General features: G+C 58.0%; 1 protein-coding gene across 4 annotated transcripts; it reads left to right on the top strand.

Moving 5' to 3' along the window:
- Positions 1–54945: 54945 nt before the first annotated feature.
- PRDM11 (PR/SET domain 11) lies at positions 54946–128549 on the top strand. Of its 4 annotated transcripts, none has more exons than XM_062196264.1 (8): positions 54946–54988; positions 86242–86366; positions 86728–86831; positions 87357–87619; positions 108135–108202; positions 120692–120879; positions 124627–125253; positions 126357–128549. In XM_062196264.1, the coding sequence occupies exons 2-8, from the start codon at positions 86248–86250 to the stop codon at positions 128519–128521; spliced, it is 3534 nt and encodes a 1177-aa protein (XP_062052248.1). In that variant the 5' UTR covers positions 54946–54988; positions 86242–86247; the 3' UTR covers positions 128522–128549. The 4 variants fall into 4 exon arrangements, with proteins under 4 accessions (XP_062052248.1, XP_062052247.1, XP_062052249.1 ...); XM_062196263.1 differs by lacking the exon at positions 54946–54988 and adding an exon at positions 85433–85704; XM_062196265.1 differs by lacking the exons at positions 54946–54988; positions 124627–125253 and adding an exon at positions 85433–85704.
- Positions 128550–139504: the final 10955 nt, after the last annotated feature.

The following is a 139504-nucleotide window of genomic DNA, read 5'->3' as shown; positions in this document are numbered from 1 at the left end:
AGTCCTTGGAGGGAGTCAGGGAGAAGAGCGAGCTCTCTTGGGATCTGCTAATAAACAGGGGTGGATGTCATGACAGCTTCTGGCAGAAACACCTGCTAATCTGCAGGTGTGAGAAGTGGGGGGGGGGGGCTCTCAGCTCCCGCAGGCAGGCCAGGTGCTGACATCAAGGGGAGCAAAGAGGTGCGGGCAAGGATGGGGACGTCGGAACATCTGGAAGGAGTTGGCTGCGGGGGTCCTATAGGGAGGGCTGCTCCCAGCAAGGCTGCTCTCTTGTGCCAGGGTCTAGAATGTTCTGGAAAGTGCGGGGACAGCTGCACTGTTTGTGAGGTCAGGGTTTGAAGGAGAGAAATCAGATGAGAGGGGCGCGTTCTTCAGGGCACCAGTTTGAGTGGTTGTGCAACGAGGAGAAGCGGGAAGAGAGAGACGACTCAGTGGCAGGCAAGGTGGAGCGTGGGTGTGGGACAGCCGGGGACGGAATGTGTGTACGGGGGCATTTTGTAAAGTTCCTGGGAAAATGGAATTCAAACATAAATTTGGCGCTGTGGCATAGTGGGCCAAGCAGCTATCTGCAATGCCGGCCTCCCATATGGGCACCAGTTCAAGTGCCAGCTGCCCCACTTCTGATCCAACTTCCTGCTAACACTCTTGGGAAAGTAGTGGACGATGGCTCCAGTGCTTGGACCCCTGCCAGTGACATGGGAGACCCCGATGGAGTTCCAGGCTCCTGGCTTCAGCCTGGCCCAGTCCCAACTGCTGTAGTCATCTGGAGGAGTGAACCAGCAAATGAAGATTCTCTCTCTCTCTCTCTCTCTCTCTCTCTCTCTCTCTCTTTCTCTCTCTGTCAATTTCCCTTTCAAATAAATAAATCTTTAGAAAAAAAGATAAATAGGTTTGGGTGCAAAAACATTTTGAAATCCATGCATTCTGATGGTTCTTCAAAAAAGATCATGGAAAATGCATATTAGAAAAAAATTATGTGTGGATTAGAAAAAAATTGGCACAAAAATAAACTTATTTTTTAATTCTATGAACTGTTGGAAGTATCCTGGTGTGGTTGCCTTGTACCTGACTCGGGTCCCGAGGGCCCTGGACTCAGAACACTGACAAAGGGAAGGGAGAGGAGGAAGAAAGGCCTGGGCCCCGGGTGGGCCCAGGGTGGGGGCTCCGAGGAGCTGAGTACCTGGTCTCTTGTTTCCCAAAGAGCCCCGTTGAGAAGGAGCAGCAAGGGAAGAGAAGCCAGCATCTCTACAAGCCTGCCCGGACCCTGTTGCTAGGACGCGCACCTGCAGGCAGCCGGCCGTGGGATGCTGTCAGAACAGCCAGGAGCCGATTGGGGAAAGCCCACGTGAGCCCCAAGGCCACACACAGAAAGAGAGCGATTCCCACACGCGTTCACATCCCACAGACCCTGTGATGGGATGAGATTGGCCAGGACCGAGTCCCCGAGCCGCTGAGCAGATTACCTAGGGGTCTCGGGGAGCTGAGACCCGGCACACTGACCCAGAGCTGGAGCGGATGAGGATCACGGCCAAGGGACTGCATCCGTCCCCCACCCTCCTTCGCGGGGTCCCTGCAGCACCACCTCCCCACCCCCAGCCGGCCCTAAGGCAGTTGCGTCAGCCCTAAAACCTGGATTCAGTCTCTTCCCGCAAGTGGAGGGGAGGGACGGCTCCTCCTCCTCCTGCCCCAGAGCCGGCTGCCAGGTGGAGAGTCACCGCGACAGCCAGTCTCGCCCGGAATCTGAGCGCATGCGCACACACGTAGTAGCAGGTGGGCCCAGGACTGGCAGCTGAGAGCCGCGTGTCCTGTGAGATGCCCCTCGCGTGACAGCCCTGCCCGGGCCCGAGGCTTCGGTGTGTTCCAGTGCGGAGCTCAGCTCAGCTGCTCAAGGGAGTGAGGCAGCGAATTCTTTCAAACAGGCCAAGCACACGGGAGTTCTGAACTCAGAGAACTTTCTAGAAAGTAGGAGACCCCTGGATTCTAAGATCCCATTTCTACAGGAACCACAGTGCCTGCGTTGAGTCGCCAGCCAATCTACACACAGTTCTGACCACCAGAACATGAACAAACCCTCTGGTGCTGCCTGGGGACCCCTATAGGCTCCCATGGGAACTGACGTCCTCTGGTTAGGGTCTCTCCAAGGTCAACCCTGTGTCTTTAGAGTAAAAGTCTCCCTTCCAGTGAACTGACGACCCTAGAAGTAGATCGAAAGCAACATGCAAGATATGTCACCTGATCTGAGCATTTTCATGCCATTTCAAGAAAAATCAAGACCTGCCTTTTTAAAGACATATTTATTTATTTGAAAGACAGAGTGACAGAGAGAGAGAGCTCTTCCATCTACTGGTTCACTCCACAAATGGCCGCAATGAGTCTGGGCCAGGTAGAACCAGGAGTCTGGAGCTTCCATGTCTCCCACGTGGGTGGATGACGGGGTCCTAAGGACTTGGGCCATTTAACGCTGCTTTTACAGGCACATTGGCAGGGAGCTGGACCAGAAATGGAGCAGTCAGGACTGGAACTGGTGCTCATATGGGATGCCAGTGTTGCAGGCGGTGGCTTAACCAGCTATGCCACAGTGGAAGCCTCAAGAGCAGGACGTGTAATGCCTGTGACAGTGAAAGTGGCCTTGGAAGCTGGGGATGTACCTTCCAGCTAAAGAACAATCCGGGCGTGATGCGTCGTTTAAGGAGAAGTCCTGGAGGGCGTCGGACGCTGCCTTGGAAGCTGACCTGGTGCGTGTCATTTGGGTTCAAGGGTCCTTGCTAGGTTGACTCTGAGTTTCAAGAACCAGAGCTCAGTTTTTTTTTTTTTTTTGTTTTGTTTTGTTTTGTTTTGTTTTTTGTTTTTTTGTTTTTTTGACAGGAAGAGTGGACAGTAGAGGGAGACAGAGAGAAAGGTCTTCCTTTTTGCCGTTGGTTCACCCTCCAATGGCCACCGCGGTAAGCGCGCTGCGGCCGGCGCACCGTGCCGATCCGATGGCAGGAGCCAGGTGCTTCTCCTGGTCTCCCATGGGGTGCAGGGCCCAAGCACTTGGGCCATCCTCCACTGCACTCCCTGGCCACAGCAGAGAGCTGGCCTGGAAGAGGGGCAACCGGGACAGGATCGGTGCCCCGACCGGGACTAGAACCCGGTGTGCTGGCGCCGCAAGGCGGAGGATTAGCCTGTTAAGCCACGGCGCTGGCCAGAGCTCAGTTGATTAAGCTAACAAATGCACAGCCCTATGTCTCTCTTAAGCTTTTCAGTTCACTCATAAATCCCTGTGATTTCTCTCAAGCAGATTTTGGTAACTTCTTCTAAGAAGTGTTTGATGTTATCCTTTTATAAATGTAATCAATTAAATGTATCTCAACTCACTGTTTTTATAAATGTGGTTTTTGTAGAGAGTCATTTGTTTTATTTGAAAGTCAGAATTAGAGAGAGAGAGAGAGAGAGAGAGAGAGAGAATGTCTTCTATTTGGTTTATTTTCCAAATGCCCACAACAGCCCAGACCTGAGCCAGGCCAAAGCCAAGAGCCTGGAACTCCACTCAGGTCTCCCCCGTGAGCGGCAGGAACCCAACTAGTTGAGCTGTCACCTGCTGCCTCCCAGGGTGTGCATTAGCAGGAGGCTGGAATCAGGAGCAGAGCCAGGACTGGGCCCCAGGCGCTGCCATATGGGCTGTAGCATCTTCACAGGTGTCGCCAAATGCCTGCCCCTTTGAGTGTTTTTGCGTGGAGGAGGCGTGACCCAGGAGGCCCCTGGAGGGGGTTTCTGGGGCTTGAGTACTGCCGGGTGCCTTGACCTGGCTGCACGGGCGTGCACACGGGTGCTGGTCACTGGGTGACCTCAGAACTTCTCTGAGCGAATCATACACTGCAGTAAAATTTCAAAGTAACCCACGTGACTTCTTTTTGTGCTTGACTGCCTGTATCTAACAAAAATCTTCCTATTTCCCTGATCTCTGACACATCTGGAAACGTAAGTGTAAGTGTGCATGGGGAGCCCAAGATTCTCTTCCATCGTCTAGTGCCGCGCATAAACTTGTTAAGATGTCAACTGAAACTCACACATCTAAGCTCACTAATTACATTTTTAATTAGAACGATTAGATCTGTCACTTTCATAAGCTGAGTTATGCCAGCGTTACAAGTAAGCGTAGAACAGAGTCAAATGTCAAGGTGTTAATGGCCATAAACCTGTCTGAAGAACCCTAGATCCTGGAGTGAAAGGTTGCCCAGCCACTAAGGAAGACCTTTGTCCCAGTCACCTGGGCTGGCCTGGCCCCAGCCGGGCAGGTGCAAATGGGGTTGGTGGAGGTTGTTTAGGGCAGAAATATTTGTTGTGGGCTTGTTGGTGGCCTGGGGCCTCCCTGAACCCCCATTTGTAGATTCTGTGCCGTGACCCAGAAAAGGAGGGCTCGTGCCCAGTCTCTGGGTTCAGCTGACCAACACTGTCTTCCATGCGCCTGTGTCCACGTGAGGTCAAGCGTGTGCTGCTGTCCACTCAGACTTTCATGCACCTGCACACACCCGGTTAACTCAGGGGCTTTGCAGTGCACGGGGTCTTGTATTTGTACGCTGAGCACCTAACAACATGCGAGAGCATTTCCATGGTGACAGACTGAACTGTCACCCACTCAGTCACCGTGGACCAGATCCCGTTTCCTGGATTGGGGTAGGGGTGGGGAGGAGCGGGACCCTCTAGGGCTCTGATTGCTCCTCTCTGGCCCCTGCTTCTGATCTTTCTGTCTGCTGGATGGAGCCCAACCTGACTTATAATGATTGGATATCAAGTCCTGCCCCTTCCGAGGGTCCTTCCCTGCAAAGCCCAGCCCCCAAGCAGCATCACACCAAGTCCCCGGGCCCTGGTGCATCCCAGCAGGCCCCCTGAAGCCCCGCGTGTTTGCACACAGAAGACCGCTCAGCAAGCACTGGTGAGTGGCCAAGTGCGTGACCACCTGTGGGTCCCTGGAGCGGGTGCTCCCCTGCAGGGCTCTCCCTGGCAGGCTCATCTCTCGCCTTTCCACGGCAACTTCTGTTTTGACCACGCACTCACATGGATTGTTCTCCCTCTTCCCGCCTACGGTTTCCAGTGAGACGGAGCCCCTGCAGGCAGGCAGCTTGGTTCAAGCGAAACAGAAGGCATCCCACGGCCAGTGCTGCTTGAACTTGAACCACAGAAACACGCTCGCCGAGTGCCTAGTACGTGCTCAGCATCTCACATGCACTTGCTCCTTCCACCTTAATTAGCACCCTGGCATGTGGGCGTGGGGGTCACTTGTGTGGAGGAGGAGGCTGAGCACAGAGAGGGTACGTAAGTGTCCAAGGTCACACAGCCATGGAAAAGCAAACCAGGATGGGCCCACAGGTCTGAATATTTTGTTTTTAGTTTTAATGCTTATTTATTTATATTGTAAAGCCAAAGGAAAAGAAAGAGAGAGAGTCTATCCACTGTTTTACTCCCTAAATGCCTGCAAGAGCTGAGGCTGGCCCAGGCCCAAGTCAGAAGCCTGGAGCTCCAAGTACTTGAGCCACCAACTGCTGCCCCTCGGGGGCACCCAGCAGGGAAGTGGAGGCTGACTCAACCCAACTTTAGCCTGGGGTGCAGGCGTCCCCAGCGGCGGCCGAACCCACAGCACCGCGATGCCTGATTTTAAATGCTGCATGGGTAACCCCGAAACTCTGTTGTCCAGTGAGGGGAGGGGCTGGGTTGCTGTGGAAGGAGGGCTCCCAGGCCACCGGGCAAAATGGGGGTGCCCCAGCCTGTGATCTGCAAGGAACATGCCAGGCAGAGAAGGGGAACTGTGGGGAGAAGGGTCACCGGCCAGCGCTGTTGCATGCCAGGTGCGGCACTGGGCCCGCTCACCCGGGCCCTTGGACCTTGGGCAGTATTTGAAAGAATAAAACCCTCTCTCCACGTTCGTATTCTAACACCCCGCCCTCAGCAAATACTGCAACTCACAACAAATAACAGCTATGAGCCACTCACCCCAACCCAGCCCTGGCAGCCCACCCAGGACCCCTCCCCACCAAACGATCTCACTGACTGTCCCCCATCCCCCCACCCCCTCCCTGGGGCTGCAGGTGCCTGCTCCAGAGATGAAGATGTGGAGCTGTGAGCGATGGAGGTGGCTCTCAGGGGAGGTCTGTGGCCCCCAGCGACACCTTTCCTGCCACGGCCCTCCCCTGCCTGTTGGGGTGACCAAGCAGCCACACCCCCGCACCGAGGCCAGGCAGGTCCGGAGGGAGGCAGAGGTTCCCTAGCTTGTACAGCAGGCTGCACACAGGGGAAGCCTGAGGCTCAGAGACAGTGGCTCCCCCAAGGCCACACAGCAAGCCCGTGGTGGCCTCAGCACCAGAACACACATCCCCACTGCCTTGCCCCCCACACCCCAACACCCTGCCCCCACCAAGAGCCCCCGCCAGGCCCGCTGAGCAAGCCGTGCAAACAAGATCTGGAGGGATGTGCTTTGCCTAGCGTGCTGCTTAGCGATTGTTCTCACCGGCGTGTGGGCTCCTCCACGCCTCCAGTCTTCTATTTCTTTCTACACCCCCAGTGGCCCCCCCATCCCCCGCCCGCCCCGCTCCAGCACCCAGCACAGCAAGCCGCGCTCAGCAGGTGTTCAACGAGCGTGTGAACCATCGGACCATCTGCAGGGGGCCCGAGTGGGTGTCAGACTCCCACGCCCCCACCCAGGGCCAGCTCCGGGCGCACCACGGGTGTCCTTCTCCAGGTGAGACCAATAGCCCTCAGCTGCCGGCCCTTTGGGACTAGGGGGAGAGGAAGCAGTTCAGAGATCACGACAGGAAGCTCCCTACCCCCCGTCCCAGCCTGCAACAGGACCCCCACGTCCCTGTCTCCTCACTGCCTGCAGCCAGGATTCCTACTCAGCCCCCAAAGCCTGGGAGCCCCGAGCCCACCCCAGCCGCAGGCTCCCGTACGAAATGAAGGGAGCTGTCACACAGCGAAAGCCGCCCCTCGGTGGATTTAGAAACTGCGGGGAATGTGTGAGCAGCGTGGGCAGCCGGGGAGCGGCAGGGACGGCTCAGGCGGGACTCGCCCCTGGCCCTGCCCGAGCCACTGGGACTCCCTGGCATCCCTTGGGGTTTGCACGGACCCAGGAGCCCAGGTCTTGAGGGCTTTCCTGCCTCTGTTGCCCCTTGAGACCAAGGTTCCCAAACCGAGTCTCCAGGGCTTGCTCGGGGAGCTTGCTAGAATGCAGATTCCAGGGTTCCAGGCCATGGGAGCCCAACCTCCCAGGTCTGGTGTCTGGCCTGGGAATCTGCATTTTTCACCACCCGCCAGTCACGCTCTTGGAGTCGCCCCTTGGAAGCACTTCCTTGGGGCTTCTCCCAAGGGCCGGGAGCACCTGTACTTATCTGGGCTCCATACTGTCCAGAAGGCTGAGGCTGGCTCTGGAGTGGGTCCCCCTTGGGCCCCAGCTGGCCCCACCCCTCCCCTCCAGGGCCAGCTTCGTGTCCCTGGAGCTCCTAAGAAGGGCAGAGGGAAGAAAGGGGCGGGGAGAGTGGGGGGAGGGAGGAAGCTGCAGCAGCAGGGGGTGGGGAGTACGATGCCCGAGGAGGGGGGGTCCTTGTCCCTCTCGCTCCCCCTCCCCCTGCCCAGAGCTGGCTCAGCTGAGGAGCCCCCCTGCAGGGGATGGCACCGCTGTCAGTGCAGGGAAGGGCTGGAAGCTTCCAGGAGTTCCCATCCGTCTGAGCAATACTGGAGCTGTGTGTGGCCTTGGCGTGACGCACAAGCAAAGCAAACAGAGAACGCGGCTGTTCCAGCCCCACACGTCCATGCCCGTGAGAGCTAGGTAGATCCTACTGAATGGCCTGTCCAGTAGCTCCTCTCATCATGCCCGCTTTACAGATGAGAAAGTGGAGGTACTCTACTGCTCCCTCTTTCCTTGGACAGACCAGCACTTGCTCTAAAGCTGGAGGGCCCTGCTGGCTGTTCCTTGAATTGCACCCACTCATGCCCACCACTGGGCCTTTGCACATGCTGACCTCGTTCTCAAAAACATCTCTCCTTCTTCAAAGTTCATCTCAAACCCCACCTCTCCCATGAAGCTCTTCCGGATTCTGCCTTCTCTTTGCAGCCCCAGGCTAAGACCTGAATCTCACCCACTCACGGTGCACTGGCCATAGCCTCCCAGCTCTGCGTGTCCAGCCTGGGTTCCAGGGCATAACAAGTGCTCAGTAAGGGGGGGAGGTACTGGGGGACTGAACGCCTTCAGGGTTCTGGCTCATTCACCGTCCCATTTATTCTACCAGCCTTTTTTTATATTTATTTATTTATTTCTGACAGGTAGAATTACAGACAGTGAGAGCAAGAGACAGAGAGAAAGGTCTTCCTTCCGTTAGTTCACTCCCCTAATGGCCGCTATGGCCAGCGCAGTGCGCCGATCCGAAGCCAGGAGCCGGGTGCTTCCTCCTGGTCTCCCACGTGGGTGCAGGGGCCCAAGCCCTTGGGCCATCCTGCACTGTCCTCCCGGGCCACAGCAGAGAGCTGGCCTGGAAGAGGAGCAACCAGGACTAGTACCCGGTGCCCATATGGGATGCTGGTGCCACAGGCAGAGGATTAACCAAGTGAGCCACGGCGCCGGCCCCACCAGCCTTTTTTCTTAAATGAAGAGAAGAAAAGTGACTTCCAAGCCTGCCTGGGAGTAGGGCCTTGGAAGCACAGCAGTCAAGTGGGCCACCTGTCCTCTCCCAGCCTCCTCCGCCAGCCGAATGGGGTTTGCTTCTGCACATCGGGCTGCAGTTTGCGGACCGGGCAGGGCACGCGGTCTGAGCCTCCTGCCCCCCTCCCCACACCTGTGCCTCTTCCCCCACCTTCCAGGCACCTCCACGCTAGCACACACACACACACGATGAAGTCCACACCTGCGTGCCCACCAACCTGTACCTTCCAGTCCACCAAGCCTGCAGGCGAGGAGGGGGAGGAGGGGCGGGCCTGGGGAGCCTCCTCCCCCTTTCTCCTTACTCACTGGCTTGCTTACCTCTTCCCTTCCTGAGGGTGCCCCGCCTCTCTCTGGCCTCGCTGGGCTGGGAGGTGGGAAAGCTGGGGATTCAGAACTCAGGGCCCAGCCTGAAGGCTCTCTCCCAGTGGGCAGCCTGAGGGTGTATGTGGCTGCCCAGGGGAGCCATCCCAGACAAGATGACTGTACTGGGGCTCAGCCAGCAGAGGGCGCAGCCAAGGGAATGGCTGGATGAATGAATGAATGAGCCAGTGAATGGAGTTGAGGCTGGAGCCAGGGTATGTGGGTCTCCGCTGGGAACACCCATGAGTCCCTGCTCTTTGCACTTGGCACTTGACAATTGCAAGTTGTGTCTTTTCTCTCTTCTCCCTCCTACTGCCTCCCGCGACTCCTGACGCAACACTCCACCCACGCCAGCTCACACATGCAGGCGACACCTACACACGCCGCCGGTTGTACACACGCAGGCCCAGACAAGCACCACTTACACTCGGTGATTCAGCGATCCCCACAGCACACAATCATACACACGCGCACACACAGTCAGCAAGACCGGCAGCGTGCGCACCTGCCGCCGCACGCACGCTTTCACGACACACAAGCAGGCATGGCCACCACCTCAGGACACACTCACGACCTTGTCTTCCTTCCCAAGCAGGGGGATGGGGCGGGGCGGGATTGTCTCTCCTTTCCCAGGGTCGCGGCTCTCAGTCTGCCAAGGGCTTCCCTCTCCATCCGCCCCCACCCCACCCCTGCAGAGGCGGCTCCTGGGCGGCACTCCACACTCACGGACCGACCAAAAGCACGCAGCCCCTCCACGCCGCCGGGGAAAGGGATAAAGAATCTGGTGCCATCTCTCTGCTCAAAACTTTATTGAGCGCCTACTGAGTGCCAGACCCATGCAGGCTGGCGACGCCGAGGTCAGTGCGGTCCAGGTCCGGGCTCCCTGGCCTCAGGGAGCTTCCCATCGGAAGTGGAACAATAAGCTGTCAACTGGGACACACGCTGGCCAGGGCAGCCCAGGGGCAGGGGATGGGCTGAGCTCTCTGGGGAGAGAGACGGGCTGTGCAGGCGGCTGTAAGGAAACGCCTTAGACCGGCAGGTCCGGCGGACGCTGGGAGGCGCTGCTCACCGTTCTGGAGCCCGGGGAAGTGGGAGATCAGCGTGGGCGTGGGCTGAGGGCCCGCCCCTGACAGATGACACTTTCTGTGGGCCCCCTCCCACGCCATCTAGAAGATGCGGGTCCCAGCCATCTGGTCCCCCCCTCCCCATCTGATGGCACTGGCAATGAGTGCACAGGACAGGACAGGCCCCGGATGTCCCACTGGGCTGGGGGGGAGGGCAAGCACCCCCAGCTGGCAGGGGCCGTCACCCCGCTTATCCCAGGCCAGACCCTCCTTCTGCGTCACCTGAGCCTGGTCCCGGCCTCCCTTGCTCTCCCGGCTCCCGTCTGGGCCTCCATCTGCGGGATTTCGCTGTAAAGCCTCAGCTTTATCTGGACAGCCCCCACCCCCCGCCTTACCCGGCATTCAAGGCTCCTCCAAACCCAGCTCCTGCCTGTCCTCCGGGCCTCGCCGCCCGGTCTGCCCTCATCTTCACCCCCAATTTCTCAGCCACACCCCTCATCCTTCTGCTTCCGTGTGCCTCCATAGGGGCGATCCCTCTGCCTGGAGGTCCCTGCCTGCCTTCTCCCCTGGGGAAAGCCTTCAAGGCCTCCTCCCACGGTGCCTCCTTCAGGAAGCCATCCCTGACTGCCCCTCAGTGGAGACAGAGGCTGCTTCCTCTGGGCTTAAGGCCAGGGTGTGTGGAGTTGGCTGTGTGAGTTCCCCTCCTTGCAGCGGGGGCCGGTGAACACTCATCAGGCGCCCGAGAGAGGCCAGGGCTCAAGAGGGAGACCACAGCCATGGCCCCATCACCTCTTCCCCCTCAAGTCCAGGAGGGAGGCCGGGCATGGGGAGGAGGTGGCCCCCAATGTTTGCTGTCAGAGTAAACCTCGCGAAGTGAGGGAAACAAGACTGTCTCCCAGGGGAGACTGCAATTGTGGGAGGCGGGAAGCCGGCACCCAGGGAGTTGGCACCCAGGGAGTTGGCACCCAGGAAGCCAGCACCCAGGAAGCTAGCACCCAGGAAGCCGGCACCTAGGAAGTTGGCACTCAGGAAGCCAGCAGCTTAGCACCATCTCGGCCTGTGTGCAAAGCACCTGCGCCTCTCTGGCCTTCCCGTGGTGCACTGCTGGGACGTGTAGTCTCTCACCCATCATCCCTAGCCTTGCAAAGGGGGCCCGGGAGCCTCCCTGGGGGACCCTGCTCCTCTGACCCCCGGCCGTGGTGCTGCCTCCCTCCCTGGCTGGGAGACTGTGGTCTCAGGCCTTGCCTTGTCACCCATCCTGAGCAGGAATCCGCCCCTGCCTCTCTCCTAGCTCGGTTGTGTGTTCCTGTGGATTTCTCCGGTGCTCCTGCTACGCTATGCCGCTAGCCTTTGTTCTCTCTCTCTCTCTCTCTCTCCCCCTCTCCCCTCGATCCTGTCTCCAGCACTTTTCTCTGCATCATTAGCCTCACTTCTGGCTTTTGCGCCCAGGCCCCCATGGGCAGGGGGCGGGAGGGGAGGGGGGCTCGGGACAAGCAGGCCAGCGTCTTAGCAGCAGCAGAAAATGGGCCAATTAAAGCCACGAGGCTGTTCAGGCAACCGAACAAGCAGAGAGCAAAAATAGCCTGTGGCGACTGGAGGGAGGAAGACGGAGAGAAAGGGGGAGAGGGGGCACAATGAAGGGAGGGGAAGCCGGCGGAATGTGGAGGCCAGTGTCACGGTCAGGGGCACCCAGGGGGGGTCCTCCCCCAGACTCAGGGATGCATGTGGCTACCACGTGGTGGGGTGACCCTGCCAAATCCTCCCCCCTCCTGGAGGCAGCCCCGGAACCCGCCAGAGCTCGCAGGACACCCTAATGTCCCATCTCACACCTGCGGGCTGAGACAGCAGCCACCGGCCTGTGTGTCCCCCGCACCACGTGGGCTGCTCAGAGCGCAGGGGCTGGGAGAGGCCAGGGAAGGGGGCTCCAGGTCTCCCACCCCTCTCAGGCTAGCTTTCTTCGGCCCTTTGACCCCCCAGGAAGCCGGCACCTGCTCCTTACCATGCGCTCCAGAGCTGGGGACTCAATGGCGAGCCAGGCACACCTGAGCTTATGTCTCAGGGGAGCCAGGCAAGCGGGCAGCAACACTGATGGGGCACTCACTTCATTCATCCTGGGGGTCCCCGAGGAAGTGGGACCTGCCCCCGACATGCACTCTGCAAGGGAAGCCTGCAGAGGCCGGGGCCCCGGACAGAGGAGCACGCGGACCACCCAAGGAAGCGAGAGAAACCCGGGAGGACTCGGAGGGTGGGGGCAGTGAGACTGTTGGAGGCGGGGGCTCGAAGTCCAAGACGAGGAAATTGGGATTTATGCTCAGGGCACTAGGGAGCCATGAGGGGTTCTAGGCAGGGGAGGGGCACCTATGCTCCCTTAAGGAGGTCCTACTGCCCGCAGGGAGTGGAGGCAGGTGCAGGAGGCCAGAGAGGCCACGCGTCCTGACGTGGCAGTGACCATGGAGACGGAGGGGGCCCAGGGTGTGAGGGCAGGGAAGTGAGGCCAGCGTGGCCAGGCCCCTCCTCGGTTCAGGGACCTCCCGGGCATAGGAGTGACGCACAGGGCTGAGGCCGCGCTGCTGTCACTGTGTCAGAGCCTGAGACCTGCGACTGGGGGTGATGGGTGAGAAAACACGGGTTAGATGAACGAGTGACTGGCTCCGTCATCCCGCAGCCCTCCAAGGCCAGGGCTGCAGCCTTGCCGGAACCTCCCCTCCAGCCTGCTCCCCTCCTACGCCCGCCTCTGCTCCTGCTCCCCAGCCACCTGGATTCCCTGAACACGCCTGGAACCACCCCCCTCACCCCCCACCCCCACCTCTAGGCCTTTGCCCCACTGCTGCCCTGCGACATGCTCCCCCTCCCCTCACGCATCCATGTCCTCCCTTTCCATCCGGAGCCGCCAGCTCCAATGCCGCCTCCTTCAGGCAGCCCTCCTTCCTCTCCTGTGCACATGACCTGCGCCTCTCTCAGCGCCTCTTGTGCTGCTCTTTGTCCCCACCCTCGCAGAGCACATTTGGGACAGGAATCTGGGTCTGGCTCAACAACTCTCAGGATAGGGCCCAGCCAGAGAGCCGTCTCCATGAAGACCTGAGAAAGAAAGGCTGGCGGGCTGACAGGAAGGAGGGGAGGGGAGGTAGGTCCCAGCGAGCCTGCGGGCGGGCGGGCGTGAGGGCTCAGCGGTTCTACCTCTGTTGCAGGGCCCAGGGCGCCGCCATGTCTTCACCCCGTGCTGCAGCCCCCCCCCCCCACAAGGTTAGAGTCGGAGCCTGACCCGGCCCCTCCCGACTCATCTGTCCTTGACGTCATAACTTCCGATTCTCTTCTTTTGCTAAGACTGATGGCAACTTCAAACTCTGTGCCAAGCCATTGAAATGTGTGAATGGATGGAGGGAGGGGTGGAGGGAGGGGTGGCTGGATGGGTGGATGGACCAATGGATGGATGGCTGGATGGGTGGATGGACCAATGGATGGATGGATGGATGGGTGGGTGGAGTGATTGACCCAACTAATGACTGAGGAAGCCATCCAAGAAGTATTTTTTAGAAAGATTTATTTATTTACTTGAAAGGCAGAGTTACAGAGAGAGAGAGAGAGAGAGAGAGAGAGAGGTCTTCTATCCACTGTTCACTCCCCAAATGGCTGCAATGGCTGGAGCTACACCAATCCAAAGCCAGGAGCCAGCAGCTTCTTCTGGGTCTCCCACATGGGTGCAGGGGCCCAAGCACTTGGGCCATCTTCCACTGCTCTCCCAGGCCATCAGCAGGAAACAAGATAGGAACTGGAGCAACTGGGACCCGAACCGGAGCCCGTATGGGTTGTGGGCCACCATCCATGCAGTATGAGTGAGAGACTATAAATGGTCTATGGCCATACCACCCTGAGGGTGCCTGATCTCGTCTGATCTCGACGCTAAGCAGGGTTGGACCTGGCTAGTCCTTGCGTGGGAGAGACTATACATGACTGTCACCTGAATTTGGTGGACTCATCCACCTGGCATTACCTGAGCACCTGCCATGTGTCACACATGATGCTAGACCCTAGAGCCCCAGCTTGGAGCAAACACACACAAGTCTGCCAACATAGAGCTTCCTGGAGTTTCCCATCAGGACAGGACAAGAAACAGGAATCTCCAGGATACATGTTCTGATAAAGAGCATATGAGGGGATGGTGCCGGGGCACACTAGGTTAATCCTCCGCCTGCGGCGCTGGCATCCCATATGGGCGCCGGTTCGAGTCCCGGCTGCTCCACTTCTGATCCAGCTCTCTGCTGTGGCCTGGGAAAGTAGTGGAAGATGGCCCAAGTCCTTGGGCCCCTGCACCTGCGTGGGAGACCCAGAAGAAGTCCCTGGCTCCTGGCTTCCGATTGGATCGGCACAGTTCCGGCCATTGCGGCCATTTGGGGAGTGAACCAACAGAAGAAAGACCTCTCTCCCTGCCTCTCTCTCACTGTCTGTAACTCTACCTGTCAAATAAATAAAAATATATGGGAAGCACCTGGGCAAGCACAGAACTCAGGAGCATCAAGGAAGACTCCCTGAAGAAGTGGCATCAAAGCTGTGCTCTGGCTGATACACAGAGCACTGGGGCAGTAAGCAGGCAAAGCAGGAGGAAGGGAGTGAGACCCCTGGGCCCCGTGGGCTCCTGCAGGCTCTGTCCTGGGGGTGGGGGGTGCCTTGAAGAGTTCCCCAGAGGCGGGAGACTGTGGACGGAATGAGGTCCAAGCACAGCTCCTCTGTTCCCGCAGCCTCTCCTGCCGACGCCTTCCCTTAAATAACGCCGGGCCCCGGCCACAAATTGCCTGGGAAATGACAGTGCAGGAAACCTCGCGCTGCTTTTCTTGGCGATGAAAAACCAAGCAAATGAAAACGGAATTAACCTCCGCCCTCCAAATTGAAAGTCTCTCATTGACCAAGCTGCCGTGGTCCTATTTCCGTGTTGTCTAAAAATGACTCCATTCCATATTTATAACCAACCCAGAAGGTAGCAAGTTCAGAAACCCAGGCTCACGCCTGCTCCGATCCTAGAAGGGTGATGACCGAGGTGCCAGCAGCGCGTCCTGGTGGTGAAATCCCACGTTCCCGGGCGCGGATCACTTTCGGAGATGTTTTCCCAACAGCTGCGCTGAACCCATCCAAGGGCAGAGTTCTGAGCTGGGGGAAAGCACCGCTCAGGTAGGTACAGTGGACGCGCGTCCTCGGGGTCTCGCCAATGCAGGCGGAGAACACGCGGGCCAGAGGAGGGTTGCCCACGCTGCGTCCCTCCAGGCGACGCCCAGGGTGTGGCGGGGGCGGGCCCAGGGGTGGGGGTAGGGGGTCATGTGCGGTCTTCGGGGCTGTGGTTAGGGAAAGCCTTGCTCAGACCGCAAGAAGAAGGCGTCCATCGCGAAAGGACCCAAGAGAGGCTGTTTCGGGCAGAAGGATCAGCAGGTGCCAAGCCCCAGATACAGGGGAAGCTTCGTAGAGAGAAAAACAAGCAGGCTGAGCCCCCCAGCCCCACCCGCCAGCTCCCTGCCTGGGCAGGGTCCTCCCTCCCAGACGAGGCAGGGTCCCAAGGCTGTTCAGGATGGACGCCCTGGGTGTGGGGGCTCCTTTACCGCCCCCCCGGGCAGTGTGCCCTCCTACTGCCCAGCTCTGGCCGCCCAGCACAGGGGCGAGCTGCTGTGGGCTCTAGGTTTTCTCGAGCCCGGCCATGTAAGGCAATCCCGGCCCTAAGCAAACATTCAGCCCCTCCTCCTCGTCCCCCAGGGAGGTAGCAGCGCACAGGGACCCGGGTCCTGCGTGGGGAGGGCAAGATGCGAGTCACCGCCCCCCCAGCCCCCGCCTGCCCCCCTGAGACCCAGTGTTGTCCACTCAGTGCAGGGCTGATGTGCTGGCCTCAGCCGTTGGTGCCAGGAGCAAGGCCAGAGTCATTCCCAGGATGCCCAGCGGGACACATGGCTTCTGTTCCTCTCTCTTCCTTCCTTCCTTCCTTCCTTCCTTCCTTCCTTCCTTCCTTCCTTCCTTCCTTCCTTCCTTTCTTTCTTTCTTTCTTTCTCTCTCTCTCTTTCTTTCTCTTTCTCTCTCTCTCTTTCTCCCTTTCTCTCTCCTTCCTTCCTTCCTCTCTGTTTCTTTCATTCCTTCCTTTCTTTTGATTTATTTATTTATTTGAGAGGTAGAGTTACAGACAGAGAGGCAGAGACAGAGAGAAAGGTCTTCCATCCGCTGGTTCACTCCCCAAATGGCCACATGGCCAGAGCTGAGCTGATCCGGAGCCAGGAGCTTCTTCTGGGTCTCCCACGCAGGTGCAGGGGCCCAAGGACTTGGGCCATCTCCCACCACTTTCCCAGGCCATTGCAGAGAGCTGTATTGGAAGTGGAGCAGCCAGCACTCCAACCGGCACCCATATGTAATGCTGGCACTGCAGGCGGCGGCTTTACCCGCTATGCCACAGCACAGCCTCCCTCTCTTTTTTTTTTTCCTTTTGCATGGATTCTCTTATATTTTTGCTTTGAATGGTGGAATGCCTACAACATACACACCATTTAAAGAACACATTCATTCATGAAATAACAAAGGCAGGCTCCCATCCCTGTGCGCTGGCCTGCGGCTCCCCGCCCAGCCAACCACTGTGCTGGGGACGCCGCCCCCGAAGCTCACAGGAGGCAAATGGGAGGGGCTGCGAGGGGCCTAGGACTGGTGTCTTGGGGGCCTGTGTGAGTGATGCCGGGGGTGGGGTGCGAGCAGTGGGAGCCTCCCACCTGCCCGCAGCGCTGCAGGTCAATCATGGTTCCCGGGCTCCCAGGGAGTTGCAGGGTGGGGCTCCCAGAGTCCCAGGCTAGGGATGAGCGGGGCGTGCCCATGCAGTGGCCGTCCTGTGATGGGCCAGTGACCCAGGCCATCATGTCTCCTGGGGCGTGGTACAGGTGGGTCCCAGGGTAGACTGGGAATTGCTTTCTTTGGTCCAGGGCCATGGACTCCTGCACAGCCCACAGGACGGACGCTAAGGGTGAGGTGCTAACTACAGGGCCACGCGTGTCTGAGATTCGGGGTCTCCTCCCGTGCCTCCCACCTTTAACTGAGTGCACCGAGCAGAGGAAGTGAGCAGCCGAGGCACTAGGGGTAGGGGCTGCGCGCTCTCAAGGCTTCACGTGGGAGGCAGGGGCATTAGAGACAGGGCCCCGTGGAGGAGGGCCGCTCTGTCGTGCGTGGGGTCACACCATGGCCCCGCTCCCTGCTGCGTGCCGCGTGTGGTGCAGTGTCCTGGATGCGGCCATCTGCCAGCACAGCCACACAGTACTCAGTGTTACCCAAGCTGTCGCTCGTCGCTACGGTGTGTGTCCGGGATGCACGGTGCCCATTCAGCCTAGCCACGCCCCCTGGCCACCACCACCTGCCTGTGAGCCCACACCCGCCAGAGGACTCAGATCTGTTCCGGAGGCTTCCCGCGCCAGGCTTGGGGGTCTGCACAGGTGCAGGGGTCCGGCTTGGGGAGGACAGAGTCAGAAAGCAGCCTGGGGTCCGTTCACAGGCAGGACTAGGGCAGGGAGAGGCTCCCCCCCTCACACGCGTGGTCCTGGGGACCCGCCTCTCCCTGCAGCTTCCCTGTCCCATGAGCCTCAGTTTCCTTGTCTGTAAATTGGGAACAAGCACCAGCAGCCTGGGGACTGTCCTGAGGACTAAACACACCGAGAGGCTGCTCTGGGGCAGGGGCAGGGCGGGGGCGGGCAGTGAGCCGGGAAGGGACAGGTGCCATGGGATGGGGTGCCATGCCCTCTCCCATCCATCGCCCCCCCCAGGGGGGTGCCGGGCAGGACTGGGAGCTGCAGGGAGGGGCCCAGAACAGAGGCCACCTCCGCCCAGGCTGGGCTCAACGTCCTCGGGCCCAGGGCTGCCCAGGGTGGGGCTTGGGCTGTAAAGGGCGGGGTGAGGGCAGGAGAGGGAAGAAGAGGGAGAACCGACAGAGGATGAAGGGGAGCAGGGGGAGGAGAGGAAAGGAAGAGACCAGAAGCAGGGAGAGGGGGGGAGGGACGGGGAGGGCGAGGAGCAGGCGGGTGGCACTCACTTGGGTCCAGCAGGAGGAAACCATGGCCCAGACCGGGGCCTCCCTGCCCAGCCCCCAGGGGATCAGGGGCTGGGGCTTGGGCAGTCTGGCTTTGCAGCTGCTTAACCCCGCCACCCTGCACCTGTGCTGCAGTGGGAGCCGCCAACCTGCCACTCACCCTCGGGGAACAATAGGGAGCTGTCCCGAGCCCCTGTCACCAGCTGCTGGCTCCCCAAAGGGGGTGTCAGGGATGCCTCCTGGCCCTGGCCCCCGGGGCAGCTGGCCACCCTGTGACAGCCCTGGGGAGGGGCAGCAGCTGGGCCGCCCTCTGTCATGATTCCCCCTAGGAACCACCCCCAGCCCACTCCTCCTTCTGTTTCCTCCAGCCTTCAGACCCCTCCCTGCCCAGGCTGCTCTCCCCAGGGGTACCCCTGCCTTTGGCCTTGACCTCTGCTGCTACTGGCTCATCACAGTGACAGCCGGCAGGGGGACAGGGCAGTACCGAGAGCAGCCGGGGTCAGGAGTCTCTGCAGAAAGCTGTCTGCCTCCTGTTCTCCCCGCCTCCTGGTGAGGGGTACCCCTAAATCTGTGTTAGGTACATGGCTCCTCAGAGTGAAAATTGCATTCCCAGCCTGCTTTGCAATATCACATAGCCATGTGACTAAGATCTGACCAGTGCAATAGAACAGCAACCCTAGGGAAAGAAACTTTTTCGCCTTCTTCTTTTCTGCACTGAATTACAGACATGATGGCTGCAGCTGGGGCAGCCATCTTGGGTTATGAGGCAAAAGTCACTTGTTGAGGACATTAGAAGGAGCCAGGTCCCTGGTGACCTTGGAGCTGCTGCACCTGTTCTGGAGGCTCACCTGTCTTTGTTTCCTGGAGAGAAGGGCTGACTTGTGGAAGTTGCTGCTTTGGGGGCTTTCTGGTGCTTGTACGTAATTCTAGCCAGTCCTTGGCAGGGCCCTTTGTGTCTCTGGGTCTCGGCTGATCCGTTTGAGCATTGAGAGTTTTACAGGGAGCGACCCAGAGGACACGCCCCGTTCTGCTGTTTCAAGATGAACATCCAAGGCAGGGCTTCACTGCTGGGGCTAAAGACCCCCTGGACCGACCGCACACACCGACGAGAGCCTAGAAAGTGGACATGCGCCGGGAGCCGAGAAGAGCTGAAGGCGGCGAGGAGGAAGTGAGAGCAGGCTACTTGGCTGGGCCGCACAGCCCCCGCTGCCTCTCCTGGGAGACCCGCCTCACTCCAGCCGCTCCAGCCTCCTCCAGGGGCACCAAGCCCACGTGTACCACGGGACTTTTGCACTTGCTGCTTCCTCCAAATCTTGGCTCGGGCCTCTGCTCCTGGCTGGCTGCCCCATAGGTCCAGCCCGACTCTTCTGCCCACTGCTCAACACCGTGGTGTGGACGGCTCTTTGTGGAGACTGCCTTCTCATCCATCGTCGCTCCTCCTGTTTTCCTGCCTTGCTCCGTAGCGCACCTGTTGAGACAGCAGCCAGATCACCAGGACCTGGAATAGCACCAGGCACTCTTTCCCTAAGCACCCGGGGAACACGCACAGGGGGCGCTGGCCTGACTGAGCCCCCGCCGCGTGCCCCACGCCGTGCTGGCTGCTCTAGGGGAATCATCTCGCTCCCTGTGACACTCAGGTGTGAGTTGTTGTTCGCATTTGTCAGAACTGGAAACCGAGGCCTTTGATGATAGGGGTTACAATCACAGAGCCTGCAGCGCTGGCATGGAGCCTGGGTACCCTGGATCAGGCGCGTGGGGATTCACGACTCTGGCCCGGCCTGGACTCTCGCTCTTGGGAGACACCAGGCACCCTGCTGTGTTCTAATGCCCCCCCCCAAGCAGCCTCTCCTCTCACTGGCTGCTAGGCAGCCCCCCGTTGCCTCCCAAGTAGCCACTTCTTGGGCTGGGTTTTTTAGCATCTTTCTATTCTCTCCCAAGAAGATGGAGCTCACAGCTGTGGAACCACAGAGGCCTGGGGGCTGTGAACAGCTCAGAATGGGAGGCCATATCCTACAGGAGGGGGTAGAAGATGCCGCCATGTCCAAGTGTGCCCCATGCCAGGCCCACTCCCAGGAGCCCTGGCTGCTCCTCTCACACCATCCTCACACCAACCCCGGCAGGGCTCAAGCCTCTGCTGACTTCCAAGCCTCTGTTTGCTTGTCAGGAAAATGGAGCTAATGAGGATCCCAACCTGGCAGCGTGCTTGAGAAATACATTGGATAAAGACAGGGTGAAAGGATTTTTTTTTTTTTTTACAATTTATAACCAAAACTTTAATCCCAAGGAGTCTTACACAAACATATTACAAATGACAGCATGAACAAAGCAGTCTTGCACAGTAACCCAAAATTCAGCCCTACAATACAAGGTACCCATAAACTGGCAGGATGTAGGTATTGTCTGAAACCTCGAATTTCCCAATAAATACTGTCATAGAAACAGCTACGTAGCCTATAGTGCAATTACATTAAGACCTTATCACCTAGGAGGAGGTAAACTTTCATGTAACTGAGCAGATTCTACTCCAACTGGACAACCTCTGCCCAGGATACGACGAGCTGGGTTTTTCCACAAACCTCCCATCTATTTTAATGTTGCAGTTTTTATTTTTACCTGCCGGCTTGCGTCACAGCAGTTTTTAAAGATTGTTTGTTTATCTATAGCCGCGTACTCTATGCCAGCTATGGGGGAAAAGCAAGTACATCTTAGTTCAATTTTTGACAGCGCTGTTTCTACAATATTAAAACATCACAGCTTGTTTAGCCGGGCAGGATTTGCAGGTCAGCGGTGTAGGCAAGACTAAAGCTCAAAAAGGAAACGCAATCTAGCTTAAGGGAATATTGGAAAGCAACGATTCTTGGGATCCCATGCCTCTCAGGATCCACTTCAAAACACAGAGAATGACAGCTTCTTGTGTGTCGCTCCATTCCAAGAGACACATTGGAGCAGCTAAAACATCTTAGAGATGCTCCAAGCTTATGAAGTCTCAGAGGAAACTGGAATTTTCTGAACCTCCTCCTGACAAGTGAAGATCTGGTCATCTATGCTCTTTCATTTGACCCAGATCGGCTATAAGACCTAAGAAGGATTGGGATGGCGTCTGGGTTCTCTCCCGAGACAGCGATCTTTTTCTGCTTCTGTCTCTAGAAAGGGACCTGTTCCATCTGGCTGCGAGCGGAGCGTCTCCTTCCTGGAGCTCTGTGGTGGATTGGAAATGGAGCAGCTGGGACCGGACCCAGGATGCTGGCACTGCTGGGCCACAACACCGGCCCCAGGCCCTGGATTCATTTAATTCACCCCACTTTAGGGCCAGCATTCTCCAGTTTTGCTTTTCTGGGGGGAGAGGGCTGTGGGGACGCCTCCAGAGCTGAGGATCACGTGGCGGTGAGGCGAGCAGGCTGCATGGGGCAGGGCCCCAGCTCGTGTTCCTGGCTCCTGAATCCACGTCTCCGGGCAAGGCGGTGGCAGGAGGCCAGGGGTGACCTGACAGCTCCCGGAGGAATTCGGAAGGCAGGGGGACAAGCGGCACGGGCGCCATCGCGTCGTTGGCACAGGGGCCAGGGAAATGTCAGAACCAATTGTGCTGGCTGAGATTGCTCAGGAAAATCCATGCCTGCCTCGCCCGAAGCAAATCCCTCAGCTTCTGAGCGTTTATCGCTGGCGGAGGACTTAATCACTCGGCCAAGCCTTTCAGCACCGTGGACAGCTCCCAGCACCATCCGGGTGCCGGCCCAGGGCCTGGGGTGGACCAGGCACAGGGGCCCACACCATGGCCAACGGGAGGCTCCTCCTCAGTCCGTCGTCCCCAGGGGCTTACCGTCTGGTTCAAGGAGGAAGACGGGCATGCAAGGGACAAACAGCGCGCTGGGAGCTCCCTCGTGCTGTGGTCCTCGCTGCCTTTGACATCCTTCGTGCGTTTGGGCCTCTGCTGAGCCACTGCTGTGTGCCCGACTGCGTGCATCGGACGCCAGGGGAGAGATCCACAGATGAATGGAGACCCCGCAAAGGCTTGGAGCGGGTGGGAGGGGGTGCAGACCAATAATTCCAGCAAAGGGAACAAGAGCTGCTCTCTAATTGCTGTGGGTGGGGCACTGTGAACTTGGCTCAGGTCGTGCCCTGAGGTGGCTCCTGGTTTCAGTCCTGCCTTAGAGGTGGGGGAAGCAGGTCAGGTGACTTGCTTAGGGTCACACAGCAGGGAAGAGGTGCACCAGGTGGCGGGGCTCAAGTTTGTAACTTTAACCTCTCCTGGGGTGGTGCTGGGGAGAAGCATGGGGTGAGGCCAGGGAGGGTGTGATGGGGACTTCCTGGAAGAGGTGATACCTGCGCATACTTCTCCAGGTGAGGAAGTGGAAGGGACAGAGTAACGAGTAATGTGTGAAGCTTGGAGTGTAGCGCCCCCTAGGGGGTGTCGAAGGGGTACGCAAAGGTAGGAGCATGGGGTGGCGGGAGGAGAGGCCGGAGAGTCCCAGGACATATCAGGCTTCCTTCCGCAGGTGTTCAGGGTTTCAGGCATGGAAGGAAAGTGATTGGAGTTTGCCTTCTGGAAAATGTCCGACAGTGCATTGGGGGTGGGGAGGGATTGCTGCGGGAAGCCCAGGAGGAAAGGCAAGGTGGGCCAGGAAGGGGGGGCTGGCAGAGCAGAAAGGGTGACCACAGCCCTGCCCAAGGGCCACAGGCTCAGGCCACGTCTCCTGGGGTCGCAGCCACAACCAGGAGCGAGGAAGCCGCTGGCAGCACGCGAGTATCCCAAAGCACCCACACTTGCCAGAGCCCAGTACCTTCCTCTGCGCACGGGCTGAGAAGGCAAGGAACTGACCCCAGGCTCTCTGCAGGTGAGGGGTGGGCAGGGGTCCCAGGGACGCTGAGAGCAGTGGGGGTCGGCGGCTGACCCAGAGACCCCAACTTTGTAAATCAAGTGGCATCATCGGTGGGTTCTGAAAGCGGGGACACACTGGCATTAATCACAGTGTGAGTCGTTCATAACGTGCGGAAACCACTCATCTTTTTAAAAATATTGCATCCAAAGGCCAACGCGCCATGTGACAGTGTGAGTGATTAAAAGAGCAACCCTCAGCAGCCCGGCTGGCAGATCGCACCGTGATCCAGAGGAGAGAGGCCTTCCTGGGCCTGTCAGAACCCTGCCCTGCCCGCCAGCTCGTCTGAGCCTCCCGCTCAGCCCCTGGGGAGAAGGGGCTGAGGGGACCCCTTCCCCCATGCTGCAGGGGAGGAAGCCAAGGCTTCGCCATGTGCCCGAACCCCTCGCTCTTCATTCTAGAACCCGGCTCTCCGGACTGGCACCGGGAGAGTTCTAGCCTCCTCTTCCCACCCTCCCCCTCCCTGGCAGGCCAACCCCTCTCGCCAGCTGCGCTCAGTGGCTGGTGAGTGGCCACGGGCAGCAGCCCTGCCCTCCCAGGTCCATGGTGCTGGGGCATCCCAGAGGTGACTTGCACACTCAGCAGCCAGTCAGCGTCTCCTGTGGCCCCCGTCTCTACAGCCAGGACAGAGTTGTCTTTTATTGAGCACATACTATGGGCAGGCCTGCACTAAGTGCCTGCATGCTATCTCCCCCTCAGTATGCACCATAACTGGCTGGAACAGGGACAACTTTTGTTCCCATTTCTCAGATGGGCAAACTTCCCGAGTTGAAGTGTTCACTCCATCAGGCAGGTCAGGAAGGGCAGAGATGGAAGTGAGCCAGGAATGTGTCGCTCCAGGTGCTGGGCTCTTAGCCAACAGGAGTCCGAGTGTGCTAGGGTCTGATGGGGCCTGGACGGGACTTTAACCCCGGGAACACAGCTCTCCCAGACCCCTTTCGTCCCCTCTCATGCCCCTGCTCCTGCAATAGAGACGCCTGCTGTGCCTGTGGCATCTGGGGGGAGCAGGCGAACAGCATCCAGTCAGGAAGAAGAGCAGGCGGGCTGCGAGCAGAGACTTGTCCTGTCGTAGGGCCTCCTGGGAGCCCTGGGCTCAAGGCCAAGGTCAGGGCTGAGTCACAGCCTGTTGCCAAGGTGCTGAGTGACCGGGAAGACTTCCTGGAGATGGTAGCAACTGAGCTGGGCGTTTGAGGTTGACTGGGATGAAATCTCAGGCAGTGGAGGGGCCAGCAGGCCCAGGAAAGGCAATGGCAGGTGCACAGAGCCTGCGGTGGCACTGGGTTTGCCTTGTGGGCGGGAAGACCTGCTACCTGGGCTGGGTGGGGAGATGGATTGGGGAGTGTGTGACAGCAAACACGAGAAGCCAGGATTCCCAGCCCAGGGCCGCCTAAGCCGGAGCTCAGCAGTTCTATCCTCTTGTCTGGTGATCTCCGGATAGGGCCTGGGCCCGGGCATCCTCTGCAGTATCTGGGGCAGGGCCCAGGATGGCCGCCACCCCCTTCCCCTGCCTCCCTCCCCAAAGCCTAGGAGCACTGACCCGGCATCAGGTCCTGCCTGGGGCCTTCAGGGCCCGTCTGAGTTCTGCAGCGGTCCTTTGTCTCCACCTGGTGGTAGAGATGTGAAATGACAACAAGTGGCCCTCAAGGCGGAGGGCGGTTGAAAGCCCAGGTGGACGGCCCAGGTGTGTTATGGCACCGGCAGGCTTAGCTTCCCTGAGCCTTGGTTTTCATACCTGTAAAATGGGCCTAAATAATCCCAACTTTAGCCTCTTGCCTTTGGTGATGTTTTGACCGAGAGGCAGCTAAAGGAGCCTTGGATCTCCATCTTGGGAGGGGTCCCCATCCTTTGGAGCCGTGCGCAGCTTCCGGCTGGGGCTCTTGGTGTACACACGCTCAGACCCCGTGTCTGCAGGTTCCACGTGCATTCCACCCACGGAGAACAGGAACGACGCGGGAAGACTGTCTGTACTGAACACACACAGTTTTCCTTGTCATTATTCCCCAAACAAAGCAGTTTAAGTTATTTACAGAGCACTTCCATCGCAGGAGGCCTTGTTAGGCACACAGGTGATTGACAGTAGGGGCGGGTGTGTGTCTGTGGACCCAGGGGGCGGGCTCAATGCCAAGACCCGCCTTAACCGGGATGCTGTGAGCACGGGCTGGGTCCACAAAGCAAGGGCTTAGCCCACAGCTGTGCAAAGGAAAGACCCAGTGCGGGGCCCCGAGCCCCTTCCCACCCTGCACTTCTGGTCTCCACAGCGCCCCCGCGTGCTGGCTTCCTCGCCACAGCTCAGGGGTTGAAGCCCCTGGAATCTTGCTCCCAATTGGCTCATTCTAGCTCCTTCCCCAGCCGGCCCGCAGGGCGCACTGTGTCCTGCAGAGGGCACGGCCAAGGTGTCCGCGCCGGGGCCCAGCAGACCGGGTCCCCAGGGTCGCAGGGCAGCAGAGGAGCAGCTGCCAGCCAGGCCGAGGGCCCCCCCAGAAGAGCAGGTGGAAGCGGGGCACAGGGGTGTGGGGGAGGGGAAATCAGGGCAGGTTGGGGTCTCCACTGGGCAACCAGGGAAAAGCTGCTTCCTGCCCCGGGGTGGGGGGGGGGGATCGGTTTCCTCATCTGCTCCCGGTTGCTCTGGGCGACCAGGGGTGTGGAAACACAGTCACAGCCACCGTGGCTGCAAGAACCCTGGAGCCCGGGGCAGGGGACCCTGGTGCTCCAAAGAGGGAAGGGGGGTGGTTGCCACTGGAAGCCAGGTCTCAGTAGACCGGGTCCTATGAGGACCCACAGGCTCACGCCTCGGGCAGCCCCCTCAGCACCTGGGAGCAGACACACAGCCTGGGCCCCCACAGCTGCCGCTGACCCTTGGCCTCTCCTCCCAGCCACAGCGACACCACAGCCATCAGAGGGCCCCGGGCTCAGTCACCTGCTTGACCGCCAGGTGCGGCCATGGAGCGCCATCTAGTGGTCACTTCAAGGATTGCAACTGCGGAGTTCCGGAAGCACCACGCTCTGGACTTTGGAGCTCTGAGCTCCTGCAGAGTATTTGGTGCTAAGCCCTGGGGCCACAGAGAGAAAGGGACAGAGGCCCCTGCTGGGGTCCGGTCTGGGCACCTCAAGCTGGGCTTTCTTTGTCTTCCTCCCTCCCGGGTTCTCCCCTGAGTGAATGCCCACCCCCACCTGTCAGTGCAGAGGCGAGGGTGGGGCGGTTTCTGCCCAGGAAGGGAAAGGGGCTACCAGGGTCTTTGCAGCCCCGCTGATCCTGGCCCGAGCTGGCCCTCGCACACAGGAGAGCCGAATCCCCTCAGCGCAGCCCCAGCTTAGGGTCTACCTGCCTTGCTAAGACATCTCTCCAGGGACATCAGGGCCCAGGGTGTGGCTTCCCCCTCCCCCTTTCCCTCCTCTTTCTCCTCCTCCTTCTCCTCCTGCAGGTCCACTGCCTGCAGTTCTTTTGCAGCCTGGGGCCCGTTCGTCTTTGTGTCACTCCTGCCACTCTCTGCACGTCCCAGCTAGAACTGAGCGCACAGAGCAGACGCTGCGCTGTGAGCACGGACCCCATGCCTGGAAAGTGAGGCCAGGGTCCCATGGGGACGGTTTGGCTCTATCTGTGATGCCCGGGGTCCCGGCTGGAAGACTGGGAGGCTGCAGGTGCCCTCACTCATAGGTCTGGTGGCTGCGCTGGCTGCTGGCTGGGACTCCTGGCCTGAGCGTCCAGACCTGCCACCCCAGGCCCCAGGCCCCAGAAGCCCCGCGTTCAGTACTGGGCCCCCCGCCAATCCCGAGGAGGAAGAAACGAAGGCTGTGATTATGGAAGACTGAGCCCCTGGCAGAGCACAGGGCTCTGGGGAAGGAGGTTCTGGGCCAGGAGACACAGCCTGGGGGGAGGCTCCGCCTGGAGCAGGCGGGCAGGGTCTCTGCGTGGGGACACCTGGGCTGACAGCTGGGGGAGGGCGGGGGCTGTCGGGAGGTTGTCACCTTGGTATCAGGGCCCAGCAGCCTCAGCTGAACGTGTGACACACAGCTGTCCCCGGGCGTCTGGAGGGAAGGGGTTGAGCCCCCTGCGGTGTTCCCACTTCTGTAAAAGGCCTGGTGTTTGCACGGGACCCCCGCCCTCCCCCCTTCACTGGGCACCGGCTCTGGGTTACTTGCACAACCTGAGTCATTGCTATAGGGAAGGGTTCACCTATTTGCCTTATTTGTGTTGTTTCCAAGCTTTGGTTCGAGACTCAGCTGCTCCACTTCCCATCCAGCTCCCTGCTAATGCACCTGGGAAGTCAATGGAAGATGGCCCAAGTGCTTGGGGCCCTGCTACACATGCAGGAGTTCCAGGCTCCTGGCTTCAGCCTGGGCTATTCAGGCCATTTGGGGAGTGACCTAGTGGATGGAAGATTCTCTCTCTCTCTCTCTCTCTCTCGCTCTCGCTCTCGCTCTCCCCCCCTCCCTCTTCCTCCCTCTCTGTAACTCTGCCTTTCAAATAAATCTTTAAAGAAATGGACAGAGGCACTAGTTTCGTGTGTCCAGCCATGCAAAGTGGCGCTACTACCGACTGCACAGTTTGGACAGCAGATGAGCTGGGGCCGAGAGCGGGCAGAGGAGAGGCCGGGAGCAGGTGTCTGGCCTTCTACCACCTGTCTTCAAGACAGTGCTCATCCCGCCGGGGCTAGGGGCTGCCTTCTGTATCTGCTCACAGCTTCTCTCTGCTCTGATTTCCTACTAATTCCTCTCTCATCTCATCCGCCTCCATGGATGTCCTATTGTGAACCCGAACCATGAAGCCCCTGGGCACTGTCGCTGGCGCCTAGCAGGTGCTCCAGAAGTGCGGGCTGACCTTGAGCCTTGGTCTTGATCCCAGTATGCAGGGGCTCATTTTCAGCTGGCGCTGCTGTCTGCTGGTCCCAATATCAGAACGCACCCAAGCCTGTGGGGCAGAAGCTGTCATCCTTGTTCCCCTGGAGTGCTCCCCACTGCCTCTTTCCTGGGGCCCCCACATGACCCCTTGGCCCAGCACATTCAGCAGTGGCCCCCAGGGCCATGCTCAGGCTCAAGGCCAGGGTCTGTCTGCTTGGTTGGCCCCCGGAGCGTCCAAGCTTAAATATGGCAAAGGATGCTGCTGCCGTGTGCCCACAGCCCCATAAAAAAGCAGGAACACCTGCTCCAGCTATGTCTAGCTGGCATCTTCTTCCTGCCAGGCCCACAATGCCTCGCTCAGCCTGGACGCTGGGCCCTAGAGGCAGGGCCAGCCTGGTACTGGAGCCCCGCACCTGTTGAGGGCACGCTTCTGCAGGGCAGAGTGTGCGGTGCCCAGGGGAGGCAAGAGCCCAGCAGCAGTGGGGAAGTCCCTGGATTGTCTCATCGTGGGTCTGCCTGCCCTTATGAGGTCACACGGGCCCCAACCCTCCCCGAGACACCTGCTGACGGCAAGTAGACGGCACAGGTTTACCTGCAGGCTTGGGCATCTGCCCGTGGCAGCTGACGCAAGTGGAGATGTCTTTGTAATCTAGGGTTTTACCTCAAAAGCACCTGCAGATTCTGGATTCTGCGCCATAAGGTTTCCATTTTTGTGCATGCTAAAAATAGCGCTTTCACGGACTGAACCGAAGAAAGTCAGCTCTCTGGGACGATGGCGGGCTCGGCGGCGCGTCTGTTGGCACCCAGGCTCCCTGCCAGGGGCCTCTGCACACTCCGGGCTGGAAATCCGACACTGTGCACCCTGCCACTCAGGAAGGGGCAGCCCGGACCCCCCCACCTCGGCCCAGGGCTCTGCGCTCGGGCACTCTCTGAGCCACCTCCCATGTCCATCCCGCCGGAACTGTGTCCTCCCTGACTGGTACCCAGGGCAAGGAGGAGACACAGCCCCCTGGCTGCGGTATCTGGTAGGACCTAGGACCACTGCCGGACTGCTGGGCACGGCCAGGGAAGAGGGAAGCCATGGTGGCAGCGCCCTGATGATGTCCAACAGCACTTTGGATGTCACAGGTGTCACAGCCCCCGATACCTCCTCCGTCTCCCTAAGCCAGGGGGCGCTGTGCTGCTTGGTTCCTCACAGCTGAACGAGCCCTAAATAATCAACCTTTGCTGGAGAGAAAACACTGCTTCAAGAGGCACCTGCTCAATCTCCCCAAAATATTTGGAGCCTGCGCCCTGTGTGGTGGAGCAGGGGGTGGGGCTTGCAGCACTGGCATCCCATACAGGAGGGGTCTGTCGAGTCCCGGCTCCACTTCCCTTCCAGCTCCCTGCTAATGTACCTGGGAAAGCAGCAGAGGGTGGACCAAGGGCTTGGGCCCCTGCACCCACGTGGGAGACCTGGATGCAGTTCCAGGCTCCTGGATTCAGCCTGGCCCAGCCCCTGCTGTTGAGGGACCTGGGGAGAGAACTAGCCAGGGGGCTCCTCTGTAACCCGTGGGGAACGCGCCCACGAGGACAGGCCATGCCGCTCCGGCCACCCTGGCCCCACGACCTCACCGAACAGCTCGGAGACAAAGGGCCGCTTCGAGGAGTGCCCCACTCAGGCAGCTGCCCACCCGCAGGCAGGGTCACTGCTTGCTCTGTGCAGGCCCCAGGCTGCATAGCCAGGTTGGGGAGGGGGCTGCCCGACCAGCCCAGCCCAGCCCAGCCCACACGGGCAAAGGCGTTGCTTGGTTTCCCCAGCAGATGGCAGCAGAGCGCCCCCTGCACAGGAGGCGCCTTTCCTGATTGGCACAGGAATGACGGACTCTCCTCCCTAGGCAGCCGGTCTCACCCAGGCCATCAGCCCTCCACACTCCACTCCGAGAGTCGGCTTCTGGATCCCGCAACTTTATATTCACCAACGGGATGCATTTTGGGGGTGCCAAATGGCTCGGCAAGACCTGGAACAGGCGGCAGCCTCTGGATTTAACTTGGCCCAGCTTCCCCCGTGCACCTGCTGGCGAGGCCCTGGGGGAGTCTGACTCGGTCTGTTTTGTGCAGCAACGGCGAAGGCCACCGAGTGCGTCACACACAGAGAAAACAGCTTTTCTCTCACAGTTCCGGAGCCTGGGAACCGGCAAGAGCCTTCCGCTACCTCATCCCGTGGGGGAAGGCAGATGGGAAAGAAGGAGGGAGGGGGAATGCCTCCTCCTATCAGGAGCCAGTCGTGGTGCAGCTCACCCAGTCCTGGGCCGCCGCCACTGATCCATTCGCAAGAGCACCTGTGACCACCGACCCGGTAAAAGCCCCACCTCAGCACTGTTGCTAAGTTTCCAGCCCCGCGGACTTAAGTCCACTCTGACGGTAGCATTTCCAGCACCATGATGGAAGGGGGGGTTGATCTTTCTCAGAACCCACCCCCGCTCCCCCTCCAGGGCCACACACTCTGCCTCCGCCCCTCCCAGCGCCCTTTCCTGCCCCATGTGGGTTAAATCGCGTTCTCGAAATGTGCTTGCTAGGTGGCCTGCGATGCTGTTTCCGCCTCCTCTGGACGAGGGAGATGACTTCGCCGCCATCGCGGGCTCCACCCACTATTGCTTCCGACCAGAACCTGTCAGAGCCAGGGGGGACTCAGCAGGCTTGGAGTCAAAGAAATCGCTGGTCTGCGCATGCGTCCATCACCCGGCAGCAGCTGGCCTGGCACCAAGGCTGGGCGACTTCAGGCAGACGGGTGAAAGTGACCCTAAGACAGCATCCCGAAAGGCTGGGGTTCTGTCTTATGGGGTGCAGAGTCCACGAGCACCCCAAGGCATGTTTCCTCCCCTGGCCACACAGCAAGGTGCGGGGTGGGGTGGCTTCCCTCCCCATGCCGCCCGATGGCCACGGGCACTCTGCTCCACGGGGTGGGGTGGGGTGGGGCATGCCCCCACCTTGGAGCCTGGAAACCCCAGGGGCTTCCTGCCGCCGAATCACCATCTGGGGAGTGAACCAGCAAAGTGTAGTCCCCTCTTTCTCTCTCCCTCTCCCTCCCCCTCCCTCCCTCTCCTCTCTGTGTAACTCTTTCAAATAAGTCTTAAAAAAAAAAAAGCACCTGTCCCTGGGCTGATGATCAGAATAGAAGCGAGAACTCTCCTAACTCTGTGTATTTTCCTCTTCCTTATCACGTGTGCTTATACTTATACGTTTTTGAAAGAGAGAGATCCTTCGTTCACTGGTACACTTCCCAAATGCCTGCAATAGCCAGTGCCCGGCCAGGACCAAGCCAGGAGCCAGGTACCCGCGTGGGCGGCAGGGACCCAAGCACCTGAGCCCTCACCTGCTGTCTCTCAGGGTGCACACTAGCAGGAAGCTGGAGTGAGAAGCGGAGCTGGGACGTGAACGCAGGCCCTCTGATGTGGGGTGCAGCTGAGCCCAGCAGAGTCTCTAACCACCGCCCGTGTGTGTATCTGCCCATGTTTGCCTATGGTGGTCAGTTCTTTTTCACCATCCCTCCTCTCTCTCTAGGTCCCAGGGTAGTCAGCGGAGGCTGATTTCAGCCTGGGACGTCGGGGCAGAATTAGCATCACCCACAGGTGAACGGTGCAACCCACCATCCCGGAGCTGGGCACACGAGCGTTAGGACCCTGATCCTCGCCCTCTGGGAGTGCCACACCCCCACTGCTCTGCTCTGTGACACTGGGCTCTGTCTGGAACCTGCTTTGCTCAGAGAGCCAGCTCTGGTGTCTGATGACCGGGAGGGCACGGGGCGAAAGAAGGGAGAAGAGACTTCATCCTCTGGCTTGCATCCACTGCTATCCACTGAACACCAGCCAGCCATGGCCTGGACCTGGGCAGTGGGTTCTGGTGGAAGTTGCCTCCTGTTTCCAGGATCTTTTGGTAGAGTCTTGGAACCAACTCCTCTCTCTCTCTCTCTGTCTCTGTCTCTCTCTGTCTCTCTGTCTCTCTCTGTGTGTCTCTCTCTATCTCTCTCTGTCTCTCTCTATCTCTCTATCTCTCCCTGTCTCTCTCTCTCCCCCCCACCCTTTCTGTGATAAACCAGAATGGCTTCTGTTTCTATGACTTGGTCTGAACTGACACAGCCATGAGTGGGGAAACATCAACCTCCTTATTAAAGCACTTGGGGGAAAATGAAGGAAGTAAAGAGTGGGCTCAAGTACTTATAAAAAGTTTAAATTACCAAATACTGTGTAATAAACTTGATTAAGAAGCGAGTAGGATCTAGATCGGGGGTGGAGCAGCTTTGTCTGCGAGGGCCGTTTGGATTTTATTTATAACATCATCCGCGGTCCACACAAAATGATCGACATAGAAATGAGCCCGCTGTAGATTCGATGAGTTATGATTGCCACTTGCAGCTCCCTGGCAGGCCAGACCCAGTGGTTACTGCAGGCCTTCTACGGCCCACGAGCTGCAGGTTCTCCACGCTGATCCAGACAGGAACAAAACCACAAAATGTTAGTGAGAAGCAAAATATAATCTGAACTAATAGAGACACATACTCTTGCAGGGAGGAAATTGTAGTTATTAAATATCAATAATCTCCCATATTAATCTCCCCATGTAATGAAATTCCATTCAGTATCTCGCAAAGATTTTTCTGAAAGCACAAGTCCAATGTTTATCTGGAGGAATGAGTCACCAACAGCCAATACGTCCTGAAAAGATGGGAAATCTACATGGTAACTATTAAAGTATGTGACAAAAATACAGCAGTTAAAACAGTGTGGCTTGGTTCTATATCAGGTAATAGCAACAGATTCTATTGAATTAAACATTTCTTCAGAAAACAATTACACATTGACAACAACGTATTTATTCAAACTATTCTTTTAAGGCCCTAAAGAGGGAACAGATGTGACCAAAAGTCAGACATTGGAGAGGCACTGACCACTGAAAGAAAGGAACTGTCTTCGTTTAGAGGGGCTGGTGCTGTGACTTATTGGGTAAAGCTGCCACCTGCAGTGCTAGCATCCCATATGGCATTGGTTCGAGTCCCAGATGCTCCACTTCTGATCCAGTTCCCTGCTTATGGCCTGGGAAAGCAGTAGAAGATGGCCCAAGTCTCTGAGCCCCTGCTCCGCCATGGGAGACCCGGAAGAAGCTCCTTGCTTCAGTTCAGTTCAGCTCCGGCCATTTAGGGAGTGAACCAGAAGATGAAAGACTTCTTTTTGTCTCTCAGCCACTGCCTCTCTATAACTCTGCCTTTCAAATAAATAAATAAATCTTTTAAAAAGATAAACATCATGAAGGAAAAGCATTTGAAAATATATCTCACCATTTTGTGATGAAAATCTTAAGCAAGTTGGGTATAGAAGAAATATTCCTCAACACAATTAAGGCAATTTATGACAAACTCACAGCTAGCATCTGACTGGATGGGGAAAAATTGGAAGCATTCCCACTGAGATCCAGAACCACACACAAGGATGCCCACTTTCATCCTTGCCAATCAACATAGTAATGGAAGTTTTAGCCAGAGCCATTGGGCAAGACAAAAAATAAATCAAAATGGATCAATGATCTAAATCTGTGACCTGATACCGTCAAATTACTTGAGAATATTGGGGCAATTCAGGAAGACATTGGCATAGGCAAAGACTTCTTGGAAAAGACCCCAGAAACTCAGGCAATAAAACAAAAATAGACAAATGGGAATACATCAAAGTGAGAAGTTTCTGCACTGCAAAAGAAACACTCAGCAAAGTGAAGAGGCAACCGACAGAATGTGAGAAAATATTTGCAAACTGTAAAACTGATAAAGAATTAATATCCAGAATCTATAAAGAACTCAAGAAACTCAACAACAACAAAACAAACAACCCAGTTAAGAAATGGGCAAAGGACTTAAACAGGCATTTTTCAAAAGAGGAAATTCAAATGGCAAAGAAAGGCGAGGCATGAAAAGATGCTCAGGATCATTAGCTGTCAAGGAAATGCAAATAAAAACCACAGTGAAGTTTCACCTCGCCCCAGTTAGAATGGCTTTCATACAGAAATCAACAAACAACAAATGCTGGTGATGATGTGGGGGGAAAGATACCCTAATCCACTGTTGGTGGGAATATAAACTGGTCCAAGCACTGTGGAAGACAGTTTGGAGATACCTCAGAAACCTGAAAATAGATCTACCATACAACCCAGCCATTTACTCAAGGGAAATGAAATCAGCATTTGCAAGAGTTATCTGTACCATTCATGTCTACTGCAGCTCAATTCCGAATAGCTAAGATATGTGATCAACCCAGATGTCCATCAACTGATGACTGGATAAAGAAATTATGGTGTATATATACTACATAAAACTACTCATCCATAAAGAAGAATGAAATCTTCTCTCACAACCTAATGGCTGCAATTAGAAACCATTGTACTTAGTGAAGTAAGCCAGTCCCAAACAAATACCATATGTTCTCCCTAATCTGTGGTAACTAATAGAGTACCAAAAATGTAATGTATGGCTGTGGGTTTGTCCTATATTGTCTTGATTGTGTAGAGGATTGTTTCTTCTGTACCAAATTTCTTTAAGGTTTTTGTTTTTTATCATAAAAGAATGCTATATTTTATCAAATGGTTACTCTGCATCAATTGAGATAACTGCATGGTTTTTATTCTCCAGTTTGTTAATCACATTGATTGATTTGTGAATGTTGAACCATCCCTGCCTGCCATGGATAAGTCCCACGTGGTCTGGGTGAATGATCTTTCAGATGTGTTGTTGTATTTGATTGGCTAGTGTTTTGTTGAGGAGTTTTGCATCTATGTTCTTCAAGGATATTGGTCTATAGTTCTCTTTCTTTGATGTATCTTTTTCTGGTTTTGGAATTAAGGTGATGCTGGCCTCATAGAGGGAGTTTGGGGGGGGGGGATTCTCTTCCTTTCAATTGTTTTGAATAGCTTGAGAAAGATTGGAGTTATATAAGTAATTTGAGTAATTACTTAAGGCTGGTAGGATTCAGCAGTGAAGCCATCTGGTCCTGGGCTTTTGTTGTTGTTGTTGGGAGGGTCTTTCTGCTATTATTTTCCTGAGTAGGCTTTCTAATCCATTCCATCTTTACATACCTCCAGGAATTCCTAAGAACCATATATTTGGTCATTTGATAGTATCCCATAATTCTCAAACAGCATTTTTAGTTTTTCTTTTTTCTTTTTTGTCTGAGATATATCCAAGTATTTGTCTTCTAGCTCAGATATTCTTTCTTATACCTTATCAAGTCTGTTTTGAAGGATTCCCACTGTATTTTTTAATTTGACATGTGGAATTCTTCATGTTTAATATTTCAGTTTGGTTTCTCTTCAATATTTCTGTTCCCAGCAGAATTTTTCATCCTTATCATGTATGGATTTCTTTAACTCATGTAGTTTCCCCTCTGTGTTTTTGAGTAACCTTATGACCATTCTTTCTAATTTCTTTTCAGGCATTTCATCAATCTCTTCATCTTCACATTCTGACACTGAAGTATCACAATTGTTGTGTTCTTTTTGGGGTGTCACATTGTCTTCCTTGTTCATGTTTCTTGTATTTGTATGTTTATTTTTAGGCATTTGTAAAAACACTTATTTTTCTCTTCTGAGGGCTTTTATCTTTGAAATATGCCTCGCTGGCTTAGTGGAGTGCCTGCTCCTTCTGTTTTGGTATCCAGAGGTGTATGCTCGGTGGGGCCAGGGAGCCAGGCCAGGGCTGGGGGGGTGGGTGAGAGTCCAGAGTGACAGCCAAGTTGAGTGTTATTGATCTCCTCTATCATCAGCAGCGGGAGGCTATGATTGGTTTCCCTGGAGTAATCACAGCCTCACTCCCTCTCTGCCAAATTGAACCGACTGCCCAGGATGAGTCTCCAGTGGCCACACTCCCCATCTCCACAGGTGCATGAACCACACAAAGAATCCACATGGTCCTCAGTGTGAGCACAGAACCCTCTGTAGTGACCCACCCCAGGCCCCCAGGGAACTCTTGAGTCTGAAACCAGATTCAGTGATTGCCCAGAGACCCAGCCACAGTCCATGCTGTATTGCAGTCACAGGGATCAGGGGATCCACCCTGTGTGTCCTCCCAGAGGAGAGCCTCCCAGGGGGAGAGCCATGGCTTCCCAGAGCCAATTGCTGACAGAAGCTGGGCAGTGCTCCTCCTTGGCAAGTTGAGTCTGGTGCCTTCACAGGGTGAGAGGAGGGGAGCAACATGCCTAGGCTTCACAGACCTGAGTGGGTGCCCTGCCCCTGCTAACCCTCCAGGCCAGACTCAGAGTTGGTGGGTACTGTGGATTTATCCCTCCAATGAACTCCCCCAGTCAGGTGCAGGCCAGAGCAGCCTTTGCTCACCTGCTCAAGATGAGTGATGAGGACTCACCCTGCTGGCTGCTGGTGCCTTGGTGGGGGGAGGTGAGGGCGCAGTGCACTCTCCTTTCATGGGGTCTGGTGGGCAGCTCGACCCCTGCTAGTGCTTCAGGCCAGTCTCAGGTCAGTGAGGTCCAAGAGGTTCTCCCTCAGTGACACAGCCACTGCAGATCCCTCCCAGCTGTGGCATCACCCAGACACCGACTGTGGGAGTTGCACCTGCTGCACGATTGTCCAATCCCCACTGCTCCATGGCGTCTCTCTTCTTTCTGTGGAGTTTCCACTGCAAGCTTCACTCCAGCTCTCCCCTGGAAGTGCAGCTGCTGGAACCCAACCCATTTTCTTCTGTTATTTTCGTGTGGTCAATATCAGCACGTCTTTTCCCTATCCAGCCATCTAAGATATCTTGTGTTTGCTTTAACTTCCTGATCCATGGAGAATAGCATGACTGGAGTTGAAAACTGAAGTCTTGGCTGGTGCTGCGGCTCAATAGGCTAATTCTCCGCCTGCAGCAGCAGCACTCCGGGTTCTAGTCCCGGTCAGGGCGCCAGATTCTGTCCCGGTTGCTCCTCTTCCAGTCCAGCTCTCTGCTGTGGCCCAGGAGTGCAGTGGAGGATGGCCCAAGTCCTTGGGTCCTGCACCCACATGGGAGACCAGGAGAAGCACCTGGCTCCTGGCTTTGGATCAGCACAGTGCACTGGCCGCAGTGGCCATTGAGAGGTGAACCAACGGCAAAGGAGGACCTTTCTCTCTGTCTCTCTCTCTCACTATCCACTCTGCCGGTCAAAAAAAAAGAAAAGAAAGAAAGAAAGAAAACTGAAGTCTTACAGGCTTGAGGAGTCACATGATAGAATCCAGAGCAGTAAGAGCGAGCAGAACATGAGAGAAATCCCAGCAAGCAGAGAGCCATCAAAAGGAAGCCCACAAACTAGACTTAAACTCTACAAAACCTCGACTGACCTTGGAGATTCCAAGATTACTGGTGAGAAACAAACCTAGAAAAGCAGGAAGAATTTCTGACTGGAGAGGCGATAGTTTGTGGCTGGAGTTCAGCCATACGAGCTGATTGCTTCAATATCAGCAGTCTTTACAGGAAGAGAACAGATCTCCATTCTCCTAATGAGCCATCCACAATGACCAGCACGTAATAAAACATTCCTAGACTCATATGAGGAAACAGAAAAATAGGACCGAGAGCACAGGGAAAACAATGCAATAGAAGCCAATACACAAAGGATAAAGGTGCTAGAATCAGGAATTTAAAGCAGGAATTTAAAGGAGGAATTTAAAGCAGACTGTACACTCAAGGGCTGAAAGCAGGGGTATGGAAACTTTTTTCTGCCAAGAGCCATTTGGATATTTATATCATCGTACATAGGCCATACAAAATTATCCACTTCAAAATCAGCATGCTGTAAATTTATTGAATATTGAGTGTTGCCTGTGGCTGCCTTGCTTTATGTGGCCCATGGGCTGGGCATTCCCCACCCCTGACTCAAAGGGAAAATGTTCCTCACAAATGACGAGAAGAAAATTCAAATCATAGAAATGGAAACTCTAAAGAAGAACCGAATGGGAATCGTAGCTGTTGAGAGTACAATATATACAATGCAAAATCCACTGGCTGTGTATAACAGCAGATTGGAGTTGGCAGAAGATCCGCAAAATTGAAGCTTGATAGGTAGAAATTATCCAGTCTGCAGACGAAAAGTTTAGAATGAGTGAAATGGAGCCCCAGAGAGCCATGGGGCAGCATCAGTTGGCCTAACATGTAGTTAAAAATCTCAGAAAGAGGGGAAATTGATACCAGAGCAGGAAAAAGCTACTGGCTGTGGTGGATGTTTGATACAGCAGTTAAGACACTGCTTCAGACATCCAGGTCCCACACTGCAATGCCTAGGTGGAGCTGAGTCTCTGCTTCCTGCTAATGTGTACCCTGGGAGGCAGCAAATTATGGCTCAAGTACCCGAGCCCCTGCCTCCCACAAGGGAGACCTGAATTGAATTGTGAATTCCCAGCCACAGGTTGTTAACAGGCATTTGGGGAGTGACTCCGCAAATGGAAGATTCTCTCTCTCTCTCTCTCTCTCTGTATGTCTTTGTCTCCCTACCTTTGAAATAAATGAAAATAAATATAGAAACATTTGATAAGGAAAATGATTGGCTAAAATGTCCTAAACTTAGTAAAAGCAAACATAACATATAACTATTAATGTCACTGAACCTCAAGGGGTATCATACAAAGAAAAGCCATACCTAGGCACATCACAGTCTGGGGACCAACGATAAAGATCCTAAAAGCAATCCATTTAAAACCAAATCAACAGGGCTGGCCTTGAGGCGCAGCAGGTACAGCTGCCACCTGTAACATCAGCATCCCATATGGGTGCGGGTTCAAGTCCTGGCTGGTCCACTTCTGATCCAGCTCCCTGCTAATGGGCTGAGAAAAGCAATGGAAGGTGGTCCAAGTGTTTGGGCCCCTGCGCTCATGTGGGAGACCCAGAGGAAGCCCCTGACTTCTGGCTTCAGCCTGGCCCAGCACAGGCCATTGCAGCCATCTGGGGAGTAAAGCAGCAAGTGGAAGGCCTCTCTCTCCCTGTAACTCTGACCTTCAAATAGATAGGGAAATAAATCTTTTTTTAAAAAATCAACAACAAAAAAATCCCAAACCCTAAAACAAAAAGAGGGGCACTTACATGAATGACGGATGAATTCTCATGGACATGTGGAAACCAGGACACAACGGAGTAACACTTTAACTTGCTGAAAGAAGAAAAAGAGATCCAGACTGCATACCCAGAAATAATACTCATCAAATACAGAGAAAGGAAGACATTTCAAACAAGTGAGAATGAGAGAGTTCATTGCCAGTAGACCTGTTCTACAAGAAATGCAAGAAGAAATTCTTCAGACTGAGGGGACATTACATAGTACAGAAACTAGATTTACAGGACAGAACAAAGAACTCTAAAAATGGTAAACATGCAAATAGTGATTACAGAAGAAACTTACTCTCTTAATATCTTTAAAAGCTATATAGAATTGAAGCAAAGATCATTATGCTATGAAGTTTGCAATACAGTAGTGATATCTCATATGATAAAAGAATCCAAAAGAAATGGATATAGTTGTAAGGTTCTTATCTTTGATGTGAAGGGACAAATATATTTGATAAGCTAAAGATACATATTGAAATCTCTAAAGCAAATACTACCAAAAATTCAGAGAGCTTTGGCCAGAAGGTCAATAGAGAAAAACAAGTTTTAGAAAATATTAATTCAAAGGCGTGGAAAGGAAGGGCAGAGGAACAACTGATGCGTGGGACAAATAGAAAATAAATAGCGAAACTGACACAGACACAGTCAACTACAGCGATAATTACACTAAATGTAAATGGTCGGACCACTTCCGCAAAAAAGCAGAGCTTACCACACCAGCTAAAAGAGCACAAGCCAACGCTAGGCCATGGACAAGAGGCATTCTTTCTGTCTAAAGATGAAGTTGGCTTTAAAGTGAGAGAGAAAAATATATAAGCATGCAAGCATTCACAAACCGAAACAGTGAGATTAACGGCAAATTAAACATGCTTTGAAATGAGCAATATCTGCTGAGATAAAGAATACACACAGTTTGAAAGGACATTTTATCCGAAAGATGAAATGTATGAACGTGTATGTGCATAGAAAGAAAACAACTCAACACACACACACACAACCTGAAAGAACTAGAGAGTGAGTAATAATTTAAAAAAATCCACAATCATGTTTGGTGAAACAACCAGTTTCTCAGAAACTGGTGGAACAAATAAACCAAAAATGAGTGAATATCAAGAGGATATGGAGAGCACTATAAAGTTCTTCAATAAAATTTTCACTTATAGAATATCACACCAAATAACTGCATACTGCATATTCTTAGCGTATAAAATACTCACCAAGGCTGGCGCCGTGGCTCAACAGGCTAATCCTCCGCCTTGCGGCGCTGGCACACCGGGTTCTAGTCCCAGTCGGGGCACCGATCCTGTCCTGGTTGCCCCTCTTCCAGGCCAGCTCTCTGCTGTGGCCAGGGAGTGCAGTGGAGGATGGCCCAAGTGCTTGGGCCCTGCACCCCATGGGAGACCAGGAGAAGCACCTGGCTCCTGCCATCGGATCAGCGCGGTGCGCCGGCCGCAGCACACTACCGTGGCGGCCATTAGAGGGTGAACCAACGGCAAAGGAAGATCTTTCTCTCTGTCTCTCTCTCTCTCTCTCACTGTCCACTCTGCCTGTCAAAAATTAAAAAAAAAAAGAGAGAGAGAAAAAATACTCACCAAGTCATAAAACACATCTCGGAAAACGTAAGATTGAAACATTCCAGAGTACCTTCTCTGTTGACAAAGAAATTAAATTAGATAACAGTAACAATAATGTATCTAGAAAGTTCCCCAAACAATTGGAAATTGAATCACTCATCTTTAAACAGCCCAATGAGCACAGAAGACATCAGAGAAGAAATTGTAACTATTTTGGATGGAATAATAAAGAAAATACAACATCACGAAATACGTGTGTTCAGGTCACTTGGGCTGTCGGGCTGTTATGGCAGCCCGAACAAACTGATAGAGCTGTCTACAACTGATGATGGCTCAACTCACGATGTCGCGACAACAGTGTGAAAGCCACACACATGCAGCAGAAATCACACTCCAAGTGTTAAACTTCCATCTTTTCCCAGGCCAGTAATACCCAGTCTGACACTCTCTCATGATGCTAGGCAGTGGGGCTGCAGCTTCCACGAGCCACACTGCACAGCGCGCTGTGTTGCAAGTGCCTTTTACATACAAGCACTGCTGAAATTGCACGAGATGGTCAACACTGAAGCTTTGTGCAAGATGACTTTGTCCAATTTTAGACTCACATGAGAGTTCTTAGCACACTTGAGACAGGCTAAGTAAGCTACGGTGTTTGGTATGTGAGGTCTACTAAATGCATTTTTAAATTATGGTATTTTCAACTCATGATGGATTTAGTTTGGACATAATCCCAGCATAAGTAAAGTAGCATCCAGCACACCACACACCAAAAAAGGGATCAGGGGTCCTTGGATAAATGGTTGATTCTAGGACTGGGGAAGGAAATATATAATCAGAGCCTAGAGCTTCTTGGAGTCCTAGAGAGTAAGAAACAGTTCAAAACACCAAGAGGAACACACATGTGGATGAGCAATGTTGGAGGAGCATCGAAGCCAGCCCTGAGAGTCCTTAACCATCCAAGTTGGGCCATGCTGAGCAGACAGACCTCTCATGCTGAAGAATTTCAAAATATTTATGTGGCTCCTCTGCCCTCAGGGAGGGGCAGTATCATGCCCCGCCCTGTAGAGGCGGCGGGACAGTGACTTCCTTCCAAAAGTGTGCAGTGTAGACAGGGGGTGGCAAGAGTAACTTCACAGTGGAGAACGCCAATGAACACTGCCCCAGCCGGTGACCAGAGCCAACCTCTACGACAGACGTTCTGCTGGTGACAGCCCCAGCTGTGACGTGGTGGACAGAGCACTTGACTGGTCTAGTCTTTCGTCCCACAACCATGACCCCAGTGTTGTTGTTTAAAAAAGAAAATCAGGCAAACTCCGATAGTGGGGCATCCTACAAAGTACCCGGCTGTCAGGACCATGAAGAGTAAGAAGTCTCTTAAATCGTCACACCCATGAGGAGCCTGCGGAGTTGACAACTAGGTGAGATGGGGTACTCGGGACAGAAGGGTTTTGGGTAAAACTCTAGGAACTCTGAGCAGATTATGGCCCTGGGTTCACAATGCTGAGTGGATGTTGGCTCATGGACCCTGACAAACGCATCACGGCGCTGTCCCATGTTAATAATCAGAGAAGCGGCTGGCGCTGTGGCTCAACAGACTAATTGTCTGCCTGCGGCGCCAGCACACCAGGTTCTAGTCCCGGTCGGGGCACCGGATTCTGTCCCGGTTGCCCCTCTTCCAGGCCAGCTCTCTGCTGTGACCAGGGAGTGCAGTGGAGGATGGCCCAGGTCCTTGGGCCCTGCACCCGCATGGGAGACCAGGAGAGGAACCTGGCTCCTGGCTTCAGATCAGTGCGGTGCGCTGGCTGCAGCGCACCAGCCACAGCAGCCATTGGGGGGTGAACCAACGGAAAAGGAAGACCTTTCTCTCTCTCTCTCTCTGTCCACTCTGCCTGTCAAAAAAAAAAAAAAAAGTGCAGCTGCCCACCCTCAAAGCTGCCTTCATTAAAATAATCAGAGAAGCTTTGGAGGCTCATGCAGGAACTATTTTTATCCAGTTTTCCGTATATTTCAAATTTCACAAAAATAAAATGTACAAAACCCAAAAAATACTAGCAGATGTAATTCAGCGACACAGAACGATACGGCACAACCAAGTGAGCATCTTCCAGGAAGACAAGTTTGCTCTCACACCCCCAGGTCCATCCACGTAATCTGTGTGTTCACAGACGAGGAAACAGGATCATCTGAATAAATACACAGAAATGTGTTGGATGGAACTCAACTCCCACTTGTGATAAAAAAAGAAAACATTCAGCCAATTAGCAGTCCATGCCTGATAAAGTAAATACATATATATGAATATATATGTAAATATATGCTAACTTCATAATAATGAATGGTGATTGTTTTTTCCCAAAACCAGGAATAAGAGGGAGGAATATGTCTATTCTGTTGTACCAAGAGTCCTTGCTACTGCGACATGGACGAGGGTGGGCAAATGAATAGAAGAGTTCTCAGAGTTGGTGAGGTTGAAACAGCCAGGTTGGGGCAGGGCCTGGGAAGTCCTCATCTCTTTCTCTGGTGGCCTGAGGCTGCTGCAAGTGTTCCTACAGCAAAAGGGATGCAACCACAAGGTCAGCGCCCTCTACAGAGGCGCCCTGAGTTCCAGGACAACACAGAAAGGGAGGGGTGGACCATGAAGACAGAGGGAAAGCTCTTGCATAGGCAGCCAGGGGACCAGACCATGCTGCAAGAACCACACATTGCTTTATTTCTTCAGATATTTCCCCAATTCTGAAACTGGGGGTAGGGGATGGGAGATCAAAGGGCAAAGGTCAGGACCTCCAGAGGGCAGGTGTTCAGGGTGAAGGACAGAGAGAGCTCTCAGGTTCTCCATCAGAAATGCAGAAGCGCCACACCCAGGGAACAGGCAGGAAGCAGGGGTGGGCAGAGGGCTGTTAGGACTGTCCCCAGCCACAGAGCTCAGTCTAGGGTTATCAGCCCCTGCCCCTATTTCCCTAACAGAAGAGGAGAAGACTCTTGGCACTCAAAGATACCATCTGCGGCCACTATAGTCCTTACATACACAGTGTCTGTGTCTAGTGGTGACAGTAAAAAATAAGTAGATAAGCAAGGAACCAGCACATGGGAACAAAGTCAGTCTGCCCACCAAAGATAGAGATACTGGATTTAGCAGCAAGGACATAAGAATAACCAATAGGTGAAAATAAGGGAAAAATGCATAAAATAGACACAAGATGGGGAACTCCAATACTTAGAATATTTTAAAAAATCCAATGGCCATTCTAGAATTGAAAACATACAGAATTTAGGAACTAATTGGATGGATCTGATAGCAAATGGAACTCAATATATGATTAGAAAGTGAACTCAAATGAAATCAACAGAAAATTTTTAAGCTGAAGCATACAGAAAAAATATCAGGGAATATAGAACAGAGCATGCAGGTCCACGCACAGGCAAAAGTTTGAACATACATATACTTGGAGTGTCAGTGGAACAAGGCCTTAGAAACATTTGGATCAATGATGCCTGGGGCTCTGTTTCATAAAGCAAATAAAACCCAAGCAGGACAAACACAGAGGAAAACACTTGTAGGCTTCCTATAAGCTGCTGAAAACCAAAGACAAAGAGAGACTGTGAAAGCAGCCAGAGGAAACATCACTTCAAGCAGGAGCAGTGAGACTGACAGCCGACATTCCGTAGAATCTATGGAAGCTAGAAAAAAAATTGCCAACTTAGAATTCTATACCTGTCAAGTATTTCTTTAAAATTAAAGGTAAAATAAATATATTTTCATTTAAAAAAAAATTGCCAGCTGCCCCTCTTCCAGGCCAGCTCTCTGCTGTGGCCAGGGAGTGCAGTGGAGGCTGGCCCAAGTGCTTGGGCCCTGCACCCCATGGGAGACCAGGAGAAGCACCTGGCTCCTGCCATCGGAACAGCGCGGTGAGCCGGCCGCAGCGCGCCTACAGCGGCGGCCATTGGAGGGTGAACCAACGGCAAAAAGGAAGACCTTTCTCTCTGTCTCTCTCTCTCACTGTCCACTCTGCCTGTCAAAAAAAAAAAAAAAATTGCCAGCATACCAGAACCACAAGAAATTGAAAGAGTCTTTCAGGGTTAAAAAAAAAAAAAAAAGGTATTTCAGAGAGAAGACAGCAGGAGGAGTGGTCAGTACTCAAAAGGATAAATGCAGAATGATTTTCTTGTTGAAGCCAGCAGTGCTGAGGGTGGGTGCTGAGCTTGCCGTACACGTCCTCATATGAGTACAGACACACAATGGCAACAACAGCACACAGGGCAAGAGTGAGAAAACTGAGTTCCACTTCTGCTCACTGCCTCCTTCTGAGCTCTCTGCCCCCTCGGTTCCCAGGATATCTTGTTCTCCCTGATTCTCATGACTTTTTTGGTCATACTGTTTCTCTTTCTTCACAGTGGAGAGATGGATAAAGACACATTCCTTTTGACATCACTTGAATGCCCAGATCTAGCTGAGCCTGAAGCCCAACCTGAATTTCTTTGCCTTCTTTTTTAGTTTCATGAATCACCTGTTGTTTTTGCTCCAGCTATCTTCCACTGAGTTTCTGAGGCTGGTGGATGGAGCAGAGCAGCTGTGAAATCCCCTTCCTCGGTAACACCTTCCCTTCTCCTGGCCCAGGCTGACCGCACACAGATCCCCAAAGGGCACAGAGCAGGGGCTAGAAGCAGAGTCAGTGAAGAGCATGGAGGCACTGGCTCCCAGCTCCTCCACGCAGAGCAGCTGCCCTCTGCACAAGCCCAGTCTCTCAGGTCTCCTGTGGTGCCGACAGCACATGTAGTACTGTGGATCTTTGCCAGGTGAGCATACCACACCCCCTTCATCCACATTGGGGCTCCCGTTTGTCAAACAGCTTCCCGACCCAGGCACTGTGATGGGCAACCTCTCTGCCAGCATTGGCCCTCTGCAAGAGACTTGCTGCATCTCTGTCCAGCCAAGTCAAGTCCCCTTGGGGAAATTGAACAATGGCCCGCTGGCACAACCACTGAGAAGGCTCAGGCTGGATCACTAGGTCGACCTAGTCCTTCCTGAAAATGGGAAGAGGCAGTGAACGCCCACGGACGTGTGAGAACTGTCAGCCTGACTCAAACAACCAGACCAAACAGTCCATACAGAAGTAGAGTTAATGCAGGAAACAGAAGAAAACTTCCAATAGTCTTACTGTGGTGTTCCTTGAGATTCGTGAGTCTACTGCACTGACAAAATCATCTCAGGATGTTACCAAAAAAAGACAGAATCAGAAAAATAAATGTTACGGAGGTAGACAGAAACTCGAGTCCCAAACCAATAGAGCCTACTCACACAAAAATCTATGAGGTCAGCAATTTGAATGCAGCAATAAATGGAAGGAAGGACTCCCTTGGATGGGTTTCATTTGAGGAATTCAAAGATGATTTAAGAATTAGCCAAGCCTGAAATGTATTGCATTTTTTTTCAAATTACCTCAGAGCACTCATGATTGCATCTGGAAGTTAATCTGGAAACATTGGCACTAATAACTGACAGATAGCAAAGATGGCATTGATAAAATGTGCTTAAATTATATATGCACGTGTGAAACAGGAATAGGATATCTCTACAATGTAACAAAGAGACCATCAGAATCCTAACATTAGGAACAGCCAGTAACACAGGATGCCGGCTGTCTCCACTCCTAATTGTCCTTTTTGGAGCCTCTGACTAATGCAACAATGTAAGAAAATTAAGGTAGAAATCAAGATTCGTGAATGTGTAAAACTTAAGAGAATCAAGTTAGAAACAGTGGGAATTTAGTAAGACAGCTGGTGAGACTGTAAATTTATAAAACTTGAGAGCTCTCCAATGAAACAGCAAGGACAACGTAGAAGACAAATGTAATCGAAAAAAGATCCCACTCATAGTAGCAGCAAAAACGACCAAAATACCTAGAAATAAACTGAGCAAGAAATACGGTCGGCGTCTAGGAAGCAAACTGCACATAAAACGTCACTGAAGATCATAAAAGACTCAAATATAGTGGAGAAATGGACCGGGTCCCCGAAGGAAAACTCAACATTGTGGACACATCAATTCCTCTCAGATCAGTCCATAAAGTTAACAGCATTCCCATCAAAATCCCACTGGTTCCCTTCCCCCAAACCCACAACCTCGGTCTAACCCCAGAAAACAGCCGATGGATGACGAGAGGAACCCGTGTTACCCTGAGCCTTGCTCCTCCAACAGAGCTGCTCTGAAGGAGAGTCAGGGCAGCCGTCCCCGCAGCCACGAGGAGCCACGGGTGGCCTGGGTGCGGTCCCTGGGCAGCAAAGGGACTTCAGGAAAAATCTAGAGACATCTGAGTAAACTCTGAACGCTTGCTAACAGCAAGGCACACGTTAGCTCGGGAACAAGGGTCACCGATCCCCACTAATGTAAGATGTTAGTGACAGGGGACAGTGCTCGGAAGCCATCTGGGAGCTCCGTGTAACGTCTTTGTAATTGTTCGATACATTTAAAACTCCTCTTAAAAAAGAAGTGGTCTATTTTTTAAAAAATCAGAATGGATTGTGGGTGGGAAGATAAGGATAAATTTTGTTCTAAAGTTTCCCTGGAACGCGAGCTGGGGGATGACAGGACAGATGTCCTTTTTTTTTCCCCCCTTTCTTTTTTTAAAAATAATTTAGTTTTTTATTAGGCGAAAGAGAACAGATTTCACAGATCCAATTATAAGAATATAATGCTTCCCTCCCTCCCTCATCCTTTCTAAGACAGAATGTCCATTTTAGGATGAGCAGGTACCTACTACACCAAGGTGGATCGAGTTTTCATCCCCTTGGACGGAGAACTCCACCCACAGCCCCACCCGGCATCGGAAACACCAGGTGAGGACACAGGCAGTTGGAGGCGGGCCGACTCTGGAGGCGGTGCCTGCAGAGAAGAATCGAATCTGAATGTCGGATGGAACCGTGGGAAAGGAAAAGCCCACTCAGAACCACCAGAAAGGTTCAGTGACAGGAAGGACCAGGTGCCTGAGGAGGTGGTGCGGTGTGCAACAGAGAGCGCCCAGCACCCGCCAGCCACAGGAGATGTGTTCCAAGATCTCCCATGGGTGCGCGGAACCATGGGTAGCACTGAGCCCTAGATGTAGAGACCTATACACACACGGCCAGGATAACGTTTATACAACAGATAGGAAGCAAGGAATACAACAATTACTGCAACGGAACAGCTATATATATATATATATAAAACGTGTTAAAAGTTACATGCATGCGGTCTCTATGGGAATGCCTCCCTGTATGGCACTCACCCAGCTTCCAGGATGACAACGGCCACATGGTGAGCGGAGCTCGGCTGAGCGCCCTGGGCGCCATCAGCAGGAGGACTCTCAGCGTGAAGTGGCGGCCGCGCCACGATGATGTCGGGCGGGTGGTGTGTGTGGAGTAGATACACCGGACAGGGATGGCTCCAATTCCAGGTGGGAGGGTGCAAGGCGTCTTCACGCACCTCGGGACCGCGCATAACTGAAAACCTGGGGATTTCTAACTTACGGAATTTCCCACTTACTATGTCGAGACCACAAGGTGACCACAGCAACTGGGAAGGGAAATTGTGATTAAGGGGTGGGGGAGGTGACTGTACAGAGCCCCTTCCTCACAACCTTGTACAGGAAGCAGTGAGGGGGCCGGCGCGGGGGTGCACCGGGCTAAGCTGCTGCCTGCAATGCTGGCGATCCGCATCCGAGCACCTGTTAGCATTCCTGCGGCTCTGCTTCCGGCCCAGCTCCCTGCTAATGCACTTGGGAAAGCAGTGGAAGACAGCCTGAGAGTTTGGGCCCCTGCCACCCACGTGGGAGGCCTGGATGGAGTTCCAGGCTTCTGGCTTCTGTTTGGCCCAGCTCTGGCCATTGTAGCTGTTTGGGCACTTTCTCTCTCTCTCTCTCTCTCTCTCTCTCTCTCTCTCTCTCTCTCTCTGCCTTTCAAATAAATAAATCTTAAAAAAAAAAAAAAAAAGAAGTAGTGAGACCCCTAGATGGCCCATCTCACCCCTTCCCCTCTCCACGGCGGTCCAGGGACCACCTCCCTCCTGTCCCTACAGACCCCCAGAAATGGGCAAGGAGATTCTTCTGATTTGGCCTCACCAGGCTCTGAGTTGAAAACAGCAGGGTAAGGAGCAGCCTGCACCCCCAGACCGCTCCCCACTCAGGTCCTTAGCGGTCTGGCCTGGCAGCCCTGCGAAGCCTCCCCAGCCCCCAGCCCCAGTGCACATCGGTGGGTGGAAGGAGGGTCACAGTCACATCACAATGCATACAGATGTTAAAACATTATGTTGTCCACTATCAACATATATAATTTGTTTCTTGTCAGTTAAAAACAAAGATGCTAGAAAAAGAAAAAAAAGTATCTCAAATGTTTTTTTAAAGATTTATTTATTTACTTGAAAGGCAAGGTTTACAGAGAGAGAGAGAGAGACAGAGACAGAGAGAGACAGAGAGAGGTCCTCTATCCGCTGGTTCACTCCCCAAATGGCCACAATGGCTGGGTAGGCTGGTCTGAAGCCAGGAGCCAGGCACTTCCTCCGGGTCTCCCACGCGGGTGCAGGGAAGACCCTAGCCACGCAGGGAAGTACACCTTCACCCACCAGGAGCGCCTCCGGCTACAAATGCCACCCACTCACACTTGTGTGGTGCCTCACTCTCAGGAATGGAGCGGCAGCCAAGGACCTGCAGACAAGGGGAGAAAGCCACAGCCCCGGAGAGCACCACAAACCAGGGACCAACTTGCAGAGAGCACACGATGCGGACGGGGAGGGGAGAGAATCCCAGAGCAGAGGAAGCAGTGCAGCCTCGAAAGGTAAAGGAAGCTGTGGGAAACAAACAAAAAACAAGAAACCTCGCTTCCTGATGACAATGAAGGTGAAACACTGAAAGATTAGGGCGTGGCAATCCCCGGGTTATTCAGCGTTTCATCACACCCACAAACACCAGGGAGAACTGACTTACGCAGGAAGGCGGTTGATTTTGGCTCATGGGTTTGGAGGTTCACAGTCTAAGGTTGGGCAATCCCCTTGGCCTGGCATTGGATGCAGGTGGTAGATGGCAAAACACATGCAAAAAAAGGATTCTTCCAGGGAGAGCCAGGAAGGGGAGGGAGAGAGAGAGAGAGGGAGGGAGGGAGGGAGGGAGGGAGTAAAGGAGGGACTAGGAAAACAACCCAACAACTATGATCAGACTGAGTCTACAGTGATGGCAGGGTAGGGTCGGGGTACACAGGGTCAGGGAAGAGGGAGTATAGGTAAATTAAAAACCCTCATCTACCATGCCTGAAAAATTACAGATAAGCTCTAAAACTGATTCACCCAAAGCTGGATATGTAAGCACAAACTGTAGGAACACAGAAACCAATACCAGTTAAAGAGTTAAAATTGTTGCATCTGGGGAGTGAGAGATCCATGCTGCTTGATATTAGAAGACACTGTAAAGCTGAGTACTTAAACCATTTGGTACTGTGTGAATCGACAAATGATCAATGGATCATAATACAGAGAGAAGAAATAGACAGGTACCTGCATTACACGGAAGCTTAGCATGTCGCCTCCCCCCGCTACACACACCAGGAGCCAGGTGACAGGGGGAGGAGCCGAGCTCTGTCCCTTTGCTGCAGTGCCCACCTCCTGTCGACCAAGCTGTCTGATCCCGAGAACCAACAGCCTTCCTGTGGACTGGGGAGAGCTGTAAATGGGGGCCTAAGTGATCTCCCCAAACCCTGGCTTGCATCCTGCTGGTGACAGGAAGCTCACCACTTGCGGTCGCAGCGCTTGTTGTTTCGGGGGGCTCCATCTCTTAGGCAGCTCTTTTCCCATGGAGCTAAAATCTGTCTTCTATATTCCACCCAGTCGTCCTCCGTCGGCTCCCTCCCCGCCTGGGCTCCCGGTTTAGAAGTCTGTGGCTTTGGGGAGTCATCTTGGAGCCTCGGATTGAATGCAGCTTCTCTCATGCCCCCCATCCCCATCTCCATCCCAAGAGCCCGAACTCCACCCGAGTCTCCCATGTGGGCGGCAGGGGCCCAAGCACTTGGACCATCTTCCGCTGCCTCCCCAGGGTCATCAGCAATGAGCTGGAGTGGAGGCAGAGCAGCCAGGGCTCTCTCTCCAATGCAGCTGCACCACACCACGACACCACACCAGCCCTGTCCTTCCTCCTCTCCCTGCTGGGCCAGAAGAGCAATGCTAGGAGCTAACCTCACCTTGGAGTCATGACCGCATGCGGCAACCCCAGCCTGACCGACAGATGAAGAGATTGGGGTTTCCAGCAATGGAGGTCCCCCAAACAGAGGGGGCTACCCAGAATCCTGAGCCTGGAAGCTCCCTGACTCACACCCAGGGCCACACTTCCACCTTCTCTTGACCTGTCCAGGCTACAGAACCAGGTGTCAGGAGCTCACAGCCAGAGCCTCAGCCAGGATCCTGCGGGAGAGCCAGTGTGACGAGACAGGGCTCCCTAGCTGTGTCCCCACCCCCACCCTCCACGGCTCCCCGGGGGGCCCAGCTGCCGGCACCCCGCCCTCCCCAGAAAGGCTCTCCCGAGAAATCACAGGCAGGACGCCCTCCCGCGCCTGTCCCGGACCTGCAGGGTTTCTTGTGCCTCCGCTGCTCCAGGGGGTGGAGGGAGGCCGGGCACTGCTGCTTCCCCGTTGTCACAGGCGGGATGTTCCTCAGGACCGACGGAGGAGGAGCCCAAAGCTGAGACAAGCCCCAGGGCTCTTGTGTAGAACGTGAGGACGGCTCCGCGGCGTGGATTAGCAACATGGCTGCCGGCTCACGGGCTCCTTATCCACAGCGCAGCCAAGACGATCTTGGGGACAGAGATCAGGCGCTGTGTGTCCAGCTTTAGAGCTGCCGGTGTCTCCCACCACAGCGGATACCTCCGACCAGAAAGCGTCTGGCCCACCTGTCTCCACACCCTCTCTCCTCGGTCCCCTTCCACACTACACTCTGAGCCTTCTGCCGCGTCATAAAACCAGTGCTGCTCTACCCCAGTGCCTTTGCACTGGCCATGCCTCTGTCTAGGAACTCCTCCACTCAACTTCTCAGTAAAGCTAGCTCCTTTGCAGCTCCCAAGACTCCACTGAGACGCCTCCTCCTCAGAGAAGCCTCGCCTGCTCTTGCTCCTACCTCATTGTCTTTTGCCTGGGGTAGGGGTAGGGGTGAGGCCTGGGCGAGTGGAGGCTTCTATAAGAACGAGGGGCCCATCCCCTGCTGTGCCTGATGGGACATACCTCCAGGGGGACAGGAAGGGGATGGCGGCGGGAGATGCACAAGCTGCTTGCCAGTAGAGTGAAAACTAGCAACGGCGACCCAGCCGGCAGCATTTTGGTGTTCGGCGTGGGCGGCAGCTGGGTGAGCAACGCCTTGGTTTGAAGCCAGTCTTCCCTTCCTTCCAAGAGAGGGATCCCTCAGCTGTTGGGCAAGGGGACAAGACCAGCCCAAACCAGAACGGTGCCTGGCTTAGCACAAGGCCCGTGGCATCCAGCCCCCTTTGGCAACTCTTCCAAATGTGGGTTTATTGAAAGGATTTAGCTCTTGCCATTGGGGGTGGGGGTGGGGGGCTCTACTAAAAGGCAGAGTAGATGAGGCTGAGCCAGCGGGGTTAGAAGTGGGAAGGCAGGAATGAGGAGGCAGTGGCCAAAGCTGTTGGGAAGGAGGGCAGAGCTTGGCCGTGAGCTTCCTGGAAGCCCCTGTGAAAAGGGAAGCCTGATTGGTCACAGAGCTCTTCTCTGGAAGAACCTGCCAGGTCCCTCGGGCGAGGCTCAGCCTTTTCCTTTCCATTCTTTGCAGGCGCTGAATCCTGCATGAGATTTCTCCCTTGGGGCTTTAGGAGGGGGTCCTTCATTGAGGCAACAAACACCAGCAAACTTGGAAGTGACTCCACTGGCCAATCAGCGCCAGCGCCAGCGCCGGTGGGCACCGAACTTGCAGCTCAGCGGACGGACAAATGCCCTGCCCGGGCCTCACCGGACGGGCCAGGGAGTAGGAGCGGTCAGACTAATTTTCCTCGAGGAGACGAGCAGCTTTGGTAAGGGCAGGCTGTGAAGTCCCGGGGGCCCACGGCGCCATATGCCTCAGGGGGACACTAGGGAACTGTCCCACCAACCAGTAGGTTGAAAAGCTGCTTGCTTGAAACAGACTACGAACCAGAAATGACCAGGCGAGGAAGACACTGAGACAGGCAGAGCCAGCAATGAATCTTTCCCCTACCTCTAGCTGTGTGACCTTGGACAAGACTCTCAACCTCTCTGAGCTTGGCTCCTCTGGTGCTGAAAATGGGATTTGCCTTGGATGCCTGGGCACTCAAATGGTCAGTGGTGACGCCCCCTAAGGCGCGGGCCACCTCTTCCCCTTGTGCCTGATTCTTAGGAAATCCCCCACCTCCACGTGCGGGTTTCAGCTCCAACTCAGCTGACCAGGGAAGCTGAAGCACAGCTCTGTCAGGCCACCTGTCCGGGCTGATTGCTTTCCGCCCCCCTGTGCTGCCCCCAGCTGCCCTGGGCTTCCTTCCTGCGCTTTGGTCTTGAGCTTCAGGGACAGCTGATGGCTGGACCCTTAGTGGTGTCTGTATCCCCAGGAGGACGCCGGGCGCCTGGGAGGAACCACCAAACCAGTGTCCGGGGCAGCCCCGGGACACCAGGGGACGCCACACCTGGCCCAAGACAGAGGAGATTTAAATAAAAAGCCAGTGCCTTCAGGTGGAATCCCTACCTCCCTGACCCCGGGCCAGCTCATTATCATTGGTTCTGGAGCCTGCAGCTTCTCTCTCTGGCCACATCGAGGTGTTGTCTGCCCCACCCAGCCTACTCCAGTCACTGCAGGACTGGACATGTTGGAGCCCTGGTCCTTTGGCACCGTGAGGTCCTCGCTCCACCTGCTTGGAATGCCATCCCGCACGGGCCTGCCTCTGGCGCCATGCTCTCAGCGGCCTCTCCCCCTCCAAAGAACAGATGGCTCCTTCCTCAAGGCCCCTGCCCCTGCCCGAGCACTCCGGCCTGGGGCAGAAAGCCCAGGGTGGCCCCACGCCCACCAGTTCCCGAATTAGCTGTGAGTGCCTCCGTCTTCCAAGCAGCTGGATCGCGTCTGTCCCACCTTGGCCCTTGCCAGCATCCGAGCCCCTGAGAGGAGCCGGGAACGCCTGCCCGCACAGGTGCACCGGATGCCAGGTCAGGATAGCGGCTGCTTCTGATCACCTACTAGGAGCAGCAAGCCCTGTCCCTGCTCCTGCCTTGTGCCCTACTTTGCAGGGGAGGGAACTGGAGCTCAGAGAGGGAACGCAGGGTTGACAAGGGACTCCACCCCCCTGGGGTAGGACCCTGAACCGCTACCTGGGCCAGCGCTCCGCCGAAAAAATCGTCTGGCACAGGGGCACGCCTCCCTGCGTTGGTACCCCCCTGTCAACCTCCGTGCAGCTGGGGTTTGCGGCGGGTGCATTCAGGGCGGGCAACACAGCCTCCTCCTCCGGCAGCCCCGGTCTGGCAGCTGGGCCTTACCGGGTGTCCCGTGTCCTCCTCAATGTACCCCCACCCCCAGTCTCATCGCAACCTGCGGGGGGGAGGGGGCTTTCTGGCTCTCCCCGCCTCTCAGCCCATTTCACAGATGGAGAAATTGAGGCCCGGCGCGGGCAGGGCTCGGAATCGCCATCTCCGCAACGCATCTGGACGCCAAGAACACGTGCGGTTCGCGACTTTAACACCGCAGCCCCGCGTAAAGAGTTAAATGTTTTTAACGGGCCTCCCGCCCCTGACCTCCCAGCCTTCCGCTACCCTTGACCTCCAGCCTTTGGCGGGGGCGCCTCCGTTTTTATTTTTATTTTTTTAATGTCTTCACTTCGAGTCTCGCAGCTGCTGGGCACTCAAAGGGTTAACAGGAGCGGGCGCGGGGCGGGTGCGGAGCCCCGAAGGGGTTAAACATATCAAGGCGCCCACTCTCCAGGTGGCCGGTGGCGGCGGCCGGGGCGAGCCCGGGCCCCCTCCGAGGGGCTGGTTGGAATTCCACAACTTTCGGCTCCGACCCCCCGAAAGTATCCCAGCTGCAAAGTTCCCGCACCCGCTTCTTTCCCCATTGATTTATTTCAGCCCGGGCCGCTCCCCCGGGCTCCGGCGGCGCGGGTCCCCCCCGCCGGGCAGCGCGCGCGGGGCGGGGGGCCCAGGGGGGCCCCGGGGCCGCGTGGGGACGCGCGGCTGGCGAGGCCCGGCTCCGGCCCCTGAATTGGGGTCCGCGTCTACCCCAAACGCCGCTTTCTTCCGTTTTCCATGTCATTTCCTGTACTAATAAGATGGTGGTCAAGGCAGGGGAGGAGAGCAGCAGCGAGTCGCCGCCGCCGCCGCGCCGGGGCTGGCGCTGAAACTTTGCCTCGCCGGGGACCCGCGCGCCCGCAGCGCGGCCGCTCCCGCCGCGGGGGCCGCCAGCCGGGGCCGCGCCGCCTCCGCCGAGCCGCCCGCCGGGCCGCCCGCGTCGCCCGGGCCCCGCGGCGGCCGCCGCCGCGTTCCCGGGAAGGTGAGTCAGCCCGGTAGCCAATGTGGCCATTGAACATGGCTTCGGAAAGCGTTCGGCAGTTTGCCAGCGAGCGCGGGGGGCCGCGGCTGCGGAGCGGGGGGCTGCACGCGGGGCGGGGGGGGGCGCGGGCGGCCGGGGGGCGCAGGGGCGCGGGGGGCCCCCTCCGGGGGAGCCCGGCGAGGCGTGGGGCGGGGGGCGGCGCGCCGGGCCCCGCCGCGGGTTAACCCTCGGCAGGTAGCAGCCGTCGCCGCGGGAGCCGGGGGCCGCCCTCCGCCTCCTTCCTCCCGGTTCGCTGGCTCGCTCGCCTTGTTACAATGTAGCCTTTTCTCTGCGCCGACGTTCCGCCCGCAGACGGACGTGGCCGCCGACCAATGGGAGCGGCGGCGCGGCCGGGCGTTTGGAACGCGGAGACACGCGCGGGGCGGGGCGCGGGACCGGCTGCGCCGCCGGCCTGGTTCTGCGGGCCAGCCGGGGTTCTGCGCCGAGGGCTGGCTTGGGGGGCTCCTGCGGGGCGCGGCGGGGCCTGGTGCGGCTCGGCCGGCGGGCCTGTTGCGGAGGAGGGCGTGTGTGGTGCAGTGCGAGGCTTGGTGGCAGCGTAGTCTGGGGCGATTGCTCCGGAGTGCAGCCTGCACCCCGCCCCCCGCCCCGCGGTCCCCAAGGCACCGGCTTGTGTAGAAACTGCAGAAACTTGGTGGCCAATGACCTGGCTCCGTCAAGGCCAGCATGCCCTAGGCAAGTCGCTGCAGGGGGACTGGCAATGTCCTAGATGCTGGGCGATGCGGGAGAAAAGTTGTTCGTGCCTGGAGCCTCCTTGGGAGAGGGGGGGCTTGGGACCCCCCCTTCGGTCCTCCCCTCACCACCAAGGGCTGGGATTTAGGGGAGAGAGAGGCGTCGCCCCTCTCAGGAAGGCTGCCATGTGTGGTTTAGAACGCACAGAGGAAACACGCCCAGGTCTTTGTGCGTGGTGGGGCAGGGGGCTCCTGATAGCCGGGAAACCCTATATACCCTTTGGGGCTTTTTGTCTGTGCTTGGGCAAGAGGATTTTCCATGAGGCCAGGCGCCTGTGGCATCCAAGCCGGCCTTCGTGCGCGTTTCCCCGTGGGTTGTGGCTGTGGTGCGGGGTCCTTCCCCCCCGGGGGCATGGCTTCGCCCACCAGCTCTGTATAGCCGGCAGGCAGAGTTCCGTCCAGCGCACACATGCCGCCCAGGGCCCTGACTTGACTCCAGTGTAGCAGGAAGGGCTTCTCTCTTGGAATCCCTCTCATGATGACTGTGACTTTGGACTTCACATGGTTGCCCTTGACTTCTCTGGGCCTTGTGTCGCCATCCTTAAAATGAGGCCACCAGGCGTCTGGCTGGCAAGGCAGTGGGGACAGCAGGAGGAGATGCCCGGCCGCGGGGCCTGGCACAGGGCACAAGATGCGTTCCCGCTCCCTGGGGTTGGAGTGGAATGTACTCCCCCCACCCCCCGGGCCTGTCAGAAGTGCCCATTGGCCCTCCCCTGAGCCCCAAGGAGCAGCCCCAGGGGTGCAGTGTGGCTTCTTCCTTGGTGACATTCTCCCTTGTCCCCAGAGCCCATCACCCCTGTGCTCCAGCTCTGTCCTTGGGGCCAGCCCATGGGGTTGGTCTGGTTGAGAAACTTCTTAGTGTTCAGCACGGCCTCCATCCACTGCGTCTAAACCTCTCCTGGACGTCCCTGGGCCTTCTCATCCTAGGTAATAGGAAATGAAGAGCACTGGGCTGGGAGTCAGGAGCCACACCTGCCGGAGCTTTAGCCGTGTCCTTGGCCGGCCCTGCTGGCGGTCTCCTAGTGAGGACACGCCCACAGTCCTCTTCGCCAAACCTCCAAGGCTCTCGGCCAAGGGCACCAGGTCGCACCAGTCCTGAAGGCAGAAGCCTCAGTGTCTGTGTCTCTCTCACCCCGTTACCCTCTATCTCTAGGCCCAGGGTGCGTTACCCGCTCAGAAGAGGCTGTCCACTTTGGTCCAGCTCTCGCACCCAGTGTCTTAGTCAAGGTGTCGCTGTCACTGTCCCCTGTGACATCAGCAAGAGAATCCCAATGTCCCCTGCAGCTCTGTCCCAGTTAGAGTGAACTGTCCCAGGCCAGATCGTGTCTTCCTGGACAGCTCCCGCCTGAGTCTCCCCAGTATATTTAGCATAAAGGACCAGATGGTTCCCCGGAGAGCGGCACCGGCCCCTGCCCTTGCCTGTAGCTCAGCTGACCCCTCCTAGAAACCCCGCATCCGTAGGCCGGCGCCTTGGCTCACTAGGCTAATCCTCCGCTTGCGGCGCCGGCACACTGGGTTCTAGTCCTGGTTGGGGCGCCGGATTCTGTCCTGGTGGCCTGGTTGCTCCTCTTCCAGTCCAGCTCTCTGCTGTGGCCCGGGAAGGCAGTGGAGGATGGCCAAGGTTCTTGGGCCCTGCACCTGCATGGGAGACCAGGAGGAAGCACCTGGCTCCTGGCTTCGGATCGGCGCAGCGCACCGGCCCTAGCAACCATTTAGGGGGTGAACCAACAGAAGGAAGACCTTTCTGTCTCTCTCTCTCTCACTGTCTAACTCTGCCTGTCAAAAAAAAAAAAAAAAGAAACCCCGCGTCCTTGCCCTCCGATGCATGGATGGACAGAAGTTGGCCAAGGGTGGGCTGGGGTTGGAGAGCCCCTACTGGTCTCTGAATGTTTCCAGTGCCTCCGGTGACCGGGGTGGAGACCTTTCAGGGTGCTGCTTCCTGTGACCCAGCAACGGGTGTAGGGAATGGTGGCTGCTTCCACGGGACCGGTGCTTTGTCGCTTCCCTTGGTGACCACAGTGGGCCGGTGGCCTGCCTGCTGCAGGCCCTTGGAGCAGCGGTCCGGGCAGGGACAAGTGGCGAGTCCTGAGCTCCTGCGAGGATGGTGACTTGGGAAGCGCCAGCTGGGGTGACCTTGTTGACCTGCCAACTTGAGCCTGTGCTCTCTCTGCTTGAAAGACCTCAGGGGCTCCCACTGCTGCCGGGAGAGACAGGAGTCCTTGGGCTGCCCTCCAGTCCCTGTGGGGATGCCATCCTGTGTCACGTGCTGGCCAACACAGTGCCTTCCCCTGCCCTGAGGAGGTCTCCTCCGCCTTCACTCCCCCTCCTCCGGGAAGTCCTCCTTGATGACAGCCCTCCTGGCCCCGCCCAGCTCTCCTTTGTCCACTCCTCTCTGGCTGGTTTCCATCCACTGAGTCCTGAGTTGGTTGCAGTCTTGCTCCTCCTGCAGACCCCAGGCTGTTGGTGGGTGGGGTGGGGCTGCTGAGGATCTGCTGGGCCCCTGAGCGATGCCGGGGCCTCCCCCTGTGTCGGGGGGCAGAGAGCGGGGTGAATGGGCACCACACCCCCGAGCTGTGGGCAGCGGGGCCAGCAGGCAGGGGGACAGATAATAGGCTCCCGATCCGTACAGGTGTGAGTGCCCCATCCTGTGTGTGAGAAGATTCCAGAAGGCCAAGACGGAATAGACCCTTGAGGTCTTTGTGTGTTGGGAGGGTGGGTTTCCGTGAAGGCGCCGCAGGGCAGATGCCCCGGGGATGCTGGCGAGGAGGAAGACGAAGATGATGACAGCCAACGTTAGCTGCGGGCTTATGTCACATCCCCTACGCCGAAAACAGCTCCTCAAGGCCCGTATTTCCATTTCACGGATGGATACACTGAGGCTCCGGGACTGGAACCCTGGCAGCCTGCTAGCGCCTCCTTGGAGTGAGGGCAGAAAGTACCCCTGGGGTTGGAGCAGACGATTGATTCCAGGGCTGGTGTCGGTCGGTGTGGCGCCTCCGCGCTCACTCCTGGAGCCTTAGGGTCCCCTGAGCCCTGTGCTCTGAGTGGGGCCTGGGAGGGAGGGGCTGCCCCGCCGCTGGCCCTGGGGGCCGAGCCAGAGACACAGGCCATGCAGAAAGGAAAAACAAAAACAAGAAAGAAACAAGAAAAATGCGCTGTTATTTTTAAAAAGCCCGTTTCCTATTGCAGATTTGTATCTGCGGCGGAAGGGCCCCGGTTCATACAGCATGGGCACGCTCGTGGCCAGGGCCTCGTGAGAGGGGAGGCACTGTCTGGGGGCCACGTGGTCACTCATTCATTCCTTCCTTCATTCCCCTGGTGCACGCATGCCAGCGCTCGCAGCATGCAACTCCGCCCTTGCTTGTGCAGAGCGCTCAGACCGGTGTGGGAGGGGAGCCAGGCAGTGAGAGGTTAAGGCAGAAGGTCCCGGGGGAGGCAGCCATTGATGTTAAATCAAGGAAAGCTTCCTGGAGGAGGAGGAGGCCTTTAGGCTGGCCTTGGGAGGATGGGTCAGATTTAGAGAGTGCAGTGGAGGAGGGGCATTGGGATGGGGCCTGGCTGGGTTGCAGTGTGGCCCCTGGAAGGGCTTGAATGGTTTCCTTGGCTGGACTGTGCGTCTGGGAGGGGGTGGAAGGAGGCGTGACTGGGGCGAGAATCAGGAACCGTGTGACCGACACTGCAGGCGTGATCCTGCCTCAGGGCCTTGGCACTGGGTGCCCCTTCCACCTCCTCAGCAGCCTCCCTCACCCCCCATCCCTGCGGGGGGCTTTTGCTCAGATGCCACCTCGTGGGCACCCCCGCTACTTCCTGCTCTTTCCCTTCTGTGTGTGACACACGCCAGGCTATGTGTCTGACCTGTGTTCTGTGTGACCCCCTTCGTTAGAAGTTCACAGAGATCAGTGTGAACAGCACCTCGCACGCCACATCCGGGGCCTCCCCCGGGTGTCCAAGGAGTGATGAATTGAGCACCTACTGTGTGCAGCGTGCTCTGCCTGCGCCCTTTACTGCAGTGCCCGGCTAGCGATGCTGCCGTCTCCCCATTGGGCAGTTCAGGAGGCTGGGGCTCAGAGGGGTGCCGCGACCGGCCTCAGGTTTCGCAGTCGCTCAGAGGCATTGCTGGGATTCGAACCCGGGCCACCTGGCTCCCGGTCGGGCCATGAGAGATGCTGAGGGCTGGGCCGAGGAGATCCCGCTCGGTCTGCGGGGCCACAGGAATCTCGGAGGGCTTTAGGAGGAAGCGGATGCGATGCTCGGATCCGTGCTCCAGAAAGCGGGGAGCAGCAGCTCGGGCCAGGGGCTGGAGGCAGGGAGGCCAGCAGGGAGGCTGTTCTAGCCCTGCAGGTGGCGAGGGCGAGGGCGAGGCCTGGGTCGCCATCCCGAGGGGGAAGCCGGACGTAGCTGGACTCAGGCCTCCCCACGGAAGGCCAGTACATGCAGATTGGGACTCAGGTCTGGGGGCCACAGGGCTTCTAGAACCTTCCTGCCTTCTGTTTTGGAGTAGCGCCCCCCCCCCCCCGGGAAGATCCCACGAGGCTGCTGGTGCTGCGGAGGGGTCAGCCTGGTGCCCCCGAGAGCCTGGGCACCCCACGTTCCCTCCTGCCTCTGCAGGGGCGAGGACAGTGCCAGCCTCCTGGGCAGCCCGGCAGGAGGCACGGCTGGCGTCGTGAGTGGCACAGGGCCATGTCCTGGGGTGGTAGCCAGTGGGCACGGAGAGGCACGCCCTGGGCACTGGGGGTCATCTCGTGTCCCCTGCTGGGACAGCGGTGTCTGCCTGTGAGGGGGCGATAGCCCATTGCCTCGGTGCTAAAGGCGAGCTGGCCACACCCCCGGCCACCCATCCGCCCACCCTTCAACCTGCCCCGGCTTCCGTGCCCTTTTTGGATATGCAAGCGGTGGTGTCAGTCCTGGCCCGTGTTCTGTGGAAGAAAATGTTTTCCGCCGTGTCTGGGGGACCGGGTTGGAGGCTCGGTCATCCTGGTGGGCCGCTGGGCGGAGCAGTGTGGAGCTCTGGGGCACTTGTAGCAGCCCCATGCGTTTATGTCTGAGGAAACCTGGGGCTCAGAGAGGGTGAGTTACCCACTCCAGGTCACACAGCCTCGTTTTCATCTGTCCAGTCACCTTACAAAAGCTGTATGTATAACGGAAGCCTTAGGGGTCGCCTGCTTGTGTTCCAGAACGATTCTCAGCAAGTTCCCTAGGGGCTTTCAAGATAGGTTTTAGGGGAATGATGGTGTGGCAGGGCAGGCTAAGGCACTACCTGCAATGCCGGCATCCCATATGAGCACAGGTTCGAGTCCCGGCTGTTCCACTTCCAGTCCAGCTCCCTGCTAATGCACCTGGGAAAGCAGCAGAGGATAGTCCAAGTCCTTGGGCCCCTGCACCTGCATGGGAGACCTGGAAGAAGCTCCTGGCTCCTGGCTTTGGCCTGGCCCTACCCTGAAGCAGGTGTTGGAAGGTCTTTCTCTCTGAGTCTCTCTCATCCCCTATTAACTCTGCCTCTCAAATAAATAAATATGGCTTTAAAAAGTTCCTTTTGCAAAATAGGATTTGGGGTAGATGTGGGGGGCAGTGGTTGAGACTTCACTTGAGATCGCCGCATCCCATGGGAGAGCGCCTGGCTGTGAGCCCTGGCCCTGCGTCGGGTTCCAGCTCCTTTCTGATGCCTGCCCCGGGAGGCAGCAGGTGGTGGCTCAGATGGCTGGGTCCCTGCCACCCATGGGGGACCCCGGATTGAGCTCTAGGCGCCTGGCCTCAGCCTGGCCCAGCCCTGGCTACTGTGGGCAGAGAGGGCTCGAACCAGCGGATGACAGCTCACTGTGTATCTCTGTATCTGCCTTTCAAATAAGAGGAAAATAAATAAATAAAAAAAATAGTTTGATTTGTAGGGTCTTGGTGTACACAGCTGGATCCAGGTCTGTCCCCACCCTGAGAAGGTCCCTGGTCACACAGGTGGACAGACCAGGAGCATCCAGTGAGCTCAGGCTGGGCGAGGGGCAGAGCCTGCTGGTCCCCCTGCTCCCAAGCCCCAGCCTCAGATCAGGGGTGGTTGCTAAGGGGTGGGGGTCTCTGGAACCATCCGGGGCTTTCGCTCCGCCATCTGACCCTCTTTCGCCCCACCTGAGCTATAAGGCCAGTGCAAGAGGGTCCTCCCAGTGTCACCTTTTCCCATGGGGCCGCAGGGACCAGCTCCCATGCCCGCATTTTATAGCTAAGGAAACTGAGCATCTGAGAGTGGAACTGACGGGTTTAGGGGGTGACCCTGCTCACATTCTAACCTCAAATCTAGCGCCCCTTCCTCTGCACCCTGGTCCTCCTCCTGGAATCAGAGCCGAAGGGGGGACCTTGGGGAGCGTTCAGTGGTCTCCGTGCCTCTGGAGCCCAACGAGAGGGTGACTTGGCCGTGGCATGGGGGCAGAGGCAGCAGGCCTGGGGACTTGTACTTAGAAGATACTCGGGGTAGAGTGGGGGTGGTGCAGTGACCCATGCTCTCCCTGGGCCAGGTCCGGGACAGGATTGGGGCGAAAGTGGACCGAGCATGTGGGAAGCTCCTTTTGACCCCAGGGCTGGGCTGGCGTGGGCTCACTGAGCAGTAGTGACAATGGAACTGCCCCAACAATGTCAGCTTCCCCTGGGTGGCTGCTGCCACCAAGCTCACACTTGCTCCAGGGGAGCAGGATCTGGGGGCCAGCACAGTTTCCTGCTGCCTGGTGCCCAGGGGATGGAGATGGCCTGCTTGGGGACAGCTGAGGGGCATGTGGAGTGAGCGTCTCGGCGCGGCAGCCATCTGGGACCCAGCTGGGGTGGACTTGGGTGTTGTCATGGCCCAAGGTACAGAGAGGTTGGGGGGGGGGGGGAGCCTGCAGGCTGCGACCCACCGCGGAACATGGCCCAGCTGTTTCGAGCTCTCACCCTGGGCTGGTATTTAACCCTGGCCGAGGGGGAGGGGCTTAACCTCTCCCCCCACCCCAAACCAGCTGTGTTCTGGGGAAAGCCAAGGTAACCAGAGGTTGCTGGCGATTCCAGAGGTGGCAGCCATGGGCGCCCCAGGGAGGACAGAGAAGCCCCTCAGCCTGGGGGGGGGGGGCAGGGAGAGGGGAGCACCCTTAGCCAGGGTAGCTTTGACCCCAGAGAGAAGATGTTGGGTGCTGGTTGGCAGGGCAGAAAGGGAGGCTCCAGGACAGAGGGAGACCCCAGGGTTTTTCAGAAACATCCGTTCATAGCCAGGCCCGAATGAGGCTGCAAGGCGCGCGTGGGTTCTGCCGTGGGCTGCGGGTTCTGTGTGGCTGCCGCGGCTGCCCCCTGATGCTGAGGTCCTTAGGCTCTGAGATCAAGGCCCAGAGAAGGAAAGCGACTTGCTTAAGGTCACACAGCTGTGAAAGGCAGAGCTGGGATTTGAACCCAGAGTCGCAGCTCTTGGCTGTTGCCCGGGACTGCCTCGATGTTCCTGCGGTGGGAGGGGCAGTTGCAGCCTGCGCTGGGAGGGGATTTGGACTAGATGGCCTGTGGTGGGTGCCAGGGGTTTGCCCTGGGACGCTGGGGGCGCCGCAGAGAGCATGTAGGATGTGGACAGCTGTGTCACCCGCTGCATGGCAGGTGCACGCCTGTGTGCCCACCTGGGAAATGGAGACGCCATAGCACCAGTCACGTGTGTGTGTGTCACAGGGTCAGCGGGGTCTTCCCATCCAGGCCTCGGGTCAGGAGCTGTTTGTGGAGCACCAAGCACGTGGCTGGCCACGGGCTCTGAACCTGGGTTCCTCTGGGCCCAGCAGGAGCACAGAGGCCCTGCCAGTGCCACGGAGAGCGTGGTCAGGGCCTCCAGGCCATTGTCCGTGAGCCGTGTGATACTGGCACGCGGCGAGATCGGTCCAGATGCTGAGCGTAAGCCTCGAGAGAATCGTGTTGCGAGTTGATATGGCTGCGTCTGTGTTGTTGTTGTTGTATTTTACGAAAGCATCAGTTGGCCACAGATAGGAAATCTTGTAAAAAGAAGTCTTTTTCCTGCAAATAGTTTGAGCAGCTCGTGCTGGGATCCTGGCCGTGGCTGGAGGTAGGAGGTGGTCTACTTGCTCAGGGGCGGGAGCAAGGCATCTAGCCTTGGGCAGCGAGGGAGGGGAGGGCCCCTCTGTCAGGTGGACAAAGAGGGAAGGGCATTTCAGATACTGGAACAGCATGGATGAAGCACGCAGCCAGAGGACCCTGTGGTTCTGGGAAATGGGCGAATGGACTTGGTGTTTGAGAAAGAAGGGATAGGAGATAGCCCCAGAGAGGCAGGTAGGGGCCTGGCTGGGACCCGGTAGGCTCAGCTGCTGGCCAGCAGGCCTCGTCTTGTCCCCAGAGCCAGCCCTAGCCAGGCAGGGCTCCCAGGCTGCTTTGGTCGTGGCTGGCCCTGGCGGAACCCTGTCGCCCCACTGCCCTATGCCGTCAGAGCTGCAGGACCAGGGACGTGAGCTGTCAGCGCAGGCTCAGGTGCAGCCTGGGGGTTCAGGAGCGCTGGTGGGACGAGGGAGGGTGGAGGAGAGAGGCGGCTTGGAGTTGCTTCTTGCACGGCTCCTCTGACGGGCCAGGGCTGGGCACCTGCATCGCTGGCCCCGGGAGTCAGCACACCGCTGGCTGAGGCAGGGAGGAGGGGTTCATGTCCCACTCCTGGGGCCAGCTCAAGGGAGCAGGCTGTGTGGTGTCAGAGAGTCGCAGCCGCCCTGCCTGGTCCCGGGGCTGCTGGGAACTGCCCGAGGTGTGCCTGGGCCTGCGTGTGGCCACAAGTCCCAGAGAGCGGGGGGCCCGCCTGGGAGGGAGCCAGGCAAAGTGCCTCTCCCGGCAGCCCTGCCTACACCCTCCTCCGCTGGGGCCCTCGTGCAGGGGGCCCAGCCTCCCACTCCCTCCCTGCAGCTCCCAGGCAGGCTGGACCCCACGCAAATGGCTGCACTGTCTGGCTGCTGATCAGCTGAGTCCAGCTGCCCAGGGTCCTGCAGAGTGGGCAGGGCAGGCGCTACACCCCCCCCCCCCAGCCCCGGCCCTGAGCCGTCCAGGGCCAGGAGGTTATGTGCCACCGAGGTGCCTTGCTTTTGCCGGTGGCCTTGATCGTGCTCGGTGCCCAGCTGCCCTGGTCCTTAGACCTCTCTGGCTCTGTCCTCGGCTGCTCCCACACTGGACTTGGGCCTTGCTGTAGACCCAGGCCCTCCATGAAGTGGGGGAAGCAGTGATCCCACTTGAGGCCTCGTCCTGTAGCCCTGCCGTCCGTCCTGGCTGTGGGTGCGGAGTAGGCTCTGCTCACTTCTCCCAGCCCCCTGAGCTTAGCCCGTGTGGCCCAGGCTGGCTTCTCAGCAGGGGAGCCTCGAGCCCGTGCCCATCACCGCCCGTCTCCGCGTCTCCCAGCTGGAGGGCTCTACTCCTCACTGCTATCCCCCTTGCCACGTCCTGGCCCGCCTCTGCCCTAGTTCCCTGGCCTCCTGGTGAGCCAAGGACTTGCTGGCCTGGCTCCCGAGGGTCCCCTCCCCCTACCCATTTCAGGGAGAAACCAGACTCCTTCCTGGCACCTGCCAGCAGCTCCCTTGCCGGCCCCGAGTGCCCTGGCTCCGGGCCCAGGATGGTGGCCAAGAAAGTCTCCACTGCCCGTGGGGACTGACTCCTGACTCCTCCTGGGCCGTTCTCGCCACCGAATGCCTCTCTCTGCTTGCTGCTGCCTGGGCCCGGCGGGGGCCTGCTGTGGACTTCGGGCCAGCTGTGCCCGGGCTCCTGGGCCTGCACCCAGCCTGGATGGTTTTCCTTGCTACCTCCTTTGCTCGGTGCCTGGTGTCCAAGGTGGGGATGGGGCCTCAGGTTTTGTGAGAGCCAGTGTGGTTTGCAAAGCGGCAGCCTGTTAGCCCATTTTGCTAATGGGTAAGGTGAGGCTCCATGGGGTGCAGGGACTTTGTCATGATCTCATAGAAAGTCAGGGGCCGAGTTGCTGGCTCTTCTCTTGACACTGAAGCTGCCTTCCAAGTCGGCGCTTCTTTGGTCTTTGCTTGTCCCAGCGTCACGGCGCAGTTCCTGACTGGGGCCAGGGCTCTGGCCGTGGCTCCCAGCTTCAGCCGTGCTTGGGCTCAGGGTCCCAGGGTCCCAGCCAGAGGCAGGCAGCCCTGTGGGCATGGCGTACCCACCCCCTCCGAGTCTCTCCTTCCTGAGCCCTTGTCAGCAGTGCAGGGGCCTCCCCAAGATACAAGCCAGTCCCGGCGGCCAGGGACTGGGGGTGCTAGATCAGAGGGGCTGGAGTCCCTGGGACTGTGGAGGGTGAGCCCTCGGTGGCCAGTCCGTGTGCCTCCTACCTGCCACGTCCTTAATTCCTTTCCTCTTTCTTTCTTTCTTTCTTTCTTTCTTTCTTTCTTTCTTTCTTTCTTTCTTAAGATTTATTTATTTATTTAGAGGAGTTGCGGGGGAGAGGGGAAGAGATCTTCCATCTGCTGGTTCATTCCCCAAGTGGCTGCAGTGACCCGAGCTGGGCTGGGTAGAAGCTAGGAGCCAGGAGTTCCATCCGGATCTCCCACGTGGGTGGCAGGGACCCACCCACCCACTTGGGCCATCCTCCACTGCTTTCCCCGGCACCCATATGGGATGCTGGCATCACAGCCGGTGGCTGTGCCACGGCGCCGGTCCCCAAGTCCTTTCCTCCTGAGCCAAGTTGAAGCCCCAGCTCCTGGCCTGTCCCACAGCCAGGCTCTCACAGTGACCCTCGACACAGGTGGCGTGAGGGCCTCCGTTCCTGCTTCCCTGCTGGGCTCCCAGCTTCCGTGGGGGCAGCACCCCAACCCCGCAGCGCCCACTCGCACACAGATGGGTGCCAATCTCCAGGGCAGGTAGCTGTGGGTGAGTTCTCAGCTCAGTATGTCTCTTTCATTTTGTTGGATGGTGTTTTAATTACTGGAAGGAACACATGGATACATTTTTGCAATTAAAAACTCAAATCAACAAGTAAGCTGGTCTTCCGGCTGTCACAACATTCCAGGCTCTTCCCCCTGGTTTAGGAACCTCTGATCATTTAATTAGCTACTTTTTGGTATATCCTTTAAGATCTCCTTCTATATACTGATACAGGTAACCTGTAGAAGTGGATATCGCTGTAGTGTGTGTGTGTGTGTGTGTGTGTGTGATCAATTTCAGGTAGCATGGGTTAGTTTGCAAATTGCTTTTCTCACTTTGGTAAATCCAACTGTGATGTTGCATTAAGAGCTACCAGAAGCATTTTGTTTTTTTCTTTTCTTTTCTTTTCCTTCCTTCCTTCCTTCCTTCCTTCCTTGACTTATTTGTAAAGGTAGACTGACAGAGAGAGGAGAAACAGAAAGCTAGAGAGGTAGGTATCTTCCATGTGCTGGTTCACTCCCTGCAGATGCCTACAAGAGCTGGGTGTGGGCCAGGCGGAAGCCAGGAGCCTGGAACTCCATCCGGGTCTCCCACGTGGGTGCCAGGGGCTCAAGTCCTTGGGCCATCTTCTGCTGCTTTCCCAGGAGCACTAGCAGAGAGCTGGATCGGAAGCAGAGGGGGGACTTGGCCCCAGGCACTCCTGTGTGGGATGCAGGCTTTCCAAGCTGTGGCTGAACCTGCTGCACTTACAGTGCCTGCCCATTTCTTCGTTTTATTTTTTACTTATTCACATCCAGTCATTTCTGGAGAGGACACGTCATGGAGGTTGAGTTCTGGTTTGACTTCAGAAACTCCTTGGGTACCAGAGCAGCTGCTGCTGGGTTCCAGGAACCTGTGGGGGCTGGCGCTGTGGTGTAGCAGGTACACCCATGATCTGCAGTTCCAGTATCCCAGTGGCTCCGATTTGAGCCCTGGCTGCTCCACTTCCAATCTAGCTCTTTGTTAAATGTGCCTGGGAAACAATGGAAGATGGCCCAAGTGCTTGGGGCCCTGTACCCATGGGGGGAACCCTGAAAGAGGCTCCTGGCTTCAAACTGGCCCAGTCCTGGCTGTTGTGGCTATTTGGGGAGTGAACCAGCAGGTGGAAGATCGCGCGCTCTCTGTCTCTCTGTCTCTCTCTCTCTCTCTGCCTCTGCTTCTCCCTTTCTGTAACCTCGCCTTTGACATAAATAAACCTTTACAAAATTACTATCTGGTATTTAAAATCTGTGCGTTGAGACTTCGCACAGAGCCAGATGTCTGCCATCGGTCTCCCCTTTGAGCCAGGGCTGCCCCCCAAGAGCAGTGGCCCTGACCCCTGGACCCTTCTCTCGAGAAACATGGGGTTTTCTGCCCTTGCACAAAAGCCATGGTTTTGAGAAGCCCCTCTCTCGGGCAGCCTTTGTGGGAGGTGGGCTTTGGAATTGGGATTCCCCACTTTAAACCCTGGCTGAGCCCCTTCCCGGTGTGGTGTTCCTGGGAACGCCGCCTAACCTGTGTACCTCAGTCTTTCCCTCTGTCAAGTGGGAAGGTCCTGGCTCCCGCATCCTAGAGCTGTGGGGGACCCAGTGAGCCGACGCAGGGAAAGCGTGAGACACCAGGCTGGGCGCGTAGTAGGTCCACACAGTGCCACACTTCTGGGTCTCTGCCTGCCTTAGCCGGGGCAGAGGACCCGTGAGCGCCCTCTAGCTGCGGCGTCTGGGATATCACAGAGGAAGCTGCTGCTGGGAGTGCAGCCGGCGATCGGATGTCTGCCCGTCTTGGCCCTGAAGGTGCTGGCCCGGGGCCCGCGGGCAGGGAAGGAGGTCATCCTGACTGTTCTGCTCGGCCGAGGGAGCCAGGAGCCTGGTGGCGAAACCCCACACCTCGGGCAGATTCACCGGCTCTCAATGGGGCCCTTGTGGCTGCGGATTTGATCTCCCTAAGCCTTCGGGGTGGGCGGAGGAAGAAAGTGGCGTGGGGGCCAGCCTCTCTCCTGGGACCTCTGAGCCACACTGGCTGGTCCGAGCGAGGGTTGCTTGTGATCCGTCTTTGGGGTCAGTCGCCACACTTGTTGATATTTTGGTACTGCAAGACTGGCCTGTTTGCTCTTTCCTCCATAGTCTTTTTGGCTCAAACCACCTTTGAGCCTCTTAACCAGCTCCTCGCTGCCACCCTGGCACACAGGCAGCCGGCCAGGGCCATTCCATAGATGTGGAGACTGAGGCTACAGGCAGGAGGTTAAGTGGCTTTTCCCACAGCCACGTAGCTAGCGCCTGGCAGGTTGGGTGTGGTCCCCAGGCCACCGGCTCCATGGCCAGCAAGGCCACTGGTGTGATGGTCTTGGCTGAGGTCTTCCATGTGGGTGCCAGGTGCCCAAGCCCTTGGGCCATCTTCTGCTGTTTTCCCAGGTGCCTTGGCGGGGAGCTGGATCGGAAGTGGAGCAGCCAGGATGTGAACCCATGCTCATACTGGACGCTGGTGTCACAGGTAGTGGCTTAACCCTGTGCACCATAGCGCCTGCCCCGACCTTTTTTTTTTTTTCTTTAAAGATTTACTTATTTTTTTATTTATTTGAAAGTCAGAGTTACACACAAAGAAGAGAGGCAGAGAGAGAGAGAGAGAGAGAGAGAGAGGTCTTCATCTGCTGGTTCACTCCCCAATTGGCCGCAAAGGCCGGAGCTGCGCTGATCCAGAGCCAGGAGCCAGGAGCTTCTTCCAGGTCTCCCACGCAGGTGCAGGGGCCCAAGGACTTGTGCCATCATCTACTGCTTTCCCAGGCCACAGCAGAGAGCTGGATTGGAAGTGGAGCAGCTGGGACTCGAACCGGTGCCTATGTAGGATGCCGACACTGCACGCGGTGGCTTTACCCGCTACGCCACAGCGCCGGCCCTGGCCACGACCTTCCGATCTTAGACGAGGGGCTCCCTCCCCAGTTCTCCTGCTTGAACCAGGGAACCTGACCTGGCCGAGCTCCGAGTGAAGAGTAGTCAGCAGTGTCAGACGGACATGGCTGTGGCCTTGGCTCGGTAACAACATTCGCTCTGTGCCAGACGCTGTCCTCTGTCTGGCAGTGTGTCGCTGAGTCCTCAGCATCACCTTGCCAGGAAGCTGCCATTACTACGCTCCCTTTACAGCTCAGGAGATGAGGCGCGGGAAGCTCAGGGACCTCCCAAGGTCACGCAGGGGCGAGGCTACGACTCGAATGGTGGCAATGTGGCTGCAGGGTTGTGGCCCCCATGCTCAGAGGCCTCTGATGGTCAGGAGACCACGAGGACGGCCACGCACCTCGCTTACTCCTGGGTGACACCTGGCACAGGCCCGGAGCTGGTCGGTCTGTCCGGTGAGCGATTGCACGAATGACTACGAGGCTTTGGGCAAGCGTCTCGGCCTCTGGACCCCAGCGCCTTCAGGACTGAAGGGCAGGGCCCCGTGCATTGCTGTTTGCAGGTGCTGAGCTCGGGGCTGCGGCCGCAGCAGCTGTGGTCACCCCAGGGAGTCGCTGTGCATGGTGGCCTGGGGTGTGGGTGGTCCTGCTCCCAGTTGTCCGCCTGGGGACAGAGGGACATTCTGTCGGCATGGGGGGCTGCCTTGGGCATCCTCAGGGCAGAGCCAGGAGGCCAGAGGTGCTGGGAGCAGACACTGCATGGCATTCAGGCCGGCCTTGTGGGTCTGTACTGACCACTGCCATCCCCTGAAGTGCCCTGGAGGAGTCACACGTCTCCTTGTCAATTTCATGAGCTTTTCATTATTGGGTCGCAGGTGGAGGAGGTGACTTGTCCAAGGCCCCACGGGCATGGAGCAGGATGCCAGCCGGCCTCCCCTGTTGCCCAGGGGTCCCCTGTAGATTCCAAAAGCGGGGGCAGGTGTCTGGAGGGGTGGGACGAGATCAGGGGGCACCTGGTGGTCTCAGGGTGTGACCCCCAACTCAGCTGCCCCTCCACACACACTTGGAGTCGCTCCCTTTGTCAGCAGTTCCACTCACAGCATCTCAGCAGCAGGGCGTGGTCCTGGCCGCCGCTCAGTCAGGTCTGCTGTGTGACGCTGGGTAAGACCTCCCACTTCTCTGGGCCTTGTGATCCTTGCAATTCTACCCTGTTAAGGGAGACCAAGGGGCTTCTGCCCTGCCCTTTAAGGGGTACGATGTATGCCTCAGAGCCCTGGTTGATACTTTCTCAGGTCCCTTTTCAAATGCTGGGATACTGGGGCCCCTCCGCCTTGCCAGCTGGGGAAACTGGGCTTGGAGCACCCAGTGCCTGTTGAATCTGTTGGGTGGCAGGGAGGAGCCAGAGAGAGAGAGAGAGAGAACACTCCAGAAGCCACCAGCCCTGGAAGGAAACAGGGGCTCCAGATGGCCAGCCTGCCCCCTGCCAGCCCCTGGGAGGCCACCCAGAGCCCGCAGTGTGGGCCTTGCCCCCTCCCGGGACCGATGCCTGCGTGGATTACCCGGCAGCCTGTGGGCTAATTTTACCTTCTTGATTTTCATGATTCATTTCCCATCCGGGGGCGTGTGAGAGAGATGGAGACAGCTCTGCCAGCCGGGTGCCCGGGCCCCGGCCGCGGTGGGAGTCGGGGCTCAGGAGGGCCCCTCCCGGGGCTGGGCACCCGAGGGCTAACTCCCTCCAGCCTTGTCCCCATGCCCTTGGGGTGTCATGATCGGGGGTATATGAGCCACAGCCGAACTTGGGCTAAGCCTAACGGGATTTGGGATCAGAGGGTCTTGCTCTGATGGCTGGTAGGGTGCTTTTTGACCTCAGTTGGGGGGTGGGGTGCTGTGGTGGAGAGACCCCTGCAACCTGCCTGGGGCTTGGAAGCGGGCATCACACGGAAGGTGGACTGTCTTCCGTCATGGATGACCGAGTCCAACTGGCTCGTCATTGCAGATGGGCAAACTGAGGCTTGGAGTGGGGGAGGGATCTGCCCCAGGTCAGGGCATCAGTGGGAGAGCTTAGACAGCTTATGGCTTTACCCGCCACAACCGGGCATGGCTCTTATGACCCCCAGGCATGGAGGGGTCAGTAGGGGCACAGGAGGTGAAATCCCTTCCCCAGGTCACCCAGGGAGTGAGCGGCCAGGCCGGGCCTCTCCCTCCAGGACCCCCGTGCCAGCTGCTGCACCACCAGCCCCTCGCCTGTGGACCACAGGGCTGCCTTTGGTCCTGCCTCTTCGCTTCTCCCGTGCCTTTGGGAGTGGGCGTCCGGGGTTGCTGGTGAGGCTGTCTCGTGCCGAGTAATGCCACTTTGGTCCATGATGGACTGCATAGACGGCTGCGGTCTCTGAAGAGTCTATCGCCCAGTGAACATCGCAGCCGTCTGAGTCTGCGAGTGCACCTGGTGTTCACACTGTGCCAAAATTGCTGCCTAGTGACACACTTCTCAGAACACATCCCCTCCTTAAGCGGTGCTTGACCGCTCACATCCTTCCTGTATTTCTTGCGCTCACCAGACATGCCTGTTGCCAGGGGCCGTTCTGAGCAGGGGGATTCCGGGAGCAGGCAGAGCAGAGCCAGGTCCCAGCCCAGCACCGCTGTCTCCCCTGAGCCTGGGTCTTTGGACGGCGTCTACGCAGCACTTGGTCTCTGCTGTGGAAATTGCCAGCTCAGATGCCCAGTGCAGCCAGGAGTGGCAGGGGCCGGCGGGGGACCTGGTGGGGGCAGGGTGGGGGGGGCAAGGCCATGTCCCAGCCCTGTAGCTTGTCAGCAGGTGGCATTGTCTGTGCCATGCCGGGAACCCTCCCCATCTGCCGGGGAAGCTGAGCAGCCACGTTTTTACACAGATTCTTCTGTTTCTTCCAAGTTGGCAAAAATAAAAATGGAAAAAAAGGAACAGCCACCCGCTTGCCATTTGTGCTTGCTGTCTTCTGGCGCCTCTGTGTAGACCCGATTCGACTGGAGCAGCTTCCCTTTCTTGTCTCTCAGGGACCCCCTTCAGGGAGCCCCGTCACCCCCTGCCAAGGAAGACCCCTTCCCCCTCCAGCTGCGGTGTGCCCCCCCCCCCATCATACTCAACTGTCACTTGGGACTGGCTGGAAGGACTCAGGACAGCTGCTGTGTGGCCTTGCTCAAGCCGCTTAACCTCTCTGAGCCTTTGCTTCCTACCCAAAAAAACAAAGTAAAACTGCTTGGTAGGTTGTTGACAGGACCAAGTACAGTCTCACACATACTCCGTGGAGCAGAATTAGGTACGAGTGGAATTGACCGGCTCAGCAATCCCGAGAGTGGCAGGCACAGTGGATCCACCGAGTCATCGTGTCCATGCTACTCTGCTCCCTCCTGTACTGGCTCCGTTCACAGCAGACTGTCGCCATGGCAGCTGGCTGTGGGCTCATCCAGTTCTGTCAGCAGTGCCCACAGGCAAAGGGCCTCCTCTTCCCCGCAGACTCGCCAGAGTCCCCACCCCCCCCAGCTTATCCCTGCCTGGGCCATTCCCTGCCTTGCCCCTGCAGACGGGAGCTCTGATTGGCCAGTGCTCAGTCTGAGTCTCACCCTGGGGTGGAGCATGTGGAGGAGGGGGCTCCCCAAGGACACCGAGGGGCTTGGTGCCAGCATCCCCCCCATGCTGCAAGTCCCACGAGGGTGGGGACCTCGTTTACTCTGGGGTCCCCAGCACCTGGGACAGTGCCTGCCGCTGGGTGGCACAGGGACACAGGCCGAGGGTGGATGCCTGGGCTGTCCTCCACAGGGGACATAAAACGATGCTCAGAGCCTGGCATCGGTCACTCCCTGGAGGCCCTGGGTGCAGGTCTCCTGCTCTCTGAGGGTCACCTTCTGCCTCCTCCGTGTTGAACATCAGCTTGGCTGCAGAGGCCGCAGCAGGCTTAACGTACAGTCATTGTCATCTTTGGGGATCACCTTGCATTCGCAGGTGTCATTCTTCAAGGGCCACCTCGTCCTCGTCTTATTGCTGGGCCCCGGGGCCTGTCTCCCTCTTGAGACAGAGCTGTGATTGGGTCAGGTGCAGACAGGGGGCGTAGCCCATCATACAGGGCTGCAGAGAGGGGCAGGCGGATGGTGCAGGAAGGGACCTCGCCTGGCACAGAGCCTAGCAAAGGGGAGCGCTCAGCAAAGGCCAGGTCCCTCTGTCCCCTCAAGTCAAGATCTTGGAGCACATGCGACTCAGCCTTTCCATGGATAAATGGGAAGGCATGTAATTCTTTTTCAAGGTTTATTTATTCATTTGAAAGACAGAGTTAGAGAGAGAGAGAGATCTTTCATCTGCTGGTTCACTCCCTAAATGGCAACAATGGCCAGGGCTGGGCCAGACTGAAGGCAGGAGCCAGGAACTCCAACCAGGTCTCCCATGTGGGTGGCAGGGGCCCAGGCACTTGGGTCGTCCTCTGCTGCCTTCCCCATGGGCATTAGCAGGGAGCTGGGTCAGAAGTGGTGCAGCCGGGACTCGAACTGATAGCACTCAGGTGGGATACCAGCATGGCAGATGGAGACTTAAACTGCGGCACCACCATGCTGGCCCCAGTTAATTCGTAATTGGCAGACATACAGGCACACATACACACACACACAAATACACATAGCCCTAGCAGAACCCCAGCGTAGGTGCTGAAAGTGGCCAAGACGCAGGAAATCAACAAGGTGGTTTATCTCTCACAGCCATGGTGGGACCATCAGCGTGGGAGCACCAGGTGCCCCACCCCCATTGCTGTGGGGCGATGCAGTGGTCCCCATTGGTGACCGCGCATACACTGGGCACGCGCACCAGAAGAAATCAGGGCTCCGGGCCCTGGGCTCCGCACGTTTTGTAGCAGGCAGTAAACGAGATCGCCTTGACCTACATGAGTGCCTTGTGGGGCCGAGGACAGTGAGGCCTGGACGTGGTCAGCAAGGATGAGCAGGGCTCGTCTATTTTGCAAATCGGACATGTGTGCATCTGGTGTATACAAGCGTACACATGTGTGTGGTTGGCCTGTGACACTGAATGCAGCCGGGGTGTGTGGAGTTTATGTAGCACATGTAGTAGTCAAAGGGTTTTGCAAATGCTAGCTCATGTATGTCTCGTAACAGCCTTGCCAGGCAGGTGCTGTTAATAGCTCCATAAACGGAGAGGTTAAGACACTCGCCCTGCATCACACAGACGTAAGGCCGGAAGCTGAACCCTGGCAGCCCAGCGCCAGGGTCCATGCTCTCAAGCATCATTTTCCAGTGCTCCTGACTTTGATTTTGTGTTCATCACCAGTTCAGCCGTGCAACAAACGGCCCTTGTGTGCCGACTTTGTCACGGTGGCAGGGGCCGCAGCGGTGAGCGGACAGCCATCACCATCTTCTGGGAGGGTCCTGTCGAGCTGGGCAGACAGATACTGGGGTCACGTGTTGAGGAAGACACAGTGAACAGAAGTGTTAGCTCAGATCGCAGTGGGAGGGGCTGCAGAAGGGCGCCTTCAAGTAAAAGCCTGGAGCGGGTGGAAGAGCAGTTCACGTGTTTAGGGCAAAGCACTCCAGGCTGAGGGAACAGTCAGTGCGAAGGCTCAGGGCAGGAAGGTGCCATCCTGGAGGCTGGCAAGGTAGCCCATGGGGCTGTACCGGGAGACGTGGGGAGCTATAGGAGATGACATGGCTAAGGGGACGGGGGGCTCCGGGCCAGGGTGGCACGCCACTCTTGCTGTACAGGGTTGTGGGCCAGGAACTGCTTGGTCTGCTTTCGGTTGTAATGGGTTCACTCTGACTGTGGGGTGGGGAATGCACGGTAGATGTAGAACGGAAGCCGGGAGACAGCTGGGTGCCCACGCAGCCACTCCGGGGGAAGGGAGTGGTGGCCAGGGCCAGGCTGGATGAAGTTCCTAGAAGTGACATTGCAGATGGAAGGTCATATATGCATTTCTAGAGGTCCCCAGTGCCAACCAGTTTATACTCCACCCAGCAATGCATGACGGATGATCCTGGGCTCGGGGGAGCTGGGGGCTTGCGCGGAATACCCTCACCCTTCCCACTTTGCCCTCCTGTAGGCCAGGGTGCTGTGGATGGGGGCACTTTAAACCGTACAGGGTGTGTATGGTGGGACGGCGGGCTAAGCCGCTGCTTGGAACAACCTGTGTCCTGTACCAGAGCGCCTGTCCCAGTTCTGGCCACTCTGCTTCTGACACGTCTTCCTGCTGCTGCACCTGGGAGGCAGCAGCTGATGGCTCAAGTGCTCGGGCCCCTGCCACCCGAGTGGGAGACCCCAGAGGGAGCTCCTGGCTCCTGGCTTTGGCCTGGCCCAGCCCTGGCTGTGGCAGGCACTTGAGGAGTGAACCAGTGGATGGAAGATCTCGCTCTCTCTCTCTTTCTCTGTGTCACTCTAATTTTCAAGTAGATGAAAATAAATAAATAAGCAAGCACTAAGCATAAATAAATATAAAGACACAGGCAAAGTGCTGGACCCAGCTGCCATGGGCCTGGGTCGATGGGCCTGTGCCCCTGGCAGGTGACGATCACCGCAAGGATGGCTTTGGCTGCACCCAACAGAGACCCTGGCCTGGGAAGGCTTTGTCCTAGCAGTGGACAAGACCCCAGTGTGGGGATGGACAGACCTGAGGGACCAAGGTCTGGCCTGGTCCCTCCCCCTTCTCTGTTGGATGGTTTTGTCTGCATCTCCTCGAGGCCTGGGTGCCGAGGACCTGGTCACAGGGAAAGGACCCAGCTAGCAGGGGGACATGTGGGACAGCTTGCCCATGACCTGCCCCTTGCACGATTGCAATACGTGTGTTCCCGGTAGGAAACCTCTGTGCGGGAGAGGTTGGGTGGCCAGGCGCTCGCCTGTCCCCTCCCTGGCTGTCAGCATCCTAAATAAGCCTTCTCCCTCTCTTTGCTCCAAATCCTTGCCCTCCCAGGCTTCTCCTGAGATGAGATCCTGGTTTGGTGACAGCTTGAGAGGGCGAAGCCGTGTGGCAGACACCAGCACCTCTCGGCTCGGCACCTGCGTCCATCAGGGTCCTCACGGCTCGCTCCTTGGGCTTGGTGACTCCGGTGCCACTCACTGCTCCTGGGTGATGTAAGAGACTCAGCTCGGGAATAGCCAGGGGAAGAGATGAGCAGGGTGAGGGCGGGAAGAGCACAGAGCACCTGCGACCCCGCCCCCCCACCCCCAGGTGTCTCCTGTCCGGGCACTTTTCTGAATCTTGCTGTGCCAGCATTTTTTGTGGATTGTATTTTTTTTTTCTCTTTGCGCCCAGCCCCTCCCCCTCCCCATAGGTCAGTGGGTGTGGCTAAAAGTTCTGACCCCATCTACTCATTTGATCTTTCTGGCAATCAGCTCCCTTAGGGGTCACCCTCATTTGCATAAACTCCAGCGTGACCCAAAGGGACTCCTTAGCAGTCACAAAAGCCCTTCCTATGGCTCGGGCAGGTCCAGGAATTTTAGGGGCTCCATGCCAGGGACCAGATGCCAAGAGCACAAATACAAAGGTGCTTCCAAAGGATCGTGAAGAATGAGTTATCAATTCAATTAATTTTGCCGCAGAGATTTTGAAATCCACGCAGACGGGGTGGGGGTGGTCTTTAAAAAGTTGGCGGGTCGTGCAAATTAAGAGGACACTGAGCATGAATTTCTGTAGCCCCACGAGGCTCTGCTCTAAGGAGCCGGCTTCTTCCTAAGCCTGCTTCCTGCCTGCCTGGTCCCCCGCAGACCCTGCTGCCGTGGCCAACAATGGCTGTGTGCTTTCTCACTCAAGTCAGGGAGTGAAAGCCCCGCCCTTCCCTTTGAGCGGGGCAAAGTGGGTCAGGTGTCCGACCTGGGAGGGCATTGTCCTTTGTTGGTTGGTTGAAGACCCGGTTGCTGATCCAGTCGCTGGGGTGGCAGGTGGCCTTGCCTCGACTGACGACTGACGGGGAGCCCTGTCCTGGGGGTGGGCTCGGGCTTAGCTCCTGCTCACTCCTGGTCGATCCTGTAAGGGAGGGTGACACCCGAGGGAGAGTCTGAGTGGGGAGGCAGGTGCCAGAGAAGCCAGTGGTAATGTCTGTCGTGGGGAGCCAACGCCCAGGTGAAGAAGTCGAACGTGACCAGCTCCTTGGACGTCCCTTTCATGCCCTGTTCCAGGAATTCCCAAGGAGAACCATGAACTTGATCTTTGACAGCATAGCTGTAGCAGGTTGGTTTGTAAACTTTATATAAATCAAACCATGCCGTATGGACTCTTGAGGGAGGTGTGTTTCGATTCTTAGGATGACGTAGTTTGTTTATTCTCATTTCTGCGTAGTATTCTATCCACCATGCTATTTCTTTTTAACATAAAGAAGCTTTGTGAATGTGGTACACTACAAATGAATGAACACCCCAAATTTCTTTGCTTTTGCTTAGGATGATAACAACGTACCATTGTTTGAACCCTGGTCTATTCCTATGTTTATAAAACTAGAAGATAAACCAACTACTGCTTAATGCCTGCAATCTTTTCAGTAATACAATATCCTTCAAACCAGAACCACAAAGAACCAGAAGGGACCAACGTTGTGGCCCGGCAGGTTAGGCTGCCACTTGGGATCCTGTATCAGAGTGCAGGTTCAGGTCACAGCCAGGATTCCTGGTCCAGCTCCCTGCTAATGTGCCCATGAAGCAGCAGGTGTTGGGTCAAGAACAGGAGTCCCTGCCGCCTATGTGGGAGACCAGGATGGAGCTCCTGGCTCCTGGCTTTAGCACTGCCCAGCCCTGGCTGTGGTGGCCATTTGGGGAGTGAACTAGCAGATGGCACCTCTCTCTCTCTCTCTCTCTCTCTCTCTCTCTCTCTCTTCTCTCTCTGCATGTCATGTAAATAAATAAATCAGTCTTTTAAAAAGAACAATAAAAGCAGAAATGTTTCACGGTAGAAATATCAGGGCCCTGATTGGACACTCGGTTGATTCATCGTGCACGAAGTACGCATTGGGGGCCACTTCTGTGCTGGCTCCTCGACCCCAGTTTGGGTTCCTCCTTCTGTCTAATAAATTGATTGGGTCTTGGCATCTAACGACCAGCGGGTACAGGCACGAGGGCCTTGGAACTCACCTTACCCAGCGATTCCTGAGCCAAGGAGGATGGGGAGTTCCTTTACACAGCTTCCAGTGCCGTCTTTTTCCCACATGCACACAGGGAAGACACAGCGGCAGGTGGCCCTGGTGGTGCCCCCCGACTCCGTCTCCCCAGCCTGCGCACAAAAATCCACACCGTCACACTGAGACGCTAGCCTGCCTTTCCATAACTTGTACTTTTCATAACCTTGACAGCGCTGTGTTTGATTCACTGGGACACTGGGCAGACACTGGAGCTCACGTTCGGTGGGTGTTGGGGCCCAGTGGGTTCAGCGTCCGCTTGGGACGCCGGCGCCTCCTATCGGAGGTCCTGGTCTGTGGCCCAGCTGCTCCACTTCACAGGCAGCTTCTTGCTACTGCACACCCTGGAAGGCAGCGTGAGGCCCCAGCACTTGGGTGCCTGCCACCCACATGGGAGACCTGAACTTGGACCTGACTCAGCCCCAGCTGGGGTGAACATTTGGCAAGTGAACCAGCTGGTGCGTGACCCCTCTCCCTATCCCTCCTCCCTCTCTGCATCTCAGCCTTTGAAATAAAAATAAATAAATCTTTCCCCCCCAAAAAAAAAATCCCCAAGGGGCAGAGTTCCCGACCCTCGTCAGCCAAAGCCCATGGTTTGCAGTCGGGTTTGCGTGTGGGTTTTGGCAAACATGGGGACGCCCAGCCACCATTACAGTATCGCACCTGCCGGGCCACTGCCCTGAAACCTGCTCCCTGCCTCCACCCAGGTATCCCGCCCCTCCCCCTGCACCCCCTGGGCCTTTCACTCCCTCGATCATTTTGCCTTTTCGAGAATGTCCTAAAAGTGGAAGCAGATAATACGTAGACTTCTCAGATTGGAGAGAGAGAAACAGAGGGAAATGACGAGAGAGCTCTTCCACCTGCTGGCTCACTCACCAGATCCAACAACTGGGCCTGGGCCGGGCCAAAGCTGGGCGCCAGCACCCAATCTGGGTTCCCCCCATGGGTGGCATGAACCCCAACTACCGGAGCCTTAGCAAGAAGCTGGAATCCTGGGCGGCGCTGGAGCTCAAACTCGGGCACTGCGCTAAGGGCTGTGGACGCCTTGCCCGGCGTCTTGACTGCCAAACCAGACGCCGCCCCCGCCTCGCCTCTGTATCCAGCCGTGTGTCACACGGGCATGCCCCGGGGTCGGGCACTCTTCTGCTGCCGAGTCCACTGCTCTCTAGGGTTCCGCCGCCTGCTGTATTTTGCCTGCCTTCCTGCTTTGGAGGCGTGAATTCGTTCCTGGCTTTTAGCGCTGGAAGTCGGGCGGCCAAGGCCGTCTCTGCACATGCTCGGTTACGTCCTTAGGGTGAATTCCTCCACGCGGGCCTGCTCTGCCAAGCTCCCACTCCTACCCGGGCTTTGAATGTGGTTGCCCGGCTGCCCTCCCGGAGGCTGGTGCCACCGACCCCCCATTATGATTGTATTTTTTAAGATTTATTTATTTATTTGAAAGGTAGAGAGAAAGAGAGGTCTTCCACCCACTGGTTCACTCCCCAGCTGGCTGCAACGACCAGAGCTGCGCCAATCCAAAGCCAGGAGCCAGGAGCTTTTTCCGGGTCTCGCACATGGGTGCAGGGGCCCAAGAACTTGGGCCATCTTCTACTGCTTTCCCAGGCCATAGCAGAGAGCTGGATCAGAAGTGGAGCAACCAGGACCCGAACTGGCGCCCATATGGGATGCTGGCACTGCTGGCAGTGACTTTACCCGCTACACCACAGTGCCGGCCCCAGTGAAGGGGTTTTAATGTCAAAAAATTTTCACCAGTGTGCACACCTGATGTCTATTACACTTAAGTAATAATAAAAGCAATGATAGCAATTAGCTAATATTTATAGAGTTCTTATGGCAGGCCGGGCTTCTTGGGTATCCAATCCCATGGGATAGTTTCTATCAGTCCCATTTGACAGATGGAAAAACTGAGGGGGGAAGCAGTGAAGTAATGAGCTTGGGGTGACCTTGCTTGCAAGTGGCTGTGCTTTATCGGTTGATCAGCAAAATACACAGCTGCCCGGGGCTTCCAAGAATTCAGTGACACTTTTAAAATCGGTTTATCTCGCAAGTTCTCTGCATTTGCAAATCCGTTCCACGCAGCAGTTCAAGGCACACATCACATGCGTCCCCTGTACAGGCGGTCCTTGCTGGATGTGTAAGATTGGCAGCTCCCTGTGATAATCCCAAGCCCTCCCCACCTCACCCCACCCCCGGCTATGATTCATTGTTTAGTTGGATCTTGTATTTTTTTTTTTTTTTTTGCAGGAAGGGGAAACTGAGGCTTAGAGCAAGGCAGGAACTTCCTCCGTGTCCCCTAAACAGTTGCTGGCACAGCCAGGGCTGAGATCCAGGGCCTGGGTACCCAGCCCAGGGCTGTGTGTGACTGGGGCCGGCCTGGAGCCCTTTGTACCTGGGAGCCATGGAGGACGTGGTGGGGAGGGCCAGGGCCGCCGCCGCTTTGCCAGATTCTCATGGTGCCGTCCTGCAGGGAGAGCGAGCGGGCACAGACTCCCAGGCCCCGGCCACACTGGCTGCCGGCTTGTCCAGCGTCCTGGCCCCCCGCCAAGGGTGAATACGGAGCTGCAGGCTCCTGGGCTGCCTTCTGCCCCCTCCCCTTGGCTTTGCATCTCATTGCTGTGTGTGCAGCAAGCTTAATCTCTGTGTGTGCAGACTGAGAGGAGCCGGCAAGAGGGAGCATTGCCAGCAGCAGGAGGCGGCCCACCGCCCCTCCCCCAGCCCCTCACCGGGCACCTAGGACGCTCTGTGGACAAGGCTGCTGGGCTTGGCCTGGCCCAGGCCTCGCCGTGCTCGCCGAGAGGGACCCAGTGAAGGACACCAGCCCGTGCCTTCTCCCTGCCCGGAAGTTCACGGGTCCTGCCACATCCCCTCTGCTTTCTCCCTGCTCCTGGGGCGTGCACTGTAGACATGGAGAAGGGTCCGGGGCCACTTGCACAACATTCACACAAGTGATGCTTGGTCCTGGACACTTCTGAGAATGGAAGGGGTGCTCCACTGTGCGTGCAGTCAGCACATAAGTGTCAAACAATGAGAAGTCTGCACGCTGTTGTGTTTCCCTTTTCGCTTTGGCTCCCGGGAGGCTCAGAACTACATGACAATCTTGATTGCTCACCATCTCACGAGAGATCATTGCTGTGTTTGGTACCACTGTTTATCTGTGAGGCCTACGCCACCCTTTTGGCTGCTACTCAGCTGTCCTGTTCAGCGTGCGCTTGTGTTGCAAGACGTTGCAGATCTGCTGGGTTGTGAAGGTGAGATGTCAGTGAGACACAGGACATGGCAGGAAGTGGCCCAGAGACGCCTCTGCTCGGAAGGCTTTTCTCATGAGCGGATGGTGTTCCCGGGGCTGTTTAGACCCAGGACGTGTGTTCTGCTTCTCCCAGGACCTGCTGGCTGTGTCTCCCCTGCCCTCCCGCCGGCCTCCATCCCCACCTTCCCTCCCTCCTCTCCCTCTTCCTCCCCGTCTTTAATCCTCTCTGGTGTCCACCTCTCCCCTCGCTGCCTTTCCCCTCTGGTCTCATCCCCTCCCTCTATTCTTCCTCCTCTTCCCCCCCTTCCCCCCCGGAGCAGCCAGAAGCAGATGAGCTTGCGTATTCTCCTTCAGCTCCTAGCGTCTGGCTCTCCCCAAGACTCTGCTTCAGCTCCGTGTCACATGTAGAACCTGGCACCTCTGACTGTTTCCATTCCGCCCAAGACAGCACTAGAGGCCCAGAGAGGGTGAGTGACGTGCTCACGGCCACACAGCGGGTCCTGCACAGCCCGTTAGTGGAACCAGGTTGATTCCATCAAACCCCCCACCATGCTCTGCCCCTTAGCACCTGCCTCGCCAGCCCTGGCAGAGGTCACGGGCAAAGAGCCCTGTGGGGCAGAGAATTCAAAACATCCGCCAGCCAGCCAGCCTTTCCATCTGTGATCTGCTTTTGAGCTGAGCATCTGGGGGAGTGGGACATGCTAGAGAGGGCCATTTGGTCCCTGATTCCTTTGGCAACTACTTACTGAGAACATGCCCCATGCTGGGCTGGGCTGGGACCGGGTGAGGCGAGCCAGCACTTAGAGTGAATGTGGAAGGGGGGCCGGTCCTACAAGTGCACGCCCCCGAACTGAGCGCATCCTAAAAGCCGGCGCCCCCGTGCTTGGCTTGCCTTTTGGTCGCCTTGGCCACGGTGGCCAGTGCCGTGGGAGGGGCTGGCAGCTCCGTGGCGAGCAGCCATGCTCACGGGGGGGCTTCCCAAGAGCTCATAAAGCGGCAGACAATGAAAAGCAGCACGGATCTCGAAATATCTTTGTCGCCAAAATAAAGTTGCCTTTTAATTCCATTTTCCATGGCCCTTTAGAACAGACACGGGAGGATTTCTGTCCTCACGGGGAGCGAGCTGATTCACATAACCGTGCTGGCGTGGGGGGTGGCACCACCTGGGACACTCACATCCCAGTCAGAGTGGGGATAGTCTGTGACGGTTTCACATGACAGGGGCAGAGGCGGGGAGCTGTGACGAGACTGTGTGTGTGTGTGTGGTGTGTGTGGCTGTACAGAGACAGAGCAAAGGCCGGGAGGTGTGAGGAGCAGGGGCACCTGGAAGCAGGGCGCACGGGGGCTCATCCTCTCTCAGAGCTCCCCTGCAGAGCTCGACATTGGCAAAGCTGATGGCTCACCGAGGCGCTCGTGTCCAGTCCAACTATAAGGCGCCCGTGTCCCACTTGCTGTGTCCGATTCAACACCCAGCTCCCATTCCTGACCCCAGCTTCCTGCCAGTGGAGACCCTGGGAGGGGCCAGTGATCACTCAGCTCCTGGGTCCCTGCCACAGACATGGGAGACCTGGAATGAGTTCCGAGCTCCCAGCGTCAGCCTGGCTCAGCCCTGGCCATTGTGGCCATCTGGGGAGTGAACCAGTGGATGGAAGCTCTGTGTGTGTGTGTGTGTGTCTGCCTGTCTGTCTCTGTCTCTCTTTGTCTTTCCTTCTCTCGCTGTAACTCTGACTCTCAAATGAATAAATACATCTTTTTTTAAAAACAAAGTGAAAATAGATTACAGATGAAAGCATTCAAAGAACTGTGCTCACCAAAGACCAGGCACAGTGTGAAGTGCAGTGTAGTGGGACTTGGGCTAGGGGGGGACTGCAGGCAGAGGACAGGTTCCCAGGGGTGCTGCTGCGGGGGGGAGGGGGACCCAGCAAGGTCACCCCGTGGCGGGATAGAGCACAGGATACAGGTGGGGCCCTGGGCGGCCAGGACAGGGGAGCCCCATGCGAGGCGCTCCCCAAGCATCGTGTTCTCAGAAGGCGCCCGTGTTGCAGATGGTTACCCCGGAATCCAAACACAGCACACTCCAGTAGAAGGAACTCAAAGCCATCCCTCCTCCGCGGGATGCGCGGAGGCCGGCCCCGGCCCCCTGTGCACGCACACCTGTCCCTGTAGCACGGGGAATCTCGCGCCAGCCAGAGCAGTCTGATGAGCTGCTGCAGGGGTGAGCATGGGGCACCGTGGGTAAGCTGCCCCCTGGGACGCCTGTGTGCCATATCAGGGTGCCTGGGTTCACCTTCCAGCTTCCTGCACTTGTGCACCCTGGGAGGCAAGCAGCAGGCGAAGGCTCCAGTGCTTGGGTCCCTGACACCCACGCGGGAGACCTGGATGGAGCTCCAGGATCCTGGCTTCAGCCTGGCAAAGCCCTGCCTGGTTTTTGCAGGCATCTAGGGCGAGTGAAACAGCGGATAGATCTTACTGTCTTCGCGTTCTCTGCCTTCCAAATAAGTCAGTAAGAAAAATAAATACATCGCATAACCTGCTGTATTAGCTCAAGCTCCTGTGACCGAATGCCAGCCTGGGTGGCCTACACATTTTATTTCTCACAGTCCTGCAAGATCCAAGGTCAAGGTGCCAGGGCCTGGGAACTGCCCTCTCACTGCCTCCTGTGGGGCAGAGGGCCCTGGGGTGTCCACCTCTTCCGGTGAGGGCACCTGGTCCCCCGAACGCATTTGCTCTGCATCTCCTGGCAGCCCTGTCTCCAAATACAATGGCGTGGAGCCTTAGGGGGTCACCTGCTCACCAGCGGGATTCAAACGCAGTGCCCAGGCTCCTAACCACCAGGCTTTCCCACCTGGAGGCTGGACTTTGTGGGCTGCGGCCTGACCCCACCCCACGGTGGTCACCGAGATTGTGGCCAAAGAAGACAGGACTGGGGATACAGCAGGGACCTGAGGCAGAGCCACAGAGCTTGAATGTGGGGGCTGGGGAGGTTCTTCCGTTTCCAGACTCCACCTGCGTGGCCTAGGGCCCCTCACTCTTTCCAGCTCTAGGTTCTTGCCCCTGCGACCCCCAGCCCCTGGCCCCTCCATGTTGGGTGGGTCAGTCCCCAAGCTGGAGCCCCCCCCCCCCCCCCGCATGGCGCGTCCCGGAGGCAGGGGGCGGCGGGCAGCTGCTGCGTTCCCACCCGGGGCCCTGCAGGTGGGATGGCAGCAGGGGGGCGCCCGCCGCTCAGGACCCCAGCTCCGCAGCCGCCGCCGCCCCGCCCGCCAACTGCGTGCCCCGGGGCCGGCAAGAAGCCACATGCCCCGCAAGGAATGCCGGGCGGCCGGGCGGGGCGGGCGCCGGGGGCCGGCCGAGCGTCCCGCCGCCCAGGCTGCCGAGAGCGCGAGCCTGCGCCCCGCGCCCGGCCCCCGGCGCTCGCGCCGACGGGGCGCGCACGGGCTCCCGCGGAGGGGGCGCCCGGGGCTGGGCCGGCCCCCTGGGCGCGCCCCCGGCCCCTGCGCTCTCGGGAGGCGGAGGAGGAGGAGGTGGAGGAGGAGGAGGAGGCCGTCCCGTGGCCCACACCCCTCCCAGCCGCCGGCGGCTTTGGGGCCCCGGTGGGGCGCAGGGGGCTGATTAGCCGAGGCGCAGGGGTGTGGCCAGCGGGGCCCCGGGGAGTGAGTCACACGCGCCGCTCGCCCAGTCCCGGGGCCCGGCGCGGCACCAGCCTGAGCTGCCGCCCTGCTGGGGGCCCGCACGGGGTCCCGGGGGCTTGGCATGAGGACCCGGGGGTGCCGAGGGCGGGGCCGAAGCCCGGCGGTGGCGGTGGCCGTGGTGGAGGGCGGTAAGCCGCGGGCTGGAGGGGCGCCCCGAGACAGAGCGGGTGGCACCCTAGGCCCCGCCTGTACCTGCTTGGTGCTGTGCCCTGGGAAGCCCCACAGCGGGGGACCGGTTTCAGCTGCCCGCCCGCCCGGGCCCCAGTTGCACTGGAGTGGTCCCCTTCTCACTCCCCTGGCCGACCTCTGTGCCTGGGCTCGCTGTGGTGCCCCCATGCCCTTTGCCCTTTGGCCACTGGCCTTGGGGTTCCCGGTGGGCGGTCCTTCCCAGCCCTGCCTCCTGGCCTGAGCTGCCCCTGGTCCCTGACCCCTTGGGGCTGGGTGGCTCCAGTCCTCCCCAGGACCAGCCCGGGATAGAAATGGCATTTCCTCTTGGCCCGGCTACAGCTGTTTTTGTTGTCTGTGTTCTCAAGCGGCTTCCTCTGGGGATGGCAGGGAGGGTAACCAGACTCCCAGGGACCCCTGCTTGCCCTCTCTGCCACTCACCCCTCTTCCCCTGTCTCTTTGATCGGCTTCCTGTGCCGGCCCTGCCTGCTGCTCCCCAGGACAGAATGACTGAGCACGTAAAGGAGTGCCTGGCCCAGAGCAGGGCGGCCATGGGGGACATGGCGCCGGTGGTGAAGACGGAGGCCTGCTCGCCACTCCGCGACCAGGACTATGGCCAGCCCTGGTGAGGCCCTTGTGTGGGGACTGGGGAGGGCGACGGGGTAGGGGGTGTGGCTGGCTGGCTGGCTGGCTGGCTGGCTGGGTTGGGGACTCTGGGGGAAAGTTGCAGTCCCTGCCCACCCTCCTTATCCCTGCTCTGGGCTGGAGCTGGGCCCAGGCTCCCTCGAAGCACTCAGGTGACGCCTGGGAGAGGCCTGGGCACCCAGGTTAGAGCTGCAGTCTCCCACACCCCCTGCACGGGACGGCAGCTGACGGGGGCCCCTCTGCCCACTGCTTGCCCCGTCACCCCCGGCCAGGTTCCCCGGCGTCCCTTCCCTCTCTGATGGACTCTCTTTGCTTTATTTGCTGGCCCCTGCCCCGGCCAGCTCTAGGAGACCAGACCCCTCCGCCATGGAAGTTGAGCACAAGAAACTAAAGGGGAAGCGAGACCTCCTGATGCCCAAAAACTTCCAGCAAGTGGACTTCTGGTGTAAGTGGGCTGCAGCCTCCTGCCCCTCCCCCTCCCTCGCTCCCGCTCCCATCCCTGGGCTGGGAACGCGCATCCGTGGCTCTAAGGACAGGTACTCACCTGTGAAGGACCAGGTGCAGGTCCGGCCTCGTGGAGCCGTCGGGGTGGCCGTTGTTGCTGCCATCTCCCAGGTGGGAACGCACCTGCCTCGAGTCCCGTAGCCCACGGGTGCGCAGTATTGGTTCAGATCCAGACCCACAGGCCTCCAAGGCCGCACTCGTCTCTGCTTGTTCAAACTGGAGTCAAGGGCACCGCTGGCTTCCTTGGCCTTGGCAGGTGCATTCTTTGAGCCCCAGGGTGGGAGGGTGTTAGGGTATTGCTACGATGGCCTAGGGGGCTGGGGTAGCGGAGGACCCGGCATTCCCCAGGGGCCTGCCATCTGCTCCCTGCTGCCCCGAGCTGTCCTCGGGGTGGGGTTCCCGTCAGCCCCTCGCCTTCTTTCCCACCACCACTGAAGCCCCTTCTCTCTTCCTCGCTTCCCCACAGTCTGCGAGTCCTGCCAGGAGTACTTCGTGGATGAGTGCCCGAACCATGGCCCCCCGGTGTTTGTGTCCGACACGCCGGTGCCCGTGGGCATCCCGGACCGGGCGGCCCTCACCATCCCGCAGGGCCTGGAGGTGGTCCAGGAGGCCAGCGGCGAGAGCGACGTGCGCTGCATCAATGACGTCATCCCCAAGGGCCGCATCTTCGGCCCCTACGAGGGGCAGATCGCCGCCCAGGACAAGTCAGCGGGCTTCTTCTCCTGGCTGGTGAGTGGCCCCGGGCGCGGAGGGGAGCCAGCAGGGGGAGCCACGTGCTGGCCCCAGAGCGGTTCCTGCCATCTCTTCTGGATGCAAGGATCTTGCTGGCCCCTTGTCCTGGGTGAGTGTTTGTGGCCCTTGGTGTCCCAGGGCTGGGCCGAGGGAGCCCCCTCCCCCACACACCGGTGGTCGTTGGCACATGTGCAGAAGTCAGGGTGGTTTTCCCATAATCCTCCTGTGTGGGTCTGGCGGGCCATTGTGTGGCGCTTTTTTTTTTTTTTTTTTTTAAGATTTATTTGTTTATTTGAAAGGCAGAGTTATAGAGAGGCAGAGAGAGAGAGAGAGAGAGAGAGAGAGAGAGGTCTTCCATCCTCTGGTTCACTCCCCAGATGGCCACAATGGCCGGAGCTGGGCTGATCCGAAGCCAGGAGCCAGGAGCTTCCTCCAGGTCTCCCACGTGGGTGCAGGGTCCCAAGGACTTGTGCCATCTTCTACTGCTATCCCAGGCCATAGCAGAGAGCTGGATCGGAAATGGAGCAGCTGGGACTAGAACCGGCACCCATATGGGATGCTGGCACTGCAGGTAGCAGCTTTACCCACTACGCCACAGTGCCAGCCTCTGTGTGGCATTTATAAAGGGTTCCCTGACCCTCGACCCAGGGTGGGTGACTTGGAGCCGCAGGCTGGGAGGAGGTAAGGCGTGGTTACAGCTGAGAAAAGCAGTGCCGCAGGTGCGCGGGGCTAAGCCCTGCTAGGGCCCTGAGGGTCTGGCCACCTGACAGGCTGGGACGAGTCCCAGCGCCACGGAGTGTTGGGACTGACAAGGGAACGCATACGGGGCGCCTGGCAGTGTTCATGGTACCCGAGGTGATGCCCGGAGCCCACCGAGCTCTTAGGGTTGGCAGCTTTGCTGCTCCCTCCTGACTGTGACCTTAGACAAGTACCTGACTTCTGTGCACCTGCTTTATAGCATGGGGACCACAGTAGCTGCTGGGGACGACGAAAGGAGTCAGCGTGGTCAGGTTCTTGGAATTCCGCTTGCACGAAGTCAACACCCAGTGACTCTCCGCTATTACTGTCGCCGTCATCGTCGTTGGCCTGTTGGAGGGTTTGGTGTTTCCTTTAGCCTAGGAGGTGATGAGTAGGCTGCAATGCAACCGGACAGGGGGACAAAAGAAAGTTGTGTGTGGACAGCAGAGCTGGGAGAGAGGACCTTGGAGAAATCAGGTGTGGCAGAGGCTGGGGAACGGCTCAGGGTATGGACGCAGCCCTAGGTCGGAGAAGGCTTCCCGAGGGCTGAGCTGTGACTGAGGGAAGAGAGTGTCCACCGTGAAGGTGGGTGAGGGGCATCCAGGTGGCTGGAACAGCATGAGCCAAGGCCCTGTGGCAGAAGAGAACATGGCCTGTCTGAGCAACCAGGCCGTCAGCATAGCTGGGTTGCGGCAGGGAACACAGAGGAGCGCGGGAGGAGACGGAGGCTTGGCCCCGTGGGGCACCGTGGGCCAAGTTAAGGCCTTGGCTCTTCATGGCAGGACCAACCAGGAGCCCTCGGATTGTTTGGAGTTGCAGGTGAGGGTAAGGGTGACCCGATGGCATTCATGTTTTGGAAGGGGCTCTGGGTGCAGCCTGGGTGAGTTGGTTAAGGAGGGGGGAGGGGCGGCATTGGTCTAGGTGAGTGCCCCTCCCATGCCGTGGTCAGACAGCTGTGGCGGGGAAGCCCAGGCTCAGGTGTGATGTCTGGTGGTGACATCGGGCGGGCAGTTGGATGGAAGAGTCTGGCGCTCGGATCACCTGGGCACAGTCAGAGGGCGGGGCTGTGGGGGACAGCACCGAGGGAGGAGGGGCCGAGCCGGATGTGCAGAGGGCCCGGGACTGAGCACGGAGCGCCCGTGGTGCAGTAGGAGCGCGAGTGGTCCGAGAGGTGTGTGTGCCGGCAGGCGAGCAAGGACGAAGGCTGCAGTGGCCGCCGCGCCGCCGGCCGCCGGCCGCCGGGCAGCTGAGCGAACAAAGGGCGAAAAATGTCTCTGCTGGATTTAGTGCTGGGGAGGCCGCTGGCGACTTCAGCAAATGATGCACCATGATTAGGTCGAGGGGTCTCCATGCAGGGTGAACCCCTGCGCTTGGCACATTTGGCTTTGTCTAGAGACATGTTTGGGGGGGAGGCAGTCACAGCGAGGCATGAGGTCTGCTCCTGGCATCCAGAAAGTCAAAGGCTGGGGTCCTTCCTGGTCGACATTTTGCCGTGTGCAGCGGGGCCTCCCACGGCAGTTAGCTGCAGAAGCCCTGTGGGAGAGTGTGGCCGTGGATGCCTGGTCAGTGTGGGGGCGACCAGCGGGCTCGCTTCTGGGAGGCTGGGCTGTGGGTGAGCTCAGGCATGGAGGAGAGAGAGGAGGTGGAGATGGAGTGGCAGCTCCCACAGTTCTCAGGGCCGAGGGGCTTGGTGAGAGAGGCCTTGGAAGCCCCCAGAAGCCACTGGATGCAGGCAGAGGTGGGGCAGGTGGAGGATCGGAGCAGATGGAGGCCGAGTAGTAGCCCCAGGCGGGTGCCCGTGTCCTGGTTGCCAGAACCTGTGTGCATTGCGTCCTATGGCAAAAGGGAGTTTGGGGTGAGGAGCTGATCCTGGAGCATCTGGCTGACTGCAGCGTACGTGTGAGCCTCTCTCTACGAGGGAGACACATGGCCCAAATCGGAGAGCGAGAGGTTGGCAGGTGCTGCCCTGCTGGCCTGGAACCCAGAGGGAGCCCGGAGCCACGGGATGCAGGCAGCCCCTGGAAGCCAGACACAGCCAGGACACGGGGTTTCCCAGGAAGGAGGCAGCACCGCCCACACCTTGGCTGTAGCACCCGTGACCTCTAGAACCATAGGAGGAGCCATGAGTGGGGTTTGGAGCGGTGTTGGTGGCCAGTGGTAACAGCAGCCTGGGAGAAGGCCATGGTGGCTGTGGGTATAGAGGACACGGTCAAACCATGCGGCCAGGTAGACAGGTGGCCTAGGACTGGGGAGAACCCAGAAGGCGAGCTCAGGTTGGGGTGGGTGCTGCTCAGAGCCCCTGGGAGGTGTTTCTTCTCCTCCCAGAACTGATGAGAAGTGGGGAGGGGCAGGGAGGGGGGTGAGGGGAGGGACAGTGCCGCAGCGGACCCAGAAACTTTGGGGACGGCACGAAGGTCTTGGTGCACGTGCCAGGAGCAGTTTCCTGGCCAGAAAGATTGCCATGGATGGGGTGATGAGGGTGGGGGTGGACAGAGGGAGCCAGCAAGGGTGGTGGCTTGATTTTTTTTTTTTAAAGATTCATTTATGTATCTGAAAGCATAACAGAGAGAGAGAGAGAGAGAGAGAGAGAGAGAGAGAGAGATCTTCCATCTCCTGGTTCACTCCCCAAATGGTTGCAATAGTTGGGGCTGGGCCAGGCTGAAGCCAGGAGCCAGGAGCTTCCTCCAGGTCTCCCACGAGGGTACAGGGGCCCAAGTACCTATCTTCCCAGGTGTACCAGCAGGGAGTTGGTTGGGAAGTGAGGCAGCCAAGACTCCAACCACCGCCTGTATGGGATGCCGGCACTGCAGATGGAGGCTTAGCCTGCTGCACTGCGGCACCAGCCCTGGGTGACTGGTTCTAAAAATCGGGTTGCCCGCTGAGCAGTTATTGTGTGTCCACTGCATACCAGGCCACTCTGTCATTTCGAAGTCTGCTTTTCGCCACGACAGTGCTGCCGGGAGCCGCGCTGCCTGGCTCGTTCAGTGGAGAGACACACAGGACCCAAGAGGTTAAGTGGCAGCCCCGACCAGCTCATGGTGGGCCTTGGTTCCTTCAAAGATGGCGCTCTCCCCAGTGCCAGGGCCGTGACTGAGGGAGTGGAGCCGTTGGTGTGAGGTCATTGTGGTGCGGGTCCAGAGTCAACCCAGCCTCACGGAGACAGGGAGACAGAGCAGCCGCAAGGCCGTACACTCGGCGCGGGGAGCCCTGCCCGTAACAGACACGCGTGAGGTTTGCGCTGTGCTTTATGGAGCTCATGGTTCAGTTACGAGGAGCAGGGCTCACGGCGGATAGGAGGGGAGGAAGCTGATTTCCAGCCAAGCAAGCCCGAAGCAGACCTGGTGCACAGGGCGGGAGGTGGGGAGAGGGGGCTGCTTTTCACAGGAGAGATCAGAGGAGAGGCAGGAGGGTGGACAGGAGTCCGACACAGGAAGCCACGGACGCTCAGTCTGCAGGAAGACCATGACGGGAAAGTCTGGCTCTGCCAAGCACCGGGATGTTTGGGTGCCCTCCTCCCGCTGCCAGAGCCCGTGCCCCGGGACAGCCCGGCCGGGGAACGCTGGGAGTCATCAAAGCCCATTCTGCCCAGCTCGCTCCCTGGCGTGGCCTGGATGGGAGGAAAGTAGGAAGTCCTGGTGTTGGCAGCCTCACTATGGACAGCCCCACCCGCCAGGGTGGGTGTGGCCTGTGGCCGGGGGCGGGGTCGGCGTGCTCCTGGGCCATCCAGAGGTTTGGAGGTCAAGGAGGTTCCTTCCCAGGGCTTGGGAGCTGCAGCAAGTGCAGGGGTGGGTGTCGGCAGGGAGGGGCTGGAGGTGGCCGGACAGTGTGGAGGCTTTGACCTTCGTGATCCCGAGTGGTGAGAGGCATTGCGGGCCTGGAGAGGACAGGCGCTGGAAATGACTCACGGAACAGGTGCCAGCGTGTGTGTGTGCACACGAGTGCGTGTGTGCGTGTACATGTGTGCACATGCATGTGTGTGTGTTGCATTCCAGGCTTCAGCTGGGAGGAGGCAGGCGCGAGGGCCAGCTCTGCCTGCTCAGGTGCTGGTTGGAGAGATAGGGAGCCTTGGGCTGAACCGTGGCGCCCAATTTTGGACCAAGGCCTGGAAACTCTACCTCCTAAAGACACTGCGGTCATTTGTCAAATCCCGTCGCAAAGCTTTACGTGCTGTTGTCTTTTCTTGACATGCTGAGTGCCTCCAAATGCTGGCTCCCAGCCCACAAAGCGCGATTGTGCCCGCGGCGCCTCGGTGACGTGTGCATACCCCACTCGGGTAGAGATGGTGACGGTGTCACGGTGGGCGTGGCTGTCGTCCGTGTTTAGTGAGCACTTACTCGTGTCCGGGGCTGTGCGTGGTGTTTTCAAGCCCCATCTTATTGGGCCCCAACATCAATTCCGTGACGCAGGCATTGTTCGACCCATTTCGCAGCCGAGAAGACGGAGGCTTGGGGAGTCGTTTTGCACAAAGCTAGTGCAGAGTTGGACTGGGGTTCTAGCCGCAGAACCCCCCGTCTCATTCCACCCCTGGTTCAGTCCGCCTCCCTTGGCACACCCCTGCCTACCACTGGCCTGGGTTGACTCTTCGCTACTCTCCCTTTCCTGCCCGGCACAAGTTCCCTCTCCAGTCCCTCCTATGCAGCAGGAGAGGTGCTCCTACCGTGTGCAGCGTGGGAGCCAGCGCCTGGGTTTGTGTGGACCCAGCGGCCATTTCTTCTCTGAATCTCTCCTGAGTGGCCTGGCCTCCCACGTGTGAGTTTGACGCTCACTTCTGGCTGTTAGAAAAGAAATGGCCCTTCCTCAGCTTTCTCTCCGCCTTGGCAGTTCTGAATGCCCTAGATCATTGCCAAGGTCATCCAGACACTGCAGGCCACGGGCGATGCCGTGAGCACCGGGCCTGGGGGTGCCACACAGCCGTGTGGGTTGATCAAGAGGCAGAAGACAGGGGAGGCTGGTGCAGGGTCCACTCAGACCCTTCTTGTTCCAGAAGGGATTTAGGGCTGCCTCGCGGGATGCATAAGACATGCGTTGACAGCGCGTTATGGTTGAGGGAGAGGGAAGGAGGATGAAGGCAGAGACCCCGAGTGGAGCCGGGAGCGAGGCTAATGGCGTGCACCGTGATGAGCTGCAGATGCACTTGTAGCTTTGTAGGTCCCAGATCCGGCTGCCGCAGGGAAGGGGGGCCTGGGAAGCTTCTGGAGCTTTCTGTCCATGCCACGTGAAATACCAGGCAGCCCTGAGGGGTCGGCCCTTCAGGGTGCTGCTCCTGGGCAGATTTCCTGGGGGCCTCACACAGAGGATGCTATGGGATAGACCCGCCCACCCCCTGCCATTCAGCCTGCCCGTCTGCCCAGTTCTCACTGTTGTAGGGAGAAGCAGATGGGAGGTGGTCTTTTCAGTGTTTCCCATTCCGGCATCTGTTGTAAAACAGAGATTTATTTTAAACTTGGACTTGGATGTGCAAAAGCTCATGGCCGATCCTCGAGAGTAGAGGGTCTCGGAGACCCTGAGTGCCTGGGCTACGTGGGAACATAAGCAGATGATTGCAACAGCCCAAGTGTGCAAGGGATCATGGGTCCGTCCAGGGAGAAGAGACGGGCGTTTGAGACAGATTGGGAGTGAACTTGCGCACTCGGGCGTGAGCGAGGAGTGTCATGCTTGTTTGTTAGTTTCTATTAAAATCTTTTTTCTTAACTTTCTGTTTCTTTTATTATTGTTTTAATTTATTATAGAGGCACAGAGGGAGGGAGGGAGAGAGAGAGAGAGAGACAGAGACAGAGACAGAGACAGAGAGAGAGCTCCTATCTGCTGGTTCACTCCCCAGATGGCCACAATGGCCAGGGCTGGGCCAGGCTGACTCCAGGCTTCAGTGGCAGGGACCCAGGGGCTGAGTGATCACTGGCCCCTCCCAGGGTCTCCACTGGCAGGAAGCTGGGGTCAGGAATCGGAGCTGGGTGTTGAATCCAGACACGGCATGTGGGACACGGGCGTCTTAACTGTTGGACTGGACACGCGCGCCTCGGTGAGCCGTCAGCTGTGCCAATGTCGAGCTCTGTGGGGGAGCTCTGAGAGAGGATGAGCACCCATGCGCCCTGCTTCCAGGTGCCCCTGCTCCTCACACCTCCCGGCCTTTGCGCTGTACAGCCACATACACCACACACACACACACAATCTCGTCACAGCTCCCCGCCTCTGCTTCTGTCATGTGAAACTGTAGCAGACTATCCCCACGCGCAGACGTGGGAGCGTGGCCGCGTCCTGATGATAGGTCACTGATGAGCACTGAAATGTGAATTTCTTACGCACTAGAAGTGCATGTAAATGAAACTACCGGAAAATAACATTTCCCCATTGATGGGGAAAAACAATGAGAACAGGTGCAGAGGAGCTTGATGTCCACAACCTGTGGCCCCCGGCCCGGGGCAGCCCTGCCTCACGGACAGACCGGGTTCAGCTGGGGTCTCCAGTGCCCCCGAGTATTGGCCTGCAGTGTCCCCTGGCCAGGACTCAGTCAGCACCGCAGCTCGCGAGGGTCTTCACGTCTCCTTAGTCTCCTTTCTTCCCCAAGGGGCCCCGGCGCTGTTTTTCTTCTTTGATGTCGGTGCTGCTGAAGACTCCAGGCCAGTGGCTTTAGATTTATCTGCTCCTTGTCTCGTGATAGATTCGGGTCCCACGTGTTTGGCACAGGCGATATGGTGTCTTTCTCACTGCCTGGTGTCAGGAGGCACGTGGTGTCAGTTTGGTTCACCTTTTACCCGATAGTTTTGGTGACTGTGGATAATTCTTGTCCATGCCAGTTACTCCTTACTGTTCGTGCTTTCCAAAGATTTTTCTTTTTTTTTTATTTTTTTTATTTATTTATTTTTTTTCTTTTTCATAGGCAGAGTGGACAGTGAGAGAGAGACAGAGAGAAAGGTCTTCCTTTTGCCGTTGGTTCACCCTCCAATGGCCGCCGCGGTAGGCGCGCTGCGGCCGGCACACCGCGCTGATCCGATGGCAGGAGCCAGGGGCTTATCCTGGTCTCCCATGGGGTGCAGGGCCCAAGGACCTGGGCCATCCTCCACTGCACTCCCTGGCCACAGCAGAGAGCTGGCCTGGAAGAGGGGCAACCAGGACAGGGTTGGTGCCCCGACCGGGACTAGAACCCGGTGTGCCGGCGCCGCAAGGCGGAGGATTAGCCTAGTGAGCCGCGGTGCCGGCCCAAAGATTTTTCTATTGCTTCCATTTCTTCTCCATTTATTGCTTGACATTCTGCAATTTCAAAAAGAATTTGACCTCCTCCACTTTCCCCCCACCCCAATTTAAAAACCACTTTCAGCGTCCATGTAGACTCTCCAGTTCTATTTTGTTCAACGTGCTGTGCACCATTTCAGTCATTGTTCATCTTGATGCTGAAATTACCCCGGGCCTGGCCAGTGGGAACTCTTTCAGACTGGGTCCTTGTCCTCTTGTGGCGGGATGATCTCAGTTCTTATCTTACGCTGAAAAATTTCCACGTGGGACCGGGATAGTGAGTGAGGCGAGATTTATTGAAAGCGAGAACCTGCTGTACCTGTCGGGAGAGGGCTCCAAGGGAGGAATCACCAAAGAAGCCTGCTGGTGCTGGCTCTTTTATACACAACGAGGCGCTCTCTGATTGGCCCCTTTCTGAAACATGACTACAGATTTCACCAATCAAAGGGAGGAATAGAAAAGCAACTGATCAAAAGACAGGGGTAACGACCAATCAGGAGGCCAGAATAACAACCAAGCAGCGAACTGGAAGTGTATGCTAATGAGACGTGCCTGGTTTGCACAGATGTGTGCAGAGTGCTCACCCGGGTCTGCCTGGAGATTGCGTTGTGTGTGTCTCCCTGGTGTCCTGTCTCCCTCCCCTGGGGGTCCTGGAGAGGTACATGGTGTGTTTCTTCTCTGTTGTGTTTCTCTTTCCTCTCACTGGGAACATCTCCGTCCTCACTGGCACTGCTTTGCGTTACAGTGCAGCGAGATCTTCCAGCCGTCTCTCCCAGGAAGACTGGTTCTTTCTAGTGGGAAGCGATGTTCAGAAACCAAGGCACTGGGCACTCCGTGGGTAGCTGCTTCTGCAGGGTCTTTGCCTCTAGGCCTGATGTAGGTTTGAGAGGTTAGTGGAAGCGAGTGGCCTGCCAAGTCAGAAACCAGAGGGATGTGACATCACCGGCAGTGGGCACAGCATGTGCAAAGGCCCAGGGGCACACGTGTGATGCAGAGGTGGGGTATGGCAGGTGCTTGGATGGAAAAGTGGAACAGGTGCTACTAGAAAAAAGTCACGTTTCTTGTGTTTTCAGATCAGAAAACCCAATTCATTCAATACCAGCTTTTCAGGAGCGCAAACTTGCACTGGGATCAGACCCCTCTTAATATTGGAAACATTAAATAGGCTCAGGCTGTGTGGCTGTTTTGTAAATAATTGGTTATTAAGTCATACTACAAGCCAGGGAGCTCCTCCTGAAACATCTCCCATGCCGGTGGACCAGTTTTGACCGAGGCGGAGTCTGCAATTCTCAGGATCTCAGAGAGTGGATGCTGAGCTGGCCCAGTGTCCCCAGGAGGGCCCAGGCTCTGACCGGCCCGTCCTCACCCCTCCCCCGGCCCCGGCGGCTCTGCTGCAGCTGCTTCTCACTCATGTTGTGTCTAGGCTCGCGGAATGCCAGAGTTGTATTCATTTTATTTTAACAATACAGAAAAAGATAATAAACACAAAGCCAGGTCAACACAGAATTGCTTTTTTTTTTTTTTAAAGATGTATTTATTTTACTTGAAAGTCAGAGTTCTACAGAGAGAGCAGGAGAGGCAGAGAGAGAGAGAGGGAGAGAGAGAGGGAGAGGGAGAGGGAGAGGGAGAGGGAAAGGGAGAGAGAGAGAGAGAGAGAGAGAGAGAGAGAGAGAGAGAGGTCTTCCATCTGCTGGTTCACTCCCCAATCGGCTACAATGGCTGGAGCTGCGCCGATCCGAAGCCAGGAGCCAGGAGCTTCTTCCAGGTCTCCAACGTGGGTGCAGGGGCCCAAGGACTTAGGTCATCTTCCACTGCTTTCCCAGGCCATAGCAGAGAGCTGGATCGGAAGTGGAGCAGCCAGGTCTCGAACCGGTGCCCATATGGGATGCCGGCACTGAGGCGATGGCTTTACCTGCTACGCCACAGCGCCGGCCCAACACAGACTTTCTTACCACTTGTCAGCAGCCTTAAACCAAAACAGGGATGAGCATGAAGCCTCGTAGTTAAGCCCTCCCCTCCCGCCTGCCCATCGCAGATCAGGGCGCCTGGGTTTGACACCAGCCGTGGCCCTGACTCCCGCTTCCTGCTGGTGCAGACCCCGGGAGGCAGCGGTGAGGGCTGAGTTCCCGCCACTCCCATGGGAGACCTGGATGGAGTTCCCGGCTCCCAGCTTCCACTGCGCCTCTCCCCTGGCCCTCGTGCTGGGCGCTGCTGTGCACCGAAACTCACATAGCTGATTATAAGGCCAGTGTGGCAGGGACAGCCAGGGCATGGATTCCTGCGTGTGTGCCATGCCAGTGCTTTTGCACACTGCGAGCTAGCTTTATTGGCCACTGTTTGTCTCTGTGTGAGACCCTGGGAAAGCCTGTGTTAATGCTAACCGCCCCACGGTCCCTAGGCCTTTATTTATTTAGCCAGAATCTAACAGTGACCTGTTAAGGTTACAGCTTGGCTCCTGGCGAGTGGCAATAACTGGTGTTGCCCGGTCAGCTGTTCCCGGGGGAGCGGCTGCCTCTGTGCAGTGTCGCAGGAGAGGGCTCCGCGAGGGGCCGGCTGCAGGAGTAGCGAGCTGAGGTTGTGCGGACCACGCAGTGTCTGTGGCGGGTACGGGTGTCTTCTGGCTTCTGCAGGTTCTGGTTGACCGCAGCTCCCCATGGAGCCCCCTGTGTGGTCGACCTTGGCCTAGCTGATCTGGCAGGGCTGTGCCGGGCGGCCTGAAGCTGGAAGCTCTTCTGCGTTTCAAGACGCCACGTGCATTATGTTCGTTAACATCCCCCAGCCACGCAAGTCATGTGGCTGAGCGCACCATCAAGGAGCTGAGGGATTCAGCCGCCCGTGGAATGGAGACAGGTGGAGTCCCTGGCAGAGGCTGTGATGGGGCTGGGTGAAGAGCCAAGGCCAAGAATTCACTGGCACAGGTGCCAGCTGGGGCAACACCCAGGAAGTCGTGGTGATTCCCTTGGATCGATTCTTTTTTTTTTTTTTAGAAAATGAAAACATTGGGGCCAGCGCTGTGGCAAAGCGGGTAAAGCCGCCACCTGCAGTGCTGGCATCCCACGTGGGCACCAGTTCAAGTCCCGGCTGTTCCACTTCCTCTCTGCTATGGCCTGGGAAAGAGTAGAAGATAGCCCAAGTCCTTGGGCCCCTGCACCCACATGGGAGACCCCGAAGAAGCTCCTGGCTTCCAGCTTTGGATTGGCACAGCTCCGGCCATTGTGGCCATATGGGGAGTGAACCAGCAGATGGAAGATCTCTCTCTGTTTTTCTCTCTCTGCCTCTGTAACTCTGTCTTTCAAATAAATAAATAAATCTTCTAAAATGAAAACATTGTCTTAAGAATTTCTAGAACATTGAGCTCTTGAGATCATGTTCAAAGACTGTCGCGTGGGAAGCGCTGGTTTCCAGCCGGCGCCATGGCTCTGACAGCCCAGGAGTTGGGGGTTCCTGGTGTGTACACGTTCCCCACAGATGTCTGATCTGTGCTCCCTGAGCCCAGGTGGGCACCCCGTGCCCCTGTGGGTCCTCAGCAAATGCCGCCCACAGCAGAGCGACCACAAGAACCATGAGAGTCCCAGCAAGTGCGACAGCTGCCATTTACCGTGTCCCAGACGATGTGTGCGTCTCGTGCCCTGGTGCTCCCGCAGCGGGGCTGGGGGTCATGGCCATCGCCTCCCCCGTACAACAGGCAACTTGGGTGTAAGAGGCTGAGGGTGTACAGCTGACTGTGGGGCTAGACTTGGAGCCAGAGCTTGGCTCACCATCTCCCAGCCCGAGCTGTGCACATCCAGGGAGCGCCCACGTGGTGTTCCCTCGGGCGTCTTCCTGCGGGCGCTGAACCTCGCCTCTCCCAGGAACACTTGGCGTGGGGTGTGAAGCTCGTTCCTCTCCCTGCTTACTGCTGCGCGACCTTCGACAGAGTTGATCCTTTTAACAGCTTTACTGAGGTGTAACTCACGTGCCATGGAGTTCACCCATGTAAAGCGTCGGCTTGCGTGAGTTTTAGTGTAGACACGGCTAGCTGCAGCCGTCACCACAGTCCATGTGGCATCAGCATCCCATAGGGGCGCTGGTTCAAGTCCCAGCTGCTCCACTTCCGATCCAGCTCCATGCTGTGGCCTGGGGAGGCACTGGAGGATGACCCAAGTCCTTGGGCCCCTGCACCCACGTGGGAGACCCGGAAGAAGCTCCTGGCTCCTGGCTTCGGATCGGCTCATTTCCAGCTGTTGTGGCCACCTTGGGGGAGTGAACCAGCAGATGGAAGACCTCTCTCTGTTTCTCCCTCTCTCTGCCTGTAACTCTGCCTCTCAAATAAATAATAAATAAAATCTTTAAAAAAAAGAAAAAGCAATTCTGTCTCTTTCAGCAGCTGTTTTCCTCCGCCCCGCCCCCAGCCGCGGTAGCCGCTGCTCCACGTTCCCAGTGTGCACCGCTGTCATGGGAACACGCTCACACGGTGCGTGGCCTGTTGTGGCCAGCTTCTTTCACAGTGTCCTTGGGGTTCGTCCACGGGGTAACAGGTATCTTTCCCCGCGGGGCCGTGCCACGTGTTGTGTATTGGCTCTGTGGTGGGGAGCGGGGCTGTGGTGGAGGCTGTACTCTGGATGTTTGGGGACACGAGCCGTGAGTAGAGGGGCTGGGTTGGGTGCCAGCCAGCGTGGACATGGCCACCAAGTGTGTCTCAGGGCTGTGATGCCTGTACATGCTTGCCAACACTTGTTTTTAGCTGACGCTTTGATGCCAGCCGTCCTCGTGGATATGAGTAATATTTCACTGTGAAGTGTTAGAGTTTTTTCTTTCCTCTCTCTCATGTTCGTCTCTTGGGTTATTGGAGGAGAGTGGTCCACGACGGATGTGCAGGTTGTGCACTGCACAACTACCTGGGGTACTTCTCAGTTAACTGCTTTCCTCTACCACGTCCACCTGGGTTTCAAGCTTGTTTCTCTCCATCTCACGTTTGTGCTACCTCCTGGATCTCTTTCCCACCCGTGCCCAAGACCCTTTGTGGAAATTGTAACTAAGAGATGGGATTCAGGCTGGTCTCTCTGATGGCTGCTTCTCGGGCTGCTCCCCAGGGGCCTGTTCTGGAACTTGACCGTGGCCTCTGTCTTCATCAGCAAGCACTCCCTCTGCGGAGGAGGGAGGAGGCCCTGTGCCATGGGGGCCGGGGGTGGGGCCGGGGTGGGGGTGCGTTGTTCCTAAGGCTGGTTCCCTACGCGGGACGTCATTTCCAGGAGAGCCAGGGGCCTGTGACGGGAAGGACTGGCTGGGCTGGTTACAGGGCTCCCTGCTCTGAGGTCCCTGGGCTGCCTGCCGTGTGGGCTCCACCACCTGCCAGAAGCGTGTCTTTGGGCCTCGCCACTTGCTTCCACCAGTCCCCCCGCACAGTCTGATGTCCCACGAGAGTGGGTATGAATCAGTGTCTGTCACGGGCCTGGTGCCGGCAGGTGATAGGTCACAGGCCACCTTGTGGTCCCCTGTTCCTTTATGTGTGGTGCAGGCAAAGCTGTGGCTGGAGAAGAGAGAGAGAGAGAGAGAGAGAGAGAGAGAGAGAGAGAGAGATCTTCCCTCCACTGGCTCATTCCTCAAATGCTCATGATGCCTGGGACTGGGCCAGGCTGAAGCCAGGAGCCAGGGGCTCAATCCAGGTCTCCCACGTGGGTGGCAGGCACCCAGCCAAGTGAGCCTCCCAGGGTATGCATCAGCCGGGAAGCCGGGCCAGAGGGAAGGGAGCTGGGACCCAGCCAGGCCTCCCGAGTGGCGTCTTGCCCACTGAACCAAGTGCCTGCCCCATACAGGGTCCTTGTAAGTATTGAGTTCCAGGCTCCTGGCTTTGACCTGGCCCAGCCCTGGCTGTCACGGGCATTTGGGGAGGACATGAGCAGGTGGAGGATCTCTGTGTCTGCCTCTCATAGAACATGAAAAATAAATAAATAAAGGGAGCAGAGCCTGCCGTTCACGAAGCTGGGTGAACGCAGAGGCCAGTGGGCTGTGTGAGATAAGCCAGGCACACAAGCGGAAATACTGCCTGATGCCTCTTAGCTGTGGGATCTCGGGTCGTGGGACTCCGGGAAGCAGAGTGGCCGAGGGTGATTCCCAGGGCCTGGGAGGGAGGAGGCGGGGCGGCTGGTCAGAGGCACAGGCACAGTGTCAGTTCTGCCCGGGGCACCGGGCCCAGAGATCTAGTGCCCAGCGCGGCACCCTGGCAGCAACACCACGTTATGCTGAAGCCCACACTGCGCGGTGGATCATACGCGACGTGCCGCCACCGTACCCCTCCTCCTCCTGGTGATGTGGCAGACTGGGGGGATGCTGTCACAGATGTATACTGTGTTTTTTTAAAAAAAGATTTATTTATTTGAAAGACACACTTATAAAGAGAGGTAGAGCCAGAGAGAGAGAGAGAGGTCTTCCATCTGCTGGTTCACTCCCCAAGTGACCACAAAGGCCGGAGCTGTGCCAATCCAAAGCCAGGAGCCAGGAGCTTCTTCCAGGTTTCCCATGCAGGTTCAGGGGCCCAAGGACTTGGGCCATCTTCCACTGCTTTCCCAGGCCATAGCAGAGAGCTGGATCGGAAGTGGAGCAGCCGGGACTAGAACCTGCACCCATATGGAATGCTGGTGCTGCAGGCTGGGGCTTTAACCCGCTGCACCAGAGCGCTGGCCCCAGATGTATGTTTTTTTAAATCAGTGGGTAAATGGATGCTTTTTAATTTTCATTTTATTTGAAAGGCAGAGAGAGAAAGAGAGAGAACTTCATCCTCTGGTTCATTCCCCAGATGCACACAGCAGCTGGGGCTGGGCCATACTGAAGCCAGCAGCCCAGAAGTCCATGCAGGTCTCCCACATGGGCAAGTCCTTGAGCCGTCACCTGCTGCCTGCCAGGGTGTGCGTTAGCCGGAAGCCGGAACCGGAAGCAGAACCAGGACTCAAACCCGGGCTTGCAGAATGGTGCACGCGCATCCCAAGTGGTGCCTTAACTGCTGTGCCCGACACCACCCCCACGGGGATGTGCTTCCAGCCGAGCTCACCCAGTTGTGTGTGCGGCTTTTATAGGTCACTGATACCTTAATGAAGTGGCTTTTTCAAAAAAGGAGCTCGCTTAGCAGTTGTTTCAGAACAATAGAAGGAAGCACTGGTGTCCTTATCAGCTGAATCAGCAGCTGGGCGCCATCGTGGTTCTGAACCCTTAGGAGGTTGTACTTACCTTCCAGCGTTCACAGCGTGCTGCCCACATCTTAAGAGATTTCCCGACGCGTCCTGCAGCACCAGGTTAGGAACCCGAGGGAGGCCGCTGTCCAGCTGAAAGGTCCTTCACTCTGTGTTGCCGGACATGGCCAAGGCTAGAGTTCAAGTTCAAGTTCAAGATCAGGCCGGCCTCTTTAGCTGTCTGCTCTTCAGTCAGCCCATCTGGAGAGCAGCTGGAGAACAGGGGTGACACTGTTCCCCCTGCCCCGGAGTTTCTGGGGAAGCCCATCCGAGGTGTGGGTGAGCCCATGGGCCTGTGGATGGTCTCATGGGTCATTTTTGTGACTGCTTTGTTCCATGAGGAGAGGCAGGGTTGGAGAGCAGCTCGCTTGACGGATCCTGTGCATTCCTGGAAAGTTGCACGCAACTCGGTTGCTGCAAACCCCAGCAGCTGGTGTGGCGGCACTGGCTGCCCCAGCATGGAGGCGAAGACGACTCTGGGGCGGAGCGCTCCTCCTTGTGAGGCGCTACCTGCGTAGCTCCAGGTGCTGAAGGCAGAGTCAGGGTGGAAAGTCCTGGGCTGGGGGGCCCGGAGGGGCTGGGTCAATTCCGATGGAGTCATTAGAGAGTGTTGGGGCTCATGCATATCTCCCTACAGAGAGCTTAAAGTGTGTGCTGTACCATCAGAGACTGAACTTGAACTCCAGCCCCTCCAAGCATCCCCTCCATGGCCTGGGGCAAGTTACCTAAGGACCCGAACCTCAGCTTCCTCCTCTGTAAGGTGTGAGTAATCCCGCATTGTGGTGTCCGTCAGGAGAGAGAATGCACTGGTGTAGCTGGGTACCTGGCACAGTGAAGTGGCTCCCTGAGTGACAGCTATGGCCGATGTTTCATTATTGCCATTTTCATTCATTATTGCCGCGGTCGCTTGTGGACAGCGTGGGACGCAGCGGGCCAGCACTCATGCTTTTGTATTATTTTCCCCGAGCATCCATCCACGTGGACGCGTACGACCTTGGTCTTAGGATTCGGAGGTCATTTAGGACAGATTTCCACCTTGGGAGGGGGCAGAATCCTCTCTTCACCCCTTCCCCGCCTCCCACAGCAGGTCCCCTTTGATTATCCCCAGCGGCAGGAAGCTCACCACCTCTCAGGCTCGGGGCGGTTCTGCCTGCTTGCTCTGCGGCCAGGCCTCTGTCCCCTCGAGTGCCTGTCCGGCGTGGCCGGCCTTCCCAGCGTGCTCAACAACTCTGCCTCCTCCGGGCCATTGTTCTCTGGGCTAAGGGGACCCCTCCCCCCAACTCCCGCCATCTGGCTGCCCTTGTCTGGTCGGGTCCCGTGTATTTTTTCTTGCAGCACTGCTCAGAGCTTCTAGAATGGTCCAAGACGTGCTAGGTTCAGAGAGGCCAAGGAGGTGGCCTTGAGAGAGATGAGGGGAAGGCTGGGAGACCGGCCTGCGGGGCACTGGTCCCGAGCATCTGGTCATTACTGCGCCTGTCTCAGTCCCAGGACTGGAGGTCCCTGGGGTGGCCTGGGGCCATCAGTGAGGGGTCCCCTGGTTTGCAGGCCTTGCCCACCCCCCGCACCCTGCATAGAACATGACCTCCTTTCTCAGTGTAGACTCTATAGCGCCTAGGGGGCTCCCCGGCTGACTCCCCCCAGGGCTGTGCTACAGCCCTCACAAGTTCCCCACCCCAGTGCCGACTGTGGCCGCCCCACCCCCGGACCTGGCGCTTTCTGTGGGTAAAGGTACCATCTGCCCGGAGCCCTGGTTTACCCCCAGATCTTGTCACTGTCATGTTTGCTGAGTGAATGAATGCTTGCTCCGAGAATCCTGATTGGTGGGTGTTAGGGTTTGGGTCTTGGGTATTGGGGTTTGGGTCTTGCTCTGAGAATCCTGACTGGTGGGTGTTAGGGTTTGGGTCTTGCTCTGAGAATCCTGATTGGTAGGTGTTAGGGTTTGGATCTTGCTCTGAGAATCCTGATTGGTGGGTGTTAGGGTTTGGGTCTTGGGTATTGGGGTTTGAGTCTTGCTCTGAGAATCCTGATTGGTAGGTGTTAGGGTTTGGGTCTTGCTCTGAGAATCCTGATTGGTGGGTGTTGGGGTTTAGGTGTTGCTTTGAGAATCCTGATTGGTAGGTGTTAGGGTTTGGGTCTCCCCCAGAGGACCGTATGTTAATGTCAGACTCTTAGCATTAATGGGTTGAGGATGGAGCTCAGCCCAGCGGTAGGGTCGAAGGTGGGGCCTTGGAAAGTGATTGGATTGGAGGGGGTCGTTAGGGTGGAGCCCTGTGATTGACAGGGACTCAGGGTGGCTTTGAGAGGCCACATGGAGGGGAGATGACCAGGGTGCCTGCTGAGCTTGGGGCTCGCCACGAGGTTCCCTCCCAACACGCGATGCCCCCTCTGCCACCCTCGTCAGATGCCGGACCAGTGGGGCCGCCCGGTCTTGGACTGGGAAGCTCTAAAACTGCCAGATGGCGTAAACCTCACTCCTTCCCGAGTGGCTTCTCTGGGGTGTTGTAGCTCAGCCAGTGCAGAGGGATGACTACAATGAGAGAGACCACCGAGAAACACCTCCTTGGAAAATCTCCGGGCTTGGGCCCAGTGACACAGATCTTAGGCTGACCCTCCTAGCTACAAAAGGCTGATTGGAACCGTGTCGCCCTGCCCGGCTCCCGCCACCCAGAAGTCAGTAACAGTCACAGTGCTAGTTGTGGCCGTTTCCTGTGTTGTGACCACAGTGGTGCAAGGTCTCGTCCCATTTCACAGATAGGGAAACTGAGGCATGGCCAGTGATGTCACCTGCCCACCGCTGCTGGGCTTGTGGGAGGGGACACTGAGGTTCTCCTCAGATCCTCCGACCCCACCACGTGGTCCTCCTGCTGGCTTCAGGAGCCTAGGGGGCGCTTGTCCCTGGGGAGAGAGAGCCAGCCAAGCTGATGCTGCAGGCTGGTGAGTGTCGGAGCGGTTCAGGGTTCTAGGCGACTCTGGGGAGGACTCTGCCCTCTCCTGGCGGAAGCAGCGTTGCGTTTGTGATGTATCTCCTAGACTTTCTGTGCTCCTCAACCGGAGCATGCGCTGTGCGGCGAGTATTTGACCACCTGCTGGGGACGCTCACCGGGGGCTGCGTGCCGAATTCCGTGTCGCAAAGGCTCCCACCTCAGCCCATTGCAGGGTACTCTCATGAAACCACCGACTTTGGAGCTGCAAGGACCACAAGGCATGGGCACAGCCTATGCTGGCGGTCCCAAAAGCGTAGGGGATGGGAAAAGGTGGTGAAGTGGTGGAGAGTAGTAGCTTCTTAAGAAAGATTTACTTATTTATTTGAAAGAGCTACTGAGAGAGGGAGAGGAAGAGAGAGAGACAGAGACAGAGATCTTCCGTATACTGGTTCACACCCCAGATGGCCACAATAGCCAGGACTGGGCTACACCAAAGCCAGGAGCCAGGAGCTTCTTCCAGGTCTCCCACATTCATGACAGGGGCCCAAGGACTTGGGCCATCTTCTGCTGCTTTCCCAGGCCATTAGCAGGGAGCTGGATCAGAAGTGGAACAGCCGGGACTTGAACCAGCGCCCATAGGGATGCTGGCATCACAGGCAGAGGCTTTACCCGCTCTGCCACAACGCCGATCCCTTGAGTATTACCTTTTAAAAGGATATAATACGTTTAAATCATTTGCTTTTTAGTAATGGCTGTGTTTAACAACTGATTCAGAAACTCCCTGAAAATGTAATCCTTATTAGTAACCAGTGCAAGCCAGCCCCGTGATACCACTCATTTCCTTTTTACTAATATATTTTCCTGGTAGAAGCTCTTGCTCCCCATTTAACTTACGCTTTACTTAAAAAGCTCTTCATCCAATCACTCATTCATCCGTTCATTGGCTCCACAGTGGCCTCCCACGCGTGGCGCACTGTTAGGAACGGGGCCACCCTTGTGGGCGCAGTGGCCCTGCCCTTTGCCTCCTTAGCTCCCAGTGTAGTGGGAGAGACAGTTTGTGAGCAGACCAACAGGTAGGCAGGGCCCAAGAGCCACATTCACACTTGCTGGCGCCAGGGTTCTACAGGAAGACCGGTGATGTGGAGAGAGCGCAGGGCAACAGCAGGGGAGAACTCCCTGCAGGTTCAGGCCGTGGGTGGTGTCCTCCCTGGCGCCGACCACATCCACGACCCCGAAGGTAGGCAGGAGCCCGGCATCCGAGGCGTAGTGGGGATGAGTTGGCGAAGGCCCTGTCTGCTCGGGCAGGCCCACATACAGACCCACGTGCTGTCCTATACACTTGATGGACAGTGCTCCTGGGAGGGGCCGTGGGCACCCCTGGAGCAGCAAGGGAAGGAGAAGGAGTTAGAGGCCAGTGAGGGGCTTCACCTGCTTCTGGGGACTTTCCTGAAGCCAAAGGAGAGAGCGATGTGGGATCAGTCTCACTGGTGTTGGCTTCTGTGGGTTGTAGCCACTGAGCACGGGATGTCGGCTGCCGTATGCTCTGTCATTCAGGAATACCTTGACTATTTCATGGTCAATACCTTTTTCTTTAAGAATAGGGAGAGGAGATTCTAGGCAGTGGAGCTCAAGTTCAATGTTAAAGCTCAGGCGTCTTGGCTGCAGGAGAGTGATGGGGGCAGAGAGAGGCCCAAGCTCGGTCAGAGAGGCAGGCAGGGACCAGGGAGGGGGCTGCAGCCCTCCATGTGGGACCACAGATTGTGATCTGGCCTGGCCAACGTGGACAGAAGATGACTCTGCCGCTTCGAACAGAAGGCTGGGGGAGGGGTGGCTGAGACCGGCACAAGCAGGGTTGCTTGGGAGCCTAAGTTTGTGAGAGGTTTGTGTTTGGCCGTGGTCAAAGAGAGAATTAGCGAACTGGAAGAGCGTCCTGAGGAAATTACCTGGCAGGGTGCAGAGAGCACAAGATGACCACGGGGTTAGGCCGGGGAGGGCCTGGCCCGCTGCTCCCCTGCCTGTGGGATAGAGAGCTGCCGACCTCAGGGCACCGCACGACCGAGCTAGCTTGTCAGAGCTCATCAAGCTGCACATGTTGTGGCAGTCACACCTCCGTGAAGTTACTGGGAAGGCGAAGTTACTGGGAAGGCGAGCACAAAGGGCAGGTGAGCACAAAGGGCAGGTGTTCAGCCTCGCCATGTCCCACCACCACTATACCTGGGTTGTGCTCCTGGCTCCGACTCCTGACTCCAGGGCCCAGCTGAACACTGGGTTAACAGGGATGGTGAAACAGAGCCGTTTTCACGAAGAGAAGCAGGGAGTGAGACAGCGGATGGGGTCCCGGGTTGGGAAGAGGGCCCCCCGGGAAGGAGAGCGCCCGTCTGGGGAGGCCCATCCTGGACTCTGTCTGTCTTACAGATCGTGGACAAGAACAGCCGCTACAAGTCCATTGACGGCTCGGATGAGACTAAAGCCAACTGGATGAGGTGAGTCCTCTCTGCTGATTGCCTGGGGGCCCAGCCTGGCCCCTGGGAAGGAGGCTGAGGCAGTGAGGGGAGGCCTCCTGAGGCGGAGGCCCCCGGCGGCTCCAGGACCTGCAGGGTTTGGGGCGTGTCTGGCTCTGGGGGTCTTGCCATCACGCAGGCTTCCGTGGGGCAGCTCTGGAGGAGAGCTGTGGCCAGGGAAGTGTGATGGGTGTGGCGTACCCAGGCCCCAGGAAGGGGCAGCAGAGTGCCCCCCCATCTGGGAGCATGGCACCTTCTCCTGGGGCAGACCCCTGCTGGGGCACCGCAGGAGCCAGTCCCAGCAGCCCCGTGGAAGAGGAGGCGTCTGGCCAAGCCTGTAGCTCGGTTTCCAGCCGGGCTTGCTGCCTCTCCGGAGTGGTTCTGCCCCAGTCCCCAGTCCAGTGTTTGGAATAGAAGGAGGGTCTGTAGTGACCAGCCAGGAGAGAGAGCAGGAGCCTGGGCCGGGGTCACCCCTGGTGGCTGAGCTGAGCCTGGGGCCACATAGCCTGCCTGTGTGTGTGCTGTGCCTGTGCCGAGCGCGGGTGGGGCTGGGAAGCAGACTTCGTGTTGCCTCCTTGGTGGCCTCTGTCTGGGACCAAGAGACAGGGGCTGCAGGTGTGGATCTGGGTCAGCAGGGCAGGGCGGCGCGCCATGGACCTGAGGCCTCTGTTGGTGACTGTGCGATTCCGTGACCCGTGCACACGGGGGGGGGGGGGTTGGGACTTCCTGGGCAGGACTTTGCTGAGTGAGGAAGAAGTGGTTGGGGGCTGGAAGCCGTGGCGAGGTGCCCTTCCCGGTGGCTCCCTGCTGGCCTGTGCGCCCCACCAGAGACCCCCTGAGGGACGGAACCATGCTTTCCCCTTCTCTGGGCACTTGGCTTCATCCTCGCCTTTGTGGGGGGAGCGGTCCGCAGTGCCAATCAACAGGGGTGGTGCCCCCCCCCCCCGCGCTGGGCCCAGGGTGGCTCAGCACGCACAGGTGCTCCCCCGCGCACTGTGCACCTGCTTTGCCTCAGACCCTGTGCCGGGCGCCCAAAGTGGCCCTGGGTTTCCCGCCCCCCCCCAGGCATGCCGCTGCCTGGAGGAACTTCGTCGAGCGCCTTCCTCAAGGGCCAGGGTTTGGGCTGGGGCACTGTGAGCAGGTGGACCCGGGGCCTGCCCTCGGCCGTGCCACCTCGCCTGTGCTGCTCCAGGCTGCCCGCTGTCCGGCTCTCCAGCACCGCCCACACTCCTTGGCCATCTCGGGGCTTCCGCCTCGGGGACAGGGCTCTCCCCCAGGCCTGTAGGAGGGGATTCCTCACCGGACCTCACACCGCCATTGCCTGGTACCCCAGTGCGGCTGACTCAGCCGGGCTGGGCCGATCCTGGGGGGCTGGTGTGGTCAGGCTCTCACGGTGCCTTTGTGCTGAGCTGGGGTTTGCTCCAGGTGGCAGAACAAGGCTGGGGACCTGCGGCACAGAGAACCAGGCAGAGCGTGGTGGGCGTGCCCTGGCGTGGCTGGGGTCTCTTCCAGGCCTGCTCCCAGCTGGGTCCCGATCCAGGACAGTGCCTGGGTGGCCAGAGCCAGCAGCTGTCGTCTTATGAAGGCTTGATGGGGAGGGGATGCAGGTTCATTGCCATGGAGACGCACTGCTGGTGGCAGTTGGGGGAGGGGAGGGGTGAGCCGGTTTATCCTGGGCACCCTCTCCCCCACCGCGTACAGCTCGCGTTGGGAGCTTTGATTTCGGGGCAGCTCGACTTCGTGCAGCCACTGCCGTGTGTGTGGTGGCCCGGAACCAAGGGCCGCGTGTGCCCCAGCGACATCTGGCGATGCCTCGACTCTGCAGGTGGGCGTGCCTGCTTTCTGCCAAGGGTGAGGGCGCGGATCCCGCCCTGCACAGGTGCCCCCTCTCACTCCAGTCCCCCGGCCTCATGCGGCAGCGCTGGTGACACTGAGGGGCCTGCGGTGAACCCGCCCGACAGCCCCCCGAGGTTTGCCCAAGGACGCTTGCTTTGTCACGCCGGGTGCCCCAGCCTTTCCTTTCCGGGCTCCAGGTTGGTGTGGCGGGAGGAGGCTAGGGCTGCGGGCTCGTGGTGGTGGCGCTGGCCCCTGGCTGCTGGCTTGGTTCTGGGGGCAGTGAGTGCAGAGTTAGGCTCTAGACTTCCCTCCACGCCCCGGCGTGCTGTCTGGCGTGAGCTTTATGGACTTCCTACCGCTAAAGGGCGGACAGAACCATAGCGCGGGGAAGTGGAGTTCCAAAGCCGTGGCAGGTGCCGGGTCCGAGGGATGGGCCCAGGGCCCTGGCTGCGCACGGTCAGAGTGGAGGCCAAGGTCGTCACTCCTGGCTTCTCCGTGGACAGTGGTGGACTCCTCGAATTCTACAAGACAGCCATACCCCAAAAGGAGCTGCTGGCAGCACCCCTGTGGGAGGCGAGCCTGTGTCCTGGGGAGTAAGCTTTCAGGACGGCGCTCTGGTCAGGGGCGGCACCAGTCTCGTGCCACGGCCTTTGTCAGCAGGGTCCCTGTGTCATGTCTCCCGTGGCCCTCCCTGCTGCTCTGTGGCTCCATGCTGTGGGTCCCTGAGCACCTCCTGGGGCTTTCCAACTCTCTTCCATCATCACCATGCCTCTCCCTCCTTCCCAAGCACCCCCGGGAGCCCGCTGTGCCCGCGTTCCCATCACGAGTGGGGAGAGTGAGGTGGGAGAGGTGGCATGGGCCGGAGCTGCCCGCGCTCCTGGCCCGTGAGAGGTAAGGCAGGGGCTGACACTGAAGTCCACACTCCCACCCGCCCGTGGGATGGGCGTTTCCTCCGGCCACCCTGCCTGCGGTGGCCGGCCATTAGGAAGGAGAAGGCCCAGGCGCGCTGACGGTCCTTTACCCAATTGTGCTTTGTGGGGTGTTCAACCCAAGGAACGTGGCGCCCCTGGCCGAGCGCAAGAGGAAGCCCAAGTTCTCCAAGGAGGAGCTGGACGTTCTGGTCACCGAGGTGACCCGCCACGAAGCCGTTCTCTTTGGGCGGGAGACCATGCGGCTGTCCCACGCCGACAGGGACAAGATTTGGGAAGGCATAGCCCGGAAGGTCACCTTGGCCAGCCAGGTCCCCCGCTCCGTCAAGGACATTAAGCACAGGTGGGATGACCTGAAGCGGAGGACCAAGGACAAGCTGGCGCTCATGCGGCAGTCCCTGGCGGGCCCCGGGCCGGGCGGCCGTGGCCCCACCATCGTGCTCACCGCCCACGAGAGGGCCATCGAGTCGGCGCTGCTCACGGCCCGGGCTGGGCACGGCTTTGCCAGGGCGGAGCTGGACGTCGCGGACAGCCCGTGCACAAGCTGTGAGTATTGGGCTCCCTGCTCGGGATGGTGGCCGTGACCTCCCCTCCCCCTCTTCCTCCCCCCCCCCCCCCCCGGTCTTCTGCACCTTGCCCCCCTGTCCTCCCCTGCTGCCAGTGGGGGTGGAGATGGGGGGGAGCAGAGCCGTGGGTGTCCCACCTGCCTGGGGCCCTGTTCCCAGGCACTTCCTGGCCACGTGGGAGTCCGCCAGCAGCAGGGCGGGGGCTTCACGCTCAGCTCTCAGTGGGACATCCTTCGTGGCTCCTGCACGAGGGGCCCCGTTTCCCTTTTGCATTTGGCCCTGCGCCTGCAGCAGCCGCCCTGTGCAGGGGGAGGAGGGGCGGGGAGCGGCTCCCCTGGGAAGGGGACAGCCAGGCTAGGAGGGAGAGGGGGAGCAGAGTTAAGCAGGCGGGGTGGGGCACGCGAGGGGCGCGGAGCAGGGGCGGGGAGGCCGGGCCGGCTGAGAACAGCATGTACGAGGCCCGCATCAGGAAGGCGTTTGGCACGTTCCAGGAGCAGCCGGAGTGTGGCGGGCGTGGGGGAGGGGCCGAGAGGAGGCCGGCCGCCTTGGGATCCCGTTCTCTCTCTGCCTCTGGTCCTGGTTGCTCTTTTTCTGCCTGCCTGCCGTCTGCCACTCCCGTCTTCTGTGCCTTGCTGTGTTCCCCGCTACGTCTGCTGCTGGCTGTCCTGAGCCTGTTCCCAGACCCGCACCCCACCCCCACCCCTGTTCTTGCCAGCCCCCTTCTCCCTCTGCTCCTCTCTGCTGCCCTGTCTCTGATGGACCCGGAGGCGGGAGGGGGGCGGCTCTGGGGCTGCAGTTCTAGGAGGGCTCACTAGAGGGAGCAGTGCAGGCCCTCCTGTGCCGCACAGCACCCCACCCACCCTGGGTCAGTCCCCACTGGAGGCCAGGAGCTGGCCCGAGGGGCTCCAGGGGAGCCCCAGGGAAGCCTGCCACCCCACCAGGGGCACATGGTGCACGGAGACCCTGCCAGGCCCCTTGCCTTTGGGATCTGCTCACTTCCTGTTGGCCCAGAGCTCCCGACAGGTGGACAGTCCTGGACCCAGGTTTCCAGGACTGGAAAGGCCCTTGGGGACCCTGGTATCCAGACCAGGAAGCTAAGCTCCAGGAAGGGATTCGGGCCCAAGGTCAACGCAGAACCAGAACTTGAACCCGGGTCTGCCAGCTCCCTGTGAAGCAGGGGGGGTGTTGTCTCCGGGAGTCCCAGGGAGATTCCATCCAATCTAGAGGAAGACAAGGGGGCCCAGGAGCCCCTGAAGTCTTTCCTTGAATCACCAAAGGCAAAGAGAGGCGGCCCAGGCAGGAAGGCCTTCCCCCGCAGCCCAGCCAGCCCTGCCTGCCTGGCCGGCGGGCAGCTGTCCCAGGTCTGGCCGGGGGCTTGGTGCAGGAGGTGCAGCATCACCTCCCCGGCCTCACTCCTTCCAAGCTTGGTCATGCCAGGTTCCGGGATCCCAGGGGACAGCCGCTGCCCTGCCGAGCAGGGTCAGGAGGCACCAGGCTCTTCCTGCGCTGGCCCAAATGAGACACAAAGCAGCCTGCAGGATAGACCTGTTACCCCTGTGAGCACCCCTGCAGGGGGTTCTGAATTGAGCGAGCGTTTGTCTTCCTACCATAGGAATCAGCTCCTCTCTTGGAAGGCTGAGCCCTCTTCTGTGTGGGTCTGGGTCCCTCCCTTTGTCCAGCCTCGAGTCAGTTGCCATGAATGGGGGCACAGGTGCCTGACAGGGAGACACTGTCCTTCCTAGTCCAACACCAGCCCTGGCCTGCGGTCTCCTGCCTGCTGGTGCCCCCTTGTGGTGATTTTAAGGGTGCAGGTTCCAGCAAAGCCACAAGGTGGCGCCAAGTAGTCAGGATTGGCCTCCGCAGACTTGGAGCTCAGCGCTGGGGCTGGGGGTGCAGCACATCTGTCCATGAAGAGCCCCCCCCTCGCCCCTGTCCCTTTCAGCTTTTTTGCAAAGCGCCCTTATGCATGTTACCTCGTTCTCCCTGCCTCACAGCCGGGCTAGGTGACGTAGGTAGGAAGGAGCTGAAGTGGTGTGGTCGCCGGCATTGGGGTCCGTGGGTCCCTGGCCGGGGCTGTCTCCCACTAGCGTGCAGAGGAGAGGAACTGGGAGCGATTCAGGCTCACCCTTCTCCCGGCGCGCCTCCGGGATTTGGGGGACAGGGATTTCTCCATAGGTGGGCGCCAGGATAGGCTAGGTGTCAGGCGCTGGGGGTGTTTTCAGGAGCGGATCCGAGCCCAGGGCCGCCCCCTTCATCCCCCTTGTAACCCGTGGTCCTTTTGTGTCTCTGTTCCCAAGATGACGAAGAAGACGAAGTGCCCGGGCCCTCGCGGCAGCCGCTTCACGTGCCCCTGCAGCGGTCACTGGAGGAAGAGGCCCACCTGGCCAGGCCCGCCCTGCTCCGTTCCTCCTCCTCCTCCGACCCGTGCGAGCCGGTGGGCCCCAAGCCGGAGGCCCTGCCCCGACCCTCGCCCCAGGCCGCCTGCAGGACCCCGCGGCCGCACCCCAGCCCGCCCACCACGGGCCTCGAGTGGCAGCTCCTGCACACCCACGCGCAGCAGACCGAGCTGTTCCGGCAGTTCTGCCAGGAGCTGGTGGCCGTGCACCGGGACATGGCCAACAGCCTGCACGTCGTGGGCCAGGCCATGGCCGAGCTGAGCGGCCGCATTGGGCAGATGTGCCAGACGCTGGCGGAGATCCGGGATGGGGTTCAGGCAGCTCAGCGGGCACCGGTGGGCGAGGCAGCCCCTGCAGGCTCCGCCCCCCAGGCCCCGGCAGCGCCCCCACCGGAGCCCCCGCCAGCTCCTGCGACACCAGCCCCGGTCCGGACGACCCGATCACGGAAGAGAAAGCACAATTTCTAACGCGGCTGGTCTGCGCTCCAAGGATGGTGGATGCGTCTGGGAGCTGCAGCGGCAGCCCTAGGAGGACACCGGGGACCCCGCCGGCCCTCGGAGGGCGCAGTCGGCTGCCCTGGGCTCCCGGCGCCTCCTCTCCTTTGGCACAGGGGGCTCCCGACGCGAGAAAAGCTACCTGCTTGATGCTTGCTTGGCCTGGAGGTTCAGCCTCCCTTGGTCTGTGCCCCAGGGAGCCGGCTGTGCGCCATGGGGAGCGGAGGCGGCCGCATCCCGATGGAGTCTTGTGGGGAGGCGATGGCACCCCGCCTCCCGCGCTGGCCCCGCCCAGGCCCCTTGCGTTCTCTCTGCTGTTTGCAGGGGGGAGGCGTGGAGGAGAGGGCAAGCTCAGCCTTTGCAGGAGGGGGCTTCCCTCCCCGCCTTGGCCCCCTGCTTGCCCTCCTCGTGCGCGTGCGCTCCGCTGCTGTGCTTGCCTTTGGGGGAGTGGGGAGACGGATGAGGCTCCTCCCTGCGTTTGTGGATCCGTGATCTGAGTGGACTGATGTCTAGGACCTCCAGAGAGGCAGCCGGGTCAGGTGTGACCGCGTTCCATAGATGACATGACCGCAGCCAGTTAGCCACAGGGCCGGCTCAGGGGCGATGTGCCAGCTCCCTGGTCAGAGGCCAGATACAGAGTAGTGGGAGGCAGGGGTCTTGCTGCTTGCCTGGCCTCGGCCTCAGCTGTGTCGGGTCATAGCAGCCCTTGGCAGGTGCGGCTGGCATCCCGCGCTGGCCCTAAGGCTCAGGGCCAGTGACTGGGGAGAAGCAGCCTCTCGGGCTTCCGAAAGAACCCAGAGCCCAGTAGGGCTCGCGTGCCGTCCCTGGTTCCAGCATGCCTTGCCTCTGCTTGCTTGGGCTGCAACCGTGCCTGCTGGCGACACACGCCTGGAGCTTCAGGTTTCATTTTGGGAGCTGGGCGGGGAAGAGCTGGGCGGGGGAGAGCTGGGCGGGGGAGAGCTGGGCTTTTAGCCTCAGGAAGGGAGGTAGCAGCAGCCGGTGCAAGCTTGTAGCTCTGCCCTGGTGCAGCTCAGCAGCTGCCTCCTCTTCGATCCCTAGGTGGAGGACCGCCCCCTCCTCCGCCTCCTCCCATCCAGCCCTCTGCAGCCATAGCCAGGGCTGGGAGGACCTCTGTGCCGGGTGCCTGCAAGGCTGCTCCTGACCCCAGGCCCAGCTTTGCACCCTGTAGGGAACACGGAAGGCCTCCGTGCCACCCCTGTGCTCCTGGCTCCATCTCCCCGTTCTCTGCTTCTTTGGGGGTTCCTGCTCCCCCAGTCTGAACACTGTCCTGTCCGAACAGTCCGAGGGCTGGGTTCTTGCCTGGAGTTGCCCCGCCCTCCGATGCTGGAACCCCAGATTGCCTTCCGAAGCATTTTTGTTAAGATGGCAATAAAAACAAATCAGTCTCACACTTGGAACACACCCAGGCTCCAGGATCTTTCTTTGGTGTGTCTTCTCTCTCTTCGCTGCCCGTGAAAGCCTGGAGGGCCCGAAGCTGGGGTTAGACAGCAGGGAGAGGCGAGTGGCACCCGGGGCTCAGGTGCCTCTGGTACATCCCGGCTTCCGTAAGCTCACAGGCACCTGCATCAGGCCCCATAAAGAGGGCCGAGGCAGGAGACACGGCATGCGGGCATGCGTGGGTGACACCGGCCACTTGTAGGGCACCCCCTCTGCATATCACGAGTAAGACGCCACCGAGTGTGTTCTACTGTGTGTGTGCCTGGGGGGAGGGGAGTGTGCTGCCTGTGCCGGCAGGGAACTCTGGGGGCTGTCCATGCCCGGTGTCTTTTAGGGACCACCTGAAGGCGTGAGCGTTGCTGGGCCACCTCCCCGATGCTGCAAGGCCTCACCCACCCGGGACTGAGGGTCCTCAAAGTAACCTGAACTGCTCCTCTGGGGCCCTCCCAAGCTGGGCAGCAGCCTGCTGCCAGCCTACGGACAGATGCTCCCCCAGTCTTGTCCGGAAGCTTCTAGAAGCTTCTGTCCCCCGTTTGGCCTCTTAGAATGCAGGCTGTCCTCTGTGGTTCTTGGCTATGGAAGTCAGGGCCAGCCACAGTGCACTCAGCGGTGCCTGGCCAGCTTCTCCTTTGGGTCCTGGGGACGGAAGGGGCCTGGGTAGAAGCCAGGAAAGACAGACGCAGAGGAAAAGGAGTGAGGCTAAAAGACCCGCCGCTGCTGCCGCGGGGACGTCCATGGGGGCAGTAGAGCCAGCAGGTTAGAGCAGGAAGAGGAGGCGAAGCTGGAGGGTGGGAGGCAAGCCCGAGACTGCTCTGCGGTGCGGGGGCACGACCCAGGTCCTCCCAGCCCAGAGCCCTAGCGCAGCCTCTTCTGGTTTTTGCCTCCCTTCCATCAGCCAGGCGTGGGCGGAGCTTGGCCTTGGTCCATCCCCCCAACAAAAACGGGGCCCCTTGGGAGAAGTGAGAGTCACTTCGGGACCCAGCTAGCAAATATGGCGCCCTTGATAGGACCCAGTGGGTGGGGTCTCAGAGCTGATGTCTTCCTGGTTCTCTGGGACCCGGGGCTGCATAGTCATCACGGGAGGTTGCGTCCAGGACCCGCCCTGACCTCAGCTGCCAGCTCACCATGTTGCCCCTGTCCAAGGCCCCCATCCCTGTGGGCCGGATGTGAAGGGTGATTAACTAGGCGGTTGTTTCTCAGGTCCCGGGGGACATGCTCAGTGTCCTCTCCCCAGGGAGGTGGTGGCCCGGTAACTCCCGCAGCCTGGCACCCGGGTGCTCAACCACAGTGAGCGGACAGCTGTCTCGCTCTTCCGTTTGAGGGGGGGCTCCTGGGTGCCTCAGCCATGTAGTGGGACAGGTGTAGATCTTCCTGCAGGGGTGGCCATGGATGGGGGCGGGGCAGAAGGATTCGGGGACTGGGTCAAGCCACTGGGTCAGTCACTGCAGAGGAGGCGACAGGCAGCAGGCGTGGCATCGGGGTGCAGGTGGCTGGCTCCAGTTGGCATTTCAGCCCCTGCCTAGCAGCAGGGTCCATTGTCAGGGGAGCGGCCGCACGCGTTCCGGGCGGCTGAGCACTGCCCGTTGCTGCACAGGTTCTACTTGGCTTCTGAAAATGCTTTGTGGTCTGTGCAGAGCTGTGGAGGTCTCTTTGCAAAAGACCGATCCCCCTCCGGGAGGAGAGCACCAGGCGACGGAAAGGGAGTCCGCTGGGATCTTTCTGACCCGTTAGTGGTTTGCTCCCCAAGTCGCTCTTTGGAGCCAAGAAACCCCTGATTGTAGTAGTTTGAGAGCTGGGCAGACGCACTGCTCGCGTGGAGAGCTGGATGGGCGGTGGCTTGGAGACTGAGAGGAGGGGAAGGTGGCATTCGTCGTGTTCTGTGTGGCTGATTCTTGGGAGAGGACGATGGATGGTTTGTCTCCTGTTTCTGGCAGCAGGGAAGCCAAGACTGCCTCGGTTCCGTCTGTGCTGTCGCCGCTAGGGTGATTTTTCCCGGTTGTCAAACCCCGGACTCCCACTCCCGTGGGGACTGGAAATGGCACATTCAGGTGTGGGGACAAGGCAGACTGTGGTTGGAGAGTTGGGGTTGCGTGGTAGGAATTTGGATCGGCTTCTCTCGGCCTGAGATCCTCAGGGTTTTTTTGTTTGTTTGTTTGCTTATTTTTGCTGACAAAGTCACCTCGGGGAATGTGGGAATCGCCTTATCGTCCTCACCGCTCAGGGAGACCAAATCCTTGATCAGATGCCGATGGAGACACGGATCTGTAGGGGTGAAACCCTGGCGCAGATGCAAGTTCTGGGGATCTGAACAAGTATCACACCCTCAGGGTGGGGCTGGCTTCTCTCGAAAGAGCGAAGTGGCCAGAGCTCCCGTTTGCTCCCTGCTCGGCCTCGTTCTCGCCCCATGCTGGGGCTCTGCCCTCCCTCCGCTTGTCACAGTGGGGTCACCCCTGGACTCCAGGAGCTCCCTGCGTGGGCGGCTCAGCCTGTGGCAGGGCTGGGCAGAGCAGGCTCCGCAGGGGACTGCCCAGATGGGAAGGGTGGGATGGACGGGAGGCGGCAGGCGCTGTGCCCGGGACGTCTCCAATGATTGAAGATGCTCGGTGCTCCTGGCCACCGCCACTCGCGCCTCCTCCTGGGCCTGGCGTTTGTGGACTTCTTTTCTTTGTGTACGTGTGTGGGAGGGTGAGGGGAGGAAGAATGATACTTCCTTACCGGGAGGGGAAACTTGGAAGGTGCAGGAAATTGCAAACACGATCCACCTGTCACGGGAAATCACCGTTAAAACATTGGTGTTATTTTCTCCAGGTAGGAACAAGGCTTGTTTTGAAAGCATTAGGGAAAGCGTGGTATAAATAGCTTTCACTCCTCTCCCTCTGTCTGTCTCGGCACTGTTCCTCCTGGCATGAACGCGTCTTTGGTAAACATTTTCCTATAGGGGCAGGCATGTGTCACGGTGCATTAAGCCCCCACTTGGGATCTCCATATTTCTATTTCACATGGGGAGCTGGCATTGATCCCTATCTCTGCTCCTGAACCAGCTCGCCCCAGGAGGCAGCCAGTGATGGTGCAAGGACTTGTGCCCCTGCACCCATGTGGGGGACCCGGATGGAGCTCCTGGCTCCTGGCTTTGGCCTGGCCCAGCCGCGGCTGTTGTGGGCTGTGGGGGAGTCAGTGGGTGGAAGATCTCTTATTCTGTTGCTCTGCCTTGGAAAGAAATCAAAATAACTAGATAAACTGTAAAAAGTGTTTCTCTGCCGATGAGTAACATTCCAGCGGTGACTGTTCTGTCGTATATGAAATTATTTTTCCAGTCTGAGACGTTCAGCTGCTTTTCCTTTGGCACTGTTAAAAACAGGGAGATCAGGCCGGCGCTGTGGTGTAGTGCGTTAAGCTTCTGCTTGCGGTACCAGCGTCCCATATGGGTGCCAGTTTGAGTCCTGGCTGCTCCACTTCTGATCCAGCTCCCTGCTATGACCTGGGAAAGCAGCAGAAGATGGCCCAGGTTCTTGGGCCTCTGCACCCATGTGGGAGACCAGAGGAAGCTGCTGGCTCCTGGCTTCCAGTTGGCTCGGCTCTGGCCATGGCAACCATTTGGGGAGTGAACCAGCGGATGGAGGACCTCTCTCTGTCGCTCCCTCTCTCTAACTCTGCCTTTCAAATAAATGAATAACTCCAAAGCAAAGGAAAAGGAAAATTGGGAGAAGAGCATCCTGGGCTACCAGGCGTACATCCCCGGTGCACTTATGGCTCTTGATCTGTGTGGCCAACTTATTTCCCAAAGGATGGCGCCAACTGCTTAGGCACCGCCTGTCTACAAGGGGCCTTTCGGTCCGCCTTGACTAGTCCAGATACTACTGGTTTTTTAAAAATAAAATACGCACTGGGGGACAGGGTGCTGCTTGCTGTCTTTGCTCATCATTGATGCCGAATACGTTCCGTTTGTTGTGCAGTTGAACGTGAATTAGCGTCTCCCCTGGACAGTGTGGTCTGCAGTCCTGTGAGCTACCCCTCCAGCTGAGACAAATCAGAGCACAGATCAAAGAAGCTGAGCTTTTTGACTACAAGTAGCCCAGTTGCTTGCATAGCCCAGACCATAGGTCTCCAAATCATTGCCTCCCCCTTTATTCTAGGTGCACCTCCACTTCTCAGGTGTCAGAGCATGCGCACCTGTCCCCCCTCCCCGCCAGGGGGTCAGGTCGGATATTAGGGAGAGTGGATGACGATCTTGGATTCCGGGGGGAGCTGCCCGCACTTTAAGGGTTATCCGGGCTTCGCTGGGTTGTTACTCTCTCTGCCCATCTAAGAGCTGTGAGTTACTGTGGGAGGCGCACGGGGCCACCAGGCTCCAGCTCCTGTTTCCTGGCTGTGTGACCTTGAACAAGACACTCAGCCTCCTTTCCTTAGCTCAGGTCATTCAGTTCGATGAGCCCGTGGTTGGCAACTTTCCCTGTCTCTCGTTCATCTTCTTCCTCTGTCCCCATCGGAGCCTCTGCTCCTAAAGGCTCGGAACTTTGACACGAATCCATTGATCTCGTGGGCTCTCTTGTCGCGTGCTCTGTTTCTGCTGGGCTTTGCAAAATGCGGAAACAGGCCAAGGACCCCAGCCCTGCGCCCCAGGAGGCCTGCAGAGCTCTGGCAGGGACGCTGGCTGGAGCTGGTGCTCCTGCCCTGGGCGGGGTGGCTGCTCCCTAGACTGCCCCGTGTGCGGGTGGAGGACGCCCACCCAGCGCTGGGCCTGGCCCCGGCGGGAGTGGCCCATGCGTGCTCACCTGTCACCCCTTGCCCCCAGGTACGTGGTCATCTCTCGGGAGGAGCAGGAGCAGAACCTTCTGGCCTTCCAGCACAACGAGCACATCTACTTCCGGGCGTGCCGGGACATCCGGGCTGGGGAGCGGCTGCGGGTCTGGTACAGCGGCGACTACATGAAGCGGCTGCACAGCATGTCCCAGGAGACCATCCACCGGAACCTGGCCAGAGGTGAGTGCGCTCCGGGGAAAGGACCACCCCCGGGGGCCGCCTCTGCCCACCAGCGGGCCAGACGGTGCCCGGAACACCCAGAGCATCTTGCGGGAGCTGCTGGCCCAGTCTGCGTGGCCACCCTAGTGGGGTCCCCCTCCCCAAGAAATGGCCTGAGACACATACCCACAGCGCAGAGTGTCAGGGAGAGCCAAGTCCCCGGAGCCAAGCAGAGGAGCTTCGCTAGTGGCTTCCTTGACTGGGATGGATAAAAACGTCGCACGCTGCTGGGGAACATTTACAGCAAGTCCCTCCCCGCCCCCCCGTCCCCGTGATACCAGCATGGCAGTGGCACGGACCCCGTAAGTGGGCTGTGAGGCCAGACAGCCCACGGTCAGAGCAGTGCCGGCCTTGGCCAGGGTGAGCCGTCGGCTGTCATCTGAGCCATTAACCCCACGCTACAAACACACAGACCGAGCGGCAGAGGAGCCCAGTGACGCAGCCAGGGTCACGTGGCTGGGAGGGCACGGCTGCGTTCCTAGCCCACGTCTCTTGGGGCCTGTCGGGGTGGGGACCCTCTGTTCTGCCAACGGGACCGTTTGGGTATTTATAACATCACGTGCGGACCGTTCTAAATGTTCACCTCCCAAATGAACCCACTATAGATGGACTGGATTCCCCATCCTGCCTGCAGGCACCTTGGCAGGGCCAGGCCCAGTGGTTGGCGGCCTCATACGGCCCAGGCGTCCCCCCACCCTGCAGCCCCTAAGTTGTAACCCACAGAGTTTTATGGCCTCCAGACAAAACCGGTCCTGGCCCTGTGACAGGAGGTGACAGGTCAGGCTCTGTGGGAAGAGGAAGGCTGGAAGGCGATAGAAGTTTCCATTTAAGTGAGTCATTTAACAAACGACTTGCAGTAGCTGGGGCCAGCCCCAAGCCCTCGCTTCTGGATCCCATTGTCAGCCTGGCTGGGGTGAACCCGTGAGTCCAGATCTTTCCTCGTCGGTCATCGGACGAAGGCCATGCACACATCCACATCCCCAAAGTGCACCTGCTCTCAGGCACGCAGGCTGTGCCCAAAGCCTCACCATCTTGTGTTCTTGCCCGGAAATCGAGCTCCGTCTGGGACAGGAGTGGGGACGAGAGAAAGCCGAGTGGGGAGTGACCCCTTTCCACACTCTTTATCTTTGGCCCCAAAACAGAACAAAGCCAGGTGTGGACATCGAGTGTGCTAGCTTGGTAGAAGGTATCCGGAGAGCGGGTGGGCCCAGAAGACGGACCCCTGGCTCACCCTCTCCGGAACCGGGTGGGGCCCACGCTGCTCGCACATGGGAAGGAGTGGGCTTCCAGGAGGAGATCCCGTGGCTTCTGCTTCACCTCGGGAGGCATTGGCGGCACAGCAGGTGCTTGGTGAATCTTTGTTGCCCGGATCAAAGCCGAAGTGAACGAAGAGAATCGAGACTCTCCCAAAGAACCCTCCGCCTGCCAAGAAGGACATCAAGAGAAGTCCTAGCTGGAGACACAGCTTTCGGCCCTGGGTGAATTCTTGTGGTTGTGTGATGTGCCCACCCTTCAACATCTTCTCCAGAGCACCCCAAGCTGCCTCGTCCTCAGGGGCCCCAGGGCCCAGCTCAGGGAAGGCCGTGAGCTCTCGGCCAGGTTCAGAGGAGTTGGCTCCGCTTATCAGGTCGTGGGAAGACGCTGGAGGAGAGGGTGTTGTTCCTGGCCAGGCTGAGCAACGCGAGACAGGGAGGAAGTGGGAAGCCAGTGGCAGAGGTGTGGGTGGCCTTGGCTGTGAAGCCCTTGGGAGCAGCCGTGGAGCACGGGGGCGTTTGGCTGTGTGTCTCTGTGGCCTGTGGCGTTAGCACCCTCTGGTCACCTGTGGCGCTGGCCCTGTAGATGGACTGGAAGGAGACCCTCTCCGCCCCATCGCTTAGGTCTCACATGGGAGGAGGCATGTTGGATTTTGGAGACTGGTGCCCCAGTGAGAGGCAGGGCCTGGGTGATTCGTCCTTAGTCAGGAAGGACATTGGCTGGAGCCGGGACCTGCTTCCTACAGAGTCTAGATTATTCCTTGGTGTATCGATGCTTCCACTCAAATACTTTTATGCCGTCTGATCTGCGCTGAGCCGCTGATTTCCCTGAAGCTGTTGTGTTTTTTTCTCCTCGTATTTCAAAGAGGCTCCGGAATCAAATTCCTACTGCTTAAAGGCCATTTGCAGCTCTCAGATTTTCCCAGAAGCCTCAAGGACAGAAAGGTCTCCTGTTCATCCTAGGAAATTGGAACGACTTTGTTTCCGGAGACGCAGGGCCTCCCTGGCCACGCGTAGCCTTGGCCTCTCTGCAGCCCCAGCTGTTTGCTGCCCCCTTGGTCCTGGAGGAAGAGAAAGGATGGTGCTGATGTTCAGAGATCCTGAACGGACAGATTCTACAGGTTCTACATCTGATCTGTCCCACAGACACAGCGCCTTGTTGAAAAGGTGCCGTATGCCCCCTCCCTGGCCTCGGGGCGTTACAGAGCTGCGGGCCGGGAGAACAGCTAGAATTCCAGAAGCCTCGGCAGGCAGGCACTCTGTGAGGAGGGAGAGGGGGCAGCCTGGCTGCTGCCTGTAGGCGCTGTTACCTGTAGGGAACTGGGGGTCGAGCCTGGGGCACGCAGGCCTCAGTGCCCCATGCCGACCGTGGGAAGCCATGCACGGAATGTCCACTCGTGAGGGCCCTTGGCCTTTGCGCAAAGGCTTCTGGGAAATGCAGCTTTCAGAAGCCTCATTCAAACACGCTCAGCGGCACGTCACCCTGAGCCAGGCGGCCCCGAGGTGCCTGAGTCCCACGGGCTACCGTCAGGCCCTCCGAGGGCTGAAGGGTTCCCCGGCCTCGTGAGCCTCTCTCCTGTAGAGGGCCAGCACTTCTACAGCACATTGGGAAACCTTAGGGGTGACTTCTAAGAATCGGGCTGGAGCAGTCTGGGTTGAGGGAGCTCACCAGATTCTCTGGAAGTCATGCAAACAAACTCAAGAATGAACTGAATCCATTCACACGATAGAAAGAAATAGAAAAGTATCAGGTAAGGACACACAGCTGTATTTCAGATCACCTTGGGTCATTGTGACAACCTTGTCCTTTATCTCTTCAGAGGCGGCAGCAGGTGGAGCCATCCCCCGCTTCCTTTTTTTTTTTTTTTTTTGTGGGGGGACCTCGGTGGTCAGTGAGAACCCTCAAATCCCAGGTGCGCTCTCGCCCATGTTCCAGTGTCCCGAGGGTGGGCGGGTTAGACAGGAGAGCTGCCGAAGAGCGGACTTTGCCGGAAGTGAGCTGTGCCCTGAACAGCCGAGGAGGAAGGAGTGGGGCTCGCGCTGTCTCGTGCGTACCTTTTGCCAAGTCCAAGCAGAGGTCTCCTGATAGCTGGGGCTGGAGGGGGAGCTCAGAGGTCAGGGGTGTCAGCGCTGGCTCGGCCCAGAGGTATGGTCCCGCCCACTGGTTAGACCGGGTGCCGTCACCTTCCAGGGCCAGAGGGTGGCAAGCCCATTGCCCTCGCCCATGGCGGTCTCTCGGCGTAGACCTTGTAGACGTGGAACTTCCTTGCGACTGCACTGAGAACTCCACCCTCGGGCCCCGTGACTCCAGGCGTGGTCCGCGGCTCCCTTTCTGCAGCCCCTGTCCCGAGGCCAGACCCCCCAGGGCCGTCCTCCGCAGGCCTTCGTGGTTCTCTGTGGGTTTCTCCGCCCCCGGGGTTTTCCCCCTTCCTTACACCCTGGTTTTCCTTCCTAGGAGAGAAGAGGTTGCAGAGGGAGAAGTCTGAGCAGGCTCTGGATAGCACAGAAGACCTGCGGGGCCCCATTCAGCTCCCCGTGTTGAGACAGGGCAAAAGTCCCTACAAGCGGGGTTTGGACGAGGGGGACGCGCACCCCCAGGCCAAAAAGAAGAAGATTGACCTCATTTTTAAGGACGTGCTGGAGGCCTCGCTGGAATCCACAAAGGGCGAAGCCCGCCAGCTGGCCCTGAGCACCTCGCTGGTTATCAGGAAAGTCCCCAAGTACCAGGACGGCGCCTACAGCCCGTGCGCAGCGGCCGTGACGCACGGCGTGCCGAGCGGCAGCCGGACCCAGGGGGAAGGGGACTGGAAGGCCCCCACGGGGGGTCCCAAGGAGCCAGGCCCCTTGGAAGACGAAGAAGAGGAGCCTACGTCATTCAAGGCCGACAGTCCCGCCGAGGCCTCGCTCGCGTCTGACCCCCACGAGCTCCCCACCACGTCCTTTTGCCCTAACTGTATCCGCTTGAAGAAGAAGGTCCGGGAACTGCAGGCGGAACTGGACTTGCTTAAGTCTGGAAAGCTCCCCGAGCCCCCTGTCCTGCCGCCCCAGGGCCTGGAGCTCCCCGAGTTCTCAGACCCTGCAGGTAAGTTGGCGTGGAGGAGGGGCGAGCTCGTGGCAGGCCCTGCGGAGGGGGGCCCGGCACGCCCTCTGCTGGGACCACCTTTCAGGGGAACCCAAGGAGGGCCTCCAGGAGGGGTGACCCCTGTGGGTGGCGGTCCCCGTCCTCAGCTGGCCCCAAGGGGATGCCTCACCTGTTGCCCTTGTACCCTCCTTGTCAATAAAGAAGTTGCGCCACAGGAGGGGTGTGTGCTGTGTTCTTGACCCATTGCCTCGCTCTGGCCCTCCTGCCGTCCTGCCCCAAAGCCCAGCACCTCCAGGCAGTCCCTGTCCCCACCCCTACTCCCCAAGTCCCAAGCCGGCTTCCTGGGGGGGGGGAAGATCTTGCAGCCGCCCAGACTCAGTCCAGGAACACAGTTTTGTTCTTGTCTTTCTGAATCTCTGAGCTGCCCCCACGTGGTCCTTGGTTCCCCTGCCTGGAGTTTTAGAAGGATGGAGAGAGGCGCTGGGGGGGTGGGGATCCTGGTTGCATGCTTTGCGCCTTGCCGCTGGTCGCCTGGATCTTAGTCGACGGCAGCGCCAGCCCACCTGTCCGCCCACAGCCCAGTTCCACGGCCCTTCCTCGGCCTCCCGCCTCCCTTAGGTCACAGCGAGGTGTCTCAGCCACTCAAAGCCAGCCTCCGAGGTCACCTGTGGCCTGCTCCTGAAATCGCTGGGGGCCACATTTCCATTAGCAGTAGGCAGGCAAGTGCCGAGCCCTGGGGGTACAACCGGGGGTACAACCAGCAAACCTGCAGGTGCTTTTCCTCCCTGCTCGCCTAGCTGGTGCTGCCCGTGGCCGTGGACCGTCCCCACGAGTGGACGGGGGGGAGGGGGGGAGGGCAGCACTTGGGGCGTGGTGGTGGGGACAGAAGATTACCCGGTGGGTAATCAGACTCGCACGGGGAGTAACACGGGGCTTACCCCTAACTTCCGGTCTGGGAGTCGATCCGTCGTAGGTTTCAGCCGGACTTTGGGTTCCGGTGGGCGCGCGCCTGTCTTCCTGGCAGCCATTCCCGGTCGTTTATGGAAAAGGCATCGGCATTCCTGCCGCCGGGTGTAAACGTGTCTCTCCCGTTTGTGTTCCAGCCTCAGAGGGCGCCATCTGCGGCCCCGCCGCCCTGGAAGACGACGACCAGGAGGTCGATTCGGCTGACGAATCCGTCTCCAACGACATGGCGGCTGCGGCCGACGAGCCCTCCAAGCTGTCGTCGGCCACGGGGCGCAGGATCCGGCGCTTCAAGCAGGAGTGGCTGAAGAAGTTCTGGTTCCTGCGGTACTCGCCGACCCTGAATGAGATGTGGTGCCACGTGTGCCGCCAGTACACCGTGCAGTCCTCGCGCACCTCGGCCTTCATCATCGGCTCCAAGCAGTTCAAGATCCACACCATCAAACTGCACAGCCAGAGCAACCTGCACAAGAAGTGCCTGCAGCTCTACAAGCTGCGCATGCACCCCGAGAAGACGGAGGAGATGTGCCGCAACATGACCCTGCTCTTCAACACCGCCTACCACCTGGCGCTCGAGGGCCGGCCCTACCTGGACTTCCGGCCGCTGGCCGAGCTACTGCGCAAGTGCGAGCTCAAAGTGGTGGACCAGTACATGAACGAGGGCGACTGTCAGATCCTGGTCCACCACATCGCCCGCGCGCTGCGGGAGGACCTGGTGGAGCGCATCCGCCAGTCGCCGTGCCTCAGCATTATCCTGGACGGGCAGAGCGACGACCTGCTGGCCGACACGGTGGCTGTGTACGTGCAGTACACCAGCAGCGACGGGCCCCCGGCCACGGAGTTCCTGTCCCTGCAGGAGCTGGCCTTCTCCGGCACGGAGAGCTACCTCCAGGCCCTCGACCGGGCCTTGGCCGGCCTGGGCATCCGGCTGCACGACGAGAAGCCGACCGTGGGTCTGGGCGTGGACGGGGCCAACATCACAGCCAGCCTGCGCGCCAGCATGTTCATGACCATCCGCAAGACGCTGCCCTGGCTGCTCTGCCTGCCCTTCATGGTGCACCGGCCGCACCTAGAGATTCTGGACGCCATCAGCGGGAAGGAGCTGCCCTGCCTCGAGGAGTTGGAAAGCAACCTGAAGCAGCTGTTGAGCTTCTACCGCTACTCGCCCCGCCTCCTGGGCGAGCTGCGCGCCACGGCCGCCACGCTGTGCGAGGAGACCGAGTTCCTGGGTGACATCCGGGCCGTGCGGTGGATCATCGGCGAGCAGAACGTCCTCAACGCACTCATCAAGGACTACCTGGAGGTGGTGGCGCACCTGAAAGACATCAGCAGCCAGACCCAGCGGGCGGACGCCTCGGCCATCGCCCTGGCCCTGCTGCAGTTCCTCATGGACTACCAGTCCATCAAGCTCATCTACTTCCTGCTGGACGTGATCGCCGTGCTCTCGCGCCTGGCCTACGTCTTCCAGGGCGAGTACCTGCTGGTGTCGCAGGTGGACGACAGGATGGAGGAGGCCATCCAGGAGATCAGCCGGCTGGCCGACTCCCCCGGCGAGTACCTGCAGGAGTTCGAGGAGAACTTCCGCGAGAGCTTCAACGGCATCGCCGTCAAGAACCTCAGGGTGGCCGAGGCCAAGTTCCAGTCCATCAGGGAGAAGATCTGCCAGAAGACCCAGGTCATCCTGGCCCAGAGGTTCGACTCCCGCAGCCGTGTCTTCGTCAAGGCTTGCCAGGTGTTCGACCTGGCCACCTGGCCGCGCAGCAGCGAGGAGCTGGTGAGCTACGGCAAGGAGGACATGGTGCAGATCTTCGATCACCTGGAGGCCATCCCAGCCTTCTCGCGAGACCTCTGCAGGGAAGGGCTGGACCCCCGGGGCACCCTGCTCGTGGAGTGGCGGGAGCTCAAGGCCGACTACTACGCCAAGAACGGCTTCAAAGACCTCATCAACCACATCTGCAAGTACAAGCAGAGGTTTCCGCTCTTGAACAAGATCATCCAGGTCCTGAAGGTCCTGCCCACGTCCACGGCTTGCTGTGAGAAGGGCCGCACCGCCCTCCAGCGCGTGCGCAAGAACCACCGCTCCCGCCTCACCCTGGAGCAGCTCAGCGACCTGCTGACCATCGCCGTGAACGGGCCGCCCATCGCCAGCTTCGACGCCAAGCGGGCCCTGGACAGCTGGTTCGAGGAGAAGTCCGGCAACAGCTACGCGCTGTCGGCCGAGGTCCTCAGCCGCATGTCGGCCCTAGAACAGAAGCCGGTGCTGCAGACCCTGGACCACGCGGCCGACTTCTACCCGGACATGTAAGGGGGCCGGCGCCGCAGAGCTCACTAAGCTGGTGAATATTTTTTTAATCTATACTCCTAAGCTTTGATATATTATATAAATATATATTATATTATATTATATATAAATATCTATAAACCCACACTGAAAAAATTTTTTAAGAACCAAGGTGACGCGTGCACCGAAGCTCCCGGGAGCTTTCAGAAAGCAACAGTGGCGGACACACACGGACTCTAAATGTCTACAACATTTGGCAGCTGCAACATACGTGGTAACTCATTTTTCCCTTCCAGGAGCATGCACTGGGGCCACCCGTGTTCCCGCCCAGCCACGCAGGGGCGCTGTGGTCGCCTCTGGGTCATACCTTCCGCCTTCCGGTCGTGTCCTCGGGGTCAGGATGGTCTCGCCCGTCTCTTTTTCCGTTCTGTTTGACGAGAGGGAGGGATGTCTCTGCGTTCCTCGCCGAACTTCTGTTGGTTCTCTGATTGCCACAAGGTGGGGGTGGGACGGAGGGGTTTGGGTGGGATGCTGATGTTTCTCTCCCCCCCCCCCACCTCAACTTCAATTTATTTTTTATTTTTTGCTTTTTTTTTTTTAATTCAGTTCCCAATGAAGCTTCCTACAATGTCCTCTAAACAAAAGTGGGGGTCACACAGTGGCTCCCACTCTCTTCCTCCCTCTGTCACCTGTCCCCGCCCTGGGTTGTCCCTTCTGCCTTCCGGCCCCCTGCGTAGAGGAGGTATGACCTGTTACATGGAAGGCAAAACCTCCTTCCATCAGGGGTGGCAGGGGGGAGGGGGGGCGAGCTCTGTGCATTCCTGGTTTTTCATGGTGCAGGTAAAACAAGTGAATTCCATTCAGACCCAGGGTTGGGGGGTGAAGGGGGTGGTGAATACCAAGAGCCAAGAAGTCCAGTCCCCAAAAGGGCATCGATTCTTGGCTAAAAGCAAGTCCAAGGACAAGTATCCATTCACTTTACATCAACTGCTTATTCTCTGTCTTTACGGTCATACAATGTGTTGGGGAAGGGGGGAGGCGGGGTTTTCTTTTTTCCTTCAGTGACCCAGAGACGCCTGCAAAAATAGTTCAGTGACAGGAGACGCCCACGCAGGTGGGCAACAGACGGAGCTCCTGTCTGGTGCCAGAGCCTGGTGGGAAGGCGTGGGAAAGCAGGGCGTGTCTATGCCTGGGAACTGTGCTTTTTTTTGTTCTGGAACAGGGTAGAAATGTCCTAAGGAAAAGGAAAAAAAAAAAAAGTAGGTCAGGACTCTGAGCCTACACACACACAACACACGCACATGCACACACACACACACACACCCGTGATATAAGCTTTAGAAACAGCCACTTGCCCACTCCCTGGGGCAAGCAGCGGTTTAAGCTAGAGGAGTCCACTCAGTACTCTTTCATCCATTGAACTACCGGTATACCTCTCAAGGGAGCTTTGCAAACCTGTGCGTGAGCAGTTGGCGAACGTCTGTTCACGTCTCTACATCTGATTCGTGCGTATCTGATATGCAGAGATCGGACCTCGGACACGGATGCAGGGCGTATCCGAGCCGGAGAGGAAGCTCTCGGTTTCTGCCCCCCGGGGTCCCTGGCAGAGGGTGGCGAGGTCCCAGAGCCCTCCACCTGCTTGGCCCAGACATCCCAGAACTGTGGTGGCTTCTTGGTGTGTCTCGTGTCCGGGGCCCCGTGCCACCATCAGAAACGTCATCAACACTGAACCCCACAGATCCCGTCCCCCTCACCCCCCATGGTCTTGGTGCTAAGATAACTTTAGAATCATTGCTGCTAGCCAGTAGCTTTTCATTATATAAATATATTATATATATTATATATTATTTTTGAAATGTTTTTGTTTATTTTCAACAGTGATGTAGCATGTTTAAAAAACACACACACACAAAACAAAATACTGGGTTCCTTCAACTGTCCCACTGCCAGGCTTCATATGCTGCCTTCCTCAATAGATCAATGCACCCCTGCCTGGCGACAGCCACCCTCTCCGTCCCCACCCCGGTCTCCCACTTGCGTCCGCACCCTCCTCTGAGCCAGGAGAGTTGGCATGACCTGGGAAGGAAAGATCCACAGTCGCCTTTGTGGTGCTGTGATGTTCCCAGCCTCGTCCCCTGCTCCCGCTGTAGCTGACGTCTCCCTGCACCTGCTCCTCCCACCTGGGCCAGCGCCTCCCTGGGGTCAGGTGGGGATGCTGTTCCAAAGCACAAGGTCCCATCTTGCCCCACTCCCGCCTGGGACTTCCTCTTCCCTCCCTGGCTTGGAGGAGTTTTTGTGCAACATCACCGAGACCAAGATAGGTCAAGGGCAGCGATGGCTGGCAAGGTGGGGCAGACAGTAGGTTGGGATCCTTTCTTCTTGCCAACAGTTGCCTTAACACCTTCTCCTCCTCACCCACTACATGGGAACCCCTATCCCAAGGGGGTGTCCTCAGGCCACTCCTGTAAAAGCCGGGAGGAAAGAATCGTGTCTGCGTGAGCACCTAGTCAGGGCCCTGTTGTTCCCTGTCAAGGTCACAGCCAGAAGGAGCTCAGATCTTCTGCTAGAAGGGGAGAGTCCTGTGGGCTAACTGCATCTGCTCCGGAGAGCTGGGGGCTGCTGGCAGCAGCCTGAGATGGCAGGGGGCACCTGCTGAGCCGTCCCCTTGGAGAAACCTGAGCTCCAGACGGTCTTGCCTCCAGGACTGGGTGCTCATGGCTTCTGCTGGTTTCACCAGGGCTGTGCTGTCGCTGGCATCCTGTAGGCTGCCTCGCCTTGAGACGGGCGTCACCAGGAAGCCGCAGGGGTAACCCACCACTACAGGTGGTACAGGCTCCTTTCTCTGCCCAAGGGCTCCCTAGAGGCTCAGGGGCTTCTCACCCATGGTTTTCTCATCTTTCTGCCTCCTGGAAGATGGGTTGCGTTGATGGGATCCTTGGGATCCAGCCCAGGGGACCACTGCTTGGCAAAGGCTGATCACCTTTGATGGGCATAAAAACCTGTGGACACGCTGTGCTGGGTACTCAGCATGGCCGCTGCAGATGGGGTAGAGCCCATGAACTCAGCTCCCCATAGCTCGGGAGGGACTCTGGGCTGGGACTTGCCCTCATCAGGCTGGCTGATCACTGACTTCCTTTGGCTCTTGGAGCGGCTGGGAAGTGAGATCGTCTCTAAGGTCCAGGTTGGTGGCTGACCGTGCCAGGCAGACTGGCTGCAGAGCCTGGGAGCCTGAGGCCCTTAGGGTTCAAACCACACACTCTTCCTTCATGGACGGGGTGAAACGATTCGTGGCCACTGAGTGTCCATGACACAGGAGGACAGCCAGCCTCATGTGTGTCTCTTGTCACATCCGGGTCCCCGAGTTCTGCCTGCTTGGTGGGAGATGAGCACCCAGGCGCACCCTCATCCCCCACCCTCATTTGGGGAATGAGAGCAGGCTTGGTCTCCAGAGAGACCACGCTTGGGTGGTCGCAGCTGGCACTTGGCGGCTGCTGGACCTCAGCCCTTCTCTGTGTCTCTGAGTTGTTTTGCCCAGTCCCTCCCTCTCCCGGGTCACACATCAGGTGCTTAGGCCAACCTTTGGTTTGGAGAAAGGACCTTGTGGTTGTTGAAGGTGGCGAGGGATGTCACGATAGAGAAAATGGGAAAGGAACTAGAAGGTTGAATGCGGCCCTGGGGAGGCTGCGGGGAGCTCCAGGCGCCCCCTAGCTGGTGCTATAGGGCTGGCGTCGTGTTTGGAGCCGTGTCTGGAGCCGGCTGGGACCCAGCAGGTGGCCTGAGCGGTTGAAGGGTCACTTCTGCCTGCTGGGAACCTCCTGCCTTCCTTCTTTCTGTCCGCTTTGGGAAAAGGAATTCTGTACCTAGATCTGCTTTTGGTTGATGGTCTGGGTTGACCTAGTCCCTATGTGCAGCCTGGGCAGCCTGGGCATAGGCTCATGGGACACTCCGCCCCTTCAAGGGGCAGGCCTAACTGGGCCAGGCGAGGCCAGCTGGCCGGAGTGGGCAGGCTGGACTTCCTTCTACGGGATAGGAGGAGCATTCAAGGGCCATCTGGGCCGGGAATGCCAGTTCCCGAGGCCAGGCTCCGCGGCTCGTGTGCAGGAGACCGGGCAGGTGCCTCACCTACGGGGAGCTGTGCCTCCCCTTGCTCACTGCTGGTCGTCAGGTTGATGTAGCTGTGATCCTTTAAGGAGCCTTTGAGGTGAGCTTTGCAGGTTAGCCAGAGGGAGGAAAAGTGCCCTTGTGGGAGGAAAAATGGTACGGCCCTCCCCCCCGTCCCTTCAAGTGGTATCGCCCTGGAAATACCTATGCAATCCAGTCTCCCTAGGAGACAGCGCATGGAGGCAGGGGTAGTGCAGTGTGTGATACAGATGCTACAGCATTTATGTTGTATATATGGACATATACAGTACGTCTACACACAGAGTAAGAGCAAATCACGTCTATATATCTATAAATAATATCCTATATATTTATACGTTTCTATGTTTTAAATAGATATAAAGAGAGTCTATAGAGCTGGCCAAGGGAACATCGGTTGCGTGCAGGAAGAAGGGGGCGGGAAAGACGTGGAAGCGGGGAGTTCTGGCCGCCGCGGGGCTCCCCACCCTGTGCTGGAGGGGAGAGGAGCTAGACCCCCCCGGCCCTCCGTGCACTTTCTCTCCTTTCCACAGGCTTGGCCTGAGGCTGGAAGGAGATACCCCCGCCCCCTCCCAATCCCCGCTCCAGCCGAAACGCCCCCTCCTCTCCCACGCCCCGCCAAGCCCACGCTTAGGTGGTCTCAGCTGCTCGGCCTCTAAGCCCTGGTGGAAGGATCCCCCCAGGAGCCGCCCCAGCACCTAGCAGCTTGGGGGGCGCTAGGAAAGGGGGCCCGACCCCTGAGGCCCCCTAGAGGCCAAGCCCAGAAGTGCAGCCGTCCTGTCGGCTGGGGCATGGGGGGAAGAGAGGTGGGCAGCTTGAGAGCCTGGCCCGGCGGTGCCCGCGCCCCCCAGCTTCCCCGCGGCTTTCTGGCCACAGCGTGGGGGCGTCAGCCAACGGGGAAGCGTGGGAGAGACCCCCACCCCCACCCCCGCCGCTCCGCACACTCCCAAACTCAGCGGCGGCCCCCGCACCTGGGCCGTACTCAGGACCACGCCGTCCCCTCCTGGCGCGCGGGGTCTCGGCCCCTCGCCCTGCCCTCACAGGCGCGGGGAGCCCCCCGACACTGTTCCGATTCTGTGACCGAGGCCCAGGCCGCGCTGGGGGTGGGGGGCTGTCCCCAGCCCGAGCCCAGCCCTGACGCGAGTCCGAAGCCCGTTCACCTCCAGTCCACTCTGTCTCATGTCTTCGCCCTGTTGGCGGGAGAGAGGGCTCCGAGGGGTCGCGCGGTGGGGCTGCCCCCCACCCCTGAGCCACCTCGGCCCCCCTGTCCTGCCCTTCCTCACCATCCTACCAAGTACCTCAGTCTGCAGCAGACCCGCCCTGCACCTGCAGGCCGGGGCCGGATCTGCTGTGCCAGTGCCCACGCCCCTCCGAGCCACAGCCGGCTGCCCACCCGGGTCTCGGGGCCCCCACTGCAGCGGCTCGGACCCCCGGCCAGGGGCTGGGCACCCCCAGGTAGCAATCCCACAATGCACTGTACCTCAGAGAGAGTGTGCCAGGGGTGCGCCGAGGGCTCACAGGACAAAGACCAGGCTGCCCTGCGGCACCCCTGGGTGGTCCCTTCAGGCTGCTGGGTCCCTCTCAGCCCCCCGCCTCTCTCCTCCTCTCCACCCCCACGCTGCTGAACATTTGCATTTGGACCACACAGGCAAAATGAAGTGGGGCTGGGGGGGATAGCTAGGAGTCTATTATCACATATGTATTCGCGTGTTAATACTTTCTTTCTGAAACAGTAAAATCCCTCAATGTCATTATTTCGCAGACTCCGCTTTATAGTACCTGTGTGACGAATCCTAGAACACTGGATACGAATAGAGCTATGTTGGTTTATCATATTCTGTACACAGACTTTCCTTTGTCATATTAGCCTTGTAATGTAAGAAGATTGTTAATAAAAGCATTTAAATGTACTCGCCACGCCTGCCTCTCTGCCTCTCTCCCATGCCTGCCCTCCGGAGGAAGTGGAATGAACCCTGCCGGTTCCCTCCCCCCAATGCCCACCGCCGCTGATTCCCCCCCCCCCCCCCCCCCGAGCCGGGTACGCAATCCTATCTCCCGAGCAGGCGGCAGGAACCTGACCGCTTGCGGCATCCCGGCTGCTTCCCAGGGTCTGCAGTAGCAGGAGGCTGAATCGGGAGCCAGGGCCAGGAGGGGGACCCAGGCACTCGGAGGTGAGATACAGGCCCGCCTGTGGTGGCAGAGTGCTAGGGTGGTGCAGGGGAGCAGGTGGCCAGAGACTGGGAGCGTGTGTGTGTGTGTGTGTGTCTTCTGGTCTCTCTCTGTCCTTGTAAAACTGAGGATCCCATCATGGGGGCTGCACCTGCACAGGGCTGACCTGCTGGCCACACACACACACATACACACAGACACACACACACACCCTGCAAAGGCCTCACCTCTGGACACCATGCTGCGTCCACCCTCTCAGCTCTTCACAGTGGGGACCAAATTTCAAAGCACGGGCTCATAAAGGCTAAGGGGACCCACTTCCAGCTGGTCATCTCCTGGCCCTGCCCACCTGTCAGGCCACAGGAAGTGCAATGGAGAACAGGTGAAATCCATTTACTGCCTCGTGTGTGTGTGTGTTTGTGTGTGTGTGTATCCCACGAGAACCTCTTGGTGGAAGCACGCAGAGCGGCTGCAGGTGAGCTGTGGACAGAATGTGCCCCCCACCTGCTTTGCGTGCCTCTCACTCCAGCCCAGTCCCTGGAGGGGGGACTTTGCTCAAGGGTTTGCCAGTGGGATGGGGGTGTGTGAGGAGTGATGCTTTAGAAAGAAGGTGGGCATGAATTGGATAAAGGTCCTGGTGGGGGCTCCTGGTTTTCTCCTGGAGATGCCAACCCGCTGCCCTAGCCCCCGCACCAAGCTGCCTGTGGGTGGCCTTGGTAGTGACCTCTGCTATCCAGCACTGGCCATCTCCTCCCAGCCACAACTGACCACTTAGAGGCTTCTTGTGGTGAACGCCCCTGTGGAATGTTCTAGTTCTCTTCTTCCCAGAGGGCAAGCAGGGAACCAAGGAGCAAAGGGACCCAGAGGTCCATGGCTGACCAGCTGCCCAGGGGCACCCGGGCAGCCCCCTGCCCCCTGCAGAGCCTCCCAGATTGGCCCCACATTTGCAGCTCTGATGTAACAGGTTAATGGTCTTGTCTCCAGGGAGCAAGGCTGCACTTGGCTGTGAGGTTGGTTTCCCAAAGCGGGGCTGGGATGATGGTGTGGGGTAGGTCTGTCCTATACCCTCCTCTCTCTCTCTCTCTCTCTCTCTCTCTCTCTTCTGCGCGCCCCTCCAAGGTTCAAGGGCAAGTTGAGTTCACCCCAGAGAGAGCCCTCCAGAGACGGAGGCGGGCTGGCATCCTGAGAACCTGGCTGGTTGCTATGCGACCTTTTCAAGGAATATCTTTTCACAGTGCAGATCTGACGTTGGCGCCCTCTTTCTGTCTGACACTCTCTGGTGCTTTCCCATTCGACCCAAGTTCCTCCGGCAAGCCCAGCCACTGCCCACCGCCTGCTCTGGCATACTCTTTCTGGTTGGGGGTCTTGCACCCCCTGAGTCCCTCGGCTTGGGCCCGGTTACCCCCCGATGGCTGCATGCTGAGTTTGTCTCCTCTTCTAGTTCTCAGCAAAAACGCCAGTGCCTCCATGCGGTCTCTCCTGACTACCTTGTCCAAACAGCCACCCGGGGCAGCGACCTTCACTCCTGGGAAAGCCGTGGTGCGCGTGTGCGCGTGTGGTTGCTTCCTGCCTGTCCCCTCCAGATTGTGCTGCCCTGCCTGGGCCACCGAGCCCTTGAAGCAGGGAGAACTGAATGCAAGCAACTCCTGATGGCCACGCAGTTCCAGCAGTGCAGTAGGGGCCACAGCTCAAGGCTCGGATTCTTCCACATCGCCCGTCTCCGTCTCTGTTTTCCCATTTGATCAGCGTGACCTTAACCCCTGACCGCTGGCTGCATCTTCCCTTGAGCCAGCCCCTTCCCTACACAGCTCAAGGTTGTCCGTGTGACGCCTACTTGAATCTCCCTCCACTCCAACCTGCTCTTGCCCCTTGGACAACGCCCTGGTGTCTTGCGATTCCCCAGTGCAAGAGAACTTTCCTGCTCACCGATTCTTGGAGCCCAGGTTGCATTCCGAAGCTACTGTGACCACCCAATAAAGACCCTCGGTCACCGGCTGTACCCCAGAGCCCAGGCTCCAGCCCAGCTCAGGGGTTCCTGGGTGCTGATTGTTTATCACCATGGTGATGGCCTCTCGGTTCAGGATGAGATGAGCCCTAGGAGGTACTGGGGTTTCCTGCTGTCATCTTCTTCCACCCAGGACTCTTGGGGCTACACTGAGTGGGGAGTTGCCTGTGGCTTTGACTACAGAGTCCCTGACACCGCCCCGAGCGTGGGGATCCCCGTCTCTTCTCAGAAAGACCCTCGGGCAGCCTCTGCTTCCAACAGCTCACCCCCCACGCTGTGGCCCTGCAGAGGCTGTGTTTTTGCTGGCTGTGGGTGGGTTGGTCCTTGCTTGGGTCCTGGTTTCTGAAACAGGATTTCTGCCTGTCTACTGGTTTGTCTACTGGCTGAGCTGAAATAGCAAGAAGGAGCTTAGGGAAGCTGGGACGGGAATGTGTGCCCTCGTGTGGCTGGGGACCAGCTGCCACAGGCCCCGCCCCCAAGGTGGCTCCTGGTAGACCGGTTTCCACGGCAACGTGTGGCTTCCAGCGCCAAGACTGGCTTCCTCCCTGCCTTCTCCCAGGTAGGTGCGGCCATCTGTGGCTTAGGAAAGCTGCTGGCTCTTCTGCGGGCGTTAAGGAGAGTGTGGGGGTGGTTTTCCGGGACTTCTATTAAGAAAATGCTTCCTGAATCCGCCCCAGCCACATCCCGTGGCTTCCTCCTTGCCAGGCGTCTGCCCCAGGAGGGAGACGGAACAGATGCCGGCGTTCAGAGCCTCAAGGTGTTGGCGCTTCTTCCACCTGGCTGTGAGGAAACGGGGTGTGAGAAGCCCCGGGCTGAGCCCTAGGCCCAGCCAGGTTGTCCCCGGCAGGGGGCGGCCGGCAGGAGGGACTCTGGGGGACGGACTGGGGCATCACAGCCCTGGGGCAGGGAGGGCAGCGCCACATGGGCGTGGCTGCAGTTTGTTTTGTGCAGGAGAAGTGAGGCCAGAGCTGTGGGTCTGAACTGCGTGGCTGCTGCTCTCCATCAGAGAATCACAAAAGGGTCAAGCCCCACGGGACCTGAAAGAGCCAAATTCATTTCACAGGTGTGGAAACTGAGGCCTGGCTGGGAGGCAGGGGCACGGGGGCAGGCTCGCAGGCCCTGACGCGGGCAGTGGAGGTGGACATGCTCGCACTGGGTCTGCTGTGGAAGGCGCTTCACTGGCGGGCCCCATGCCCGGCGATGAGTGACCTTCTCGTTCCTCTTCCACATAGAGCCACACCCTTCCCCGGGGTGGGGGTGGGGGCCCATCCCTAGTCACCTGTGACCATACCACCTACGGGATCAGGCTCATAGGATAAAAGCCACTCATGAAAACGAAGAGCCTGATTGTCATGAAAATCTGGGCATTGCACGTAGGGTAAAGAGTGACACGCACAGACCTGGGAGTGAAGACAGCACAGAGCTCTCTGCGTGGATCGTTTATCCCGCTTCGCAACCTCTAACAGTGACTTTAAACTTCACCCTTGTCCCCTCGCTTGGTGCCGGGGCCTCTTCCTCCAGGAGCTGAGGCTGCAGCAGTCACCAAGAAGACACAGGGAGACAGGACCCCAGGAGTCCCCTCGCCCCTGCCTGCTTTGTCTGTCTGGAGCTGCCGTTTGGAACTTCACATGGATGGCAGAGTTTCTTTCACATTATTAAAGGAAGGGAGTAGCTATTTCTGCCTCATTTTTCCTCTCAGGAGGGAAGTTAAGGCCCCCAAAGGTCTCCATGAACCCCTGTGTCCCCTTGAACCCAGCCCTCAGGCAAGGCCACGGTACATGAGTGTGTGTGTGTCCCCCATGCATACGCCACTCTGCTATCTAGCAATTCCACATACTTCCATTTTATATCTTAGAGAAACGTGCGTGAGGATCCGTGCACAGGAATATCCGCAGCAATACTTCCTATGACCACAAAAGTAAAAAAATAAAAAATAAAAAAATAAGGCAACAAAGTGTCAGTCAACAGAACACCATGTAGTATATCTGTACTGTGGAATATTATACAGCAGTGAAAAAGAAATGAACTAGCGCTACATATGTCTGGCTGGATGAGGCTCAAAGTTTCATGAGGAGGAAAGGCATGAGACAATTTCAGGGAGATTTCAACACACACACGAGATACAGCATGGTGTTCAGAGTTTCCATGTACTTGCCGTCGAAATTTGAAGGAATGCTTGGGACGAGAGACCCCACGTTCAAAATCATGGCCTCCCAAGGAGAATGCGGTAAAGGGGACTCCAACTGCAATCGTCAAGTTTTATTAAAATTGGCAGCGGCTCACGGGTGATTTGGAGAGGTTTTCCCCCCTGCGTTTTATGTGTTTCAACTATTACGTAAACGGAAGAAGGCAAAACAGCAGGCGGCTGACCCTGTGGAAGTTATTTATTTGCTACTGTAAGGTTTTTACTCCCAAATGGGACACCGGATGGCGACGACAGTGTCTCATGCGTCTTTTTGTGCTTCGGTTCATGACTGAAAAACACGCACACACTTAGCACTTGACAACAAGGAACAAATCACAAGGACTGGGTCTCTCTTCCCGGGGGTGGGGAGGGGGTGGCCACAGCCACAGGACCCCTGTCCACCCTCCAGGAATGGACTGAACGCTGGCTCTCCCCGCCCGCTTGCCCCGCCTCCCTTCCCTGGGGGAGACTTGCCCCTCAATCCAGGGTCACACCTCCGATGGAAATG

The sequence above is a fragment of the Lepus europaeus genome, chromosome 7 (genome assembly GCF_033115175.1).
Source record: "Lepus europaeus isolate LE1 chromosome 7, mLepTim1.pri, whole genome shotgun sequence".
Taxonomy (NCBI): Eukaryota; Metazoa; Chordata; class Mammalia; order Lagomorpha; family Leporidae; genus Lepus; species Lepus europaeus.
Note: the sequence above shows the minus strand (reverse complement) of the source record. Positions and strands in the feature narration are given on the sequence as shown.

Coding starts and splice junctions, on each gene's coding strand:
- PRDM11 (XM_062196264.1), top strand. CDS start 86,248: ATGACTGAGCACGTAAAGGAGTGCCTGGCCCAGAGCAGGGCGGCCATG. Junction 86,367..86,727: donor CAGGACTATGGCCAGCCCTG/GTGAGGCCCTTG, acceptor TGCCCCGGCCAG/CTCTAGGAGACCAGACCCCT. Junction 108,203..120,691: donor ACTAAAGCCAACTGGATGAG/GTGAGTCCTCTC, acceptor CCTTGCCCCCAG/GTACGTGGTCATCTCTCGGG.